Source organism: Phyllostomus discolor, chromosome 11 (genome assembly GCF_004126475.2).
Source record: "Phyllostomus discolor isolate MPI-MPIP mPhyDis1 chromosome 11, mPhyDis1.pri.v3, whole genome shotgun sequence".
Lineage (NCBI taxonomy): Eukaryota > Metazoa > Chordata > Mammalia > Chiroptera > Phyllostomidae > Phyllostomus > Phyllostomus discolor.
This window is the reverse complement of record NC_040913.2, coordinates 78,446,349-78,590,527: the sequence shown is the minus strand read 5'-3', so window position 1 is coordinate 78,590,527 and position 144,179 is coordinate 78,446,349. Positions and strand designations below refer to the sequence as shown.

General features: G+C 42.9%; 4 protein-coding genes and 2 non-coding genes across 6 annotated transcripts; 2 read left to right on the top strand and 4 right to left on the bottom strand.

Annotated features, from left to right (window-relative positions):
• Nucleotides 1-63,357: 63,357 nt before the first annotated feature.
• SARAF (store-operated calcium entry associated regulatory factor) lies at nt 63,358-76,643 on the bottom strand. The gene is made up of 6 exons (XM_028526550.2): nt 76,294-76,643; nt 72,351-72,529; nt 68,606-69,023; nt 66,637-66,766; nt 65,832-65,986; nt 63,358-64,152 (listed from the first exon to the last, which is right to left on the bottom strand). Exons 1-6 carry the CDS (start codon nt 76,391-76,393, stop codon nt 64,127-64,129), a joined length of 1,008 nt encoding a protein of 335 aa, XP_028382351.1. The 5' UTR covers nt 76,394-76,643; the 3' UTR covers nt 63,358-64,126.
• Nucleotides 76,644-80,935: 4,292 nt separating this feature from the next.
• LEPROTL1 (leptin receptor overlapping transcript like 1) lies at nt 80,936-93,466 on the top strand. Its single transcript, XM_028526894.2, has 4 exons — nt 80,936-81,221; nt 87,139-87,214; nt 89,362-89,548; nt 90,221-93,466. The coding sequence occupies exons 1-4, from the start codon at nt 81,206-81,208 to the stop codon at nt 90,335-90,337; spliced, it is 396 nt and encodes a 131-aa protein (XP_028382695.1). The 5' UTR covers nt 80,936-81,205; the 3' UTR covers nt 90,338-93,466.
• Nucleotides 93,467-99,784: 6,318 nt separating this feature from the next.
• Nucleotides 99,785-106,148, bottom strand: MBOAT4 (membrane bound O-acyltransferase domain containing 4). The gene is made up of 3 exons (XM_028527081.2): nt 105,895-106,148; nt 103,017-103,241; nt 99,785-100,857 (listed from the first exon to the last, which is right to left on the bottom strand). Exons 1-3 carry the CDS (start codon nt 106,011-106,013, stop codon nt 99,894-99,896), a joined length of 1,308 nt encoding a protein of 435 aa, XP_028382882.1. The 5' UTR covers nt 106,014-106,148; the 3' UTR covers nt 99,785-99,893.
• A 4,146-nt stretch (nt 106,149-110,294) lies between these two features.
• DCTN6 (dynactin subunit 6) lies at nt 110,295-133,019 on the top strand. Its single transcript, XM_028526730.2, has 7 exons — nt 110,295-110,415; nt 118,683-118,747; nt 125,975-126,080; nt 127,741-127,829; nt 129,003-129,050; nt 130,642-130,784; nt 132,580-133,019. Exons 1-7 carry the CDS (start codon nt 110,393-110,395, stop codon nt 132,676-132,678), a joined length of 573 nt encoding a protein of 190 aa, XP_028382531.1. The 5' UTR covers nt 110,295-110,392; the 3' UTR covers nt 132,679-133,019.
• Nucleotides 133,020-140,567: 7,548 nt separating this feature from the next.
• Nucleotides 140,568-140,757, bottom strand: LOC114509036. Its single transcript, XR_003685602.1, has one exon. It is a non-coding gene; the product is annotated as a U2 spliceosomal RNA (small nuclear RNA).
• Nucleotides 140,758-142,184: 1,427 nt separating this feature from the next.
• Nucleotides 142,185-142,287, bottom strand: LOC114508997. Its single transcript, XR_003685571.1, has one exon. It is a non-coding gene; the product is annotated as a U6 spliceosomal RNA (small nuclear RNA).
• Nucleotides 142,288-144,179: the final 1,892 nt, after the last annotated feature.

Genomic DNA, 144,179 nt, shown 5'->3' with positions numbered 1-144,179 from the left:
AATGAGGGACCCAACTTACAAAAGAGCCACTCTGAACAGAACACACTGTCAGGCAGTGTCTTCCAGCCTCCTGTCCTGGAGCCCACTTGCAAATTAACCACAGGCTCTGCTGAGAATAGCAGACGTTTGGCCTTAGCCCAGAAGAGCAGAGGAGGGCCAAATGTGAACCCACCGAGCTGGAGCAGAGTTCCTGCCCAACCTCAGAGCTGCCACATGGGAGGGAGGCAAGCCACAAACCAACTGGTTGGAACGGAAACCCTAAACCGATGGCTGCTTCAGGGCAAGTGACAGGCCTTGACCCAGACAGTAACCAGGGCAAAGGGCATCCCAGGCAATACAGCTGGAAATTACTCAAGCTGCAGGGAGGGCTCAACATCACATGAATGGGGGGCCTAAACCCGGCCTTCAAAGACACTCCCCCCTCGTGGGGAAAACACATGGGGCCCACATGAAAGTTACTAAAACCACACGAGGACTTCAAGCACTCTGCGAAAAAAAAAATGGGAATGAACCACACTTTAAAATCTCAGAAACTGAACTATTAATTGTATATTCTGATTAATGAAATGAGCCAAAGCTTACGTCCGAATTTTGCTGCTTGCTGGTTGGTGGAGTTTGAAGTAATCAGAACCACGCTGACTCAGAACTAAACACGAATATCAAAATGTCCCCAAAGTGAGGTGTCATTCCACCAAGTTTGAGTCACAGATAAAAACAAAAAACAGCTACAAGATAACACAGGACTGATTAAATAATTTTTCTTAATAAAACATTAAAGGATTGGAAAGCCCATTAAGATTTTTCAAGTCCAAGTTTTACACAAAAATAAATAAAGATAAAAGTTAAAATAATATACTAGAGAAGTATATCTATCAATTATGACTGATATGTAAAGCCTCATTCAAGTTAACTTGTAAAAACCAGCATCCCAACAGACCCTAGCAGGCAGACAATACACATAAGAAGAAATGTGATCAGTAAGTAATATACAGAAAACGGTCACCTTTGTTAATAAAAAAGAAAATGCCACTATGACATCACTGTATGTGCATTATAATTGATACCCAACCAATCTGGCAATGTTGTGGCAGAAGTGACACATTTGCACACTGTTTTTGGTTATTTGTACCAATATAAGCCCTTTTAGGAGACAATATAGCAATAAATATCAAGACATAAAAATACACCCCTCAACTCACTCTCTGGAAATGCTGAAGGAAGTTACTCAAAAAAAGAAAAAAGCTATATACAAAAAATATTCATTATGGTTTTTTTTCAATAACAAATACTGGCAATGTTCGACAATGAGGAATGGTTAACATAGCCACGGTCCATCAGCTCTGAAATACCATAACGCCACAGCTCTAAAATAGCACTGATGAGGAGAAACAATATAAGAACGTGTTTATCATGGAACATTAAGTGAAAAAAATATACAATACAAAATCCTATTCATCGACTGATTATAATTACACTGTCAAGTGTGTCTGCAGGTGGATAAAAACTGAAAAAAATAATCTGAAAACAGTTGTGCTGGGGCTGTGGACGTGTAGGAATTTCATGTAATTGTGTTTTCTGTCGTCATCTCAGAGAACTGGTACCACAGACACATCTGGGGCAGGAGAAGTGCCACCCCCCACCCCCAAGAAGCACAGGCCAAAACAGCAGCAACTCCCATTCCCGGAGCAAGCGCCCAACAGTCAGAGTCAGGGCCGTCCTTGGCTCCCTCGCTGCAAAGATCTTCCAGTTCCCCTCAGTCACTGCATTCATGCTTAAGGAGGAAAGCGCAGCTACCAGACAGGGCGACAACAGATGTCCAGGCGCTGAGCCATCCCGTAGCTGCTATTTCTCATTCACACGGGCATGTGCAGGAGCCAGCAGACGAGAGCCAGGCCTACCCTCTTCCCCGTGGTTGGGTTTTCTCCCCTTCTGCTGCTGCTGGAATAGCGAAGTGCCAATTATCTCCCGAGCGTGAAAGCAAATATTGTAATAGCCCAACAAGCTCTGCAAATCGTACAGGACACTGGTGGGGAGCATCGTCTTTCCTGGCCTGGTGTTTCTTGATGAATTGTAGCAGCTCTCACTAAAGGAGGAGGTAGTAGGTGCAAAGCTCCGTGCTAACTGAAAACTTCAGTACTTTGCATTGTCTACTGTCTCTTCAGTCTCTTGGCATTTTGACTATGCCCATCCTGCATCCAGAGGTAAGTTTGCTCTTACTTACCCAGAAAGAGCGCCGTCAAACCATCCAAGCACTCCCAGGACCCAACTCAACAGGGCGTGGTGAAGACTGTTGTAAGGCCTGACATACTGCTCTGTGGCTATATTAGATAGGGTTCTCCTGAGAAACAATATATATATATATAGAATTTGTGTTTATGTGTATTTTTATATATATAAATATATATACTTGTATATTTATATATACACTTATACACTTATATATACACATTTATACACTTATATATAAATATACATAGCAGCCTGCTATATATAATATATATATATATATATATAGTCCTGAAGGAATACATCATTGCGTGATTTTGTTATTGTGCGAACATAGAGTGCACTTACACAGACCTGCGTGGTACAGCCTACTGCACACGTAGACTGCACAGGATAGCCCGTTGCTCCCAGGCCACAAGCCTGTACAGCAGGTTACAGTACAAAACAACACAGGACTGAGTCAAGCGCAGGAGAAAACGACACAATCAGGAGAGGAGGGAAACACGAGATGCACGAGGCCGCTGCTGGCATAACACAGCTTACTGTTTCAGAGTAGGCTTATTTTTTATAAGTAGAAAGAACACCCTCTAAAATAATGATAAGTAGTATAGTATAGTAAATTTATAAACCCATAACATGGCCTTTTATTATCATTATCAAGTATTATGTACTGGACATAATTGTATGAGCTGTGCTTTTATAAGCCCGGCAGTACAATAGGTCAGTAGGTTTGTTTACGTCATTGGCACCACAAACACGTGAGGATGCATTGCATTATAGCATTCTAATGGCTATGGCATCACTAGGTGATAGGAATTTTTCAGCTTGATTATAATTTATGGGACCACCATCATATATGTGGTCCATTGTTGACCAAAATGGCATTATATAGCACGTGACTGTGTGTATATGAAGAGATAGATAGGTATTTATTTTAAGGAATTGACCCACGTGATTGTGGAGACTGGCAATCCCCAAGTAGGCTGGCTAGGCCAGCAGATTGGAGAACCAGGGAAAAGCTGAGGGTGCAGCTCAAGTTCAAAGACAGTCTGGTGGCAGAATTCCCTCCTCCTTGAGGGGTCAGTATTTCCTTCAGCTGTTTGGACGAGGTCTACCTGAATTCTGAAGGATAACTTGTTTTACTCAAAGTCTATTGATTTAAATGTTAACCTTGTCTTTAAAAATAAAACACCTTCCTAGCAACATGTAGGCTAGTATTTGAGCAAACACCTGGGTACCCTGGGCCAGTCAAGTTGACACATAAAATTAACCATCACAATGGGACATCTAGAACAGCAAGAATTAGACGAATGGGAGGATATTACAAAGATGCACATTAAAAATAATTGAAATGGCTCCCTTGTGAGTCAGAGTGCTCCGCGTCCCAGGAACATTCAAACTGACGCCGGATGATCCCCTGTTAGGGGTGCAGCACAGAGGTGCGGCTCTTCACAGGAGGCTGAACCACAGGATCTCTAATGCCCTTTAAATATTCTTCCAATTATAATATCCCATTTTTGCACAGTTATACAGCTAATTCATGCAAACTACTTGTAACTACAAGCAATTTTATTACTAGATTGTTTACCCTCCCCCTCCCCATTTTATGGACAAAGAATTGAACTCTGAGGGGGTTAGGTGGCTCGTCTTCGGCTTTCATCCACGTTTTCCATTCCAGCCCCTTGCATTCCAGTGTCATCTAAGATGCTAAGGAGACGCTTCAAAACAATCACTGGCCACACATTACCACTTCTCGAGACCACTCCGAGTTTCTCCCACCCTGCTCATCAATCCGCCTTCCGGGAGGAGCAACTCCTATTTGCGTAAAGCATAAACAGACACCACACACAAAGTGGGACCATGGGGGCAGGGGGTAAAGTTTACACTGGACTAACACAAAAGCTCCCCCAGATTAACTCTCCTTTTCTGGGCAAGGAGTTATGCCAGACCCGAAAGGACCATGATAGGGTCCAGGGCACCGGAGGCCAGAAGAGGAGGAGCTCAGGTCACCAGGGAGGTAATTATAGCAGAACATAGAAATGAACCCCCCAGCTATTCCTAACACGTGATCTTGGCCCCAAGTGACTTCCTGATTCTATAGGCATCCCCACCTCTCAGACTTTTCAGGATAAATCATCCACAAGACACACAAGCCTTGGTCTTGCTATTTTGGGCCACTTTTCTCTGAATACCTTCAGTGGGTTATTATACTAACAAAGTCTCTTTATTCTGTCTGGGGGACACAAGGGGGAAAGGAAGGAAGGACAGGAACGGGGAAGGAAGCCCATCCTGCCACCCGTTTGTCACAGTTCTGCAGGGCCAGTACAGTAATAAGTCGGTAGTCAAGAATCAGGGCATTTAGAACATGGACCTCACCCCTTCCCAACAGATATGACTAACAACGGTGACATCACCGGGGATCTGAATGAAGTCTCAGCCTGTCTCCACCGATAGAGAAAACACAAATGAAGACTTTTTTATGAGTGAGAACTGACTTAGAAGCCCAGACACCATCATACCCCCACAGCCCCTCTGCCCTCCCCCACACGCCCTCCTTCCTGAGCTCCCCTTCCTGCCGCCGCAACGCACCTCCCTTGATCACATCATGGGTGATGGATGGGCATTGGCACCTCAAGGTTGTGGGCAAAGATATTTCTGCAATAACTCCTTTATTCCCTGCTTTTCTTGTTGGAGAGGAATTTCGTGTGTGCGTGCTTCATGGTGTCTTTAGCCCACTGAAAGCATTTGTCATACATCTCTTTGTAGTTTTTAAAAAGAAGTAATTATATAATGGTCGACTTCTTTTGGTTACGTGGGAAATCGACATCTCAGTAGCTTTTTCAGACATACTTAATAAGAAAGCCATTAGAAAGGCAAAAGAGAACCCTATCATTATTTCCTGGTTTCCTCCTTAATTACAGACAATCCTTCCGAAGAAGAGGGGGGGGCAGCTTCTGTGACAAAAGTTGTCCGGCATTTAACAGAACAATTTAGAGCCAGATTGAACAGATCAACATTATGTCAACTTGCAGATGCTCGACAAAAACTGCCTGAAGGATGTTGGATGAGATGAGAGGCTAATTCAGCCTTTTCTCATTTCCCTTCACTCTGAAAATAGAGGGTGTTTTTTTTTTCTTCCTCTCTTTCTCTCTGTTCAGGCAGATTCAGGTAGGTCTGTCTCAAAGATTCTTACTAAAGCTCAATATATCCCAAAATACTTACTGTTTTTTTCCTAGGTGACAAAAATAACAGCATCATCATAAAAGCCACTGACGTTTATCCCCATTTCTAAATTCTCTCTCCCTTGGCTATAATCCTATCTCTGGAAAATTAATTCTAAAGTTCTCTTATGCTGCCTGTCTTAGTTCAGACTGCTGGAACAAAAATACTGTAGACCGAGTGGCCCGTAACAGCAGAGATTTATTTTTCACAGCTTTGATGTCGGGGAGGTCCAGGTTCAAGGTGCCGGCAGATTTGGTATCTGGCGAGAGCCTGGTTCCTGGTTCACAGAAGGCCATATTCTCATTATAACCTCACCGGGTGGAAGGCCAAGGGGCCTCTCTGGGGTCTCTTTCCTAAGGGCACGAATTCCATTCAGCGGGGCTCCACCCTCCTGACCTCATCAGCTCTTAAAGGCCCCACCTCCTGATTCTATTACATTAGGGGTTTTCAGCAGATAAATTTGGAGGAGACGTCAGCACTCAGTCTGCAGCACTGCCCTTATTCCCAAACAGTCTGTAGTCTCAAGCCAAGGAAACACGCTTCTGAGTCCCGCGTGGATGTGATGCTGGGGGCACAGCAGTTTTCACGAAATGGAAACACAGTCAAGTCAAATGCCTCTGAATCCAGAAGAAGGCACCCTCCGTCCAGGAAAGTCACAGAATGGAAACGGACACAAGAAGCAAGGTGCCTACCTGTTTCTCATTCAAGGTGCTCCTTTGTCTGGCTTTTCACAGGCACAGAGCCAAGCGGAAAGTGGGAATGGCATCCATGGGAGACCCTCCCGCCAGCACCCTGTGAGGGCAAACCACATGAAATCTCCCATCCTGTTTATTTGATGCTGCCCCATAATGTTCTACAGCTTTGAGGTACCCTGGAAATGGTCCGAAATAGTCAGGAATCCACCATGGTGTTTCCGTTAATGCAAACATGACTCAGACAGGGGCCCTTTCTGTATTCCAGTTCTACCTATAAAACAGGAATAACAAATGTCTTTTTTACATACTTCACTCACTGCACTGCTTAGGAATCAAATAAATAATGTTAGAAAAAACACTTTGAAAATTGTAAGCATACAATGAATTAGTTACAGTTTCCCACTGAATAACCCAAATAGTGTCGATTTACATTGCTCCCTATTTTATAGGTAGCCTCTGTTAATTTTCTCCCTGAAAGGTGAAATTGCAGCTAACAGGGGACACAGCTAATAAATACTAGAGCTGAGATTCTACCAAAACCTCAATGACACAGGGAGCATGCTCCCTTAAACACCAGTCTATTTTTCGCCCAAAACCGTGAGAAGTGAGGTGGGCCTCTCCCAGCCCCCAGCCTTATCTTAATATGTCCCTCTGCAGCCTGTCAACATCCCACGAATGGGAATAGCTGACACACGAGGCAAGCACTTATTTTTTCTTGGTAATTCTTTTCCATAAAAGTTTCCTAAAGTTTTTCAAAATAAGTTATAAATTTTATTTAAAAAACCAAAAAGTAGAGAAGGCTATAAAGTGAAAATGGGTAGGGAGATTCTGTAACGAATTCTCCAAGCATGCCCCCCACCCCTCCTCCACTCTCTCCGTCTCAACCCACCACTCTCCACCGATGACGACCTCTGCTGACAGCCTTGTGTGTCCTGAACACTCTGATGTTTTTAAACACCAATGGGACCATTGTACACCTCACATGGCGGAAGGACAATGGGACTCTCTGGTACACACGCTGTTCTGCAACTTGTTTTTTAACCTATTTCATTTTTTTATATTAATTCACGTATCTACCTCATTTTTAGAGCTGTAAACCACTGCATTCATGTGTCATCGTGAACGGACACTGCCACCTCTTTGATAGGCAGTAGGGCTATTTCTTGGTGTCTGTGTGTCTGTTTTGTTATTATTATTGTAGAAAGCAGCAAGGACCATCCTGTACACACAACTTTGCAAATCAATGTGAGTTTATGATTGAAATAAATCCATAAAGATGGATGAGTCTTCATAGAGATGGTGAGTCAAAGAAATTGAGCTTTTTAGATTTTTACATTTCTTGCCAAATGTACTTTGAAACATTGTATGTCAATTCATTCTCCCGTGAACAACAGTGTACAAGGCTATCTGTTTGCATGTATCTTAGCTGAGGGGACTTCCTGCCCATTCAGTGAGGGCAAAATGCTCATCCATCCAGCTGTTCTGTATTTCTTGCATGACCAGTGAGCACGAGTCTCTTTTCATTCTTTTTATGTGACTTCCCTCTTTATGTCTTATGACATTTTTCTTTGTATTTTTGGTCTTTGTCTCTTTTAACTCTTTTTTTAAAGATTTTATTTATTTTCAGAGAGAGGGGAAGGGAGGAGGGAAGAGTGGGAGAGAAACATCCATGGGAGAGAGAAGCATCAGTTGTCTGTCTCTCACACAGCCCCAACCAGGCACCTGGCCTGCAACCCAGATGTGCGCCCTGACTGGGAATCAAACTGGTGGCCCTTTGGTTCACAGGCCGGTGCTCAATCCACTGAGCCACACCAGCCAGGGCTGTCTTTTCAATTTTTAAGAGATCTTTGGGTATCATGGAAAATGAGTCCTTTTGTTATGTGTTATTAAGGTTTTTTTTTCCAGGTTGTCTTTTGACTTTCCTTATGGTATTTTTTCAAGTAGAATTTTATTTTTTGTATAGGCAAATCTGTTTGTCATTTTCTCTATGGTTCTAAGTTTTATATCATGCTTAGAAAAGCAATATCCACTCCAAGCTGGCTTTTTTAAATTCATAAGAGTTTTATTCTAGTGCTTCTATAGATCCATATTTTTACATTTAAACATTTGATCCTTCTGGAATTTATTTTGGTGTAAGAAAGGAAGTAGGTATCAAAATGTACCAGGTGGAACAGTTACTTCTACCAGGAAAACATGCTGAGTTCAAATAACAGAAAATTTATGCTGTGTATATGAGTATATCATTTATTGAATGTGGTGGGGCCACTTTAACCTTTATGAGCTCCTCGCTTTGTCTGCACAGTGACCTTGAACTGTGTGTAGCTTGCAGACTCCAGCCTCAGTTTATCTGCTGACATGGGGCCCGGTAAATGCGTTGCCATCAGTTGCCATAAGTTATTTTCCTAATTCAGGAATTATTCTCTTTTTTTCCTTTTTCTCCTTCTTTGGTGGAATAATGTTCTATCCAAAGACCCCTTAGTCTGTGGACCCCAGGTTTCCTGGACTTTCTTCCTTCCCCTTACATTCCACATACACTTCTTAGAGGCAAACACAAAACCCTCTCCAAAGGACGGACTCTCCCCATCACTGCCCACTGCCTCACTGCCTCCTTCTGTGGTGACTGACTCACACTTAGCTGGTTTGCAATTCAAATAACCATGTCTCAGTTCCTAGGAGGCAGACTAGGTTACAAAAAGTGACCTTATGTAAAACAATATCATCTTCTCTAGTTCTCTTTTGTTTCCATTCTTATTTTCATTCATTCCCCTACACTGTGCCAACATCTCCTGCCTTATTGCTTCCTACAAAGGTAAATCTAACTATGCATCACCCAATTTACATCCACATATTGTGGGCCTGTTGGACATATGTAAAAAAGAACATAGTCCTATATCCTTGTGACTATGTGTCTATCGTGAATTTGGTTGTTTTGTTTGTCCCTAAATGAGTGTATCCTTCCCCACGTCACCATACTGGAAGCTGTCCTTTCTGCCTTAAGACAATGAGTTGACATCACAGGGTCATTTATGATGAACTATTAACTGAGAATACTTTGAGAGCAGAAGAAAAATGATAACAGTGGATTTATGTGTTGAGAGGGCTTTGTGAATGAACTCTGAATTCAGTTGAGCCTCACACAAAGGGAAAATCTCACCTCATAGACACCGGAAAATCTGAAAACTGATTCCATCTGGTTTGTCTGTGATGTGTAGTATTACTAGATCATTAGCCCGTGCTGTTGCTCAAAGCCAGCTAGGGCATCACTATACCACAAATTCTGTAACCCATGTAGAAAAACGGAGAGTTTAAAGGACATTTCACCTTTCACCTTGAAGGTCAAAAGAAAGTCAATAAGCAACGCTTTAGCTCTCTCATGAGTAGAGAATACAGGAGGCCTAGAAAAACTCTTTCCCTCCCTCTCTCTCTCTCATCTTTCTCTATTTCCCTCTCTCTCTATGTAAAAATAAATAAATAAGTGGTAAAATGGTGAGTTCCTTGACAAAAGCAAATGACGTTAACAAGAACTTCACCTTTTCTCCTAGATGGACCACTTGGGCTATAAACACACACACACACAAACAGAATTTTAACCCTCAAGTAACAAAATTTCCATAGAAATGCAACATTAACAAGAAATCGTAGACAAAAAAAACACATCTTATTATAAAGACAAGTCCAGTAAAAGTACAATTATCATCAACGATAGTAGTTTTCTTCATTGAATCTGGCTCAAAATCATAAAAGCTTCAAGTAATGGACATGATAAAATTCATTTTAGACCTCTTTTTGTCTGATGTAAGATCACTCATTTCCATACGCACAGCTCGAGGCCAAGAAGAGGCTGTCGAGGTCATCTAGTCTACCCCTCTCTCACAGACGAGGGAGTAGAGGATCAGAAGTGCTAAGTGAAGTATTCAAGGTCACAGTAAGCACAGAGCTGGGACAAAACTACAGATCTGCTAACTTTGACGAGATCTTTCTAATAACCCCATGCCACCCGCCAGAAACAGATCTATACATTTACCTTGTCTGATATACAAAGCCCTGCTAGACTGGCTGTCTCCCCTTTCTCCTCATCTCTTCCATCCAGCCTTCCTCACTCTGCTCTCTGGCCCAGGAGGCTGACTTGTATGGATTCCCTCAACCAGCTCCCTTGCCATCTGGCTTTCAGCTGAGTTTAGTTAAAGGGAACTCCCGCAGCAGGATGAAGGGTTAGGAGAGAGAGAGAGGTTAGAGCACTTGTTGTCTGGACTCCATTCTGTGTGAGTACACACTGAGTTTACAGCTCCCTCTCTTCACCCCTTCATGTCTAAGGGTAGGTATTAGTTTCCTAGGGTTGCCATAAAGTAAGTGGATTAAAACAATAGAAAAGCCACTGTCATCAAAAGCGGGAAAGTTTAATATTGAGGACAATAGGACATTTCAATCCTGAAGTTTAAAACACAATGATCTTGAAAAATATAAATAAAGTCTGAGCACAAATTTAACTATATACTCTAAAGTCTTAGCATTTGCTGATATTGGTTAGTTATCTATATTTATTTCCATGACAATAATTCTCAGGTTAACCCTGGCAAAAATAATAAAACTAAAGCAGACATGTTCAACTTTTTTAAAAAATATGCACAATGTCTGATAGGATCACAAAGGTAAAGGGATTAAGAAAAAAAAAAACCTCATAGACTCAGACAACAGTATGGCGGCTAGCAGAGGAGATGGGGCTGGGGGAGGAAGTGGAAGAGAGTGAAGGGAGAATAAATGGTGATGAGGGGAGATTTGACTTCGACTGGTGAACACACAACACAAAATGCAGTTGATGTATTACAGAACTGTACTCTTGAAACCTGTATAATTTTATTAACCAATGTCACCCCCAATAAATTCAATAAAAATAATACACACATACACACACACTTACATATTTAAAAACACACACTGATAGGGCCGCGATGGCGACCCAAACCAAGATCCTTTTCCATAAACACATTTCCATTCCTTTGCATGTGCTTCCGAGGGGCGGGCTTTCTCATACAAAGTAAATGCAGGTTCCATGGGACACTGCCAGCACCTTGAGGATGCAGCTCACATCTCACTCATCTTTATATTCCTCATGCTGATACAATTTCTGGCACAGAGTAGGGGCTCGATAGCTCTCTGTCAAGTGGATGAAAGAAAGAATGAACTAAAGAGCATGGGATTCAGTGCCTATGTCACTGACTCCAGCTCAGTGACCTCCGCTTATTTATCCCTGTGGCCACTGTCCTAAGGAAGCAATGGCATTAGCCATAACAAAAATATGCATTGCCATGTCTCCTTCATATAAAAACAGTTTGAATAGGAACTTGAATACAAACTCAGATCACGAGACCTCATTCCAAAGAGGGAAGCAATCAGACTCCATCTAAATGCTCAGGGATTCTGGACATTTTGAACTTAAAAAAAAAACACATCTAGACTTCTGGGGTCATTAAATCTTCAAAGCACTTTTTTTCACTATTTTGTCACAGATTTAGGGGATTAGGGACCCATTACTGTACAACCTACATGAATACTCTACAGACCCAGAAGACAAAAGCATTATACCTGTCATTTTTCTAATTTTATCTCAAGCCATAATCTCAACCTTGAAGTTCCTTCAACCCCAAATCCTATGGATTTACCCAGCGATGTGCTGAAGCTATCTCTCATCAGCTCACGAGGGCCAGCTTTTCAGGAATTCAGAAGGCAGTTGGTAAATACAGCCGTTATTCAAAATTAAATTACGTAAAGTAAGAAGTAAATTATATCAAAAACAAAGGTAAGACACTTTGAAAACCTATCGCTTCCTAATTATTGTACTGCATTTCCCTGTTATGAATGATTCTGAGCTTGTCTGTGTCGCTAGTATCCGTGTGGTGGAAACACTATTTAACGGTGCACTGCGGCACGTCCTCTCCCAGCACCATGTTTGGGGGCATGGCAACAGTAGCTTGAAACCAGCCTCAGTGGGAGTATTTACACCATAGAGATTGGCAATGCTGTAAATAAGGACTTTTTTTTTTGAAGAGCCGATCATTACACGTTAGCCACTGAATTCAGGTACCACTGAATCTTTGCCATCCCAAAGCCTCTTGGATTGTAGGAGACAGTCTACCCAGTCTAGTCGGGCAGGAAAAGAATAGGAATAGTCCAATGCACGGACACCATTGTTTCTTGCAGCCACACAGTATCTCTCCGCTGAAGCCTGGTTGTTCATGGTCATCGAGGATGCTAATCTACTTGTGGATGACGCCTTGCTAGTCCATATTCAGCGCAGGATGCAGGGCACAGCTCTTCAGCAGAAGATAACCCCGCACAGTCTGAGACCTGGGTTGGCTAGTGGTCCCACCTTTGGACCACAGAGGTGTGGCTCAGCGTGCTCTGTTCTTATGATCCACACTCACACCCATCCTGGTGTGCCAGCTGATTCCAGGAACCCCGTTTTCCATCTTGACTGGAAGATATTTATCATAGGTATCGGACACGTTTTCCTTTTAATCCTTTAAAACACAAAATGCTCGATTGCACTCCATTTCCCTGGATAGGGTGCTACTTGTCTTACCCAAACCCTCACTGACTCTGGGAGAGGTGTCCCCGACTCCTCCAAAGGAGACTACATTCTGTGACCCAGAATTGAATTGCTGTTCCGGTATTCTTATATTCACTGTCCTCAGTCAGGGGAGTGGTTCCTATCAATTATCCCAGGGTTACTTCAATCAGATTCCCCAAGGAAATATCTATCTTCCAACAAGATTCAATGATTTATTTTTTTAAAGCACATCATTGTACAGACATTTTATTCTAAGTATAAAATCAGAAGTTAAGAAAAATATATCATGCATCATTTATACTTGCTGAAGTACCTTAACTTATATTTTAAACATTGTTTTTCATAAATGTCCTATGAGCTGTGTTCTCTTATTTGTGTTTTATGGATGAGAACATTGAGGACCAGAGATAGGTAAGTGACTTTCTAAGGTTACATAACCTATGAACCCAAAATCTTTTTGCTTCTGTCCCAAATCAGAAGTTCCCTTATAATCTTTCTTCTAAAGAGATAAGATTGCTCCGGCAGGTGTGGCTCAGTGGATTGAGTGTCGGCCTATGAACTAAAGGTTTGATTCCCAGTCAGGGCACATATCTGGGTTTCAGGCCAGGTCCCCAGTGTGGGGCAGGCAAGAGGCAACCACACATTACTGTTTCTCTCCCTCTTTCTCCCTCCCTTCCCCTCTCTCTAGAAATAAATAAATAAAATATCTAAAAAAATAAAGAGATAGGATTGCAACCCAATAGAAGTTCTCTCCTCAGCATTTCTTATCCCTGCTTCTGCTATACTTATTTCTGTATTATGCCTTTGCCTGTGGTAATATCTTCACCTGAAATGCCTTCTTTCCTTCTTTCTGTCCTTCCAAATCAAATCCATCCTTCACTACTCAGTTAGGACTCAATCCAAATATAGCAGTATGCAAAAGTAGGTTTACAGTTGCATAATAAATATTCTTCTGAGTTAATAAATCTATTGTAATCATCATAACCTACACGTCTTTTCCCATTTGAGCAACCATAAACCTGCATTTGTCCACCCTGTATGTGAAGAAGAGATGACTACAGAAATCACTTATATATGTACCCCTTATACGGATTAAAACTGCAGCCTTACATTCTACATAGTGATAAGCAGTGTGTTCCTAGTGTTTCACATGAAGTTAAGTCCTTTCTGACTTAAGTGACTATTTAAGAATCCACAAAACAAGTGATGTTTGAGTTAGGTCCTAACTCAAACTAGTGAGAGGCGCTGACAGACTCCGCAGGGGAGAAAATTATATTAAGAATGCATTTTCTAAATGCATGAGTGAAATTAGAAATTTTAAGCATATGTTCAATGATAAGGTTTATATGAAAGACTAATACACAATATAATTTAAAATAAAGAGAAACTAAGCTTTAAATAAATTTTAATGTAACAAATTAAATCCCTCATTTAAAAATACCTTTAGCCCTGGCCAGTGCAGCTCAGTTGGTTTGGTGTCATCCTGCAAAGTGAAAGGTTGCCAGTTCGATTCTCGGTCCAAGCGCATGCCTGGGCTGCAGGTTCAGTACCCGGTAATCAATGTTTCTTTCTCACATTGATGTTTCTTTCCTTCTCTTTCTCACTCCCCTTCTCTTTCTATAAAAAATAAATACTTTTAATGTTTTACTTGGAATTAATTTTAGACTCACAAAAATTTGCAAAAGTACTACAGAAAGTGTTTGTGTATCCTTCATCCAGCTTTCCTGGATGTTAATATCTCATATGCCCATAGTATAATTCCCTAAGCTAGAAATCAATGTTGGGACAATACATGAAACACAGTTTTCAAGACGCTGGGCGTCAGGCAATGAATGACAGTAGTATCTGAGGGACAGTAAACAAACGAGGTGAGCCCTGCAATTTTATCCAGGCTTCCAGCCCTGAGGAAATGTCCCTGGGGGACATTTCCCTCCATGTCCCCTGCCATGGCCCAGGGAGCAATAAGTGAGGCAGAGCCCAGAGGATGCCCTGAGTTGAGGAGACACAGCTGAGAGTCTGGGGGGAGACTACGGCAGCTGGATTCGTCATGTGGAATGTGAAGCAGAGGGGCTGCACAGAGAGCACGCCCCAGAAATCAGTGGAGAGTCCCTCTTGAGTGGTCAGCGGAGGACTGGTTAGTGCATGGATAGTGGGTAACTAACTACCCAAGACAAAGGAGAGGACCACCCGAAAGGACTCCAAGAAGCAACACTCACACAGGTCAGAGAACAGAGCCTAGTCCCACCAGCCAAAAGGGGAAAATTTCTCCAGAGCGTTGGGCAGTGTACTCAGGAAGGTCCTGCCTCAACGATGGGGAATAATTAGCCCAGACTAAGCACCTCTCTAGACGCATCTAACAAATTATAACAGCAAGGCTGGAAAGGATCAGGCTGTTTCCAAGTGAGTTTTACTGCATCCCAGAACAAAGCTCAAGAAGATGTATAGGAATACAAATGTATCTATTGCTTTCTTGCTTTATATACTGGTTTTGCAAGTCTGATGCTAGCCTAATTCTCTTGTCTTTGTAGGTAATTTTATCTTTTTACCTATAGAGAGACCTTGGGAAATTTATCTTTATTTTTAAGAACTAATAGCTGCTCCAGGGAATGTCTGCGAATTGCCAGTTCTGGGTTAATTTGCCAGGTGAGCTCATTCAGTGTGTTCACTGAGGTCTTTCTCTACTTCTAGATGTTTTCTTGGATTATAGCTTTCAATGTTAGCTCTGCCCCATCGTTTCACTTTTCTTCTTCAGGACTCAGATAATGCGAACATCATTCCTTCTTTGCCTGTCTTCCACAGCTGCTACTTTCCAAGCCTTTTTTCCTTTTTCTTGAAATTTCCATTCTCTTGCTTGTTTTCCTGCCCTTCATTACATTTTCATTTGGTCCATTTTCCCTTGAGCATCTTGGAATTTGTTCTTCGTTTCTGAGATAATTTGGTCTTTTTCTTCCATTTCTTTCCTGAATCTTTGGGTTTCAGATGTAAAGTGGTTTTTCATATACTTGGATGTTTGTTTCAATATATTTCACCTTTTCAGGAGTGTACAGACTTACTATTTTATTCTGCTTTGTGACTATTTTGAAGGAAATTTTCCTCAGTTGATTTGCACGCAAATTCATTTCCTGATTTCCTGAAATATTCCTCTATAAACTTTCCTTTTGTTCATTTCTATACTATTGCAGTGTTTAGAAGGTTCTTGCTCTAATTCAATTTTGGTTTTGAAATGTCCGGGTATTCTCAAAGGGTGCTTCTTCCTTCCTCTTTGCCTTTTTCTCCTCAAGAAGCTTTTTCCTCAGAAGAATATCCTCTTAAGTCATGCCTGTCCTTTTAAATCAGGTGTTCCCTTTAAAATAATCTGTCTCTTTAAATTGCATGCCTGGTCCTTTATTCAATAGACCTGATTCTTTAAGACCAAATGCTTTGAAATTTCTTCTCTTCTGTCATGTGCTGATCAGCCTGGTTACCTTTTTAGGCTTTCCAGATCCAGGATGGATGTAATCCTTTTGGTGGTCGCACCAACTCACCCTCAAGCCTATCCCCAATGCCCCCTTCCCTGAGTCTCCACAGTTTTTCTCAGTCCGCCTTTGCTTGCCCCAAACCCCACGGCATGAGAAGGGAGCACATGGACCAGAGCACTGGCATTTGTAGACTTTTCTCTCTTTTTACAGCTATTTTACAGTTTTGGCTTTCTCTGACTTGACTGTTTTCATAGAATTTTTGTAGATATGAAGTTATTTTGTATCATTTGGGGGGGAGATTTGGGAAGGCTGCTTACTACACTATTGCCACTGTGTACAGCTACCCCAAATCCCCACTTTTCAATATTTTGTTAAAGCACAACTGACACACCAGAAGTGCACATACCATAGGTGCAGAGCTCAATGCATTTTCCCGAACTGAACATGCCGAGGTATCCAGCTACAAGATGCATGAAGATGACTGACCGGCACCACAGAACCCCCTTGTGCTCCTCCCTACACGCACCCACAGGTAGCTGCAGCACAGGTGAGTGTCCCCCGTTCTTGCACATTCTAGAAATGAGATCACGTAGTACATACTCTTACGTGTCTGGCCCCTGTCATCATGTCTGAGATTCATTCATGTTGTGTAACTTATTCATTTTTGCTGCTGAGTACTATTCCATTTGTGAATGTACCACAACTTATTTACCTATTCTTTGGTTTGATGGGGTCGGGGGGGTACTTTCAAGTTTTAGGCTGATTGAAATAGTACTGTTGTGAACATTCTCGCACATGCCCTTGGGTGAATATGTGTAAAATTTTGTTTAGTGTATACCTAGGAGAATTGCTTGTTCATGGACCAGCAGTATATAAAAATTCCTATTGCTACACATCCTTGTCAAAATATGGTATTGTCTACCTTTTTTAATTGAGCTATTCTGGTGGCATGCCATGATATCTCATCTTTGATTCCTCTTTGGCCATTTGGCATTCCTCTTTTGGAAAAATCCCTTTTAGTTATTTTTCTTTTGCTAGTACTTCATTTTAGAAGAAAGAGACCTTTTACCTGGTGACTAGTGATTTTACCATGTTCACAAAACAAATTAGGCAGAGTGTAGCCACAGCCAGCACAATAGCACTGGATTCTCCAAGCGTTTTTCCTAAGTCACCAAAGTAAGGAGCTAAAAGTTAATCCTCTTAGTATTTGGCAGTCATTTAAGGTTTGTGAGCTGGGTAATGAACCAAATAAGCTGAGACGGTTGGTGGACTATATTATAGAAAAGTGAGCCTATGACTGAATAAACCACTCAGAAGACAAATAGTACAAAAGTAATATAAATAGGGGGAGTCACAAAGAGACTGAAAAATAAAAGATAAATCAGAGAGAAATTGGAAAGAAAAAATGTACAGGAATGAAGGATTTCTCTAGTCAATTTTTAAGCCCAGGAGATGGGAAGAATAGTGATAACTTAGACAAAATTAGGTTAAGTCACAAGAATGGGCTAATGGGGGGAAGGGTACCATGAGTTTGGTATTAAATCCAATGGGTTAATATGACGTGTCAGCAGGACATCCAGAAAAAAAACATCTGAAAGCACTTGTAAAAACACTGAATTTTATTTAACGAGATGTAAGGCTAAAGGTGGAGATTTGTGAACCATCTGTACAAAAGTAACATGGAGTGGAGATAATGCAGAAAGAGAACATCGAATCAAGAAGAGAAATGCTACACCTATTTAAGGAATGGGGAGAAAAAAGGAATTCAAAGAAGTCAGAGAAGAGGGACTGGATAGTTAGAAGAACAGAGAAGAATGAGAACAGTATTATGGCATGAGGCTCAAAGAAATAAAGTTTAAAGCAGGAGATGGTCACCACAAAAACCTCAGAAAAGCAAAATATTGTTAAACCTGGGGAAAGAGGAAAAAACCTGTTGGTTACAGCGTATGTGTTATCATTGGTGACAGTGGAGAGAATGGTTTCAGTGCAGAGGTGGAGATGAAGGTCATAGTACAAGACATTCCGAATGAGCTGATAATCAGTAGAGCTAGCAATACATTAATAGAATATTCTATTACTGACTCCAACTGTGAAAAGCAAAAAAGAATTAGGTCAGATACAAGAAAAGGCAGAGTCAAGTGAAAACTTTTTCAAAATGAGGGATATATGTGCTTATTTGGGGCAGACAGAAAGGCTCCATAAAAAAGAGAGAGAGAGATTCATTGATAATGTTGCAAAGCAAAGGGACAATGCAGTCAAGAAGTTCAAAAGGATCAGAAGGTTTGGAATACACCTTATGAGGAAAATCATAGTAAGGAATTTAGGCTCTGCTTCTAAAAAAAAAAACAGTCCTGAAAATTTTTCTTCTACAGTAGAATCTAAAGATGTTGGATAGAACAACTAAGGTAGCAAGTACAAAGAAGAAGCCAAAATGGAAGGACAAAGAGACAGACCTCAGATGGAAGAACAAGAGAATTCTACAGAAAAAGAACTAAATGAAATGGAAGCAAGCAATTTATCAGGCAGAGAGTTTAGAGTAATGATTATAAGGACACTCAACAACTTGAAAAAAAAAGACATAGAAACCATAAAAAAAGGACCAGTCAGAAGTAAACAATGCAATATCTGAAATAAATAATACACTGGAAGGAATAAACAGTAGGTTAGATGAAGCATAGGATCAAATCAGTGATTTGGAAGACAAGGTAGATAAAAACAGCCACGCAGAGCACCAAAGAGAAAAAAGAATCTTAAACATGGGGAGAGCTTAAGAAACATTTGGGACAACATGAAGCATAACAACATCCAAATCATGGGAATACCAGGGGGAGAAGAGAGTCAGCAAGGGACTGAGAACCTATTTCAAGAAATACTGATCAAAAACTTCCCTAATCTGAGGAAGGGAAAAAGCCAATCAAGTCCAAGAAGCTCAGAGAGTCCCAGACATGTTGGACCCAAAGCAGCCTACACCAAGACACATCATAATTAAAATGACAAGGCTTAAAGACAAGGAGAGAATCCTAAAAGATACCAGAGAAAAGCAGGTGATTATATACAAGGGAGCACCAATAAAACTACCATCTGATTCCTCAACAACTAGTTAACAAAATCAGAACAATGGAATCCTAAATGGACACACTGAAAGTAAGAGCTCCATATGTACTAAAGGACTCAGGAAGAGCTTTTCAGGAAAGGAGTGCTCAAGTAAGAACAGAAGATAAAGAAAGAAGATGGCATTCCAGCAGAGGCTGGGGATCGGGGGAGCATATGTCTCAAAAAGAAAGCAGATCCAAATGGAGAGGAGTGTTGTGTGAGTAGGACATAAGCTTGAATTGGTAAAATGGGGTTGTGTTAAAGAAGCACTTTGAAGGCAGTAGAAGCTGTTGAATTTGAAGTCAGCACAAGGGCAATATGGTACTAATTCTAGTACACAACAAAAAAAAGTGCTTATTGCTAGTTGGCTGGCAATATATTCTGAATATTCAAGGACTTTTTTTCATTGTATTAAATAACTGGTGGGAAAATTTAGGTGACACTTCAAAAGATGCTACATTGCTTTCATAGATTTAAAATCATGTATGTAATAGTAGACGTATATGAACATTTTATACTGCTCTTACTGTTGAGTTGGGGAACAAAGCTAAGGAAAGGTACACCATGACCTACTCCATCTCATTCGGGTCAGAATTTTTTTAAAAGATATTGGATTAAATATAACAAGTATTTTTTAACAGCAATAGGTGAGTTTTCAAGAAAATTAAATTCTCAAATGCCAGAAACAAGAAGCCACTGGAAACCAGAGTTAAGCCTTCCAGTTGCTGTCACTCTGCAAGGCACAGAGGAAGGGGGTCAGGGGACATTGTTTTTGGTACCCTGGGGGTTTTAATTTTTTAGTCTGTGTGGGAATTAGAATTCAGGCCTCTGCTTCAAACTAGAACATTTTAAAGATACACCCTCATAAAGGTAGATTAGGGAAGAAACAAACAAACCAGAAGCACAGGGACACATCAAAAAAAATCTTGTCTGTTTTAGACTTAATCTTGGGTAGGAAAAATATTCTCTCCCAGGAATCTTGGCCTGGGCCACACACAGATTTTTTTATTTGCGTTTATAATAGCCACATGATGTGCCAACCCTCAACCCTCAATCTAAGAAATCAACATAAAAATTTGTCCCAGGTTGCTGATACCCTGGAATGCTAATGTAAAACAGCTCCAAAAGCCTCTTCTCCCCATCCCAGCTGCATAGAAGTAACAAGGAAGATGGATTTGAAGCTCAGTAATTATAAATACATGAGCAATATTTTGTAAATACGCTAGGAATCTATCCTCCATGGGCACAGGAAACTTTGCAATTAGATTTTCAATAGACTCAGGTAATTAAACAATCTAAATAAGATTAGAAAGTTAATTATATTTAAAGCTATTAAGGACATTAAAGAAGATACAAAAAAAGCTTAAAAACAGGACACTGTTGAAAAATTAAAATCAGGAAAGAAAAAGTTCAGAAAGAAGATACACTGAAAATAAGTAAAATTTCTAGAATAAAAATATATATATTGCCGAGCATGGATGGACCTGGAGAATACTGTGCTAAGTGAAATAAGCCAGTCAGGCAAATACTATATGATTTCATTCACATGTGGAATCTAATGAACAAGTTGAACTAACAAGCCAAATAGAGAGACTCAAATAAAGAGCAGGCTGACAGCTCTGGGCAGGGGGTTGTGGGTTAAGAGGTGGAGGGATCAAGCAATATAGAAAAAGGACTCATGGACATAGACAACAGTGTGGTGATTGCAAGGGTGGGGGTGTAAGTGAAGGTGAAAGAAGGTATAAGGTGGATAAATAGTAATGGAAAAATAAAATAAAAAGTTCAAATATATATACATATTGCCATTGAAATTATGAAATCCAGCAAATACATTAAATAGCTGACCCAGCGTGGGAAGAGAGAACTGGTGTATGCCTAGAAAACCTGAGAAAATCGCTCAGCATAAATCTCCAGGAGACAAAAAGAGATGAAAATATTAGGCAGAGGCTGTGAGAAAACAAAATAAAAAGGACTAATATACACCTAAAAAAAGTTCTAGAAGGTGATGAAACTGAAGGAACGTGAGATTGGTTTTTATTGTTCAAAGACTCGAACCCAGAAAGTTTGAACTCTAAATTGTTCAAATTGACACAACCAGATTTCTCGAATGCACATTCCTCTCTCCCTCCTCAGAAGGTCTTCGGTAGTCACACTGCCTGCATCACCATGCCCCGCCTGGTCACAGACCGTCTCACTGATAGCCACGACGGTTTCTCACTGTCTCCCTGGCTACAGGGCTCTGAAAGAAGAGGTCATGCCTTCTCTGTCTCTTGCATTCCCTGCAGTGCCTGGGATGACTCACTCTATATTTGGCCTTAATGAGAGAAGTAATAAAATTAAAGGTGATAACCTATATTGAATCTAGTACATAATTCCTTATTCTTCTATCCTTGTTATAGACAATACACATCCAACTTAAGAACACACACATTTCAACCAAGCCTAGCTGAGCAAGAGTTCAGCTTAAACTTTCTCTTTAGCTAAAAATCCCTTTAATTACTCATTCTTTTTAGTATGCATCCAGCAAGATTGCACGCTGAGCATATTTTGTAAATCAAACTATAAATAGCTATAATAAATGTCATATGTAAATTGATCTATTTTCAAGGTTTCTGAGTACAACAGAAGATCTGAATAATTTTTTGAATGGCTGACAAATAGTTTTTCTAATTTGGTATTTGGATATCTCCCAAACAACTGAGCAAAATTTTCCTTAAAGCTTGATCTATGATTCTCTGTAAGATTAAAAATGGACATGAAAATATTCACTCTGTAAAAAGGTAATTACGAATGAAGTTCAATAGCAATGAAAATTAATGGCTTGAGCTAGATATGTGGTCCCTACATTTATATGGTTTTATTCCAATGGCACAATAAAGATGCATGAGAGTAAAATAAAGGAATAGCAAGTGGAAAATGCACACAGGCCCACCACTGAGAACAGCACTTCATTGCTGTCCATTTCAGCATAAAAATTTATTGTTAGGTCACAAGTTGACGGGATGCCAAAGCAATAATCTACCCATCCTTCGTAACGTCTAAAACGACCCAATGAAAGCAAGTCAAATCTTTAAAAGGTTTCTGTACCACTTAAATAACTGAATTCCTTCACAGAACTGCTTTATTCCCATATTGTGCAAAGATTAATTACTGAACAGGAATACTATCCTGGCCCAGAAAGAGAAGCAGCCTGAAGAAATTATTAGATCAGGAGATACAAGCCAGCAAACTCGAAGACAGGGAAATGCAAACAGAGCTCCTCTCAGTCTGTCTCCCACCAAAATTCCATACACACGTGTGCACATACACACATGCACACACACAGACACACACACGCACACACACAATTCAAGCCAAAAGAAAGAACTCCAGGATCCAAGACAAAACAACACAGCGGCAGCTGTCTCAGTGGACTGGGAGATACGCTGAGGTCGCTGGCTCCGCACAAACAAAAGCAGCTACAGACACGAGGTCGAGCCCCACGTGTTCTTTGCTAATCTTACCAGTTAGTTCTCTTCACTTAAGAGCATCTGTTTTTGAGGGTGGAGCCATTGAATTGGGTAGAAGTTTTGACCTACCATGCTATATTGATCCTGCAAGTTGTCTTGGTCAGAGTCAAAATAAAATCCCAAGTCCTAAATAAAGCTGTACGTGATATCTCACTAACGTGAAGTCGACCAGCCCAAGACCCTCAGTTATCCTGCACTCAGTCTGTGGGCCAGTCCAAACTCACTAGTGGGGGGGCGGATAAATGTGCAAATCAAGCAGTACGTGTGAAATCGGTTCGCTTATTGCTCTACATTTATCTAGGACAAGTTGCTGGCCTTACAACCTCCCACTGAGTAAAGCTTTTTAGCCATGAAATTTTCCAACCGAAGTCTGTCTCACTCCTGATTAGCAACCAAGGGCTACCTCACTAAACCTCTCTTTGGGGATCTCTGGGACTTAATTCCATCAAAGAGTTCCGCCTTCTCCATCTGCTCACCATTTTACTTGTACACGCCCAGACTTCTAACTCAAGAGAGGAAGTCTAATTAGTAGAGGGCAGAAGGACCTTGAGCGAGTCCGTCGGGGGGCTGGGGACCTACAAGAACAATGAGGAGAAGAGCCTCGGTCCCACTTGTGCCCTCACAGGAAACTGACAATTAAGTGCTCCAGGCCCTTGAGGGAGAGAGGCCTCTGTACTAATTCTCTCTTGGAAGCATTCTCCTTTGAACACCAAATCCCAGAAATGTCACTGCAGAAGCCAGCAGAAACTGTGAGATGTCCCCCAGCTCTGCCAAGTCTGAAAGGCACTTCGGGAACTTGTTGGGAGCTACCCTAGTGGCATTTCGAAAGGCAGGAGCAGAGTGTCTTGTCCCACAAAACCTAAATATGCCCCATGCATGTGAACTGTCTTTTAAGCTTACCACTTCTGGTGAAGCCAAGGCCCTCAAAGGTGCGTGAAGGAAAAATTCATCTTTTACAATAAATCACCCCTGGGTCCAGTCTAGTTTTTCTATATTCCTTAAAAATAAATTTTATAGTAATCCTGTATAATTACTCATCACGTTTCTATAGGGCAAACGTAAGTGAGTAGACTTTGTGGGGTTCTGGCTCTGTTTTACATTAGGGGGTCATCTGAGGCAACATTTCTCTGAGTGGACTACATGGATGCTAAGGAGGCCTCTGTGAGGGGTTTCCTGGTAACAGGTGTTTAAGAAATTCTGGATTGAAATAAGTCAACCAGTCCATTTTCTGTAGAAAGTACACCTCCCTGGATTAAGATGGTGACATAGGTCATTCCTGACTTCAGTCTTTCTCGCAAGGAGACCAACCAGCAACTTCCCACAGACAAGACACCATTCTGTGGCGATCCCTGAACCCAGGGTGGAAGCAGCCGCTGGAGCACGAGCACCAGGAAAGACCTCCTTAGGGCCTTCACCAGACACCAGCCCTGCTGGCCTCTGGGTCTTGGACTTTCAGCCTCCAGAATGGCAAAAAAAAAAAAAAAAAAAAAAAGTCTGTTGGTAAAGCCACCCAGTCTGTGCTATTTTGTTACAGCAGCAAAGTAATGCAGGTGGGTTGAAAACAGCTAGAAGACATGTTCATTGTTAGCTGCCTCCTACATCTGAGGAGAGAGGCTGGCCCTTTGCTCGTGTGTGCTTCCAGTTCTGCTAAACTTCCAATATGTAGGGACTGAGACCAATTCATGGCACGCTGGGAGGCTCTGGGTAAAAATAGGAAGAACTGGGGAACAAAAGCAGGTAAAAATGTCTTCCATCAGCAATTGGTGGAAAGGGAGGGTTAACTTACTGACTATCTTTAGGGTATGGAGACAGAATCTCTTGGGCAGCAAGTTTAGATGGAGGTCCAAATTCAAGGTTGGAATATTTGTCTGCATTTCTTTTAGCCTCTTACACATTGGGGTCCCTCCGTGAATTAGCCTTTGGTTACTTTAGGTGATGACAGCTAACAGTTTTTCTCTTAGCTAGAAGGTCAGGGAGAAGGAGAGGAGATACACCATGCCCCTGACCTCATCTCCTTTTATACAAAACCATCCTTCTTTCCTTCCAGCTCATTTGCTTGATAAACAGCGGCATTCGGTTTAACCTTGAGCTGCTCTGCCGCAGCTTCTCTCATGAAAAAGCCCTTCTAGGAGTTTCCGCTCATTAAGAGAGTAGCCAGCAAGACCCAAGGAGAGGTGAGCTCTCCCCAACGGTCAGACTCACGTCCACCTAGAGACGAGACCAGCACTCAAGCAGCATTTGTTGGGTGTGTATCACAGGTCAGGCACTGAGCTAAGAATTGTATACACATCAACCTCTATTATCTTAGGGGAAATTCTCCCCGTCCCTGGTGTCAAAATCTCCTTTCCTGTCTTTGGAAGCAGAATGTGTCACCTCCATTTCCAGGTGGGTGGTTTTCAGATGGACCTGATGTGAGTAAGAGATGGGTATGGCGTGCAGATCAGGAACTACGCTGTGTGCTCTGTCCCTTCCTGAGCTGGTGGTGTCACATTACTGTTCCAAGCGGCGTACAGAAGAGGAGGACGGGAGAGCAGATGCTAAAAAGAAGGGAGCAGTAGTGTTGGTGGGCATGCTGGTAGAAGTGTGGCCGAAACCAATGGGAATGTAGGCTGAACAGAAGGTCTCTCACATGGTGTATCCCAGTAATACTTCCGTCCAATCAATGTTACCTGCACACATGAAGAAATAAAATTTAAAATTTAAAAGTAAAAAACCTTTCCAAGATAATATCTCCCCACTTGCTACAGAGCCAGAACCACTACACCCCAAAATTTCAGTGCTGTAGCCCAGAAATCATTTTTACTGAAGGAATTTTTAGTGTTTTTAATCCAGTTCAGCCTATTTCAAATGGACATACTCCTGCTATTGAAGCTGACATTATCAGCGGAGTCTGAAAAAGTTTAGTGCAGTTACCTGTGTCTGGTATTCGGAGCATCTACTCTGCTCTGAGGTTGCTCTGGCCCGTTGCTTTCTTCCCCAGAGGCGCCCCACCCACGATGTGACTCAAAGGCCCTGAGCACTGCAGTTACAGCGTTGTTCCCGACTGTTGACTACACCAGGGGCCGTCTCAGAGAAGCCCCTCAGAAGGCGATCACCACGCTTCACTGATGGTTCGACAGAGCTGAGCATCCCATGGGACAAACGCCCTGAGGTGCTGCTACTTACACAAGCCTTTTCCATGGGCGCAGGTCCTGGGTCCGCGTTCCCGCAGGTACATGAGCTTCTTGAGGGGCCTGGCTAACAACTGGTCAGCTTCATCCTGAGCAGCCAGATGTTCCTCTTTTTAACTCATGAAAAGATGCACACCCGGACTGCTAAGCAAAAATTTACTATTTGTAGGAAACTGTTTCCACAAGGGGCCTCACCCCTCTTCCAGGGGGCCTGGGGGCGTGTCACAGTGCCAGCATCACAGCATTCTCCTCTGTGCTGGGAAAGCCCTTAGGAACCAGCTGACTCAATGCCAGGTGCAGGGCGGGGTTAAATCGCTTCCGGAAAGTGGCCTGGGTGGCAATGCCCCACTGGAGCATTCATTGTAATAACAAACCAACCAAAAAAAGAAACAACAAAATGCCATTTGAACACATTTGATGCAGCCATACAAAATAATTGTAAGCAAATGTTCAAAAGCGTGAGTTTGGTCTATACGCAACGATACAGAACTATCTCCAAAACATACAATTGAACAGAAAACAAACAAGAAAGCACAGCTCAAGTGCAGAAAAGTGAGCATCAACCCCACGAGTACTTTTGAAAAGGGTAGACATTTACAATGGTGTACTATTTTAATAGTGATGTGATCTTTGTTCTTGATGTTTTCTGTTACTCCGTGACCTTTCCTCTGGATAGGCAGCCATTAGAATATTCTCCGAGAAGCCCTACACAGAAAATAAAGATGTCAGTTCCTGGCTTTCGCATTTTTAAATAGCCTGTTGACACTCCTGCTAGAAATAATGGGTTTGAGGGGTTTAAAAGCCAAGGCTTTCGAGTTTTAAGAAGTGAGGCTTCTGAGATGCACATCATTTCATGCCACAAGCCCTAGTTTTGGAAGAATGTATGTTCAGTCGCATCCGTTTTCACTCACTCTCAGACGAGATGAAGATTCTTTGGACCAGCTGAGGACAGCGAGTTAAACGCTGTCGGGTCCTTAAGAAAGGGCCCTGTGTCTTGCCTGCCACTCCCGTCCCCAACATGTGCCAGCGGGGAGGGTATGATAGACATCCCAAAGACAGGGAGGCAGAGAGCAGAGACAGCAGACCAGGCTGGCCCAGAGACAGAGCCCTGAGACACGCCCCCTGGGCAACACCCACTACAGAATGGGAAGAAGCAGATGTTCCCTGAAGGGACCCAGAAGTGGCCAGGAGCTCAGACCTCAGAGGCCTTGAAGCCAGAACGGGAAAGGCTGCCACAGCTCTCCGCACAGACCCATGACTAGACGTGGAACAGGAACTTCAAGATGCCGGAGTGGCAAGGAACACTGAGGACACGTGTTTCACCACCCCACAGGGGGACCTCCGTCCGCCAAACCCTCTAGGCTTAGTCACAGCTCCAGGAAAAGGAGGAGGTAAACCCTGAAGTGTCTGTACTTAAGTTCATACCACCCAATGGCAACTAAAAAAAAAGAAGTAATTTCTGTTATAGAAAAAATATTAATTCTATTTCCTGCCACCTGGTAAGGCCTGAAGTTTGCCACTGCTTATGCAGGCACATGTATTTAAAATTTCTGATATGGCTAAAGTAGTCACCCCTACAGAATGGAGCTGGAAAGGAGAGGATGGAGGTTTGTATTTTTCATGCCCCCCCCTCTACACAGGCAGTTTTTCCACCCTGTACAATAACACAAATGCCCCTTTTACTTGGTGGAGGTGGTGGGGTGGGGAGTCCCTTCCTGGAATTCAAAACATTGGCTCCTTCAGAGCTCGCAGGGCCGTTGTGTCAGCACCTAAGTGACGGTGCGTCCTCAGAAGGGTCCACCGCCAACCACAGAGTACTCCTTTAGACTCCTCTGAAGTCAAAACAGGCCTTTCTCCAACCCGGCCACTTTTTCTTGACCTCCATTCATTCAATTGACCGCCACTCGTTCCCAGGTGGCAATCAGTTTAATGACGTCATTCATAAAGTCAAAGGATGTCCACCAATTCCTCACTGCCTGCTAAAATTCACCTTTGCTTCTTCAATGATGTACTAGAATAAATTCTAGACACCATGGAACTCAAACTTTTAATGTTCTTCCGGGTGTTCTCATTTGGTTCGGGGGGGCCAGTGCCATCACCCACACAACTTTGACAACTGTTGTGGGTTAGGACAATTCACCAGCCCACAAAATAATTGGCAGAAAGAGAGACCACAGTAAACTACACACATTGCAAAATGCATTCAACTCAGGATACCACAACAGAACCGTCACTGGCTGAAAATATTTGCAGTGTGGTGCATTAACAACCATTGGCCTAAACTATGAAAGCCAATGTATCTAGAGAAGAAAGTAGAGTTTAACAGAGTTAGCCCCGCCCTGGCTGAGAGTGTTCTGTGGAAGGATGATACTCTGTACTATGTTTGGATCAAAATCCACAAGAGGCACTCATTATTTCAAACAGGCCTACAAGGAGAAAACTAGATTAGAATTGGTTGCTTTCTGACTAACAAGAGAATACACACAGTATATCTAGTGGAAAGTCAATTAACATAAAAAACTGGTAAATTCATTTATGAGAGTGGTGAGTTAATTAAGATCAGACTGGGGAGTTCATGTATAGCTCAAGTAAGCAAATTCAATTTCTGTACAAACCATTTATGGCTTAAGTACACAACTACAGTTCCTACCACAAACACGTTTTCAACATTTAACAGCTTTCTCGTTAAAACATTACTTTTCCAAGAAGTAAAATAGAATTTCTACAGTTAAAAAATAGAATGACTTAGAAAGCACTTTGCTTCTTCTCCTGACATTGCGGCAGGCACGAAGAAAGAAACTCCCGTCGTGGTAAGAAAGCAAGCAAGCACAGGTGTAAACTTGAACAGGAACTTTGCCCCGCTAGCTAAGACGGTAGTCGTTCCCTCCTGTCCACGGTTTTGCTTTCCACACTTTCAGTCACCTGCAGTCACATGTGACCTGAAAATATTCCATGGAATATTCCAGAAATAAACAATTCATAAGTTTTCAATTGCATGCTGTTCTGAGTAGTGTGATAAAAATCTCCTGCCGCTCCACTCCAGCCCACTCCATCCACCCAGGACGTGACTCACCCCCCGTCCACCCCACAGTCCCCGTCCAAGGGACTGTGTCCCTTGGTCACTCAGTAGCTGTCTTGGTTATCAGATCAGCTGGCACAATATAGCAGTGCTTATATTCAGGTCGCCTTTATTTCACTTAAGAAAGGTCCCAAAGTGCAAGAGTAGAGATACTGACAATTCAGATACACCAATGAGAAGCCGTAAAGGGCTTCCTTGAAGTGAAATGTGGGCACGGTACAGTAAGATATTTTTTGAGAGAGAGAACACATTCACATGACTTTTATTACAGCATATTGTAATCATTGTCGTATGTTGTTTTTGTCAACCTCTTATGGTGCCCACCTTTCATGTCAAGGAATTAAAATAAACTTCACAATAGGAACGTAGGTATAGGGAAAACACAGTGCATACAGGGTTCTGTACCACCCATGGTTTCGGACATCCACTGGGGGGCCTAGAACGTACCCCCCACGGATAAGGGGGAACCACTCCGAACTCTGCAGTCTTTGCTCACTGCACTCCGTGGTTAACAAAACGTAAGATGCTCTAAACCTCTCTGGTTTACCTCACTGAGGCATGCCGTAGAGCAACCTGAACTTAAATTTTCAAAGTACTTCTCTCAACAACATAAACCCTACCAAGGCTTCCCATAAATTAGAACTGATATCCATAATTTTTCCAGTTTTATGTAAGGTTGATTCAAAGTTATAGGGGTTTTTTGCTTCTCTTGAAGCTTATAATGTTGCTTTTACAGTTCAATAACACTCAGAGAAAGGAATTTCTATATAAAAATATGTCATATTCTGTTTTCTGTGATTGATTATTTTACAGACACACATATCTATTTTAGAAAAGTGTTCCAGAGACAAAGAACTCTGTAACGAGTTAGCACTGCAGAGCACAGCATTAAACTGTTATCCATACAGCACTTTTCCAGTAATAAAAAAGGGCAGCCAGTAATTACACGAATAAATAATTTTTTCTAAAAGCTAATGCCATCATTAACATCATTACAGACTCACTGAAAAAGTTTTCAATAATATTCACAGTTAGAATCTCTCCAACTGCTCTCCAACTGTTCACACTTGGTTGCCCTTCTTAGCTTTTATCCTTTGCTTCCCGTGGTTGGTTGATGCCCTACCGCAGGGGAAAGGGTGCCTTTCAGATGTGACATGGAAGGTCTCTCACCTGCTTCCTCCTAAGGACAGCGGGGGAAGGGGGTGAGTTAAGAGGCAGAGGGAACAGGGGGCACAGTGGTTACCCTGGGGCTACCCACCCAGGGATCTCAATTACCCAACACACTCTAGAGAAGTGGTCCCAGGTACCTGAGAAAGCTGGACCCAGGGCAAGCCCAGTCTGGGCTTTGCAACCAAGGAAGGGAAACAGCTTATACGCCTCGGCATTGCCCTCAGTGCCCAGAGGAGGCTGCTGCCCTAGGGCCACTGAACTTGTGTCTAGTAAATGGATCTGAAAGTCTAAGATTAGACCCGTAGGGAAACAAAGCCACAACACTGCCTATTACCTGCTCCTGCTTCCTCGCCTTTCTCCAAAAGCCACTTGCAGAGGAGACCTGAGACCACTGATGAATGGAAGGGTGAACCGGAGGTCACTGAAAACACCTTTTACCACACTTGGTCTTATCCGAAAAGCCAAAACACCTTTTACTAGATAATGATAATGAACTCTCTGATAGAAAAATGCCCTGAGTTATGTTTGAAAAGTAAGAGGAACTACCACAAATTTACAGATAAGTGCCTTTTAAAAATGTATATTTAAAGCAACTCCTCCAAGTAGGAAAACCTACCTACCCTCCATTTTAACAGAGGTGCCAAGAGGGACCACCACCAGCAATGTACAAGTTTGCACGTTCATAGTCAGAGATGAGCTATGTGCAAGCAGACACAGCACCCATCCAGAGAGAGGACACACGGTGCCCAGGCAGTGTCTGGGACAGGGGGAGCCGTGATGAGTGTAAGGTCAGGAGACCCTTCAGAGTCAGTCCCCGAGCTGCAGAGACTTATGATCGTAAAAGTGCCAATTTCAAAAGAAGGTGAAGCCACACTGCAATTAGCTGAGAAGACAGTGACAAAGCAACCTGGGCAGCGGGGAACTGTTTGTCTCCCCCTCCCAACCCACCCTGCAGTGGGGGGGTGAAGGAGGCCAGCAGTCTCAGGCCGGGTGGGTCAGGGGTGGAGGGTGGAAGTGACAGGGGGCAGTGAGCGCTGCAGTGTTAAGGGAGCTGGAGGGCACTGTAGTGTCAGAAGGGGTAACATTCTCAAGGTGACATTAGGACAGAGTTTCCAGAAGCAGGCTCCATCCCCCTTGTTCACATCTATACGCCCCCACTAACAACGTCAGAATCTTCTGCCTCCGACCAGCTAGCCTCTCCTCTGAATACAGCGTCTCAGTCACAGCTCCAAACCTCTGTTCGTGCTGCTCCCACCACTTCCACCCCCTCTTGCTCCAGGACCTCAGCGGCTGCCTTCTCCTGGGGAGCTTCTACAAGAGACCCACCCACACCCGTCTCCCCTGAGCTGAACCACTTGAGCACTGCACGCCTGCACCCCTCCTTCTCTCTCCTTGTGAATGGCAGAGCTGAGACCAAATCCTATATTTTGCTTGTATTCCTGCTCAATTTCTAACAAGGACCTTTTCATGTAGCAGATTTCAATAAGTACTCATCAAATTAAAAGCACTGTGGAGCCAAAGAAAAGTGTAGAAGGCTGGTTTGAGAGGATTTCCTGGACCATCCTGCAAGACTTCCTTCTATCTTGACTCAATACCTACATTACATAGAATCACGCGGGCTCTTCTTTGTACCCCAGTGAACCCTGTGCATGCTTCTATCATAGCACCAATCACCCTGCTTTTAAAATATGCTGAAATGAATCCCACCTCCTCGCCATTCAGTGATGAGATCCTGCAGGGAAGGCACCGTTTGCTTCGTGTCTGCATCTCTGACATTTGGAACGATGACTAGGGACTCAGACTTTGGAATCAGCTAGGATGATGTTCTAGCTCTTCCACTTATAAGCTGTGTGACCTTGGAAAGCTTTCACTATTTAACCTCTCTACGCTGACTTGGTGGGTGGGAAGATTATGGAGACTCGTTATTAAGATAATCATAATTACTATTATTAATGCAAGTAGAGCATTTAATTCAATGTTTGGCTCAATCAATCAGTAAAATAAATGGTTTAAAGTTCATAAAGGCTCATTTTTCACCCTCCTCTTGCCTCTTACTGCCTTTTCCAGGAAATTGCTCCAAGAAATGATATGTATAGCGACTAATTCTAAAACCCTCTTTTCCTGCTTTCAGATTTGCAGCACAGAATACACGGGTCCTTGATTGCAGAATTTCTCTGGCTTCTCATTGTCACTGCAACACGGGGGACAAGAGTGGTCTGTCGGTGTCTCCTGGCAGTGCCTGGGTCCCTGTCACAGCCGCTGGCCCCAGCGTGATGTCACTTAATGACTCTTCCCCTCACGTTTATGTCATGTGTGTCCACGTCTCATTCCCTCCTCTAGTCAAAAAGAAAGAATCATAGTCATCCTATAGAATGTTAAAAAGTATAGAAATCAAACTGGGAAATTTCAAAGAGAAATTTCAATTCTTTTGAGAAATAGCCACAGCATGGACTTTTGCAGGATCACACTGACCTCCATAGAAAAAAAAAAGAATAATCCACACCAAAAATGGAAGATACATGATAGTTTGTAAGATTGTGTTCTACCAATGTGTTACAGTCCAGTATTAAACATACACACATAGAAAAAGTCAATTTTCCAGAAAAAAAAGAAACACAGGATTTTCTATCATGATATAAAATCAAGCCAACAAGTGAGAAAAATCATAAATTAAACAAGGAGATTCCAAAATAAATGTTGAAATAACCAGAATAATTTCTAAAAAGAAGAAAAGTCAAACCACAACATTGGAAAATAAAGATACATAAATTAGTATTTAATAATTCCACCAAGGAAATAAGATAACTGATATCCTATAAATCTCTGGATTGTGTATATGCTAGAGTGTCAACTCCATCATAGTAGACAGGCAGCCAAAATTCAAACCAAAAACAATCTGCTTTGCACCCCAAATGGCAACACTCCCTTCCCCAGCCTGACCCCAGTAACAACATTGGGTATGTGCTTGCAGACTTCAAGGACCCAGAAAACCTAGCCCCCTGAATCTCAGATCTGGCCACATCAGCTCAGAGCTCCTCACCCCCTTTGCTCCCTACTCACCACCCTGCTCATCCATCCCCTTCAGTGCTACCGAGGCCAACACTGTGGGTGAACACAGCTAATGAGTGTGGCTAATGGGGGTGTTTACCACTGCAAATGCTGAAAGTCAAGTTTGAATGGGACGAGTTTTGACTGCTGTGAATGTAGGGCTGGATTTCTGTCTTAAAAAGCCATACGCTTGTGGTAGTGACAAATGTCAACAGGCTGCAGATGGCAAAAGCACAGTGTCAGGTTCTGACTCATTTAACATTTTTATTAGTGATCCAGGAGAGTGTAAATGGCATGTTAATAGTGTCTGCAAATGGCACCGTGCGGGACAATGAGCACATAAGAAGGTAATGTGGCAGACAGTCCCAGGAGCTCGAACAAAGGAAAACCGAAGTCAACTTGGCAAAGAAAGATGAGCTAATAGGAAGAATGAGACAAACCACAGATAATGGATGGGCTGGCTGGCCGGAGCAGATGATGGAAACTCTTAGAGTGAGTCATGGTCCATCGTGCTTCTCACCACTCAGAGCTGAAGCTGTCACTGCCAGGCCGCTGTGTCTATCTGGAGCTCAAACCACAGTCTGGGAGGAGTGTGGGCTCTCCAAGCAAAAACAACTAAAATGATGAGTCCAGGGGAGTGGGCATAAAGTCAGGACACTGGGGACTTAGAGGAGGAAAAGTCAAGGCCTTCTACAAAGGTCATGGTACATGGCACGCGTTCCTTCTGCTTCCCTCTGTTGCTTAGCCACTCTTCCTCTGACTCCTTCTCCATCACAAGGCGAAGGGAATCTCAAACTCGCTGTCAAGCTGGTACAAGCAAACATGGCTTGGGGTCCATAAGTATTAAGCCAAGAATAGCATTAGCCCAGGTTCTCCTCTCCCTGGCTCTCAGCTTCTCAATTATGGGCTCCAAACATAACGAAAACCCCTCGAGATGAAGATATACATATTTGGGATTACCTCAAAGTCTCTGCTTTTTTTTTTGATCAACTAGTTAACACAGAGCTTCCTCCCTGGAGGTCTGTGGGGGAAGCACCAACAAAGAGCTCTTGCAAAAACTCTACAGAAAGAATGGCGTGGGGAGGGTGGGGGGCTGTGGGGGAGCCCAAGGCAAAGCAGCTCCACTCAGAATCTGTTTAATCTGAGGGTCTACAGATTTCATTGATAATTTGCTATTAACAGTTTTGGGAACTCTCTGTTGTCATTGGTTTCCTGCCTTCATACTTCCTTCTTTATCAGCAAGCGCTCTTTAAACAATTAACTGTCCATTAACACCATCACAGAAAATAAAAACAATAAGGTTGGAAGGCGGTGGGGACAAAATGCTGTGAATTCCAACCTGGCCTTAGACAAAGAAATGGTTTAGTTGATGTCTTAGGCATCATCTGAAATAAGCATCTTAGAGTTCTGATCATAGAATCCTTCCTTAGAATCGAGATAAGAAATAATGTTCCCTACTTTTTGCTTTTACTTTTCTTTTTTCATAAATGTGTGTGTTATTACATGACTCTTGATACCCAGAATCTTAAGGGATTATTTATCTTAATAACAATCCATCCCCTCATTTACAGGAAGAAGTGTCGAGAGGATGAATCTTCCCTTCCTGAGTCCTTGTTTAGTTTTCTCCTGGAAACCTGCAATGTTCACATTCCTGTGGGCAATGAAGGGCACAGAGACAAGAGGGGACACTTTTCTGAGTCACCACAGGGAACCTGGGGAAGTGGTTACTTCTGGAAAGACACCCAAACCCACAGTGTCTTAGTCATCTCCACCTTGCAAATGAGGTAGTGACAACAGTAACCCTTTAAGAAAAACAAACAAAAAAACAAAACAAACAAACAAACAAAAACAAGAACTTAGCAGGCAGGCAAAGATGCCAGGTTTGAATCAGGAAAAAGCCCAGAAGTCTTCCATCAGCTGTCAGAGCAGCCCAGTCTAAGCCCAGCAGGCTTGTGATAGAGACTGGTTCATGAAAATCACAGCTGAAGAAAGTCGGCCTTCTTCCACGGGAAACCAGCCTTGCTCAGCAAGTAACAAATAAGGATATTTGTGCAAAATGAAAGGGAGAGATGGAATATGCAAAGCCAAGGTTGGACTTCAGGACCTGGGGTTATGGAGACATGTAAGTTTTGTTTTGAAACCCCCTCCTTTGAGGTAACAATCCCTCTGGACACAGCCGTGGTGGTTTCTGGTTTTCAGACCAATCCCTGACTCATTCAAATGTTGAAAAGTCATCTCAAACCTAACATGCCCCAAATCAAATTAATGTTCACCCAAGCCTCTCCATCTCAACCAAGGACAATCAATCATTCCAGTTACTCGGCTGAAAAAGCACGGGGTCTCTCCTTGGGCAGCGCTTTCTCTGTCTCTCTCTCTCTCTCCCTCTCACTTTCACACACACACACACACACACACACACACACTACATCCAACCCCACCAACACATCCTGCTGGCTGATCTTCCAAGTTCCCTGACATTTCCGATCTGAAGGCTTTCACCACATCCTCAGCCTGACCCTGATCCAAATGGTCAAATGCTCTCTCCTGCAGTTGCCCCACCAGAGTCCATTCACTGCACGGCAGCCAGAAGCATCCTTTAAAAATTTAAGTCGGAGCACTATATCTCTCCATTCAAAGACTCTCCAATGGCTTCTCATTTCCCTCAGAATAAAATCCAATGTCTCTACCATGGACACTAAGGGCCTGGCAGCCTGGCTTGTCCGCTGCCTGCTCCATCTCACCTCCCTCCAAGGTGATCTTGCCCTTCCCACGCCTCCTTGCTGTTCCTAGACCTTGCAGGCATGCATCCTGCCCAGTGCCCTCGCTCCCCCAGCACTCCACCTCCTCCACATCTCAGCTTCCCCGCCAGCTTAGTAGAGAAGCTTTCCTTTAACAGCCTACATGAAACAGCAACCGCCCACCCACTCTCCCTATGCCCTTTACCAGACTTTATTTTTCTATGAAACATTTTCACCACCTAGTGTATCTGATTGTGTGTTTCTGATCTGTCTCTCCCACGACAGAACACTAGCCTCGTCAGAACAAGTACTTGGTTTCACTGCTGTACCCCCAGGACCCGGAACAGTGATTGACACATCATAGAAACCCGACAAATCCCTGATGAGTGAGTAATATCCCCCATTTCTCTGTCTACATAGTTTACTTGCTGTTTCCTTGGGGGTATTTGTTTTATCCATTGGAAAAGTCCTTTTGAAAAATTTCTCCCTTATCCAGGCTGGTCTACTGGAACAGGGGATCTGTCTACACTTGGCTTGAGGGCAGGGAAGTAATGCTGGCGAGGCCAGGTGTGGGGACAGCAGGGGCCACGCCGGGCTGAGGTCAAGAAGGAGTGGATGGAACTGGGGTGGGGCCAGGGACAAGACCCGGAAGGAGAGGACTGGGCTCAGCTCAGAGCACTAACCTCTCCTCCCCGAGGTTTTCCTCAGAGACAAGCAAACCCAGAAAGAGTAAGTGACATGCCCAAGGTCACAGAGATCTTATTGCAGAGCTGGATACAGAGATCAAATGTCCTCACTGTGTCCCCACGTTCTTTCCCTCTGAAGTGCATTTATGAAGGGAAAAATAATGTTGTTTAAGAATTTTTTATCTCATTTTATTTCTGGGCATTAATTGATTAATCCATTTCAACCCTTATGCTTTCATGTTCAACATGTTTTTTCCCATGACTCACATGAAGAGAAAGAAGTCGAGTTTATCTAATTTGCATGTGACACACATCTGGGGGAAATCGCTGATATAGTGAATGACAGAAGATCAAAAAGATGTTGATGAGCAACAGCAATGAGCCAAAACTGAAAAGATAAAATGTATTAGGAGTCTACAAATGTAACTACAAAAACATAGGAAGGAAACGTGATGTAGCCATAATGCTTCTGAAAATTGCGGAGGTACTTCAGGCTCAGCAGAGGTTTACCCAAAGAAACCCAAAGGAATGGATGAGCCTATGCCCTACCCCCAGCTCACTCCTGAGGATTCTGATTCCCTAGGCCCAGATATCTGAGTGCTTTTTAAATGTCACGAGTCATTCAGAAGCACACCCCAATTTGAGAACCACCAGTCCACAGGGTCAGCCACAAGTGTAACACAGCACCCACACGCATCAATGTGCCCTTGAGGTGCATTAATAGAAATACAGACTCTAAAATAAAAGTGATCATACTTTCTATTGTATGTAGATAAAACTTCTTATGTATTCATTCATTTATCAAATTCTGATGAAGTGTCCATTAAGAGTCAGGCACTGGGTTTACTACAGTTAAAAGACAGGCGTAGCCCTGAGTTCATGGAGCTTATAATCTAACGGGGGAAGGCCACACTTGTGGAACTCGCCTCACCAGCCTGTAAGTGACCACTTTACAGGTATCACTCCAGATCCTGAGGTTCCTCATCTCCATGTGTTTGCCTCACAAAAAGTCCAACCTATTCCTAGGATTCCTTTCCCTAGATATTTCCAACAGTCTCCAGCAAGATTTACCATTGTCCACAATTCACTCCAGATTTCTTCTCACTTCTTGGCAGGAGAACGGAGACTATACTTAGCCTAAGAAGCCAGACTCTATAACTAATAGCTTCGGTACTGACTGCAAAGGAAATTTCCACCACAGCTCTCTCCATCCACCCACCCTAGCCTGGCTAGGTCACAAGGGGCTTCCTATCCATCTACCCCTAAGTCTAACCCCTTTCAACCTCTGGACCTGATGGGGAGAGTTGCCGGCAGCTCATGTCTTCTTGTCTTTACAGTAAGCTTCTCTTGGGGTTCCCATTATCCTTGTCTGGGCCACCTCCATCTATCACACATGTTTCTACATCTTTGGACCATAGCAGAAATCGGAGTCCCATGCCCTCTTCCAAGGGAATCCCTTCAGCACCATATGCAAATAAGTGGCTGCATGTAGCCTCACTTTCCAGCATCAACTCCTCATCTCCAATCCCCTTCTCAGCCAAAGGGCCTGTTCCACCCAGAAAACTGAAAGCAGAACTAGGTGCCGAATTTGAAGGAGTCATGAGCAAGCAGGAGTGTTTTCCAAAAGAGACTGGACAAGAAAGAAGGATGGAAGGAAGAAGTTGGACGAGTTAACTGGACGAGTTAAGCCTGGTCCCTCCTGGATCCATGGTTCTCTGACTCTGGCATCAGAAAGGGAGCTTCTGGTGGGGTGGGTTTGGGTAAAGGTATGTAGCCGGGCTGACTGACGCACAGGGTTTAGAATGGAAAGTAGGAAACAATAATGAAAGGAACAGTGAGGCCTAAGAAAATCTGTCTGGGGGTTGAAAGCCCAAGAGGAGCTCAAGGACGGCTCCGTGCAGAGCAGAGACCCGCCCAGAGCCGGGCTGCAGGCCCCTGTCAGTGCACCGCCTGGCTGGAGAAAAGCAGGAACTAAAGACAAAGCAAACTGTGAGGACACTGTCGAAGTGGCCCAGGTGTCAGACAGGGAGCACCTGAACTAGAAGACAGGGCACAGTGAGAACCAGAAAAGGGGAGGGGGTGGGTTTGAAGAACGAAAGAGACATCACAAAGTAGAGTTTTGAGAACTCAGCGATTGCGGAGATGGGGAAGAGAACCAGGAAGAGGATGGAGTCAGACTGACCTGCTTTTTTGAGCCCAGGTCTATGGAAGCAAAGCGATATCACCATCATTGGAAATTTTAAAGTGAGGCAGAGATTTAGGTTGGGGGAGGAGAATTGGAGGGATTGAGACAAGTAAATAAAGAATATTTATCCCATTTTGGATGTTTTGATATTGAGGTCCTGGTAGGCACCCAGCTGAAAGTGTCTGGATGATGAAGAAAGTAGGAGTCCATGAGGTTGAAGTTAAAAGAGAAAACAAACACTACATCAAATAAGCAAGTGACCTTTATGACCTTGGAAAGAACCACTTCGGGAGAGATTTGGGGATGGCAGGTGGGATGCAAGGGTTAAAGAGGTGGTCAGTTAGCGGGAGTGGAAAAGGCAAGATAAATAACAATATACCCTTTTCTGGTTATAAAAACTAATGCCAATGTATTGTTTTTAAAAAGTTTCTAAAAATATAAAGAAGAAAGTTTAAATTTCCACATTCCCACACCAGAGATAAACACTATTAACATCCTGGTCTAGTTCCCTCTGGACATGTTTCTATGCATACATTAGGGAGATTTATATTTTTAAACTGGAATCGTACATAGTTTATACGCAGGTTTATTCTTGATTGTTTTATTTAAATTACATCTGGAGAGTTTTCTTATGTAATGAGTTGTCAAATGCTGTTTTCAATTTTTGAGTAATAGTCCAACTTCTGCCTAAACCAAGATGTATGTAAACAGGTAGTCAGGGTTATTTCAAATCTCTCACTGTTATAAATACCCATCTTTCTTGATGTTGGAACCACAGAGAGGAAGTTTGCTCCAGGCTACGGCAGGTGGAGGGAAGAGTGATTGGAGAGGTTTTGTTTGTTTGTAATGTAAGAGAAACCTGCATTTGTTTGAAGACAACCCCAAGAGAAACTGAGGCAGAACACTGACAGAGGAAGGCTCTGGAAAAGAGGTGAGTTCACGGGAAAGGGGCGCCATTGAGCCTCTCCCCAGCCCGCCGACGATGCCCCCGAAGACCCCACTCAATCACGGTCAAGTACTCCCTAAGAGGGAAAGATGGACCTGCTTCTTCCAGCCTCGCGCCCCCTGCCCCTTTGCGGGGACTTGATTTCTGCTCAGCAGACTGGTGGTACTGGGGAGTTATCCTCACAGAGCCTCCCTCGGGGCTAATGATGCCCGGTCTTCTGAGCTTCTCGAGAAAGAGGCTACCAAAATTCAGGACAAACCGTTGTTTTGCTTATTTTTAAGAGAAGCAAAATCATGAAGGGCCGCAGCTTTGTGTCTTCCCGCAGGATGACCAGCCTGGCTCCAGCGGCTTGAGCTACTTACTCCGTTTTCCCTGGTTTCCCGCCCCTCCCGGGAGCCCGTGTGTCTATGCCTCCGTTGCCTTTTTGGCCTTCCTTTGGTCCCGTCCAGTCCCCATCCCAATCCGCTGTGACGACTAAAATCTCCAAAGCCAAGGTCTGCTCAGCTCCCGTGCACTTGAGCAATTCCTGCTGTTTGCTTTTGCAGCGCGGATCCCTCCGCAGAGGTTTTATTTGCGTGAACCCTGCCCGGGGGGTTTTGTCTGAACATCAGAGTATCCTCCACTGAAAACTCTTGAAAGCTTTGCTCTTGAAAACATCCAAGTAGAGCTTTACCAGAAGAAAAGTAAAAGGCACACAAGCCTCCCAAGGGTAAACATCCCTTTGCAAGTCGGATATCTGAGATTCTCCTGCCAGAGGGCAAATGCAGCAGCAGTTACTAGGCCACGTGCGCTGGTGGCGGGCCAGTTTCCCTGAGACAATGCTAAGGAAAATGAATGGGGAGATGGGGCAGGGCTATTCCGTAGCCACGAGCACCCTCTAGTGTGCAGTCGGAGGCCTTAACTCCCCACAACCCTGCAAGCCGAGTATAAACACGAAGATACCCATTACTACACAGTGGATACTCATCTGAAAGCATTTTAATTTTTTATTGCATTACCGTTAACACCTAGGTCACACAAAGAAAACCTGTCTGTTCTTGTGACAATTCATTCAGAGTGAACAAAAGATTTTTTGGTTTTTAGGGAAACTTGGGACATGTAATTCGCTATCCAACAGCAGCGGTTTCCTTGTTTGGACACCGAGCGGAATTAGCATCTACATCCACGTACTAACCACACAGTTTTGACCGCAACGTCCAGGACTGTCAAAATGCCAGGAAAACTGACACGTTCCTGCTTTGCCTGCATCACTGCATACTGGAAAGAAACGTGACCGTATGTTTATCGTGAAATCCATTATCTTTGGGTCTTGATGCCAGGAAGTGATGCAACTAAATTTTCAAAAATTATGTAGACAGGAATGTAGACCACAACTTTATCTGCATAGCTGTTCACTGTTAAAACCCTCACTACTTAAAGCAATGATTTAGAACCTCTCTATGTGGTCCAATGTAAAATGAAAAGAGATTACAAACTGCGTGTACAGTATAATTACAGTTATAAAATGTGTCTATTGGATGGACATGTCCCAATATTAGATTGGAATACAAAATAATGGCAACAGTTATTTTAAAGTGCAGAATGATTGTTGCTTTAAAAAAAATGTTTAACTACCGCTAGCTTGGAAAACAGTTTTCAAATCTGTAAGCTCCTTCCCAGGCAAGACTAAGCCATGTTAACTCTCAACTTGTAGCTTGAGGCTTAATGATCATTTCTAGACTTTTGTTCTTAAAGCCCAAGAACCCTATTAACTGAAAATAAAACACAATAAACACACAATAAGAAAACAATTACTAGAAACATCACCTATTGATAAAATCAGGTCATATGAATTATATGAATCTCAGTGGTAAGTGTAATGTTGATACAAATAAATTGGAATAGGAATCTTAAGAAAAATATTAGAATATAAAATTGTATATCACACTTCTTAACAACACTTTAATCACTGGAATATGTATACAGACCAGAGGTAAATTTGAAGAGCCTCGTGTTGATGAAATTGTTACTGTTTGTTTCTATGTTGCTATAAAGTTTCTGTGGTTGAGAATTTTTCATGTCACCCAACCTTAAAGACTAAGAACACTAACTAAGGTCCAGCAGATCCATGCTCAGTCCTGCCTGTGGCTCAGGGAAACTCCTGTGGTTTCCACGTTTCCCAGAGTATTTTCAAAAGCAGGGAAGCAGTAGACAAAATAAGGTGATTGTCCAAAAAGCAGCTTAACACTGGCCTTTTAGAGACCATCAGAAATAGCAGTTCAAGATTTCTGACAAAGATAAGAATTCCAGGCACATGTTGGCCTGTCCCTAAAGGTTTGGTGTAAGCCACTGGAATGGTCCTAGGGCAGACCTGAAGTCACAAGTCATGCTCACGCCCATGCAATCTGTAACTGATACCACCATGTTCCAAATATCTCTGGGTCAAAGATTCGGGGGTAGAGAGCCAGCCCTGGGAAAGTTTCAGAAATGGCCCTGTCATTCAAAGGCAGAACAAAGAAAGGCAAGGTGTGTCCTTGAAGCAGGCCAGGCTATGGTTCAGAGACAAAGAAATCAATCTGGGCAATAATATTAACGTTCTCATAGATGTTTTCTGGCTGAAATGTGTATGCAAATCAATTTAAGGGTACAAAGATAAGGGGAAGATGATTGTTCACAATCAAAGTAAATGAAAAGCCTTCACAAAGATGAACACATATATTACAGTAAGAAATGAACCCCCGGGGAAATCGGAATAGTGCAGCATGTAAGGAGAGGCATTCCACCTGCCAACAGAAATGCTAGTCGTGACAAATGCAGCGAGCAACCTCCGCTGCAGAGTGGGCTGAGTTTCTGAGCTGGCGTTCCCTTCAACTTCAGGGTGTAAAATCCCATATGAGTTATACATCAGGGGGAAATAGAGCTTCCTTTTCTTTTGCCGGAATAAATTTCACGGTCGCACTTCAGAACCAGCGTTCAGAGTTCTACGCTGCTTCCCTTCCTTTCCAACCGAGGAGAGGCCGCCCCTCCCTGACCTGTCTTCTCCTTCCATCATCCAAACCTTTAACAGGAAGAAACCACAGACAGGGCATGTTTCCAAGTGTACTCCAGCCTTACACAAGGACCTGGATCTTTTCAAAGCTGTTTTCATTGCCTCTCATTCACCTCTGAGAGCTCACTGGGGTCCTGAGGCTCACTTTAAATGGCTTACCTGGAAAGTGGAGAGCAAGGGGATAAGGGGGAAGTGGGGGAGCAGGTGACCCCAAACTCAAACATGAGTGTTAATCAGAGGGGGCTTTGATAGGAATCTTTTTTGTGGGCACAGAAAAAGGCATCAAGGTGGCCAACAGAAATAAATTGGGTTAAATTAATAAATCTAAAAGAAACTGAACCTAACAGCCAGACAGAGGATGGGGAAAGGGGAAAGGACAGAACTATGGACTGCTTTGCATCCGTGACTTCACAAATCAGAAGAAAATCCAAGTAAGGTTCAGCTGCATATGCCTGGTAATAATTGACCTGGTGGTACACTCCCGTTCTTCTGGCAAGAAAAAAACACATTCCAAAGAAGAAAATAGTAATGCAAGTCTAGGCTACATGCAAACTAGTTGGCTCCGTCTTTGAGGGGGAACATCAAAAGAGGCTTTGGGGGGAATTTGTGCTTTAGGCAAAGAATGAACATGTAGATGCTGATCTGTACATTCAAAGAGGAAGTTGGACTTCTGGGGGCTGCTGACTTTTGCTCCTCCCACTGGTCAACCAGGGATTAAATCCTGTAACTGTGTACCCACACCCTCTCCCGTGTTCTACCCATCAGCATCAGCCTGGAAGGAACCGCGGTCTGGGAAATGGTGCAAGGTCATTTCCGAGGGTCGGTGTAACTGACCCGGGTTAGGAGCAATCTACACAGCTGCCATTAGATCACACGCTCTTACTTGGAAGTTGGTATGGAGTGAGCAACAAAGAAATAAACAATTTTTAAAAAGTTAACAGTGGCTTCAACAAATCCAAGCAAGCAACCCAAGTTCATAGGTTGCTCCACAGTGACTCCTTCTATCTTGTTGCTCCACCAGGCACAGCCTTGACCTCACGGTCCAAGACGGCAGCACCTTCCTTCCAGGCAGCAAGATGAAGAAACGTTCTCAGAATCTGCTGCACGGTATTTCCATTCATACCCTTTGGCAAGAATTTAGTCACAAAACCATACCCAGAAGTGAATACTCTTGGCAGTAGTGTGCTGAGCTAAAAGTCAGGGGTTCGACTGCCACAGAAAAGAGGGAGAAGAGATATTGGGAGAAAATTAGCAGTTAGCGCCCTCCTCTCCTTGACCTTACCATTATCCAGACGAATAGGGAAGGGAGAACAGGAAATAAGTGCAGAGCAGCATACGCATTGATGCTAGAAACCTCAGAGCCCACACTGATAGAGGTTTGGTCCAATGTATGTTTTCAGTGTAATGGTGAATGTAGACCAAGAGCTGACCTTTTGGAAGAAATATATCTCTCAGATGACCACTACCATAGCAGCAGGAGAAGGGGTGACAGACGGGATGGGGAAACAGCTAGAGGATGGCAGGAGGGACCGGGAACCTGAGAAGATAGGTCTTAGGCTTCCCGGAGACGGACGGATGGAGATGCAGAGGGGAACGTAAGCAGGTGTCAAAAGCAAACATCATTTCCTCATTGGTACCCATAAAACCTGCCCAAGTGCCTTGGTTTGCTGACACCCCCAGTTCATTTGAAGCTCTACCTTAGGCATCCTGATGTCCCAGAAGCTGCACCCAGCGGGCTCACATGCCAGGCCTCCTCCCTGAGGCCCACCAACGAAGGACGTCATCTGAGGACTGAAGAGCCCAGCCCGACTGAGGCTGCCGTGGCAGGACGTGAGGGAGTGGGCCCGGCCTCTCAGACAACGGTGGCCCCCACACAGGGTCCTGCTGTGGTTTCTGCCATCAGCCTGCCGTAATCTTCAAAGAAGTGTTCTTGTTTCTCTAACACGCTTACTATTTATAGCAGTAAGAACAATATCTCTGCCCCCTGGCTCTGGTGGTAAAAGGCTTAAAACTCCTTGGAGAGAGAGAAAGAAACAGATCTATAAGTAGATATACATATATAACAGAGATCTTATATAATTATATATGTACAATATCTATATAATTAATAGTTATATAATGATTGATATTGTAATTACTATATAATCAATTGCAGTCCTCTAATTATATAATTAATTATTGTTATATTATATAATTATTGATATTATAATTAATATGTGACTAACAATTGCTGTGTAATGTACTATGATATATTATTAATAATATAATTAATATTATATGGAGATATAACATCTCTATATATTATATTATTGTTTCTCCTTAAATAAGAAAATGGGAAATCTATATATTATGTATAATATATAAATATATTTATGTATAGCATAAAATAGTCTCATATAATTTTCATGGTTTCAACAAATATCTAATGAGAACGAGAGGTTTAGTAGAAAAGTTGGGGGTGGAAGAGAAAACTCGAAGGAGTCCCACACCTTCCGTCTCCTTGGGCCTTGGCCACAGCTCAGCCATTAGCAGTTCAGTTGCGGGCTGTGGCTGCAGTGGGGGTTCCCCGGAGCTCATGCGGAGCCGCAGATGAATAGTCCTCTCCACACCCATTCTTTCTGAAAGAAGCCATAAGCCACTGAAATATGTGGTCCTGCAGAACTGTATGGCTCCTACAGCACACATCGTAGAGGATTTTGGTTCTAGGAGGCCAAGGACATAGCCCAGAGACAGAGTATGACAGGTATCATAGATTACTTAGGGTTTTTGCTGATTACTTGGGGTTTCGTCATAAGGACCAATCACAACGGAAACTAGTTACACCTATGTGTTTTCTGTACCTGGCCAGTTCCATCCCTGTACCAGCCACCACTCTTAGCAAAGCAATAACTCTATTTCAAACAGGACAATCACACACTGAAAAACTGTCTGGAAAATCTCAAACACATTCTTTGACTTAAATCAAAAGGAACAAACAAAACTCCATTGTGTAGCTTTGGGAACATCGGGCAAAAAAATATATTTACCTTTTCTTTTGAGGAACTACCAAATTTTGTTGCTGTTGGTCAAAATAGGTATTTTGGACAGCTACTTTAGTTGGTATTGTAAAAACTTGAATATTTGGAACTTGTTGAGACCTTAGAACCTGAGAGCCTCAGTGTCACTGAACCACCCTCACCCCCCACACCCACTCCCCACCCCCACACCCACTCCCCCCGCCACCTCTGCCACCATGACTCCCCTACGACTTCCCTAGCTCAGCATCACTTAGGGGAAAAACATTCAGTTAAAAATAATAATAATAATAATTTGTTTTCTCTGTGTGTTTTCAACTCAAAACAGGTTCTCATTAAGTGCTTACTATAATAAAGAAAAAATTACTCAAAACTGTCCAAATTATTTTCTTTCATTGAAATACATCTGAAAGGAGGATAAAATATGAGTTGCTTTGGGAAAATTAATATGAAATTTTCATTTGGCACAAGAGGTGATGGATACTTCTGGTTTCTTGTCTTTATTTATTTATTTTTAGAGGGGGGGGGGGAGGAAGGAGAAGCATGATGATGTGTGAGAGAAACAGCAATTGGTTGCCTCTCTCATGCCCCCAACTGGGGACCTGGCCTGCAACCCAGGCCTGTGTCCCGAATGGGAATCAAACCAGCAACCTTTCAGTCCACAGGCCAGCGCTCAATCCACTGAGACACACCCGCCAGAACTGGTTTCTTGTCATCTTGATCTATCAGCTCAGCTTCCAGGGTTATCAGCCCTGGAGTCAAATAAGCTCACTCCGAGGCCAAGCCTGTTGTCCCCATACTCACCACTGCAAACTCCCAGACTCGGGGACCTCTTCTCAGTCACAGGCAGTTAGTTACTTGGAGGCTCTGGCCAATCCCACCTGCCAAGGAAGAGCAGTGCAGATCAACGGCGGGCGGGACTGTGGGCGTGGTTTCACCTTTTACAAATGTCTTCATTTTGTGAGTGAGGAGACAGAGTCACGGAGATACAAGGTCGGTCGCAGAGCTGAGGCCGCCTCTCCCGGAAGGCAGATAGGAAGAGCCCTCCAGGCCCCCTACAGCCAAAATTCGGTCACTCCAATGCTCCCTCTCTTGGAAACAGGGTTGCAGAAACGAGTGTGGATTTCTCTTGTAATGGCACCTACGTGCTTTGAAATCGTCCAGGAATCCACTGCACAGCCTTGTGATGACAGTATTTTTAGCCTGCTGTGGGCCCAGGAAAATATGTTCACCAGATGGAGTGGGGCCAAATGCCTTGCAGGGACTGCGAATGGCTTCCCAAGAAGACAGAGGACCTCAAGTAGGAAACACCTGCTCGGGGGTCACTGTCTCCCTACAAAGAGCCCAGCGCTAAAGGACAAGGGGAAGGCAGCCACGCAAGCAGGGGAGCGGGTCAGGCTTCAGTTCAAGGTTTCCTTTACACAGGTTGGAAGGAAGGCGGAGTTCGCTCAAAAGAGGGGGTTCGGGGTCCATCCATCTGTACCTCCAAGGTCTGGCAGAGCTCGCAGAAGATCTCCGCAGCCCAAAGAGACACGGAGGAGGCCTGGGCACTGGAGCGCCGGCAGAGGCAGGCCTGGGAGGTTGTTGGGCTGGCCTCCCGGGGCCACCGCCAGAGGTGTGGGCAGGACGGAAGGAGGAGGTGCGGCTCTTCCGGCTGATTCACCACCTCCCCCTGCAGCTGCTGTCTCCCTCCCACCCTGCCCGGCTCCACTCCCACCCTTTTCCTGGTTCGGGTTCAAACCTTAGCAACTAGCTGCAGCAGCTAACGACACCTGCCCACTCAAAAACCTGGCATCCCGTCAAGGGGCCCGCACAAACTCGACTATTTTGATACATTTCCTGGAAGCCAAGATGTTTATGAGAAAGAGAGAGAACACGGCCCAGCGGACAGGAGGCTCCTTGACGCGACGTGGCCTCCTCGCAAGCTCCTCCGCATTCGCTTCCCAGGGCGCCCACCCCCGCCCCAGGCGGCGGAGAGCGCAGGAGCAGGTGGCAAACACAGCCTCTGGCAGATGCACCGTGTGCTCACAGCAGATGCCACGTCACTTTCCTCGCAGGTTTCCTGGCACTTGGTAGCCTTTTCCGAGCCAGCGCCTCACAGGAGCTCGCTTCCCGGTGCGGGATCCGGCCCCTGAGGCATAATCATCCAGGATCTGTCACTCACCGCACATGAACTAGGGGGCTTGCGTTTTGGGGGCCACGGAAGCGTCTGCCTCTCCCTCTCCGCCTGCAGCTGCGCCAGGCCGCAGGAGCACGAGGTACCGGGAGAGGCCCAGGCCGCGGAGGCCTCAAGGAGGAACAGCACCCCGAGTAATGAACAGCAACAGCCAAAAGGAGGGTTCTGGGCCCCTCTGGAAATCAGGTCTCCAGATCTAGCCACTCGTCTGTCCCAGCCTGGAAAAGCCTATTGACGCCCGTTTTCACACAGTCTTCCCACATTCATGTCAGTCACTTAAGTTAAAAAGAAAAAAGTTTGGGGGTTTTATTGTTGCTGAAATGGCTGCTGAATATTAAATTTTGAATCACTGGGACCTTTTGTGTATGAGGTCACGTTCCTGACTGACCTGAAGGCACTTATGCAGCTTCACGACAGTGGAAAGAAATGTCATGAGAAATTCCCATTTTCTTAAATTTTTTAGTTAAATGAAGTCTAATAAGACCCAACTTTCCAAAGGTGATAAAAAGCCTAGTGTCTGTCATTTCGGAGGAGACTTTCCCCTTCACGAGAGCGTGAGAACCCAGGGAGCTTGTATGATCAGAAAAGTGGGATCCCGGTTATCCCCCCCAAGGTGTGTGCTCTGTGAGTTCAATGACAAGCAGCTTTATCCCCGCCGCTGTGCCAAGTGCCACCACGAGGGGGCGTCCCTTTGGCGAACGCTCCTCGTGACACTCACAACCCTCCGCCTGGCACTCCGTCTCGCAGCCCTGTCATGGTTCTGGTCGTCGCCCTGACCCAACGGATTTGTGCGCCGTGTGGGTTTTCTGTGTTCTCCAGAAGAACATAAATCCCGTGTGAGCAGAATCCTCTCCAACCTTATTTGCTCATACATAACCAATGCCTAGAAAAGTGCCAGGCACATGGCAGCGACAAGCATCTGTTGGATGAGTAACTCAGCTTGCCAGGTCTCCAACCTCCTCTTCCTCTTACGCTCTCCAGTGTTTTTCCGCCAAAAACCCCACTTCCAATGGGCCTAGATCTTCAAACACAGCACAGCTCAAGGGTGGAAAATGGGAACGTGTCTTCCATTCTTTCAAGCGGAGTCCACAACAGAAGAAAACTCAAGGTAATTTTTTGGTCACTTATTATACACATACAGATATATCTATAATGTCAGGATTGTTTTAAAGAAACGAAGTTGATTAGGGACTGAGCTGGATCATATCACCTAACTGATCTGAATCCGACTGTTTCCGAGTGATGATTTGGACTTAGCTGAAGTTTGCTTCCACTTCTGTCTGCCACCCACAGAGCCGACACGCAGTGGAAAGATACACATGAGACTAAAGATGCAGATAAGCTGAATACTCCTTTTTGCCCTCCCAGTTCCTCACGGTGAAGCCGTCAGAACAGACTTGTTTCATCGGGTCGGGTAAAATAGCGAATCTACCAAGACAGAGCAGCCCAGAATCTGAGTTCATGGACATCTGCAGAGATTCCTGACCCGTACGAGTGAGCTCCCGTCGCACAGGTGTTCCAGCCACACCCTGTCTGCAGCAGCACCAGTGGGCCAGCTCCAGGTGTGGGGCACTGGGCCTGGCCACAACCCGCCGTAGAGATTATGGTGGAGACCAATGTGGTATCATCAAATAATAATAATAATAAATTTAGAGGTTATGACTTGAGGCTTGATCTGTGTTTCCAGAAAGGACAAAAAGAAGATGCTGTCAAACATACAAAGGGGTTTGTTGAAAGATTTGAAGACGTTGAGTGGGCAGAGGAAAATAACCCACAAAGGCCAGCTCAGCTCAAAAGGAGGCTTTGGGCAGTGGTTTACATCGAGAGATGAGAGCCACCTGGTGGAAAATATTGAAAGCAACCAAGAATGATAATAAGAATCATTGAAAATCTGCTAGTGAAATCAAATCCCCAAAGTGGCGACTGGCAGAGAGCCTAAGCTGCAAGAATTAGCCAGTGGCGTTATTAAACCGGCCAATCTTGGATATGATTTAAGCCCAGTGTGAACCCAAAAAAGATAAATTGGTTTTGAAGAGCCTCAATTATTAAGGGATTTGTACTTCACCTTAAAACATTTAACTCTCACCTCTCCTTTAACCCAGGGATATATATAGGACTAATCAGATCTCTTAGTCAGTCTTGATTCTCTACCTGGTTGTTCTCCAAGATCACACAGCCAGACTCCTGGCTGTTTGTCACAACTTCACTGGGGGCCTGAAGGACCCCGAACAAGGCAGGAAGCAGAGGCAGCCCCACCCCTCCCAGAGGTAGGATTGCATTCTTGACACAAATGACAATAGTGAGATTCCAAATCAACTTATGTTAGATGAGATTAGAAAGAAAGAGTAGACTGTCCTCTCTTAACTGCTTGTAAATTATAGATGTTTTCTTGTTCTGATTTGGTTTAGGAAGAGGTGCCTTTGGGCCTGAAACTGGCAGAGTCGATCCTCTGTAGACATGCTTTTGCATACATGTGGGTATTGGTTTGTTTTAACACAAGAAAGGCTAACAGGCTATTACGCACAGAGGAATAAACACCATGACTTAGTTCAATAGAGACACTCTCTGAGGCCCAGTCTCAAAGGTAAATACGAATAACCAAAAGGAACTAAAACATCAGAACTCCTAGCTACAACCCAAGAAATCCACTCAGACTAGTCTATGCAGAAAAGGAACTTGCTGGAGGATATTAAATAACCAACAGGATCGCGGGGAGGGGTAGAACGCCAGGCACTGAAACCTCGCGGGCAGGAACAACGCCCGCTGCCTCCCTTGCGGGGGTTCCCGATGAACTGCCCATGCAGTGCCGCTTTGTCCTTATGCCTGTCCAGGCTGAGCCTTAGAAAGCTCCACCATCGCTTTCCCCCAAAGAACTAGTCAACTGTCACCATGCTAGCCAAAAAAAATCAATTCCACCATGTAGCAGGACTACTACGCACTTACCAAAACTATGACTAGATTGTATTTCTATTACAGTTAAGTGTGGCATGTGCCTGAGTTCTGGCTGGTAGAACGCAGATAGAAGTGTATACTTCCAGGAAGAGCCTGTGAAAACCTCCTGGAGATGGCCCTTGCCTCTTCCACTTCCTAAGTCCCTGAGGGGCCACACAGAAGGCCACTCCACCAAGAACTCCCATGTCAGACTTCAATATGAGTGAGAAGTGAATGTATGTTGTGTTTCAGGGCTAAGAATGAGATTTATCTGCTATAGCAGCTACTGTTACCCTAAGGATACCACTTACGTTGCTGGCTTCTACTTTATGTCTAGGATGGGCCCTTCTGATTGAAAGAATCTAGGTAATATGTTATGCCCTAGGTGCAAGAAAGCCTGAGGGTTTCTGCATATCACTCCTGTGAAAGCAGGATTGTGAATGGGGACAGTTACCAAGATGCAGAGAGAATACTTCAAGTGGTAATACATAAATCATGACCCCTACAGAAAGGAACAAACAGTTCACAAAAAATGAACCCCACATGGCCAGTAGATCTATGAAGGATTGTCATGTCACTGGTAATCATGGAAAGAAAAATTTCTACCCAAAGATAGATCATTTTACAACTATTAGATTATAAAATTTTATAATTTATAAGTTGGTAATAATATGAAGATATGGGCCCTTTCTTATCACCTTGGTCAAAGTATAAATTACTGCAACAATTATGGAGTGCAAAACTGGACATTATAGAATAAAGTTGAAGATTTACATGGCATCACAACCCAGCTAGTCTGCTTCTAGACACGTACTCTTAGCACGGGAGTGTCTGACACCTACATCCCACTGGCCAGAACTAGTCACGTGCAAGGGTCAAAGAAGAGCATCCCTCCCATGTGTCCAAAAGGGGAAAGAAAACTACAGATCACTTAGTACTAGAAATCCCTACCACACTATTTCAAAGAACATCACTGTGGAAGCCTCTCTCACATGAATCACCGAAGAAAGCCTGACTCCAAGACCTTCTCACAGTGCAGAGGCTTGATGGCATTGCAGGATTACGAGAACCTTGTATGGAAGCAGAACCCACAGTTGATGAAAAGAAAATTTTGGAGCTACATTTAAGAAAGGTAGAAAATTAATTCCAGTGACAAAATCTTTGTGATTCATCCCTTGTCCAATTTATACACTCAGTCTATGGTGACATCCTGCCATCTGTTGTACCTGAGAGTCCCTGTACCCACATGTGAAACCACTTCTCGAGAACCCTTAACCGTAACAGCACCTTGTTTATTTACCATGGTCCATCCCAGGAAGGCATCTTGATATCCATAGGTTGGAAAGCAGCCAACAGGTAGCAATAATTAGGCCTACATGGGTATAGATACCATTATCCAACTAGTTCAAGTTCAGACAGGTCTGCCCTGTTGAATGCACATAATCTCCTAGACAATTCGAGCACACAAAACAAAAATCTACTGCCATCCACTTCAATTTTATTTCAAATTAAGGTGATGCTTCCATAGCAGTTTAATGCCTGGCACATAGATACTTGATAAATGGTTGTTAACTGAATGGATCAGTCCGTCAATCAACCTGGATAATCCTATGCATATCATTGGTATCTGGTTTGCAAACTAAATTCCAGGGTAAACATGCAGCCAATAAAAGCACTGCCAGAGCTAAATGGTTGTATATGTACAGGGAATTTTTGTCCAGATGCCAAGAGGAGATGGAAGAGAAGGACGAGGAATATCCCGCTGGCACAGCGCTACTTATCCCACCGTCGAAGGAAAATAGAGGCAGAAACAGATCTTTGTGCCAATTCAGTGAATCCAGAGACTGGAAGACTTCATTCCAGTTGTCCTCATAAATGAGGTGAGTTGAATCATTTATGCTACATTTCAGTTTTGCCTTCTTTAACAAGCAGGGTGAGACAGAGGGGCACTGAAATTCCAATCAGCTTCTCACGCAGAAAAGAAGACTTTATCTTGCTGAATAACACCAGGACCCCAGTTCTAAAGGCCCAATTTTCCTGCTTGATTTGGAAATGGAGTTAAAGATCCATGTAGAAGAGAAGTCACAAACGTACTTATATAAAGCATATACACACCCCAGGTCTAAGGGATTTAAGTCAAAATCCATCTTAATCTTCGGAGAAAACAGTCTCTGAAAATAATTTTCAAAGGACCATGGAAGGATCACAGCCTACTGGAACTACCTATAACAGCTATTGACGGGGAACTGCCCTAGGAGGGTGCAAGCAAGAAGACAGGTGTGGTTACCATGACAAAACAGCGAAGGTGGGGTCCGTGGAACATCCTCAGTCCACTCAGACGGCACCTACACAAAATGGGAAGTAACCCAAGTTGTTTCTCAGATGCCTTCTCACCGTTTTCCTCTCTTAATCCAGTTTGCTACTTTGGGTCCCTTTCTGCTCCTGACTTCTAGATCTAGGTCTATTAGTGTTTTCTTCACTCAAAGGAAAGTCAGCTAAAAGCAACTCACTACTACTATATTACCACCTCCTGAGTATTTACCATGTGCCTACGTTATGCTAACCCTTTATGTACATCACCTATTTCTTTACACACACACCCCGCCCTGCTATAAGAGAAGCACTATTATTTCCTTTTAATGAATGAGGGAACTGAAACTCAGAGAGGTTCAATAAAGTCTTGGAGCTCACAAAGCTAAGAGGTGCAAAGCTGGATTTCAGTTGTTCTGTTTTTACTATGTCAGGCTCTCCCTTCATTCTCATTCATGAGTTGGGGAGACCACACTTTAAAAGACCACCATCCCATGTTGGGGGGATTTGTTGCCTATAACGAGTCCTTGTCTTTTAAGGACATCCACTGAAATATTTCCAGATGAGAAAATATGATGTCCAAATAATCCTGAGGATGGTAACAGATAAGGCAACATTGGCCAGAGGAGACGATTCTTCAATATATTATTTTTAAATATCTTGTTTGTTAATATATTGGAATTTTTTCCAAATAAAATGCTGAAAGAAAAGAAGAAGAAAGAAACTGACTTAAAGTTGAAGGTCAAAAGGCAGGGGCAACCTCTCTAAAGGAGACGGTGTTTCACCTACAAGAAAGAATTCCACCAGCTCTGGAGCCCCACTGCTGAACGGCAAAGAACTGCAGTTCCCTGTAAACACCCCTTCCACCACCTGCTCCTTCTAAGTTTGCTCCTATTTTCATCAGCACCAGCATAAACCAGAATCTCTAGCCCTGACTGCTATGGCTCAGTGGATTGAGCATTGGCCTGCGAACAAAAGGGTTGCCAGTTCAATTCCCAGTCAGGGCACATGCCTGGGCCAGGTTCCTCAGTGTGGGGGCATACAAGACGCAACCAAACATGTTTCTCTCCCACTCTTTCTCCCTCCCCTCTTTCTCCCTCCCTTCCCCTCTGTCTAAAAATAAATAAGACATTATTTAAAAATAAATGTCACTAACTAACGAGTTGATAACGTGACATACAGTTTGGCCATAAAAAGGCATGCCGTGCTGCATGATGACCCTGAAAACAAATGAAAGAAGCCAAACACAAACAGCCTCATATTCCATTCATATGACGTGTCTGAAAGAGGGAACTCCCCAGAGACAGAAAGCCAGTCATTGGTTGTCAGAAGTTAATGCCTCCACTTCCTTGACCCTCTTCTTTCACAGCAAAGCCCTAGCCACGCACAGAGTCCTTGTCGTCCACCTCCTCTGGGCTCGACCTGACACAGGGGTGGTTCCCAAAGAAAAACCCCCAGTTCAGCAGAATCCTAACAGTTCCAGTTCAAATGGCCAATCTCACATTCACGTTCAACCATGCCAGAAATCCTCCTAGCTTCCTCTCCCAACCCTCTCTCCCGCTTGCCATTATTATTCCCTGCCTCCTCTCCCCACTAAAACTCTGGATCCCTTCCTGCCTTTCATCCGCAGCCGATGACCACCTCTCACACTTCGAGAAGAACACAGAGCCCACCCTGCCAAGCATCTCGTGTTTTAGCCATCCAGCCTTGATTTGCAGCTACTTTTCTTCCTTTCCCCTCTGTCACCCAGAGAAGTGCCTTCCCACGAATGAAACGCATGTGTCTACTTACCTGCCCTGGGCTGAGTGTCCCTTCCACTCCCTTGCATTTCTTTATACCCAACGTGTCAATGATGGCATTTTCTGAGTGATCATGGGTGATCTAGTTTTGTTTTTTTCCTTTATCTTCACTACAAAAGTTATCACACGTGACTTGTGTAATTTTTTCAAGAAGAATTTAAGAAAAACATATGGCCCATTGGCATCTAACAGTTGTGATAGGTTTGGAGGTGCAGGTAACACCTGCCTGTCATTTGAGCCAACACTCAACCAAGAAGCTAGAGGAGCCCAAGTCTGGAGGAGATCCTAACGCTACAATATAACCACCTATCTCAAGCTTCTCCCATAGCCCACTTCTTTGTCACTAATTTTCTGATTCACCTTAATCATAACAACTGAGTGGGAGAGGTTACCTCTAGAAGAGGGGCAAATTCGAAAGGAGTCTGACAGCATCTGAGAGGCTCGGGTGTGGGAGGGTTCCTGTCCCCTGAGCCCCTTTCCTTGTTAGTGAATGGCAAGTGCAATTACAGAAGAAGGTGACAGGAGTTCGGCTGCACTCCAAGTCCCATTATCAGGAAGTTATTCATCTACCCTAAAGCCTCAGCCCTCTGTTTGGCACTGGACGTTACTTCTGATTATGCATTGCTCCCCGTGGGCCCCCAGTGGGACCTTTGTCTTCTCCGCAGTTACTAATCAGCCATCCAGTGTTAACAAGGAGATCAGACCTAGACGTAATGTAAATTCACTCGCACGTCTTTCTCCCTTAATCACTCAGCAGGCCACCTCGGGAGCTCACCAGCCAGGTGCCCCCCCCAACTAACCAGCTGGCTGGCGCCTATTCTTAACGATCACTTCCAAAATGGGATTCTTTTTGTTTCAAAGACATAGGCCAGCTCAATACACTAAAACATATCGTTCTCCTGTAACTTACTGGTAAAACTGCATCTAAATTAGGCAAAGTTCAAGTTGAACAACCACATTATGATAAAGTCAAATGCCCAACCCATGGGGAACTCAGCTGGGCACACAATTGACGCCTGAGGAGTTTCCTGTGTGTGGCCAGGGGCTGAGCCCGTGTCTGTGTTTCTATTATCAAAGTTTCATCCGTCTGATGTTTCTCCCTCTAACAGGTTCAAAACAGGAGTCATGCTCTAAAGCAAGTATTAAGTTTCACCTTACGAAATTGCCAATATTTGATGATTTGTGACCTATAGTCATTGACAATTTCATATAGTTCCACTTAATGCATAATGAGCTTTCAGAGATTTTTCAAGTGGGTTTGAGTTTTTTCAAGCATAAAAATAAATAATTACAGTTGCAGTAGTTAACATGTTACTGAGATCTTTCTACATGCCAAGCACTACTTATCTACCAATAGATAGATAGATAGATTCATTTAACCCTCACAACACTTGACACTCATTTCACAAATGTGAAAACTGAAGCACGGAAAGGTCAAGCAAGTTGCTCAAGGTCACAGGCTGGCAAAAGCTGGATTCACACACAGACTTGTCTGTCTACACAGGTGTTAAGCATTGCGCTGTGCTTCCTGCAAAGTTTCTATTGATAATAAATGGGAAAATAAAGTAAAAAATGATTCCTCTGATTTCATATTCCTCTATGACCATTCAAACTTCTACTTTTTTACTTAGACCCTATAAAGGATAAAGTTACGCACGGGTACTAATAGTGAGTCTATTGTATGCAACAGATTTAAGTTCAGGACTTACAGCTTTTGATAAGCTCAGTTAGACTGCATCACGTATAGTTAAGAATCTACTAAACCTTCCACAGTTTAGAGACTAGTAAAGAGACTAGAAACTGGAAGACAGAGGGGAGAATACCTGCATATGTACATGTGTGCTCATACACCGTGCATCTGTGTAAGTGTGTGATATGTATGTAAATTAGGCTGGGATGACATGGTAGAGACAAAGACCCTTGTTAGATTAAATGGAACACTGAAGGTTTCTGGCTTTATTAGTAGAACTCAAGATTCTGAAAACACCTCCCACCATTATCACAGGGGAATGCCGGGAAACAAACAAAAAAAATCTTTTTGAATGCATAGCTAAGCACACAAGAAAGTAATAGAAATTCCCGAAGACCAGACATGAAGAGGCTCCTGAAAACCAGAGCATCATATGGGTGTGCCGCTGGGGCAGCTGGCCTGGATTGGTGGGTATACTTACACTTGGGCCCATCTAGGGAATTGGGCTGCTGCTTTTTTTTTTAATTTGTGGGCATATAGTTAATCACAATATGCCTTTATTATTCTTCCCAGTGTCCATAGGACCTATAGTGATGTCCCTTCGATTCAACCATTTTAAATATATGAAAAAGAGACTGGTCTAGAGAATTGGGTTTCAATGTGCACATGTTGATAAAGCAAAAAGCCTGGGACTGTGCCAAGGAGGGAGTTGAAACCAGGCCCCACCTACCTCCCCTCTGCTGTCCCCCAGGTGCAGCTCGGCACAGCACAGTAAAAGAGCGACCTCGGGCCTCTCACCTTCTGACCAGACCAGACTGGGGAACCAGTCCTGGATCTGGCCTGGAGCATGCATGGGTTGTACTGGTGATGCCTTCCGGTTAGCCCCTGCTGTTTCCTCACTATTTCCTCTCTCATTCCCTCCCAGAACTCTAGTTTGGAGAGCAAGTAATTTATCACAAAGAGCAGCAGGGGAGAGGGGCAGATTAGGGACTCTGAGAAAAGACGGAGAGCAGGAAAGAGGACCCCACCCCCACCGCTGGAGCCAGCAGTTAGTTACCAGCCGTGGCTGGAGGTGCAGAAGCACAGGTGCAAAAGAAGAGTTTACTCCCCCGTCTTTCCTCTCCCTCCCGCTGCCCTCTGTGCTGCACTACCAACCCCCAGGGCCTCCCTGATACTGGCAGGAAAGGAGAAGGAAGAGTGGCCCCAGCGGGAAGAAGAAAGAACTGAGGGGAACAGGAATAAAAGGTGGTAGAGACAGGAGAGAAGGTCCCCTGACTGTGAGCCATTCCCCAGAGGCTGAACCTATGCAAGGAAGGTGGAGCGCTGGGCCAGGGCAGGTAGGGGATTATTGGATGGCCCAAAGGAGTACAGGATGGAGAATTTACAGGGTCATTTTTCCAGAATACTCATGAAAGCCACTGTTACGGATGGAGATTGGAATTCATACCTTGACATGCTCAGGTACTTCTTAAGGGAAGGCAGAAGAGGTAGCCTGTTCTAGATAGCTTGTCCTATCACAACTCAAAATTTTAGCCAGCAGGTGTTTCTGGTGCTCTTGAAGATGTACACATTAATTGGAGGAAATCTGGCCACTTAAGATCTTAACACTTTTTCCAGTGGACACTTAACTTAATGTGAACACACACACACACACACACACACACACACACACACAGTTTATTCTGTCCCCCTAAGCAGGAAAAAAAAGTTTACACGGATTCTTTGAAATCAAGGTAACCATCAAACCACTCCATTCCTCAATGACTCTTCCCTCCTATGCCCAAGCTTACAGGGTGAAGCAGCAAAAGAAAGCAAGGAGATAAAATACTTTATTGCCCTGAATGCTGGGGCTCTGTTGGCTGTGTGTCATCTCCCAAAGCGAAAGGTCACCAGTTCGATTCCCACTCAGGGCACAGACCTGGGTTCTGGGTTCATACCAGGTCGGGGCACATGAGATACAACAGATCAGTGTATCTGATCTTTCTCCCTCCCTTTCCTTCTCTCTAAAAATAATTTTAAAAAACAATTGCTTTTTCAAGTTTCACCTTATTTCTGGAAGGTAGTATTGGAATGGAGGCTAGCCAGTCCCAAGATTTGCAGAGTGAATTGGCTGCAAACCCAGGAGATTCAGTGGTATAATTCCAGTCCCAAGGGAGAGCTGATGTTTCAGTTCTAACACCACTGAGGAGGAGGAACAGCTTTTAAGCCTCACCCCTCCATCTTTCCCATGCCCCACACCTGGACAAGTGGTGGGACAGTCTGCATGCTCCCTCCTCCGGCTCTGGCGGGAGCTCCCACCCAGGCCCAGGCCCTAACCACAGTTAAAACCCACTGCAAACCTGACTCAGAGATCTTCCCCAGTCTCCTGAGAGACCTCGATGACCTAAGTAACAAGCCTTTTTTATACCCTCTCGTGCATGTGAGGCGTCATCAGTCTCGACATCCAAGCCTCACGTTGGGTGGGGGCCCATCTGCCTCTGCAGGGACCGTAACAGCACATGCTGAAAATAAGTGATTATTTGTTTACCACTGTATGTGTGAACCCGACTGTAAAGATAATAGACACCATTATCTCTCCATGTATTGTTATAATGCTTTAGGAGTGCCGGGTTCAAAAGAATTCATCCTCCCAGGAAGACATCCTACTTGCAAAGACTTTCCAAAGTACAATGGTTTTGAAGAACCATAGAAAGTAATTTCTCTAATGTGTATCATCATTCCTCTCGTGTTAGCCAGAGTGTATGTGGTGGACTATGGTGTGAGGACAAACTGGCACAGGAGTCATGGCTCATTGACTCACTCACTGTGTGCTTACTGGGTGCCCACTGTAAGACGGACACTGCTCTGAGCGGTGCGGGCACAGCACAGTACAGACAAAACCCCTGCCCTCGTGGGGTTTATGTTCTAGGGAGATGAGGTAGAAAAACAATAATAAATTATATAAATTAGAAGATAATAAGTGCTATGGTGGGGGGAATGCAATAGAGCAAGAAAGGTGCAAAGTCCTAAGGCAGAGATGGGGAGTTGGACGTTTTAAGTAGTTCAGTTTCATTACTGTTGATCACCAAGTATTTTAGATTCCCACTTCCAGGCCCATGCTAGGATTGTACTTCCCTGCTATCTGACTTGCTTAGGAGTAACCATCTGACTTGCTTTGGCCAATGAAGAGCAGAAGCGATGTGTCATTTCAGAAGGTTTAAGAACAGTGCATGAGCCCTGGCTGGTGTGGCTCAGTGGATCGAGTGCCAGCCTGTGAAGCAAGGGGCCACCTGTTCAATTCCTAATCAGGGCACGTGCTTGGACTGTGGGCCCAGGTCCCTGGTAGGAGGTACACGAGAGGCAACCACACATTGATGTTTCTCTCCCTCTCTTTCTCCCTCCCTTTCCCTCTAAAAATAAATAAAATCTTTTCAAAAATGAAAGATGACCTTAAAAAAAGAACAGTGCATGATTGCCCACATGCCCTTCCCTCTGCTGCAGCAACTGCAAAATCACCAAAAGAAAGTTTCAATCAGCCAGAATACCTGACAAACTGTGATGAGCCAAAGCCCATGCCAAAGTAAGACATCAGGTGTGAGCTAAGCAGTGAGTAAGCTAGTGAGATCTAGGGGCTGTTTGTTATGCAGAATAACCTGGCCTATCCTAACTAATGCAAGTAGTCAGAGTAGACCTCATTAAGGTGACTGACGATGGTGTGGTGGCTTGAACCTGAATGGCAATAGTGGAAAAAATGAAAAGTCATCAGAATCTGGATATGCCTTTATGTGCAGAAAAGAATTAAGTCCTACATGACAGAAAACGTGAGAACAGTGACAGCAGACCACACTGGTTCTAACAGTGTGTCAGCAACATCTTGTGTGAGTAATGGCTCTAATATGAGCAAACCTTATATTCTGGCAACAGTCTGGAAGAAAACAACCCATCTAGTAGGCCTACAACAGCATACGCAACCCATTAAGTATTGAAAGTAAAAAAAAGAGCTTTTGTGGCCCACTAGCTTTGACTTCTGAAGCAATACCGCCCTCTAGTGATGAAAGAGAAAATGAATTTAGAAAAAGCTAGAAAGTAGCAACCAATGTTGCAGTGAAATGTGTATTTTGAAATTTGGGGTCTCTTTGCTCTGTGACAGGATATTTTATAAAATTTTTGATCAGGAGATATCATTAGAATTTCTATGTCAGGGAAAATAAAATCCATTACTGCTCTTCCAAGTTATCCATAATTTCCCAGAAAGCAAGAATCCTAAAACCCATTGGTTAACACACCATGACTATTACAGGTGTAAGACTTAGTAGTATTTGTAGTGATGTCAACATCTCAAATATTTTCTTGTGATTCATAAAAGAAAAATTATGTTTAGTGAGCATATCTGGGAATCCCTGAATTTAGATTTTTGGGATTTTTGTTATCATCATTTTAGTCCATTGTACAAATGCAGGATGGTGGCAAACTTCCTGGCTATAAACAGTGGCTTTTTTTTTTTTAATCGTCTTCTGAAGCTCAGTATGAAGTAGTAGAGAGATACAGCTACCAAAATGACTGTAGTAATAATAAAAAGTTCACCCACATGAAGTAGTATGTCCGCTGAACTTTGTATTGGCATAACCAGTATGTTTACTTGATCAGCTTGAGGAACAAATATGGTTGCATCTGCTTCTTCTAAACTGGGCCAGAACCCCAATACTTTAGATTAGCTGGAGGCATTCTACCTCTCAAGGGACCTCTCTTCTTACCCCCACTTACTCAAGAACTCCAAGGACGTTGTCCAGAATGCCTGAACATACTCCTTAAATGCCTTGTGGACAGCAATCTGAAGATCTGATCCATCCACCTGCAGACCAAACTTGCAGCTACCATGTTTGTTGCCACATTCTGAAAACTGGTCTTGATATATTCTTTTCACCGTTCCTTTTGATCACTATCCAGGTACAGACCACAGTGGAGCCCTATCGGATTACAGCTCTCTGGGGTGAGACCTAAATGTTCAGCAGTCTTTTCAAAGCACAGCCATTGTGCCCTGTTGTAAGATTGGGGCAATTCCAGATCCAGACAGCCACCAATTAGCTCCAAACCAGGTTTCCCCTAAGGCCGTCCGGTAACAAGCGAGATTCTGCAGTCTAAACTCATGCTGCCCTCCCTCAATGAAAGCTACTTCTAACCATCCAGAACATATTATTCATGAGGTACTCTTAAGCGGTGAAAGATATTTATACATTATCTTTCAATAGCCACCTTGGTCTCCAAGGAATGAATTACTTCTTCTTTAGCAACCTATGATCTCTACATATTAAAAGGTATTAAAAGAATCAGCCTTCATGGAGCCACTTTTTAAAGTCCTGTTAAACAATTCCCCTAGGGCAGTGGGTAGCTACTCACTGTGGACTAACTTACTTAGAAGAGCCACAGAGGGTCTTCCCTGCACAAAACTCTGCTTCAGAGTGACTCTGTCCACCCATGCAAAAAGACTGGAGGCCGTGTTGTTAAACGTAAGCTCCTCTTACACCCACATCCAAGGTTCAGTCTGGGCACTACGTTTAAGCACGGATCCTACCACTCTAGAAATACAGCCCACAAATCTAAATACATGTATTGAAGGTCTCGGCTACAAAAGTGACTCCCTTGTTTGGGTGGGGGTCCATCCTGTCTCTGTAGAGTGATACAAACACAAGTACCAAAGGCATCTTTGGATGTTCATTGTTGCTTTGTTGAAAATAGGAAAAGTTTTGAAAGCATGGCATTCATCAATAATGGGCAGCTTAAGTTATGCTATATCCATATGACGAATACTATGCCACTGTTAAAAGAATAAAGTGCATCTATTCTTTGTGGGAAAAAATCTGGGTACGATGTATTATTTCTGGAATAACCAAAGTGCTAACAGAGATTACTGCTAGGTAGAGCAGCCACGTTCTGTAGCACCCAGAGGAATGGCCAAAGGGAGCAGCACGGCTAGACTTCTTTCCATCGGTCCCCACCTCCCCCGTCTCCTCTTATAGCTGTAGTCTGTTCCATGATTCCACGCCTCTGGTTCTATTTTGCTCATTAGTTTATTTTGTTCATTAGATTCCTTTTATAAGTGAGATCAAGTCTAAATGTTTCCTGAACGGTAAAAATGAGACTTTCAGGTTACATAGCTCAACTAAGACAGATTGTGCAATTTTGGAAGCTTGAATATTTTTTTTTTGAAAAGCAATTTTAGCAGAGGCTTCCTTCCACACCATTTATAAATTACTTTTTAAAAACATTTACCAAGCCCTGACTGGTGTAGCTCAGTGGATTGAGCACGGGCTGTGAACCAAAGGGTCACCAGTTCAATTCCCAGTCAGGGCACATACCTGGGTTGCAGGCCAGGTCCCTAGTATGGGCACTCAAGAGGCAACCATACACTGATATTTCTCTCCTCCTTTCTCCTTCTTTTCCCCTCTGTCTAAAAATGAATAAAATCTTAAAAAAAAAAAAAGAAAACAAAACATTTACCAAATGGTTGGTAACTAAGGCAATACTACCACGGGAAATTATTGTTTAGGGAGACAGACTTCTGCACAAACACCTTCGCCTCGGGGAAAAATGGTTTAAAAAAGTAACATCAATTCACATCCAAAGCAGGTAAAAAGAGTAAGAAGAAAACCTCGTGTTTATTTTTTCTGTAATTTTAATATAATTGAGACAGACTGCTACAACAATATTTCAGATTCCACAGAGAACTGCATGCGTTTGCTATTAAAGACCATTGGAGAAGCATTTGAACTTTACCTCGTAAGAAATGAATAAGGAAGATTTCGAGAATTTTTGTCAGCACACAATCATTCACAACAACCTTCTAGATACTTTCTAGATAATTGTCACCAGAACCCCACCCACCACTGAAGGATTCAAAGCTCCTGAGCTCAAAGTGATCAAAACTCACCAAGTCAGTATAATTAGTAGTCCAAAGCTTGGTTTAAATGTTTGAAGAACAGCAAGCACCAAATACTGAACACCAAATATATTATTGTTTCTATGAAGTTATAATTCATGAATAAAAACCAGATTTAAATTTTCTTTACTCAGTGTCTTTGAAGCCTTCATTCTTAATGCTTCTCATGGCATCACCGGTATTAGAAATTAAACAATTCATTTTCAGTATTCTGCAGTAATCACTTTCAAAAGCTGTAATAAACATCTTCATGTTATACTAACAATTTTCTACATAAGTATCTTGTCATAGTATCAACTCTTAATCTCATTAAATGATAAAACACAAAAAGCTATATGAGACAAAACACCACCAAATTTTTAATATTCCCCTTCCCCAGTTGTTAGCTGGTAGCACTTTTCTTTTTAACAGAAAGTGATGAAATGTCAGAAATGCTGCATCCAGTGTTTCACTTCAACTTTTTACTTTCTTATCGTCTTCTGGTACCACCATATCCTAAATGAGAAGAGTAAAACTTATATTAATTTTTGAAATGCCCTGGAATTGCTTATAAAATTACAACAATAATACACATTATTGTTAACAAACGAGTAAGAGAGAAAGAGGAAGGAGAACGAGCGAGCTGGTGGAAGAGGGCCATGCAGGACACGGCGCCGCGCCTCCCCAGAACAGCGCCCCCCGCCAGGCAATCATCAGGCCCGCTAGACCTGCTTGCGGAGAGGAGCCTTTAGTCCCGTAAACCAAAGGAGACGTGTTCTCTGGTGGCGCCAGTGTGGTACCAGCAGCACTCAAAGTCTAAGCCCAAAGCGGGGAGGCCAATGGGGCCCCAGCTGTGTCCTGCTCCCTCTCACAACTCCAGCAGTAAAAAAGCGTGGGGGAGAGTTCCCAACTCCCCAGTGCACCCACGCGCGCAAGTGTCGACGGATGACAGAGTGACAGTGTTCCCACCTGAAAAGTGTCTCGGTTTTTTTCCACTTTTCCTTTAGGTTATTTGGTAATGTTTTCTGATGTCCTCTTTTGTCCTATGTCCTATGTAGTTATATTTTTATGCTTGTATATCCTCCTAATTACTACCTCTCCTTTTCTCCCCAAAGTAACCACCATCATATGATCTAACACCATAGGTTAGATTTGCTTGTTTTTAAACATGAATATTGTAATCATTATTGCATATGTTCTTTTGTGTCATTTTTTTCTTTTTATTTGGCAGAACTATCCACGTTATTGGATACAACTGTTTATTCATTCTCACTTTTGCACAGTATTCCATGTTATAAATATAACTCAGCTTATTCATCCCTTTTACTGAGAGTCCAGGTGGAGACTATGATGAACGGGATGCTGTGAGCATTCCTGTGCTTACTGTTTGGTGTCCGAGCGCACGCACTTCTGTTGCCAAAGATGTGAGAGTGGAACTGCTGAGCCTTGGATATGCTCATGTTCAATCAGGTAATGCCCAACAGTTTCTCAAAATGACTGTGTTAATTTATATTCACCGCAGCACTACGAGATTTTCACTCTTACATTTCAAAACATATTTAAATATAGTCTAGCAATTTCAAGACTTAATATTTGCTCTGTAACTTCCCCTGCTGAAGAAAACAAACTCAACCCACAGCACCCCATTAGTGCCTCGTTACCCGCCACCTCCCATTCTCTGCTCATTAGCTGGGTGTTTAAGTCCAAGTAGTTTTTGTTTTTTAGTATCTTTGCTTTTTGCAAAGTGTTCTCTTAAAAACTACAATAACCGTTACAATCAAATTTTTGACAATTATTTAAAGTATGGCTCAATACATTTTTATTGAGTTTTGCTGAATTTAAAAAGTTCAAACTTCTACCTAGAAAATTCCATTGTAGAGCTTAAAGGACCCCCAGATTACAGAATTAAACAGATATGGAAACCAATATCCAGGAAGGTTTTAGATAAAACCTTGGTTAGTGGTAACATTCTAAACCAAATCCTTGTTTGATTTTCAAAGAATGCTTAGAAGCAACGGGAAAGAATGAATCTGAATTACATTTTAATCTCGGTTAATCATGCTGTTAATATTTCTGGAGGATATATTAAATAAAACCATGATGGCTAAATATATAGTTAATCATCCTCTTAAGTTCCAAAACTATTTCTGTACTGTACTGCCATGTGATAGGAACTTCTATGTTTTTGCTCTTACCTGATGCTGTTCTGGTTTTTGTCTCTGAACTTGAACATGCTGAAGAGCTACCTGAGCCCCCACCAAACGGTGAGTAAGCATGGCTACCCCACGTGCTGGAGTACGAGGGATGATGAGATGAGTGGTACCAGGAGTCTGAAAAGGGTCTCGCTGCTCTATAAAGACAGAAAAGTGTGTCAGGCATTCTCCCTGGGCCTTTCATTTTTTAAATACCTTCCAATCCCTAAGTTATCAGAAAAAAAGTCTTTATCAAGTAATTCTTCTTCTTCGATGTCCCGGTACATTAGGATTAATATGAAACAAATACTGTTCTGTATTTCTGATACTGTTACAGTCACTGACATAGGGGAAGAAAGTGAAATGGAGAAATGGCTCTTTCTTTCTGAATTTGCACTTGAGTAAAATCTAAACTTAAACTACCAATAATATTGAAGACATCTCAAAATCTGTCTCTAAGTTTGGTCCAGCCTTGCTTCTGTCATTTGCCTACCAAACCAAACTGCTAACTGTTCCCCAAATGTTGTGTTATTTACTCCTAATAGTTTTCTCAAATGTCAAAGTAAAGTCTTTTTCCTATCTTATATTATCTATAAGGATGACACAAGAAGAAAAAACACAATGAAAGAAAATAACACATACAATATTGATTAAAGCACATATTCTTTCCCCATCCCCAAAGAATCTGATTTAAAAGGGCAGTGTCACCCTAATTTGTTTTCCTTAACAAAACCATATCTAGTCAAATTGTAAGCACAACAAAGAACTCTCTAAAGAAAAGACCAAGTGAGATAAATGCAAAGCCTACCTATTGCTGCCAAACAAATATCCTAAGAGGCCTCCTGTTCCCAAGCCAGTCCAGAACCCTGGCCCCGAACCGTCATGTCCTTGTTGTCCTGTGAAAGCACTGCCAAAACCGGAAGTTGCACCATAGGGTCCTAGAAATAAAAACGATTTATTATGTATACTCATTTAAACAAATCACAGCCTACAGAACCAAAGATAATAGGAAAATTTCAATTATTTCATCTGTACTATTTTTTAACAGTACTCAGGTTTCAACTTAGAAACAAACTGTATTCAAAAAGCATTACAAATACAAAAAGTGTATTTGTAAAATATGAGTTTATAACTAAGGATATATTTTGGGATGAAGGGGACTTCCTATAGGGTCACATCTTCCCTGCTTAAGATGAGCTACTAGATGACTCCCACTTGTCAACTTCCTTCCTTCCTGCATCGTTAACATGTCTAAACACTCCAAGTGATGGCTATATAATGGAGAAATCCAAGTGGAGGCAGCCAGATACTTGCATCTGGTGGGAAGACAGGTCTTAAGGGGACCAAAAAAGTGTCTTCTGCTCAGAGGAAGTTTTTTTAAACTGATGAATAATATGCATGAAGGCAAGTGTGCTCATCAAACAGGGAAGCCTAATAGTTTGTGCACATGCACCCATGCATGTAAACTACTACCCACACCAACTGAACATTTCTAGCACCCAGAAGGCTAGAAAGGATTAACGATTCCCAACAGATAACCACCCACAGCAGAGATAAGTGTTTCTGACTCCTCTCACCATACTTTATAGTTTTGTCCATACTTGAACTCTTTACAAATAGAGTCGTATGGTAAGTATTCTTCTGTTTCTCGTACATCTTATCCATGAGTCAATCCTGCTGTTGTACCTGTCAGGTTTTGGGCTTTTAAAACTGATGTGTGGTATTCCATGGGGTTAAAAGAAAGCACAATTTGTCTTTTTCTAATGCTAATGAATATTCTATCTCCAGTTTTTGGCTATTGGGCATAAAACTGCTATAAACACTATTGTGCGTGATTTTTTATGTACACATGCATGACTTTCTCTTAGGTATGTATCCAGGAATGGAATTACTGAATCACGGCATAGGCATGTGTTTAGGAGATACAGACAGTTTTCCAAAGTGTTTTACCATTCTAACTCCTACCAGCAAGTTCCAGTTGACTACTCAGTACTCTGTCTTCGTAATGCTAACCATTATAGTGGTTAATATGACTTCCCTATGGTTTTAATCTGCATTTTCCAGAAAACTAATAATGCTAAGCATCTTTTCATATTTTCATTGGGAATCTGGGTATCATCTTTTATTATAAAATGGCTATTCAAGGCCTCTGTCCATTTTTAAGATTGGATTGTCTGTCTTTTCCTAGGTTTGTGTGAGTTCTTTATATGCTCTAGATACAGGTCCTTTGTTGGATAGCGGTCTTACAAATATGTTCCCCAAGTGCATAGCTTGCTTTTTCACTCTGAATGTTTTCTTTGGATTACTAGACTTTCTTAATTTAAATCAAGTCTAATTTATCCATCTTTTATTTCATGGCTGGTAATTTTTGTATTCTAAGAAATTTTTGCCTATCCCAAGGTCATAACAAATATTTTCCTACATTTTTATCTAAAAGCTTCATTTTTTACCTTTTATGTCGAGGTCTATAATAATTGAGTAAATGTTTGTGTACGGTGTGAGACAGAGCTTAAGGTAAATGCTTATTAGCAAATCTGATCAAGTTTTTCTGATTGAGATGATTTATAATTGAATCATGCATCCTTAAAATAGTAATCACAAATATTAGTGTAGAGAAAAGATCAGAAGAGGCAAAAGAAGTAAAAAGTGAAAAACAAAACGAGAAGACACATCTGCCCTGGTTTCCCCATGCAACCATGTTCTACTACATCAGAAACTGCACAGGATCCACACCTCACACCTGCCCCCCTTACCGCCACCGCCTCGGCAAAGCATACCTGTGAACCCTGCCTTGAAGCCCGGGGGAGGGGGTCCTGCTGTGCTGGTGAATCCCTGATAGTGGTGTGAATTTGGAGGATACTCAGAATATGGTGGAGGAGAATCTTGACCATCACTAAGGAACAACTTATACACTCCAAAGGCGACAGCAAGTAACACCACGATGGTAATCAATCCACTCATGCCCCCAGAGCCTGGAGTGGACAGCTTTTTGTAATAATCAGAGAAAGCGTTAGGGCCATGGTTTGTTCCGGACTCTCTCAATTTCTTCAGGCCGTGCTCCGTGTAATCCAAGCTGTACTCCAAGCCACAGGAACCTCTTAGCACGTACTGGTCTTCAGAGGACTCATAGCCCTCACAGCTCACCTCTGTCTTTCCAAATTTGTATGCCATATCTAAATCGGTCTTACATTCCCACTGTGAAGAAGAGTCGAAGTAGGTTATTAGAACCGAAAGACTTGTTTTCACTTCATATATATCACTTGGGCTATCTAGCTGTCATAAAACTACAAAGCGAGGCAAGGGAATGATAAATTACATTCAGGACAGTGGAGGAAGGCAGCTAGCAGCCTCTGAGACACTGATGATGGCAATGCTCTACTTCCTAAGCGAGGTGGTGGGTGCACACGGCTCACTTCATCACCGTTCCTTCCTCTTTACATACAGATGGAGGAATTACTTTGTACATATTAAGTATTCCCTAATTCACGCGTTTCAGCAAATTTTCTACATGTCATCTTTTTACCACTGTTGTTCAAGATGCTTTCGTTTAAAACAGGGGTATTTTTAATGTTAAGGCTCAAAAACCATCATCATATGTGAAGATCTGGTAGCTACATATAGTATCAGAGACAGTATATAACCTTCTGAGAAAAAACTTTTCTACACAAATTTTTTAAAACCATGGCCTAACTTTCCAGGGTCCAATACTATAAGTAATTCTCTTCAGGTTTTTTAAGATATTTCAAAAAACGCAAAAAGAATCCACACTAGTCTCTAAAATTTCCAACTTGAAAAAAGAAGCCCAGGCTTAATTTAAATTCTATAACTACATTTTGAGCTGAATAGACAACATGCCTCTTAAACAACATTTAAAGAGACACAAGCTAAAACAGATTTGATTGGTTCTATTGCCTTTCTGTAAGTTTTTCTGTAAGAGGAAAACAAATTTTCTTCTCTCAAACTCCAGATATGCCATTTTCATTTTTATAACAGCTTTATGGAGACATAATTCACATAGGATACATTCACCCATTTCAATGGTTTTTAGTACATTCACAGAGTTGAATGTACTAAAACTATCACCACAATCAATTTGAGCATATTTTTATTGCCCCCCAAAGAAATCTCATATCCACCAGCAGTCACTCCCCATTTCCCCCCAATTCCCCAGCCCTAAGCAGCCACCAGTCAGTCTGTGTGGATTTCCCTACTCTGGACATTTCCTGTGCTCCTCAATGACTGGCTTCTTTCACTTGCACTTGGCATAATGCTGTCAAGGTTAACACCACGTTGCAGTATGTCAGTACTTCATTCCTTGGATGTGCCTATTTTGTTTATTCATTCATCATGATAGACTTTTGAGTTGTTGCTACTTTCTGGCTATTATCAATGATGCTGCTAAAAACATTTATGTATAAATTTTTGTGTGGACATGTTTTCAATTCTCTTGGGCATATTCCTAGGACTGTAATGGTTGGGGTAACTCTGTGTTTAACCTTTAGAAGAACTGCCAGACAGTTATCCAAATTGGCTGCGCCATTTTACTTCCTAACAGCAATGTAAGGAGAGTTTCTGCACATCCCCACCAACATTTGTTATTGTGTCTTTTGGATTATAGCTTCCTGTTGGGTGTTAACTGGTACCTTATTGTGGTTTTGACTTGTTTTTCCCTGGTGGCAAATGATGCTGAACATGTTTTCACGCATTTGTTGGTCATCTGCCTACCTTTTTTGAAGAAATGTCTAGTCAGATGTTTTGCCCACTTTCAAATTTAGCTGTCTTCTTAGTGAGTTGTAGTAATTCTTTCTATACTCTAGATATAAGTCTCCTATCAGATACATGATTTGAAAAGCTTTCACCCACTATGTAGCTGTCGTTTCACTTTTTTGATGGTGTCCTTTGAAGCCCAAAAGTTTTACATTTGGATAATGCAATTTTTCTATTTTGATGCCCTTATTGCTGTTGCTGTATCATTTTATTTTTTAAATCATTTTATTTGAAGGAAGATTTATAAGCTAGATGATTTAGGTAAATAAAGAAAGCTAAATCTCTATTGGTATTTCATGTTAATTTTCATTTCCTTAATAGTGTATACTGAAAGTGGCCAAATCAAATGTTTGGAATCAGAACAGGCTCCCTTCTGCTACTAAACGTAAGTCAGTGTACGATATCCCCCACACGTCTCTGCTCATGCTAGTCCCTTCTCTGTCTGTTCCGCTCTAAAAATCTTCCCCTTCCTTCCTAACACAGCACATACCTTCCCTAAGTCTTCCCCAGTCCCTCCAGTGTTATAAATGGTATGACTTGATAACACTTTGTTGGCACCTACGTGTAATTTGAATGCGTATCTTAGCTGTTCTACTAGAGAGAGTTTCTTTAGTAATCCATTTTTGTGTGCAATTTCATGTGTTTAATGAGTGACTTTACAATTAGTATCTTTTTTTTTTCCATCAAGACTATAAAGGTTGCACTGGCTGGTGTGGCTCAGTGGATTGAGCCTCAGCCTGCAAACAGAAAGGTCACTGGTTCGATTCCCAGTCATAGCACATGTCTCGGTTGCAGGCCAGGCCCCAAGTTGAAGGGTGCACAAAAGGCAACCACACATTGATGTTTCTCTCTTTCTCCCTCTCCCATTTAAAAATAAATGAATTAAATATTTTTTTAAAAAAGACTATAAAAGTAAAATGAGTGGATTCTGCTTTAACCTGGAGATTCTGTGATTCGGTTAGCAACACTGGAGGAAAGTGGTGTGAAATAATCATCACGCAGTAAACATGAACCCTCTCCCTGAACTGCACAGACCGTGCACACGGGTGACCATGCTGACAGAAGGGGAAACCATCAACAAAGGTTTCTTGCAAATGACTAGTTCTCTTAAATCCTTTTTGAAAGCAGACAGAGTACAAAGTAGAAATATACTAGTATTAATTTTAACTGAATTCATAAAATCTATTCCGTTTCTAAAGAACAAATTTTGGAACTTCAAGAAGATGGTCCACCCTAAGTACAAAATGCCAGAGTCCCAAAGACAAAACAAATAAAGCCCACCGAAATGTTTCTGTTCAGAAGTAGCCACCCTCCGTTCTAAAACAACTTTAAAATCAAGTGTTTGCAGCACAAAAGGGACATGTGTACTCCCACTGTTCACAGTCTACAACTCCTTACCATCTTAACTCTATGTCTTAAGGGTAGGTTGGTATTCTTTGAGGAAATGACAAAAAAATGACAACCAGCAGAACTCCTGTATTCCCCCAGAGTATATGAAGAGTTTTGAAAAGTTATTAATGTCTTAGAAAGAAGTTATGGAATGAAAATTACAATGAATACTTCCAGGTGCTAAAATCAGTTCATTTCTTTTAGAGGATGTTTCTTCTGAAGAATAAACGACTTATTTGTATTTACATAGTTTAGGTTAACCTGAGATTTTCTATATGTGCTTCCCAAAATTACTGATAATGGCCCAATAAACACTTTATTAAATGAAAACTCCATTTAGACTGCCATCAATGTAATGAATGTTACCTGCACATCGTAACCATCCCAGCCTTTGTTCTGGCACTGGACGACTTTCGGCGTGTAAGAAGCGCACCCAGCCGTGCCCCCAACACATCTCAGCTGTGGGATGGGATCCAGCCTACGGGAGGTGGTGTAGCGGTCATGGTGGAGGGTAAGAGCTTTCACGTCCCGCAACAATATTCTGTCTGAAACAGGAAGAACAGAGCAGAGAGTGAATATCTTGGCAAACATAGATAAATGAAACTCTTGTCATTCTATAGACGGTCATTCTCACCTTTTGAGGATGACTAAGTGAAGATGAAACAGCCCCCCAAAGCTGTACCAACTACATTCAATCTCTCGCACAAACTTCAAGTGGTCACCGTGTAAGGCCTCCTTTCATTTCAGGCTGGATGCTCCCCCACCCCCTGAACTGCTTCTATATCACACACTCTACATAAATTCTGCAAAGTTCATTAACCTGAAATGTACTACTGCATAACAACATTAGTGGTTAATTAAAGTGGCAAAAAATATACGTCGATGTTCCTGAAGCACATTTAATGACTTAAATGTCTGTCAACAGATGAACAGACTAATGAAAGTTTTTGCCCTGACCAGTGTGGTGCAGTAGGTTGGGTGTCCTTCCAGCAAAGCAAAAGGTCACTGGTCAGAGCACGAGCCTGGATTGCAGGTTAGGTCCTGCTCTGGGTGCGGTCACAGCACATGCGAGAGACAACCAGTGGATGTTTTTCTCTCCCTCTCTTTCTCCCTCCCCCTCTCTCTAAAAGTAAGTAAATTCTTCAAAAAAAAAAAAAACTTAAATGTACCAACATCAGAAGTTCCCCCCAAAAAGAACCACCCAAGTAACCCTACAGTCGCCAGATCATCCCACAGTAAAATTCAAAGTCCAAAAGCACCAACCATATAACGATAGCTTCCAACCAGCTTTTGGGTTCACACCCTTAATTTTGAGCACAGCCAAGAACTACTGAAAACATGAGGAAAGCCCCTAACATGGAATACTATAACCAGGCCAAAACAAACCACAAAAACAAGCTGAAGACAAGAGAGACTATACAGGGAGAAGAAAACTTTTTTTTTATATATTTTTACATCTATGATATCCTCAAAGATATAAAACAATCATTTTTAAAGGAAACACTCACAGAGAACAAAACAAGAGCTCCGGGAAATTAAAATCACGGCAGCTTGAGATGAAAAACTCAACAGAACTATTAGAAGTTCAGGGTAAGAAAATCTCCTAGAAGGCAGAGCAAAAAGATACAAAGCAGGAGGGAGGTGGATTACAGGACAGGTTCAGGAACTCCAAAAAGCCACCAGAAAGGGTGGAGAAATTAGATGGAACAAACTTCAGGGATACACTTCAAGAAAAGCTCCCACAACTGAAGGATGAGAGCTGTCACAGTGAAAGAAAAGGAAATGGCCTCACATCAGAACCACACAAAGGCCCCTCACTGGGAAATCTTAGAGCACTGTGACAATAACTGCCAGAAGAAAAGGGGAAACACAGGTCACATACAAAAGACAAAGAATTAGGAAAGCTTCCAACATCTCAATAGGCTAGAAAAAGAAAATGAAAAAATGTCTTTAAAAATTCAAAGCTCTGACAACTCAACACCAAACAAACAATCCAATTAAAAAATGGGCTGAGGACCTGAACAGACACCTCTCCCAAGAAGCCATACAAACGGCCATCAGATCTATGAAAAGATGTTGAACTTCACTAGCTATTGGGGAAATGCAAATCAAAGCTACAATGCAATACCACCTCTACCACCTCACAGCTGTTAGAACAGCCATTATCAACAAGGCAATAATGATAAATGCTGGAGAGACTGTGCAGAAAAAGAAAACCTCATTCACTGCTGGTGGGAATGTAAACTGGTACAGACACTATGGAAAACAGCATGGCAAGTCCTCAAAAAACTAAAATTAGAGTTACCATATGACCCAGCAATCCTTCTGCAGCTATCTACCCGAAAAACTCTAAAACAGCTATTCACAAAGATTTATGCACCCCTCTGTTCACTGCAGCATTACTCACGGTGGCCAAGACACGGAGACAACCAAAATGTCCTTCAACAGAGGAACAGATACAGAAGATGTGGTTCGTATTACTTGGAATACTACTCAGCCGTAAGAAAAGATGAAATGCCGCCAATACTACCCTGGCTGGTGCAGCTCAGTGGATTGAGCACCGGCCAGTGAACCAAAGGGGCTGGGTTGCAGGCCAGGTCCCCAGCAGGAGGCCCATGAGAGGCAACCACACATTGATGTTTCTCTCCCTCTCTTTCTCCCTCCCTCCCCCTCTCTCTAAAAATAAATAAAATCTTAAGAAGAAGTGCTGCCACTTGTGACAACATGGATGGACCTTGAGAATATTATGCTAAGTGAAATAAGCCAGTCAGAAAAAGCTAAGAACCACATAATTTCACTCATATGTGGAATATAAAACTGAAATTCATAGGCACAGACAGACAACAGCACGGTGGTTACCAAGAGGGAAGGGCGTGGGAGAAGAGTAGAGCATAAAGGGAGCCAAATACATGGTGACAGAAGATGATTTGACTTTGGGTAGTGGTCACATAATGCAATATACAGATCATATATCATATAAATAAGTGAGAAATAAAAGTGTGCATTTCTATCATGTATCAGAAAAATGTACACTTGAATCTTATTTAAATAATAAATAAATAAATTTGTTTTTTAAATCCCCCTAACTCTTCATCTGTAAACTTCCTTTTTATATTTAAGAATTCCTTGAGGGTTCAAATAATTCATTTTTCATTCCGGTTTTTAAATTATAATTCTAATCAAAGTCTACTTATATACAACTTTCTAGGAACACATAAGGAAAATGTACAGACATTTAAATCTAACTTGGCATTTTATTTAGCAGTAATAAAACACCCACATCAAATGGGTTACTCAAAGTCAAGTATTTGCAAATACACCTTCTCTCTCATCTCAGCATTCAAGAATGGGAAATTACAGAAATAAATCTGTTGCTTAAGTTCAAAAACATAGGCATTTCCTATCACCAAATGACGTATGCAATATTGGTACAATTTCCACCAGGTCTTAACATCTTTACTCCGCAGGACAAAAACAAAATTTTAAATGTCTCAAAATCATTTTTAATTCTAATTTAATAGCACACATCACTTATTAAAAGGAAATCAGTATATATGTGATGTATACAGACGTGTAAGTATATTAATTACAAGTAATATTATTGATCCCATAACAAATTCTTTAGGTAATTCTAATATAAGTAATAAAAGAAACTTTTCCCTAAAAATCATTTATTATGTCCCATCACAAAAAAAAAAAAAGATGAAAATATTTCTTAAGTTCTAGAGTACGGTGAAAAACAATGAGAAAAGCTGACGTAACCCAATGTACTTCACGGTAACGGCCAGAAGAAGCATGAGTTCGATTCCGGTAAACATGATTCTGCTAACCTACCTACAGGCCTGCGGCCCTGTCCCGTGAGTGTGACTCTGACGCTGCCGGTGGCAAAGCAACTGCCAGCCATAGCAACAGGCAGCCATGGCAACAGCCAGAGTCGAAGACCTCAGACGGTCAGGACAACATAGCAAGATGCGCAGGTGAGTGTCGGCCTTTCCAGCCAGACTCCCAGGATCAGGGCCGTAGCCCGATGAAGGTGAAGGCGGGCAAATTTTAGGAGTCCAGGGAAGAGCGGGGACGTTAGGAATACTGAGTTGCCCCGCTCCATCAACTCCCCAACAGTCCCCACTCTCCCGTCTGACGCCCGGGAAGCGAGAAGGCGCCAGAAGGGCACAGATGAACAGCGAAGGGGCTGAAAAAGAGGAATTACGGCAGAAACGCTCAAGGGGCGGCGAACAAAAATCGTTGCCTTCGGGGCCTCTCAAAGCAAGCTAAAAGGCGACAGGAAAGGGCAAGTAAAGACGGCACTCACCTGGGTCTTTCCAGCCCTCGGCAGGGCCCACGATCAGAAGCAAAAGGAGACCGAGGAAAGGGCAGCGTCTATCCGCGTCCGGCCCACCGGCCGCGGCCATGGCGATGGGCGAAGATGGTGCGCGGCTGCCAGGCACTCGTGGACGGAAATCAGGCCTGTGGAAATCCGCGCGCAGCTGCCCAGGGACGCCTGGAATTCCGGCCTCGGAGAAGGGACAGTCGGTCCGCAGAGTTGCAACAGCTACGGATGTCCGTGCGCCTGCCTCACGTCACTGCCGCTGCGGCGCTTTTGGGATCTTGAGTGGACGCCGCTGGCCCCGCCCCTGAGGCTCAGAGCGGCGGGGGACTGGGCGCAGCGGTTGAGGGCGGAGCGAAAGGAGTGACGCAATCTTCGGGCGGGGCCAAGGGCTGCTGTCCTCATTCTTCACGTCGGTGCTGAGGTTGGGGAAGAGTGAAACCATCGCGATGCAAAATCTAAGGTGTGTGTAGTCAGTCAAGTTAGGTATGTCCAAAACCTCAGTAACCTTCCCTGGGAAGTTGGTGTGCCTCGCTCAACTTGGTTTTCAGCACGTGGTTGGCTACAGAGAAAATTCGACCGAAAGATAACATGGAAATATATTGTCTCGTTTTAGAGGCTCAGAGCCTTCTAAAACGAGACGCATATTTCCTTCTGCGTGGTGGCAGTAAGAGCTTAGAAAATATCAGGAAGAGAAATTACTGCCTAAAGAATCAACCAGAGAAAATTCTAGGAGGCTCTCATTCATTCACTCGACTTATATAGACTGAATGCCTAATATGTGTTGGGTACTGTTTTAGGCATGGAGGATACAGCCAAGGTCCCTGCACTCAAGCATCTTACATTGAAGTGGGATAGGACACACAAAACTAATAAGTTGATAAATTAAGATAATTGGGAATGATAAGTGCATAGATGAAAATAAAGCAGGATGATTGAGACTGGGAGGCAACTTGTTCAAGGAGGGAGTACCTTCCTTAGCAAGTGATTTTGAAGCTTTGAGACCTGAATGATGAGAATCAACCATACAAAGATCAGAGGAAGAGCCTTCATGCCCGCCTGGTGAACAGTGGATGCAAAAGCCAGGCTTTGTGTTTTGAGCAACTCATTCACTAACTTGACCATACATTTATATATGGAGCACCTATCAGTAAATAATAATACATGCCAGACACTGTTCCAGGCACAGGGGATCGGCAGTGAATAAAACAAAATTTGGGGGGTGGGAGAGGCAAATAAAGCCTGTACAACTAAAGCAAAGTTAGACTGGGGAAGAGTGGAACAAGAGGAGGCAGAACAGTGGTGTCTTAGAGAGGGACCAAGCATGAATGGAATAAAGATGATAGAGAGTTTTATTCTCAACATGTTGAGTTTGAAGTAGGCATCCAGGTAGACATGTCAAGTAGACACTTGGATATACAAGTCTAAATTTCAAAGCTAAGGTAAATTTGGTAGTTACCAAAATGAAGACACCATTTAATGCCCCAGGAAGAACTACAATGTCTAAGGAGAGAATTTAGATATGGCAGTAGCAATGTGGGAACCTGATTTCGATCCTGGTTTAAACAAACTATAAAATAAATGATATTTATAAGACAATTGGAAATTAGAAATGTTTTTCAGGTGTGATATATGTACTATGACTATGTTATTTTTAAGATCCTTTTAGGAACACTGAAATATCAAAGATAAAAAGTTACATCTGGAATTTCCTTCAAAATAATATGGGAAGTAGGAGGAAGTTGATGGGGAGAATAGATAAAACATTGACCATGTGTTAACTGTTAAGGGTAGCTGAAGGTTCATAGAAGTTCATCACACTATTTGGAATACTTTTTTATATATTTAAAATTTTCCAAAATAAAGCTTTTTAAAATTAAAACTAAAATATTTTCTGGGGGTTCTCTGGCTTTATCTGTAAGAGCTAGTAATTCCAAATTAACAAAATTGTAGGGAGGATTAAATCAGATAAATATTTAAAGCACTAGGTACACAGCAGCTGCTCGATAAATAACAGCTCTTTCCCTCAGCCCTATTACCATCTTTGTGAATTAACTTTGGAGGACAGCAAGCCATCTAAATGAAAAGTTCTGAAACTATGAGAAATTAACTATTATATTAGAGAACATTTAAAAGGATATAACATTACTAAAGTTTAGGATTCACTTGGCAAACTGGTAAAGAAAACTGCCCTGGCTGGGTAGCTCAGTTGGTTAGAGAAGGGGTCCCCGACTTCCAGGCCATGGAGTGCACCAGGTGAGCTTCAATATAATGCTTACGAAGCATCCTGAAACCATCCCCCTGCCCTGGTTAGTGGAAAAGTTGTCTTCCATGAATGTGGTCCCTGGTGCCAAAAAGGTTGGGGTCCACTGAGGTAGTGCATTCTCCAGATACACCAAGGTTGCAGGTTCAATCCCCAGTCAGGATACATACAAGCCACCATTGAGTGCATCAGTAAGTGGAACAACAAATCAATGTTTCTCTCTTTCTCTCCCCCTTCCTTTCTCTCTAAAATCAATAAATAATTTTTTTTAAAAAAACACCTGACATTCTGCCCCTTTAACACAATTACTTTCAAGCTTCAGTTTGCATAGGAAATCTTTAGGGTTCTTGTTAAAATTTCAGATTCCTGGGCTCTGCCCACAAAAATTCTGGAATATCTAGAGTGGTTCTTGAAATACAAAATTTGGACATGCTGTCTTTAAGGTCTCAAGTAACTCTAGACATCTGCAAACCAAAAATAGTCCTTAGTGTAGTGAGTGTTTTCTTTCAAGAAACATGTGGATCTTATGGAAAAGTCAAAGGAGGACAAACTCTTAGGATTCAGGGACCACAGAGGCAAAACTCCCCTCTAACCTAAAGAACAATCCTAATTGCCTATAAATGTTATCAAAGACGAATGTCTACAATGCCCAATCCATTATATTCATGGGAGGAAACTAGGGGACTAGCATTTAACTCTTCCACTGGGGTTTTTGGAAGCTCCAAAAGGCTTACTAAAATGTGAACTTTCCTCAAGAGCCAAGCCATGAGCCTATGAGATAAGAAGCTATCACTTCCCAATACACCACCACTGATCAGCTATCTCTCTGCTATGGTCCCTCAACCATCCCTGTTTTTAAGGATGCCTGTGAAACAAAATGTTAGAAGTGACTATTTAGGATGGAATCATTTACTTCTCCAGGAATTCCACCTATCCCCTTCAAGATGGTTGGACGGCAGGATGCATAAGTCTACTTCAGTTTAGAAAAGAGGGCTAGTGATTCACAGGTTGTCTAAATAGCAACATTTCCACAACATATGTTCAAGTGTGCCTGTGGTTTTGCTACCACAGTCCTTAAATGGAAACTCTTTCTTCGTGGTACAGAAGGTGGCAGAATTTTTTGCACCAACTTGAATTGAAAAAAATTCTTCTCCACAAGGCACCTATAGACTTACTTTGGGCATTAAGCCTTAAGAAGAGACCTGTTTTAAAATTTTTTTTTTAATTCAAGCTTGGAAGTGGTGGAAGGGAGCAAAATGAACATCTTTAGCTCCCCGGTATCTCTCATTTTAAAGCATGTTGGAAACATGTCTTCTAACCATTCACTCAACAAGGTTTTATATGCCATCTTATCTTAGTCCCATGACGGAAAAGATTTAAATTAGAACCTTACATTACCCACCTCCACTTGTATCTTTTTAAAACCCTTCAAAAGATTCTTACTGCTCAGAAAGGGGGGGGGGGGGGGCGGCTCATTCTATAGGACCCTGCTGTGTAACCAACCATACTGCCCAGCCCAAACCCCAGCAATCCCACTGACCTTCTCTCCAGCGGACCAAGTCCTATGCTCCCCGAGTCCGCCGCCCAAACTCATCACCCCCACCCCGCTCACAAACACACAATCCCTTCCCCGGGATGGCTTTTCCTTCTTCTCTAGTTACATATCTGTACGTCCCTCTGTTGTTCCTCCCTCCGGGAAATCTTTTGACTGATCTAAATCGAAGGTTTTCATAGAACTATTTACCTATTACCCTAGCAATTATCACTGTTGTATCTCACGCTGTTTTGTGTGTCTGTCTCACTGAACTAGAAGCTCCTGAATAGAATAATCCGTACCCAGTTTGGTGACCTCAGTGACTTGCCCTGTTGCCAACACATAGTAAATGTTCAATAAATTTCTACGACGAGTTAAAATAAGTGTATTTGTACCTCTGCTTTTTTCCTTATTTTTCTAGCCCTGTTACTACCAGAAAAACCCGGCGATTCTCAGACTCCCAAGAGACTGGGTTTGTATTAAATCCACCCTTTACCGGGTCCCACTGCTTTCTCCGGAGGTGGGTCTCACTAGAACCCTAGTTCTGAGTCGGAAACCGAGGAGCCAAGTGCAGACCAGCCAGCTAGCCTTCCTTCACCTTTATTACAAGGCTGGGAAGAGAGAAAAATGGATGCGCCTTGGGAATCGCAAAATTCTCCCCCAAAGACATCACCCCGTGCCTTCCGAAGGTCGGCGGCTACTGGCGATCCCTGCTCATCAAAGACTCTGCGACATTTCGGGATGCCGGAGGAGCTTCGGAATGGAGCTTCCGCCAAACCTGAGAAGCATCTAGGGGACGGCGCCGGCACGCCACGCCCCGGAAGCGGGGCTGGGGAGGACAGCCTCCGAGGGCGGCGATCTGCCGGGTAGCTGAGAAGCGAAGGAAGGGGTCGGCCTCCCAGTCCCAAGCCCGCGCGTCCCGCGCGTCCCCCGCGTCCCCCGCGCCCCCCGCACCCCTGCGCGAGTGCGAGCCGCCGGCGGAAGTGCTGCGTCGCGCACTTCCGGGTGTTGTCTGGTGGCTGCTACAGCCGCGCGTCTCCGGTCTCCCGGCCGCCGCCGCCGCCGCCTTGGGTCCTGGAGCCAGGAGGGACGTTACCGCCATGGCCGGCATCAAAGGTGGGCCTGGGATGCAGGGCGCGGGAGCGCTGAGTGGCCGCCCAGCGCGGCGTCGGAGGGTCCCGCGCGGCCCCCGCACGCCGCCGCCCCGGTCGGAGCGCGCGCCGCCGGGTCCTGCGCCGCAGGCCGACCCCTGACCCCCGCCCCGGCCCGCGGGCCGCGGTGGGCGCGGCGCTCCCTGTGAAAGGACCAAGGGGACCGCGGCTTCTGCGTCCGCCCCCGCTTTCAGCTGATCTCGGCAGCCTCTCCCTCTCCACCCATCGCTCGCCGTGCAAAGAATGAAGTGGTCTGTGGTCCGTTTAAAGTCCCGCAGCAACTCCTTTTGCAGGAGTTTGCATCCGAGAAAGAGGAGAGCGGAGTGTGGGGTTTGAGGGGGTTGAGACGACTAGAGATGCCAGTTACGGAAAATCAGTGTCATTTCCCACTTAAAGGGACAATCTTCGGGTGCTGAGCCGAACCGAGTCGCTCAGGAAGGGATTAGCCCTGGAAGGGTTAAGGACGGTTCTTCCCGAAACCTCGGCGACCACATCCCGTCTCAGGAGCCGCGCTCGAGGCTTTCCACGCTCCTAAAACGTGCATTTTGATTTGTGACGTCTGTGCCGTTTCCTAAGACCCTCTAAGCGACTCCGGAGTGTTCCTGTTTTCTGCCCTCTCCCACACTTGCACGTTGAGGCTTTTTCACATTTGAAAGTTCTTACTTAGTTGAGGTTTTTCAAGATAAAATAGTGTTAAAACTTAATGAACAATTAGTCGTTTGAGTGTATGTTTTCTTTAGAAATAGGAATATAGGAACGTTGCGTTCTTTTTAACTGGTAGTTCTGTTGTTGTGATTAGAAACAGATAACCAGTGAACAGCGTTTTCAATTTGACGACAAACTTCACCGATTTCCTGACCTGCGGCTTGGTAAAAGGGGCAGCGAAGCAGGAAGTGAAAAACTTTGATAGCCGTGTTTTTTTCTGTGTATTTTATATCCTCTACGGAGACCTTTTGAGCTTCTTTCACTTTTTTTTTTTTACCATTTCGTGTTTATTTTTAATTTCTGAAAACACTTTGTTTCCCATGTAAAACGTGGTCATCTGTGCGGCTGAAGCACTTTATAATCTCCTTTTGAACCATAGTAGATCTTTTCAAGTCCTTGTGTGAAAGGCAGTTATGGTAGACGGCTGTGGTTTTTAGGATGTTGCCAGGTTCCCATTTCTTCAGTGTCATTAATGCAGGAGTCTCTTTCTTAAAATAACTGTAATTTCTTCCTGTAAACCTGCATAAATATTTACTGGGTGAAAGTGTCTCAGATGGAATTGTACTTAACAAATTTGGTTTCAGTAATGTCTTCTGATTGTTATGAGTATGACTGTTTATCAGGATATTTTTTCCTGTTGGCCTATTTATATTAAAGAGTGTTGTTACAGTTGGAGTTCATTACTTATTGAGACGCTTGCCTATTGCTTTGCGATATCATGGGTTTTTCTGGTAATGCCTAGGTTAGGAAACTGGTGCCCTCTGCTACTGTTTCTCTGTAATCACTGAACCAGCACCCTGTCTCTAGAGAGTGTAGGTGATTGGGCTGTTCCCTCCCTAGGGTAGAGGCTTTGGGAAGAGAAACCAGACTCATCTAAGTTTCGTTGCCAAGTGTTGCATCACTCAGTTACAGTATACATTTTTGTCTTGCTGATGCATCATCTAGGACAAGCATTTATACACTAATGATGAAATTTGTATATAAATGAACCTAGTTGCTAATTTCGTAAGACTGGAGACTTGGGAAAGCACTTCTGATCAATTTACTCAACCCCACTGGCTTTGGTCCCTCCCCTGTGACCGGGAAGTGAGAGGTCATGTAAAATTACCTCTCGCACCTGAATCTTATCCCATTTTAGTTCGTTATGTTTTTTTTTTAAGATTTTATTTATTTATTTTTAGAGAGAGAGAGAGAGAGAGAGAGAGACATCAATGTGCGGTTGCTGGTGGTTATGGCCTGTAACCCAGGAATGTACCCTGGCTGGGAATCGAACCTGGGACACTTTGGTTCCCAGCCCACACTCAATCCACTGAGCTACGCCAGCCAGGGCTTAGTTCCTTATGTTTTTTAAAGAAGTTGTCTTTCATTACCTTTTTAAGAGTATACTCAGAGAATTTAGACTGTCCTTTCTGATGATAAGAATGAAACAGTTGTTCTCTGTCACAAAACAGTTACCCTCAGAGACTGAGTCCTAAAGCTACTGGCCTCTTGGCCAAGATGACCAAACACTGGTATGCTTTTTGAGCATTTTTCTGCCTGGCTTAAAAATTTTTTTCGGTCTCCTCCCTGTCAGGAGATCTATCAGAGGACAGATCTGCTTATATGCAGTCCATCTCGTCTCCTCTTTTTCATTTGTTTCAATGTGGGGAACAAGAGCATGAAACTTAAAAAATTTTTGTGTCATAAGTTATAGGTAACTGATCTTTTCTGGAAGGAAAAGTGACTTTTTACTTAATTTTGTTCTGGGTACATGATTTTTCTATTGGAAATATTTATAAATGAGCATAGATGATGTTTTAAATAATTTTTTACTCTGAAATTCATACACTAATTGTATTATAAAATATGAACAGATAACCTCTGAATGAGAGCCTAAGGGTCTGTGTATAAAGAATGTTGGCTTTAGTGTATGGGCTCTGTGACATACATTTGGTCTCTTTAGTGACCTTCTTTTCCTCCAGGATTCTATATTCTGGATAAAGGGCCTCTGAATAAATAAGGTATTATTATATAGTATCTACAGTGGTGAACTTAGCTGTTTGTCAACTACATTAGAAAAGTAGAAATGGTTTTTTACTTCTTCAGCATGTCTTATAACAAATATCTTTAGTGTTAAGAGAATTATTTGCATTTCAGATCTAGTCCAACTCTCATAGAAGAAAGAACTGACACTCAATTGTAATTATTTAGACAGCTAGTAGGAGGCTGGTAGGAGATAGGACCCAGCATCCCCTGACTTTCAGTTAAGAGCTGTGTCTTCCCTGCTGTATCAGGCACACTATCTTCCCCTCCACACCCCCTCCTCTTCCCTCCTTCCACCCACCCCTTTGGCTCCTTTCATTAATTCTATAGATATTTAATATTGAGTGTTAGGAGTGGGGTGTGAGCATCAACAGCAGAAAAACTTCTCTTGTGAAATGAACAGTTTAAAGGGAAGAACAAATACAAATCAAAGTAAGTGACAGCTGTGGTAACTGAACAAAGGGGAGGTGTGCAGTGTAAGGAGAGCCTCTGCACATGCATGTCCCTCTGCCTGGACTGCTCCCCCAGGTACCCACATGGTCCAGTTTCTCATTTCGTGTAGATCCCTGCTCAGGTGTCACCTCGTCAGAGATGCCTTCCCAGGCTAATGTATCTAGAATAGCACTCCCTCCTCCTTACCTGCTGGTTTTTTGTTTGTTGTTGTTTTTAAAGATTTTGTTTTTTTATTTTTAGACAGAGGGGAAGGGAGGGAGAAAGAGAGCGAGAGAAACATCAGTGTGTGGTTGCCCCTGGTGCTCCCACTACCAGGAACCTGGCCCACAACCCAGGCATGTGCCCTGACTGGGAATTGAACCAGCAACTCCTTGGTTCACAAGCCAGTGCTCAATCCACTGAGCCATACTAGCCAGGGCATGATTGTTTTTTATAGCACTTGACATTTATTTGCTGACTTTTTTAAAAAGTCATATTATTCTCTGGCTATGATATAAGCTTCATAAGAGAGCTTTGTGTTTTTTGTTTTGTTTTGTTTTCATTGCTCTATTTCCAGAATCAAGAACAGTGTGTGACACACATTAGGTGTTTAGTAGATATTTAATGAATGAATGAATGAATGAATGAGAGAGAGATAGGGACAATTATTCTACTTAGTATGTTTGCAAAATCGTTACTGAGGAAGAAAAGACTGAGCTGAGATCTGAAGGAACAGTAGAAATTAGGTTGGAGGAAAGAGGTAAGGAGTAGGACAAGAAGGCAAGCTCCCTGAGTGTGAGAAGGTCGTATCTCATTTATTAACACATCGCCAGCACCTATTATGTATTTGGTGCTTGGTGAATATTTTTGAATGAAATGAACGAGTAAAGAAGTGTCAGAGGTAGATGACACACAAGTGCAACATGCACATGGGTAAGGGAACCTGCTGATTTCTAGAAAAGGAGAGAGGGCTGGTGTCACTGGACTACAGAGGACACGGGTTAGCAGTAGCCTGCTGTGGCTGATGTGCGTCAGGGGAAGCAAACAGGGCAGATTCTGAGGACCTGTTTTGGACTGACCAAAGCAGATGGTACACGCAGTATTTTCCTAATGGTTTGCATTGCGTTCCCTTGTAAACTTCCTCAGTTGCCAGGAAATAAAAGTTTAAATATTTCTTTCTCTTTTATTTCCATAACAGAAAAAATTATAGCATTGAGGACTAAGAGTTCGGGGTTGACACGAACTACATCAGTGATTTAAATGAAAACTAAATCTGCCGAGCTACCATTTCAATGGATTTCCTTGATTATGCCCATTTTAGTTCAGAGAAGTTTATCAGTGGTAGTTGGCGGCATTTACCCCCTTTACAGCTAATTTTGGCCTATATATGTTATGTGTATATATACGTTTTGGTAACTTTTAGACCTTCTACAAATCTTTGTAATTTTAACTACATCACCGGGGGGGGGGGGGGGGGGGGGGGGGGGGGGGGGGGGAGACATGTTATTCTCTTAGTCATGCAGTTGCAGAAATATGGGCTATATAGAATTGGAAATAAATTGATCACTTATTTCTTTGCTTAATTCTAGGTCATTGATTAACTATGGCTATTCAAGAAAGTTGTTGCTATTCACTGATATATGTGAAAATACTTTGTAAAATATAAGACTTTGTATGTGTATGTAAATTGAGAAGCTACCATATTTTCAGACCATAAGATGCACCTATGTTTTAGAGGAGGACAATAGGGGAAAAATTTTTGAAGCAACAAATGTGAAATATTTAATAACATAAATAGCATAATATTTCACCAATGTAAACAGAACTCAACAGCAGCATTATTCCTCCCAAATTTTTGGGGGGGGGGTGGGGCGGGTATCTTATAGTCTGACAATTACAGTGTGTTTCAACTTAGAATGTATCTATTATTTGTGATAATGTCTTAAAATAGTGAATAGTGATACCATAGAAAGATGTAACCAATATTCTGTACATTTTGGACACTTTTTTCTTAACAGTTTTATGCATATTGGGGGTATATATATGTACAAGAAGCAAAAGCTACCCTGGCTGGTATGGCTCAGTGGATTGGGTGTGCACCTATGAACCAAAAGGTTGCTAGTTCAATTCCCAGTCAGGGCACATGCCGGGGTTGCAGACCAGGTCCCCATTAGGGAGCATGTGAGAGGCAGCTGATCAACATATCTCTTGCACATAAAGGTTTCTTCCCTTCTTTCTCCCTCCTTTCCCCTCTTTCTGAAAGTAAATAAATAGAATCTTAAAAAAAAGAAGCAAAAGCTGAGTGGGAGAGATTTTCCCACAGGATGGGGCTTCTAAAGTCCAGTAAAAAGGACAGTGCAGAGTTTCTCCATATACTGCTTTTCAAAACTGTAATATTCTGTGTTGGAACTGTAATACTAATGTCTGGAGGAGCATTGCTCTTGCAGATTGAGACACTCATCAGAAATGGAGCCAGGAAAGGGAATTTGGTGGTGTGCTAGCAACAGCTCAGGGCTCTGAAAATCATTATTGCTCCCTTTTGCCTTGAAGATGCTACAGAAGACCTATTCTGAGACTAGGTAACTTAGACTTTGAAAGATAACTTACTTTTAGTACGTTTGTATTTTTGTGTATTGTTTTGCTGTTTGCTTCTGGGATTACAAGTAATGTTCAGACTGCTAATACTAATAATTAGTATTTCTACTTGACTTTTTATTTTGCAGCTTTGATTAGTTTGTCCTTCGGAGGAGCAATTGGGCTGATGTTTTTGATGCTTGGATGTGCTCTTCCAATATACAAGTATGTAACATTTTTGTCGTTTTGCATAAATAAGATAAAACTTTCCTACTTTTAAAGCGTAGAAAATGTTTATGACTGTAAAAGCAATCCTGAGAAATGTTCATTTACCAAGGTCAACACTTTTTTAAAAGTCTTTACTTAAAATTTATAAATATTTTAGGACACCAGTATGCAAAAAAGACTTTGGGCTATTGCTCCTAGAGGACTGCTAAGCCTGTGACCGCGAGATTGCAGCACAGCGGGCCAAACCCACTGCTCACTTCTGAGTACCCACTGACAAAATCAAAAATGTCCTTTCGGCAAAAATGCCATAGGCAAAGTCAAGAGAAGTTAACTAAGAAAATAATTATATAAGCAGTTACTTTTCTTAGGGTAACAAGGAATTTTAAAAGTTAATAGGATAAATGAGTAAGAAAAAGATGGGCAGCTCAGTAAAAAAATGAAACAAGGAAAATGAAAGTATATTTTCAACGAATAAGTAAAAGAACTGCAAATTGCTTATAAATCCATGAAAATATGCTCAGCCTCACTCAAAATTAAATGAAATTCATTGGCAAAAACAAAAAAGATGTCGGCAAACAGGCAGTGTCCTCTACTGTGAGTAGAAGGATAAACAAGAGCAGTCTTTTTGGAGGCCAGTTTGCCTGCAGCTCTCAAAATGTATATTCTTTGAACTCACCTTTCCCCTTATTAGAATTTCTCACACAAATTTACTTGCAGGTGTTTGCAGATATGCATGGTTGGGGGAGAGTGTGGGTATTCGTGGCAACCTTGTTTATACGAACAGAAAAACCTGGAAACATCCTAAAGGTCTAGGAAAAAGAAAATGGTGCCATTTTGGCACATCCATCCATGGAAACATGAGGCGGTCTTAAAAAGAATGAGGGAGAGCTGTAATTGCTAATATGGAAAGTTCAGGCTGTATCATTGAATGAAAAAGTGCAGTGATTCTTTTACCAAAATTTTCAGACTATAAGATGCACCCAGGTTTTAGAGGGGGAAAATAGGGGGAAAATTTTGAAGCAAAAAATGTGGCAAAATATTTAATAACATAGGCCACCACTGCCCAGGTAAGCTACATTCGGACTATAAGGCCCCCCCCACTTTTCCTCCCAAATTTGGGGGGTGCATCTTATAGTCCGAAAAAAGTGGTATATGTTTATGGAGTTTTTCTGTATGGAAGGACCCACAAAAAGCTCAAAATGAGACTCAGAAAGAAAAAAACGGGAGATGTGGGCAACTTTGAGTTTTCACTTTTTGTGCTCTTCTGTTGTTTAAATTTCTTTTCTTAAGCATGTATTCATTTGTAATTTGTTCTATTCTCAAAATATTTAGGAAAAGATTTTTAGTAAAAATGTAGATAAATCTTTGTCAAAAGCCTGTAAGTATAAGCACATCTCCACTCTGATGTGTATTTTATCTATGGTAATTTTAAAGGCTGTCTATCCTTTTTTAACTTTTGATTGTGAGATAATTATGGACTCTGAAGAATTTGCAAAAACAGCACAGAGCAGCCCCCCGAACTCTTCACAGTTCCCCTCAGTGGTACCGTCTTACCTTAACTTAGAGTTATATTAGCATAACGAAGAAGTGGCATTACAATAGCTAGACTATAAACTAAAAGCCATCTATTTTTATTGTGATAAATTATATATTCTGGCTGAAACTTTTCAATATTACTTTCAGTTCATTTCCCCTATCTTGATTCCAGTATTTTGGGAGTTCCTAGTGACCTAAGAAGAGCTTGGAGGCATTCCAGCTTTATGCTAAGGCAGGATATCCTTGCAGTTAAGGACATGAATTATGAATTTTAAAACTCACTGTGATATCCCCATTCTCCATATGCCTCTTTATTTATAACCAAAAATGAAAATATTTTAAATTTAGGGCCTTGTTTCCAACCGTTGTAATTTTTAAAGCATTTTCTTTTAATAGAATAAATATTTCACTAATTGTATCATAATTGACACTAGGAATACTCTGATTCTAAATGTTCCTCATTGTAGTGTTCGGGTTATAGCTTATTTTTAAGCTAGATCATGTTCTATACATTGCCATATTCCTTTGGTCCTCATTTTTTAAAGCATATTTTATATGTAGGGAAATGACATAGCAAAAACTACATTAACTCGTTTTTCTTTTTCCAGCCAATACTGGCCCCTCTTTGTTCTGTTTTTTTACATCCTTTCACCTATCCCATACTGCATAGCGAGAAGACTAGTGGATGATACAGATGCTATGAGTAATGCCTGTAAGGAACTCGCCATATTTCTTACAACAGGCATTGTTGTCTCAGCTTTTGGACTCCCTATTGTATTTGCCAGAGCGCACCTGGTAAGTGAATACATTCTTCACTAATGTAAAGTTCTTCTCAGGAAAAAGTTTTTGTTAAAACGACATAAAAAAGGGAGATAAAAGACGTGGAAGCCTCGAGGATAGAGACTTAAAACAAACTTTTGTTGTGGTTAACTGGTAAAAATTACACTGGAGAGCATGGCTCGGGTCTGCAGCACCGTTGGCTCACCAATACTTTGCTGTCAGAATTGGGCGTGACAGCTCATCAGCCTGGTGCTGCACAGCCGTAGGCCTGCCCTGGACAGCTTGAACCGTGAGGATCCAAGGAGATCGTGGGTTCTTTGCAGGTGGGAAAGTACAAAAGTACAAAAGAGAAGGCGGGTTACTTATACTCGGCTCTTCCTCTCCAACTCCCCGACCAGATTCACTCTTCCATCTCCGGGGAGCAGAGAGTGGGGACTGGCCACCCCTCCCCGTGGAGAGGGTGCTCACTCCGCTTGCCCCTTTAAAAGGACGTACATGAGTGTGTTTTCACCTGTGGTACTTTAAAGAAAATTTTCGATTCTCTTCCCTCAATAATGTGAAAGTTACTATTATAAATCTTACTTGTTGTAGATTACGATTGGCATATGACTAGAGCCTTGATTTGTTTTTCATTTTCTTTGGTTTTCCTATGTCTGTTAACTGAGCATTTATATCTTGTTTCCGTAGATTGAGTGGGGAGCTTGCGCACTTGTTCTCACAGGAAACACAGTCATCTTTGCAACTATACTGGGCTTTTTCTTGGTCTTTGGGAGCAACGACGACTTCAGCTGGCAGCAGTGGTGAAAGAGACTGACTGCGGAACTGCTGTCAGGTGGACTTCTTGTGGTTGGTCGGCCCTCCGCGCGCGCACACAGGAGACGGGGCAGCGCTGCCGAGCGGGGTGGCAGGCCTCTCGGGGGTGTTCGAGGTGCTCCCCTCTCACGCGCGCGCGTTGTAAGCATACTGTGTTCACAGAGACTTGCTAAAGGATTAAAGGATTTTCTCTTTTGGAAAGTTTGACTGATTTCACACTTATCTATAGTATGCTTTTGTGGTGTCCTGCTGAATTTAAATATTTATGTGTTTTCCTTGTTCACTTTTTGTTTTAAATCAATATGCAATGTTAAACATTTTTTAAATGTAATAACTGTTCACATTGGTTAGAAATTAGATTTCTTCTGGCTTTATTGGGCTAAAGTATGTCTTTTAAAATTATTTAACCTTCATTGTTACAAAAAGTTATAAAAGTAAGTTTTCAATCAGTCAGGATGACATCACTCCCAATTTTATGCAAACATTTAGACTGTTGGCATACCTTATAGGCTATATACTCAGCGCAAATCTAGCTGCATTTATACCTCAGAAGGGCCAGGTATTAATGCCCGTACCCTCCCTAAGGGTTGCTGGTTTTGCCAGTAAGCAGATGTTCTGTGAATTGAAAATTATTTTATGGAATTGCTACAAAGGAGTGCTTTTCTTCTCAATTGTTTGAAGAATTTTTTGTTGAACTTTAAGGTAAGGGCATAAAAACAGGTTTTTAAGATACGATTTTTAATTGCATTTATGATAAAGAGTTGCAGATAGTTAAAGAGTTGCATTGTGGGAGGAAACGATGTTGAAATCTCATTTTTTGAATCCTGTTTCTATTTATAAGGGAAATTTCTGATCCTCTGTCAGCCTTTCACGTTCTCCCGTGGGTAAAATGGTCATTCGTGGAACTACCACTGATAAGGGAAAGTTGTATGTTTGCATCATATTTACCAGAAAAGCTTTCCCTGCTCCCTCCTTTTAATTTATTTTATACAATGTCTGTGTTAAGCAAAATCGCTTTCCCATATCATTTAATAACACTTTACATTGGAGGTGTGTAACCCACCTGGAGAGAAAATGCTCTGCCAGGCACTCGCAGTGCCCTCCGCCCCACGGGCCTTGGTGGGATTGACCAGTGGCTTGCCGGCCCTGCAGATAATTCCTGCATTAACAATTTAAGATTTAGACTGTGGTAATTGTAGTTCTTACTCTCTAAGGCTTCATCATAGGTTATTTAAAACTATTTAAGACAAGTTTCCTGTATACCTCTCAATTGTTTTCATTTTTATTTCATCGTGATAGAGCTGCTGTTTCCTCTTAACTGGCCTTCATTGTGTGAGTTAATGCAGAGCAGCCACATCCAGCTGTACAGCAGCTTCAGACATAAACCTGCCCCCAATCACCAGGAGTGATCCAGTTGTAGTGATTATTCGCAGCTCACCATTATCAGTACTTTTTTCAGGAGCTAGTTATGAAAATGCTCAAATTGGCCTGACAGTATTTTGTTAGGGACATAGATTTGTATGTTTATTCAGTATACTTACATAAAACATTGTTTTGCCTTCAGACAAAACTGAGTAATCATGACAGCTATCTTTTGTTATTTTATAAAGTTTATTTCTCAAGAAAATGGGAACAAATTTTGGGCTTGTTCGTATTTTTACTGAAGATGCCTAAAGGCCACAGGTTTCATAGCCGAGCCCAAGTTGTTGCTTGTAGCTGTGAGATGGGAGGCAGAGGGAGGTACCTGCACGTGGTTGTCCCATTTACACATCAGACTGCGAGCGGCGTGCAGCGGTACAGCGCCGCAGACTTAAAGAGGAAGGTGCAGGACCACAGGAGTTAGCTGGTAAAACCACTGGGAGCTCAGGGCCTGGGGTCGACTCGATTTCTTCTTTTGGCAGGAAGTACATTTTCTGGTCCTTCCCCATTTTCTGTTCTAGGATGTCAGTGCAGGACACTGCGACTGTTTTAGTCACGTGGCCACAGCCTCTTTTTCTAACAGCTGCATAGTCTTTCTGTATACTAATTGCATTGGCAGCATTGTGGTTTTGATCTTGCACACTGGCTTGACATAGTGCTGTCTTTGATTTCTAGGCTAGTTACTTGAGGTATGAATTTTCCATAGAACGTGCACTGATACTTCATTGCCATTCTTCTATGGAAACAGAACTTTTGGTGATGAAACAATAAAGATTTTAAATATCTATATTTAGTTTGTGGATGTTTTTGAAATGAAAATGTGCTACACACTTCAGTTTCTGAAGTACGTTATCCATGTTAATAGTGTGATACAAAACAGATGTGACATTAGCTATAACGATAGACTTGCAGAAGTTTCACTTCCAACATAAAATTGAAACCATAGTAGTAAATATTACAAGAAAGCCCTGTGATTTTGAGCTATAGTAAAAAGACTGCGAATCTGGGAAAGTAGAATTTTTACCCAACTTTAAAAAAAAAAAAAGCCATAGAAGGTTTTGTTGGCATAAACAGATTACTGATCATCTAAAGTCAGGGTTGTACTTGTTCTGAAATTTCCAGAACTTTTTTATGACTGCCATGTCTTACTATCTTTATCACCATTTATTATTAATTTGTTTTTTGCAAATATTGCAAACAGTTAAAAGTAAAAAATCTGTGCAGTTCAATGTGAACAGAGAAAAGTACTCCTCTCTTATCAGACATGAATCTTGTCCCAAATTATCCTAATTCTAGTCTCATTATATATTTTATAAAGTTCAGACTACGGGTTCTTAGTGTCTAATATGATTTGGGGGACACTGTCCAAATAGTCCAGGTTTCTAGAGTAGCTCTAGAGTATTTATATAAAATGTGAATAGATTTCATAAGTTTCAGATAACTTTCAACCAATGCAACAACTCTAACAAGCAGCCATGCAGCATTACTGTTAAGTAATTTGTATGTTTTAAATCTCAGGATGCTTTATGATATGTAAAATTGGTAGGAAATGCAAATTCATATACTTCCCATATAAACCTGTATTGTCATTTTTCTTGGGGAAGGTTAGGAAGCTCTTAGTCTATTGCAATCCTCCTAATTTCTGTCATTCCCAGGGGACCAAACATAATCCTGTAAAATACATATTCCAGGTAACTGAAGCTGAACTCATAAAGAACTAACATTTGCTCATTGGAAACCTGAATGAAAGTAAAAGATGTTTTCATTGTCTGCCAGCAGTGGTGTGCAGGCTTTTGCAGATGAGAGGTTTTCGGGGGCAGGTGAGATTTTCATTCCACTGCTTTTAACCAGATGCAAGAGATCTGTGACCTTGGTCGTGGTTTCCTCACCTCTGGGCTACAGGTATGGGGCACTTCCGTGAAGATCTCCTTAACCTTTGCTCCCCCAAGCATCCCAGTGCTTTCGTCGTTGTTCTTACTTTTTTAAAGCAGTCAACTTTAGGTGCCAAGACAATTCAGTGGGGAAAGAAGAGTGTGTTCAACAAATGTTGCTGAGACAACTGGATATCCACATGGAATGAAGTTGGACCCTTACCTCGCACAATATTAAAAAATGAACTCAAAATGGATCATGGACCTACATTATAAGAGCTGCACTATGAAAGTCTGAGATTTACATAAGTATAAACCTTGGATGGGCAATGGTTTCTTATATTGTGCTTCATCAAAAAAGTAAACCTTTTGTGCTTCAGAGGACACTATCAGGAAAGTGAAAAGACAACCTACAGAACAGAAGATATTGGCAAGTTATATATCTGATAAGGATTAAGTATCCAAAATAGATGAATGACTTATAACTCAACAGTGGAAAGACAACCCAAATAAGAAATGGGCAAAGCATCTCAATAGCCATTTCTCCAGAGGAGATACAAATGCCAGTAAACACGTGAAAAGATGATCAGCATTATTAGTCCCTAGGGAAATCCAAATGCAAACCACCCTGAGATGCCGCTTCACACCCCCTGCCATGGCTGGAATAAAAAAGACATGATTAGTTGGTGAGGACGCAGAAAAACTGGAATCTTTCATACATTACTAGTGGGGATTTGAAACGGTGTAGCTGTTGGGGAACACATTTTACAGTTTCTCAAAAAGTTAAACAGTTACCGTATGACCCAGCAATTCCAATTCTTGATATATACCCAAGAGAATTGAAAATACCTACACAAAAGCTTGTACATGAGTATTTATAATAGCTAAAAAATGCAGTGTGTTCTGTGAAGTATGTGTTCAAATTTTTTGCACATTTTTATTGCATGGGCTCTTACTGAGTTGTAAAGTCCTGTGTTGGATATATATGCATTATGTTAGCTTACTCCCACTCTGAGATTTGTGTTTTGCTTTTGTAAAGTCTTTCAGACAGCAATTTTTTTTAATTTTGATAAAACAGTTATCAGTTGTTTCTTTTAAAAGTGGTTCCCACTTTTTATGAGTTTTAAACATTTCCTGAGTACATCTAAGGTCATGAAGATTTTTCTTCTGTGTCCGAGAAGTTTTATAGTCTTGCCTCTATAGTTCTATAGTCTTAAGGCCTGCGATTTACTGCCAGTTATGTTTGTGGGTGGTATAAAATAAGAGTTGAGGTTCATTTTTATTCCCCAGTGAATGTTCACTTCTGCCACTGTTTATTGTTAAGACTGACCTTTCCCCTTTCAAGTATTTTGGCACTTTTGTAAAAAAAATTAATGGACCATGTAAGTGTGAATCTACTGTAGATTTATGGTAAGCCTTCCTACTCTTTTTTTTCCCCTCCAAAAAATTGTCTATGTTCAGTTCTTGGTACATTTATATAAACTTTAGAATTAGCTTGTCACCTTCTATTTTTAAAAAGCCTCTTGCATTTATATTGGGATTGTACTGAATCTGTAGATCATTTTAGAGGAGAATTGAAGTCTTAAGTTATCCATAGATGCATAAGACACCCAAAACCTATTGGCTTAAACCAGTGGTCATTTGTTTAGCTCACAAATCCGCAGTCTGGGCAGGGCTTGCCAGGGAAGGTGCATTTCTGCTCCCTGTGGTGTCCGCTGAGGTGGCTGCACTGGGGACTGGTGGGTCGTCTCCCAAGATGGGTTCCTTACGTGGCTGGCAAACCAGTGTTGGCTGTTGACTGGGAGCTCAGCCAGGATGGGGGTCAGGGGCCTCTGCTCCTCTTCTCTCTCTGACCCTCTGACTCACCTTGGAAATTTGGCTTCCTCACAACAGATGGCCGGACTCTTAAGAGCAGATGTCCCAAGAAAACTAGTCACAGGCATGTGGCAGTTTAATAACACACATACACTGGGAGCACATGGCATCACTTCTGTGGGCTCTCAGCTAGTGGTCAAGCTAGTCAAAAAGTTACCACCCCCCACCCAGGTTCAAGGGAAACAGCCATAGACCCACTCAATGGGAAAAGTGTCAATATTTTGTTAAAAAGCGTGTGGAAAGGAATATATTGTGGTGTCCATCTTTAGTGAACATTGAACGTTTCAACTGAGCACATTATAGCTCTCTATTTTGGCCTTTAATTTTTCTCAGCAGATGTGTTGTAGTTTTTACTGTACAGGTCTCAGACCCAGTTTACTCTGTCCCTCGGAGTTGCAGGTTTTCTGATGTCATATACTAGCATATTCTCGCAGACCTGAAGCACAAAGCGTGTTCGGGTGGTTTCCATGTCTTGTTCCTGTTTAGGAAACTATCCAGGACTTTAACTGATTTAACTTTAGGTAAAAATTGTGATGCCGATTTGTGAAAAGTGATGTGAAGCAAACAAAGCAGGGTGAGGAGAAGGGAATGACGAGGTGGTTCTTCCTGGGGAGGTGTCTTTTGAGCAGAGACACGAGTGATGTGAAGGAGCAGCCGTAACTAGGTCTGAGAACAAACATTCTGGATGGAGGAAACTGCAATCTCAAAAGCCCAGGAACCGAACTGGCTTAGGGAGCTAGAAACTAGGTCAGCGGTGCATAGCTGGGCTGCAGTGAAGAAGATGCCAAAAGGTGAAGTTGCAAAGATCAGCAGGTAAACTGCATTGTCTTTCGTAAACTACCGTATTTTACTATGTATAATGTGCACTTTTTTGCCCAAGTTTTTGAGGGGAAAATAAGGATGCATGTTATTCATGGGTAAAACAGTCCCTTGTATAATATGCACAAAAACATGAGTGCGCATTATACGTGGCAAAATATGGTAACCTTAGAGATGGCATACCATCACCTCTGTCTTGTGATTATTTGTCACACAAACCAACCTTGTTTGAATGTGGGAGAATGGGAGTACCAAGAAGAGAAGAGGGATTGTTGGGGCTTATCTTAGAGGATCCTTATAACAGTGATTTTTACAGTTTTTATTCTTTTCATAAGATAATTGGGGAAGAGAATTTCCTTAATTTCCCTCTGTCACACGTACCCAGCAGTCTTTTGCATACTTCTTTTTATGCAGATTTTCAAATTTAACCTAAAAGCAGAATATAGTGAACTCCCATGTGCCATCATTCAGCTTCAATAACTTGAAACATGTGTCCTGCCTGTTCCATCTGCGTGCCCCCTATTTGCCATACCTCAGATTACTTTAATGCAAATCTAAGACATTTCATTTCTGGGTATTTCTAAAACATGACCCTTTTAAGCAAATACAATATTGTTACACCTGAAAATATTAAAAATAATGCTATAATATCCAGTTAATGTTCAAATTCCCCTACAAATGGTCCTTTTAGGGTTGGGTTATTTGAATCAAGATCTAAACAAAATCCACACATTTACAGAGCTATATAAATAGGAACCACTTAAAAAATCAAATGTGCTTAGGTTTGGTTATAATTTAAGAAATGGGGAGGAAATTATCTGTTCTTTCCTCCTATCCTAAACATGACCTTGACTTCAGATCATTACAATGAGTGTCACCCAGTGGGAGTCAGATGTTCTTTCTCTAGGAAAATGCAATTTAAGTTTCAAACAACCTAGAAACAACGTTGTAGAAAATATTCCATCAGTAAGTTGAGGATGCCAGGAAACACCACCCGTATGTCTTCACAGTAGTGGATTCATCTAAGTCACTTGATTTAACATACTCAGATTGGCCATGCAACTAAACCAAGGAAACTCCTGTGTTACAAATTCCCTGCAAGGAAGAAATACAGAAATATGTAACTCTCAACTGATGTAGCTCAACAGGTGTTTCTAAAAAACCAAGTGAGAGGAAGATACTTCCTTAGAGATAATCTGGCATATCTAGCTATTCTTTTGTTCCAGGACTTGAGGCCCAAAGCAGATTAAAATTATTAGTATTCAATAATTATTAGTTGCCAAATACAGACTGAGAAATTAAAACTATTATTCAGAAGAGAGAAGTTAAAGGTTTTGTTAGTGTTAAATACATTTTCTCTCAGTTTTTTTAATGAGCCACAAAAATATCCCTTTGTTCTTTTTATATGGTGGGAAATAGTGTAAGAACTAGAATATACTAGTTCTTTATAAAGAACCTCAAGCAGTCAAGCAGATTTTTTTTCTTCCTGGATAAAGAGATGCAGGTTGGGAGAAAGATGCTTTACCTTTTCCTGTGTTGAAAAATTGACAGAGCAGTTTACACAGTCATGATGCCTTCAGGTTTAAACGTAAAGGACATTTTACCCGCTTGTTTGGGCACACTAGTGAACTTGGGCCTGCAGAGGGAACGGCTGGGGTCACAGGCGGTCAGCACTGGGGCGGGGCGGGGTGGGGGGAGAGCTAACGCAGACCCTCTGCCTCCGAGATTAGTGTTCTGGCCACCTCACCACAGGGCAGCCTTGCTGACCTCAGCACCAACAGTGATTAGTAATCATACTAATGTAGTAATACCCATTTTACTAGACCATTTCTTTTTAGATGCTTTGGAAATAGGCAAAGTTGAGAAAGTTCTCATAGATTATAATCACTACCCCTCCACCTCTTACTGTCAAACCCTGAAACAATAGAGAAGCAAGTTTCTGCACCATCTGCTACGTTACAAACATACACAGTCTGTTGGAAGTGACGAATCTGCAGTCTAGTACTCAGCATTTTAATCAAGATAATTACTAATGATTGCCATTTATACTTTTATAGCAACTGGCTGTGACAAAGCCCAGAATCTATTGGTCACTGTGGAGTGGCCCTATTCTGTTTTCTCACACCCACAGAACCTGTCTCCCCATCAACCTGGTCCCCTTGCTTTTCACCCAGGCTCACAGACTGGCTGCCGGGCCCTCTGAGGTGACCAGAGAGACAGCTCACTGCTTCCAGCAGGTCAGGCACATGGGCTAAGTAGCATACTTTGGGCAGATTTTAAAGTAGGCTTTCTTGTCACCTTCCTAGGTGGAAAGACCTAATATCTGCCAGAACAAACTCCTTAAATTCTCCATCTGAGCCTCCTTTTCTGTGTTCTCATGGAATTGAACAAGGACTGGCGAGTCAATAGGTTGGATGTGTATCAGTGAACTGTCCCAGTGCCTGCTTTATAAAAACAACATGGGTAGGGAAAAAAAAACACCACGATCAGATTGTCCCTGTTAGAGATGTGGGTTGCTAAGTCTGGGTGATCTGTTTAGGGCCATGGCTGCCTCTTGGTCGTGGCCACTGCCAACAGAGGAAGGCCCGCACAGGTGAGTGGCTGCCTGTGCATCAGGCGGACAGGGCTGCCCTGTGAGCCTGGCTTCTCCAAAGTGATAGGCCAAGAGATGACCTGAAGTTTTCATGGAACATTTACCAGGGAATGTCATTTCAGGACACGGATGGTATCTACAGTGCCTTGGTCCTCTTAGGAAGGCAAATTTTGCAGCTTTCTCTTAAATATTTTCGGAGCTTTTCAGTTATCATGGCTTACCCCATTTTCAGAGATTTCTTAATCACCAGAATCTCACACAATACTTCCAAACAGCTGGTTGAGGACTGCTGAGGGCTCCATACAGGTTCCTTCAGAGTAATTTGGCTGATAAAAGGTGGGAAGCCAGGGGTCAGGAGGTGGGTGCCCACTGGGGGCTCTTTCCACCATTCGCTTAGCTCTAGTACTTACTTGGCCCACAGGATCCAGTTCATTTGTCCAGGGCTGCTGCCCGTAGGACCGAGGCTGCTGACCCCTCCCTTGCATTTGTAGAAGATAAATGTGATTTGTCAAAATACTAACCTGCTTGGGCCAAGACACAGGCCAGAACAAGAACTCTAGTTCATGTAATAAACCAATATAATGTGATTTAGGAATTGCTTTGTCGTCTTCCTAGACTCACATTCCAGGATCAGGCGGGCCCCTCGGACAATTTGTGGGTGTCTGTGTGTTCATAGCACCTTAGGTTTGTATGTATTGCTTTACTTTAACTTTGCTTCCACACCAACACGGTAAACCCTAAGGGAAAAAAATCACGTCTTTCTCTTTTGTGGACCCTCAGTACCAGGATCATAGCTTGTCAAAGTAGACACACAAATTTCTATAGCAAGACATCTGGTACCTTCATCCAGTACTTAAAATAAAACAACTTTTATTAAGAAAAAGTTCAAGTATCTGCATCATCAACACCCCATCTGGCACTTTCTAAATTCTGTCTCATGGATGTATAAGGTGAAGGCTGGGGGGAAATGTCAGTCAGACTTATGCTTTCTCTTCGCCAATAGAAAAAGCAAAACACAGTAGACCACGGGAAAGACGCTGTTGCAAGAATTACACAGCAACCAGAGCGAGGAGAGGCTCCTGACCTCCATGGCCAGCGTTACATATGCGATGAGGAGCTGGGTGTGGGCCCAGGTCAGAGTTCTGTAGAGCAGACGCGTCGGCCAGGACCTAACGAACACACTGGCGAAGGAGTGAATCAGGTAGTCGGCTTCCACCATCAGCGCCCAGCACAGGAAACCGAACACCTGCCCCGGGTGGAGGCCGTGCCACCAGGCGGAGAAGGCGAACGTCTGCAGCAGCGGCCAGGCCCTGACTTGCTGGAATACGAGGCGTCGGAGCCACCGAGCTGTGCTTTGGTTCCACTTTCTCGTGAACAGGGATATCCTGTGGGTTGTTTCCAGTGTCCACATGTCCGCATCAGGGACGTATCCCTCCTCGCCAGGGCTCTCGCCAAACGCGGGTGCGAAGCCCGCTGCGCGGAGGAGGGAGTCATCCAGGAGCCAGTGGGAGTAGTAGGTGAGTCTGAAGAGGCTCGCTGTGACCCACATGACATAGACGCACTGGAGCCCACGGCAGTCGGCCAGTCCTGCTCCCGCACTCACCACGCCCCTCATGGCCTCCGTTAGGCACTCTAGTCCCAGAATCTGCAGACCCCTCCAGGTCAGAGCCCCGAAAGAGTGCCTGGGACACGAAGAGCTGGACCCTTGAACACGAGTCTGAAATCTCTGGAAAGAACACAGAGGGCCTCCGAGGAGAGCAGGAAAAAAGAGCAAGTAGCTGAAATAGGGCAGCGCCTCACGCAGACGCTCAGACCAAGAGCTGCTGCTTCCCACGCCTCCAGACGCTGCCTTCACTTTCCCCTCACGAATGTCCAGGGAGAGGGACGTGACCCTCTGGGTCAAGAGCATGAGGGAAGACAGAGTGATGCAGAACCTGAAAGAGATGGGTTTCTTTCAATGTAAAAAACATTCCATATTTATTTTATCCCATTCCAGCCCCTCACACATGCCCTCACAGCAAATGGAAGGTTCTGAACAACTAAGACCTATCTCACATGGCCCGGAATGCCCCCACAAAGACTCCCGGGTTAATTCAGAACCCCAGGCTACCCCAGGCAGGACCAAAAGATAAATGGGAAAATTAATCATTAGCCAAAGAGGAGAACAAAAGGATGACAAGGAATACTGTGGGAAAATATTGATAATAATATTTCTAATGGACTTAGCTTATAAAGATTAGGGTCGGGGACCTGGGAGAAATTTGCTATAGAAAAAACAAAAGCTTAGTAGTGAAGAGATTATAGGCAGTTGGGGATTTTGAAAATGAACCAGTCCCTGACTTTTGTCAGGGATTCATGCCGAGGGACAGTAAATCAGGCCAGAGCATCAGGGTGTGCACTGAGTCCTTAGCAATGTGAGGTGTGCCCTTAACCAGTCACCTGACTGTCCTTGCTTCACCACCATAAAGTAGAGAAGATCTCACTGGCAAAATCATGGTGGAGAAAATGAAAATTACAGTGACACACTCTACCATTAGGAGCTCTCTCCTCTGGAGAGAAAATAGCATGCTTTCCAATCACAGCTGTTTCTATCTGTGTGTCTGGGAATTTAAGGACAACTGACCTTTTCATTTGACTTATCCTAACAGTATGCAAAATAGCCTCCAAATGCCACCAATCCCTGCTCACTCACCTCCTGTTAAGGGTTGCATGTGTCCCCTACAATTTTACATGTTGAAGTCCTAACCCCTGGTACTTCAGAACGTGACTATTTGGAGAAAGGGTGTTAAAGAGGTAAGTTAAAATGAGGTCACTAGGATGGGCCCTAATCCAATACAACTGGTGTCCTTATAAGAAGAGGGGACTAGGACACAGACACACATTGGGGGAGGACCACATGAAAAACAGGGAGAAGATGGCCATCTACAAGTCAAGGAGAGACGCCTCAGAAAAAGCTGAACCTACCAACACCTCGGCCGTGGACTTCCAGCCTCCAGGGGAAATAAATTTCTGTTGGTTAAGCCACCTGGCCTGTGGTACTTTGTTACGGCAGAGCAAACTAGTACATCTTCCCCCTTCAGCTCTGGCTCAGCCTTCCTCCTCTGCAGCCAGACCCTGCTCACCTTGTTCCTCCTACTGAAACCCTAACGCATCACATCCCCATCAGTACTCCCCTCCCGACCTAGCTGCCATCTTGCCTTTTCTTGAAAAAAGCAAACGCTAAAGCTTTGGTGAAATAGGAGCAAAGGATTCTAGGTGTAGTAGGGATGGGAAAGTGAGTGAAGCAGTGGCAGGCTGGAGTCAGAGAGGTGACCCACCTCAACAGGTCCAAGCCCCACTTCTCTGAGTGACCACAGACCCAGTTCGATTGTGATGACAGAGGGAGCCTGAACCATAGGCCTCAAGATAGCAGAGACGCATGTCCCTCAATCTGGGCGATGCCACTGATTCATGAAAACACTTCCCTAGGCTGTCATTAGTGCCCGGGTTTTCTTTCCTGGACTGGGTGACATTCTTCCTTCTGGGAGGATGGAACAGCCAAGTTCAGTGACAGTACAACTCTTTCTTGCACAGCAGGTGCCACGGGAAGGCAGCAAAGGTTTACACCAGATCTGTACCTTCCCTATCCTGCTAAAGGAGAGGGCAGGCTGCTGGCTGTGTGTTTGTTTAAACCACCCACACAAGGTCCACAAGCTGTGCTTCATCACCGCCAAGCAAGCCTCTCATCTGAGGGCCCTGCGACTCCTGGGTCAACCCCCTTCTCTGGCACAGTGATAATTACAGCTAAGTGCCAGACTGTGCTTTGTAGGTAGCACGTGGTAGTTAGCAGTCATATAATTACATTTAATTCACTATCTCTAACATCAGAGTCTTGCAAGATAGGTATTGTTATATCCCCACCCCCACAAGCACACAGACCTTTTTTTTTTTTTCCAGAAAAAGAAACAGAGGCCAGGAGAGGTTAAACGACTTGCTCTAGGTCACACTGCTCGAATGTGGAAGAATTCAGATTCACACTCAATTCCCAGTTCTCACCAGGGCTCACACAAACCCTTGGTCGGCTCAGTACAACCCAACGGACGGACTGCTTTACCTCGCAGAAGGAGGTTCCTGCAGGTAATACTCAGTGTAGTGCAGACCCAGGTGACACAGCGTCTGCCAGCTCATCTGAAAGGAGAAAGCGCACCTGTGCACGTCCCGCGGGCCGAGGGAGCAGATCAGAACCCCGGCGCACAGAGCGGGGATGAAGAGGAGCACGGCAAAGGAACCCATGGCAGCCCAGGCCAGGACGCCTCCGCCAGCCAGGAGAAAGAGGTGCCTGAAACGAAAAGCACAACCCGCCAGGCTGACTTAGAGCCGTGCGACACCAGCGTGGCTTCAGATGTCACTCTGGGTAGCCCGATTGAAGCAGGCCTCAAGGAACACCTAAGGAAGTCTTACTCTTATCACTCCCCAATCTTCCTCTTGTTCTTCTGCAGGCAAGAACCAGGGCAGAAAGAGCCAGCGTCAATTTGTGAACCATTACCTCAAGAGACAAATCATGATTCCTGCCTTAGTGTCCCCGGGAACCTCTTTTTGACCTTCACCATTCAAGTAGGAACGACCCCTGCCCTTAACAATCCCGTGGGTGACAGGTCCCAGGTCCGGAAGGTTCCCCACTAGGAACCTCTCCAAATCTAGCGGTGTGGCATTGAGGATCTAGGAAATCTCTCTAGACGTCATCTCATGGAGAAGTCCCAACTGGTAGTTACAGAACAGTCACAGGGAGGCAAAGCACAGTGCAGGGAATGTGGCCAATGATTTTGTGATAACTCTGGATGGTGTCGGTCAGAGGGGTACTAGATTTACTGGGGCTCTAACTTAGTGAGTTATATCAATGTCTAATCACTGGGTTGTGCACCTGAAACTAATATACTGGTGTATGTCAACTGCAATTGAGAAATAAAAAGTATTTAAAGTCCAAAAAATAAAAGATGAACCTCTGCCCTTTTCACAGGGTTGCATTGCCTTGGACCGTGTCCGAGAGGACAAAAACGACTCAATGCCCTCCTTTGATAAGTGTTTGAAAACTCAGTTAGAAAATCTTTATATCTGTCCTTAATCCTCTCTACAGCAACTTGAAGGCATCACGAGTTGGTGGCTTTTGACGCTGTAAATACCCACATCAATGAAGGGGTTTGTGGAGCAGGCCTCCCTCTGAGGCCGGGAGATGCCCAGAGCATCCACAGAGGCCTGGGAGATTTCGCAGTATAAGGAGGCTCGTTTGTTTGTAATTCGTGCCAAATTAATACATCTGAATGAAGAGTTCAGAAAAGGTGCAAAACACGGACTGACTAGTTGGGGACAGGAAAACGGAGTCAAAGAGGACTGTGTTTTCTCTGAGTCACGTGGTGTACACCACGGCGGCGTGGCCTGGCGATGGGAGTGCCCGGGTGAGGGTTTCTCTCTTGAGGGAGACTGGCAGCTGCTTCCGTGTGAACTCTGCTACACAGGCCCTGGGCCATTCCTGTGCTTCTCTGCGCCTACGCTGGGCTCAGCCACCCCAGGTAACACTCGTCCAAGCCCTCATATGCCTGCCCCTGGGAAACAAGGGGAACACCTACTCCTTGCGCACAGGCGTGGAAGCCTGACAATGCTCTACCCAGAGGCCACTGCCCTGGGGATCTGTAAACAGTGAGCACGTACATGTTCATTTTCACTGTCTATAATACATGTTCACCGTCCATATATGTCCAATGCAGGATGCATGATTTTTTTCAGTGTTTATTTCATTCTAGGCAATGTGCTAATAATTACTTTATAGGAAATGTTTTTTTATTTAATCCTTATAATAACCCCATAAGATAGGTATTGTTATTTCCACTTACAGATGAACTTGAGAGAGTATATTCACACAAACAAGTACACTCACAAAGTGAGGCACCAGGACCCAGCAGGCTGACTCCACGGCCAGCGACCTGAATCCTATGGGAATTTACCCTGATCTTGCACTTGTTTTGCTTTATTGTTTGTGATTCTTTCTCAGCAGAAAGCTTTTTTTACAACCGCCTCCCCATCTCCTAAATGAAGATAGGGGCCATCAACCAGTTATCATACAGCTAGATCTTACTTAGAAACACCCCCATATGTGAAACCCTAATTTCCAAATTAAGTGTTTAAGAGGTAGCCCTTTGGCAATGGATTTTCACTTTACAAAAGGGTATTCCACTAAACTTTTTTAAAAGTAGAAACTGTATACCTTGGCTGCTGTGGCTTATAGTGGGCTGAACTCAGGCCAAAAGGTTGCAGGTTCGAGTCCCAGTCAGGGCACATGCCTGGGTTGCAGGCCAGATCCCCAGTTTCTCTCACACATCAATGTTTCCCTCCCTCTCTTTCTCCCTCCCTTCTGCTCTCTCTAAAAAATAAGATCTTGAAAAAAAAAAAAGAAAGAAACTGTCTCTACTGTATTGAGTTTGTTAGCTATAAGGAAATCATTTCACTCAACTTATAAATTCTCTAATGACAATAATTCTTGAACCCCAGACTGAGATATAGCTAATCTAACAAAATTTGCTTTGACTTATTTCATTTCTGTAAAAAAAAATCATAGGCATTTTTAAAATCACAGTTCTATATATTTAATAACATTTAATTTTATTGAAAATGACAGTGTTCCATGAGATTAGGATTGTTCAAGAACATATTTGGCATAGCATTGGTGTACAGATGCGTCCATCTGGGACATTCTTGTACCACCTCAACATCTACCTCTCCCAATTTCTTTTCATACTTTCCCATCTAACGTGAACCTATCAAACTTTGGCTGAGTCAATACAGACACGATGCCCATTTCTATGATCCAGTAATCATAATCAGTGGCAGCGATAACTTAAAAACCACCAGTGTTTAATCTTCACATCTGCACTCCAGTCTGTGCTTTCTGACCTGCTAGCATTCAGAGATGTAAGAACAAAATTAGCCAACAAACCTACCTGGCAGGAATGGACAGTGAATCCACGTTGCAGAGATAATTAAACAGAAGTGCGAAAGGAAAGGCAGCCCCTTGATAAAGTGAGACAGGATGGAGGAAAAACAGCTGAGGCCAAGCCATTGTGAACTGGAACAAAAGATCCTGTCCTTTCCAGAGTCCTTAGCTGACGCCTTCCTGCAGCAGAATCCTCCGCCAGGTACCCTGTGATCTTTTATAAGGGTCAGCAAGGCCTAGGCGAGCAGAAGGCAAACAAAAGCACTGGCGATAGCAGCACAAACGTTAGCTTTCTGATAAAGCGAATGCACTATAGAAACCAAAACGCATGTGCGGGTATATCACTTAATAATGACCTGTACTGAAAACATTGCTTTCAGAAGTTCTGGTTTTGTTTAGTTTACATACCACAGTATTTGTCTTTCCAGCCATCTGACTGTCATATTTTCTTCTCCAAGTCAAAGAAAAATCTTACTTCCCAGTTGTGGACTGCAGGGAGGGGAGACGAGAACATGAACATGAGGACGGGAGGTGGGTTTTCAAAGAGTAGGAAGAGGCCTGCCTCCTCCCAACCCCCACTGTCCTCCTCATGCTACTTTTTTCCCCATAGAATCTGTCACCCCTCCTTATAAACCTATTTCTCGCTTAGCTCATCGCCTGTCCCCTGCTTCAAATGTGAGCTCTGCAAGGAAAGGGCTTTTATTTTTTTTATTGTTGTATCCTCAGCACATAGAACAGTGCCATGCACATACCATGTACCCAATAAGTACTTGTTGAAGTGAAAAGGTTTTAAGGAAGCAAAAGTGTGGAGAGGAAACACTTAAAAAGAAGCTTCTCTTTGGGGCAAGCCAGAAATACAGGAGACATGCCTAGAGGCAAGACAAGAACAACGGGCCATCTCTTGGCTAGTGGAGTCCATTTCTGAGCCCAGCACCTTACAGCACTGTCTACGACTGGCCATTTTTCATCTCCAAGGACCCGTTGCAAGAGCGCGCAGCCTCAAATAAAGGATGGGGGGAGTACCGCCCAGTACAAAAGCATCTTCTGGGCAAGGACCATGTCTTTGTGGGAGACCGGTGCTGAACAGTAGAAACAGGGGGATGAATAAGGTGTGGCCCCTGCCCTCAAGTACCTCAGCTCTCAGTTTTCCAGGGAGACAGAAATGGCAACAAATACTTTTGTTAAAGAACTAGAGATGTCATGAGTCTGCTGTCTCGGATAAGTAAAGAAGCAATTGTCAGTAGAGACAGGGGATTTTTCAAAAGCAAGAGAAACGGAAATGCTTTTCAGTTGGCTCTGGAAGGATGTTTCCAAACAGATGGATAGTTTATTCCAGGTCACAGATGGCGTAAAGACCTAGACAAACAGTAGAAAATTAAGGTGGAGTAGAGGACTCCCTAAGCAATCAGTAAGCTCACATCATATCAAACATATTAAAATGCAACCACCTTCCCCATTAAATATAATTGCTTGGTACAGAAGAATTGAGTTGCAGTTGATTTGTTAGGAAAAAAAGTTATGCTTTTTGTCACTAAAATAAAAGTTTGTTAATTCCTACTTGTACTTTTTGTATTTTGAAACTGGTACATTTTATTTTCGGGTCTCGATCATTTTGTAGGTCTCTGAAAAGTTTATAGGCCCTAGGCACTGTACCCAGTGTTGATAAAATGGTCCTTTATATAAACATGCTGTGATGGTTAATTTTGTGTCAGCTCAGTTAGGCTATGCTGTCCAGTTGTTTGGGCAAACAATGTTAAAATAAGACTAACATTTAAACCAGAAGACTAAAACAGTGGGTGGGCCTCATCAGATCAGTTGAAGGCCATCAGAGCAAAGACACGTTTCCCAAAGAAGAAGCAATTCTGCCTCAATATTGTAACATGGAAACCCCGTCTGAGTTTCCTGCCTGCAGATCTTGGACTTAAGACGGCAACATCAACTCTTCTTCTCTGAATTTCTAGCTGGTGGATCTAATTCTACAAATTTCAGACTTGCCAGCCCCAATATGTATGTCTATATCCATATCTATCTATTCATCCATCGCTCTGTCTCTCTCTGTATCACCATTTCTCTGGAGAACACTGACTAATACACATACCATGGAAGTCTTTCATGTTATTAATTAAACAGACGTCTCTTGAAAATGAATACGTGTTTATACAGCTGGGGACAACAGAATATTCTAAATTCATCCTATGAGATAATAGGAAAAAAATATGTATTTCTGCCCCCAGTTCCTGACACAGAGCTCCTAAAACCTTTATAAATTCCTACATGTAAGAGCACTAGGAACATCTTCTGTTCTAAAGAGGCAACTCTGAGTGGGCTCCTGGAGGACTCCCAGATGGGGGCTGAGCCCCAGAAGGTCCGAGCCATGATCAGAAGCATGGAACTTTCGGCCCTGCCCCTCACATTGACTACCTTGTTGGTAACCAGAGGCCTTAGAGGTACTGTCTGTGGGTCTGGCATAGTTTTTTCCCTTTGTGAGCAGCATTGAGGCTAGTAGCTGATGCTCAGATTGACCCAAATCTGAACTTGGTCTGACATCAAGATCTGACCATTTTAGCTATTACAAATAGCGATAACCAAGGGACTGTATGTATAGCATGCTTCTTATTATTCGCACATCCTCATGTATTCAATTAGCCAACTCCTCTGGAATCGTGTTTATCCCCATCTCTAAATTCCATTGGTAACTTACACCGTTAGTAACTGATCACAGCACAGATGCAGGTTCCTACCACGGATGACTAGGTAATATGAACCCTGAGGACTAAGAAGGGCTCTTGGTTGCTTATTGGGAAAAGGTGGAGGGGGTGGGGGGGACCAAAACCATAGCCTAGCAGTCATTTCTGCACAGGAACTTTTCATGCAAACTGCTCTTTGTGGAAAAGGTTCTCACCTGCCTGGCTTTGTACTAAACTGCCTGCCTTAGCCACCCTTATAAAGCAGTTCAGGGAGTCTTAGTTCAACCAATTGGTCTGAGGCTTTCTCTATCCTACCAGAGCTGCACAGCTCTGACCACCAATCAAAGAGGCGTTATTCTGGCCAATCAGCGACCAGGGACCGGACTATCTATATAAGCCAGCTCCCATCTGGCTTCAAGAGCCCACTTTCCAGGGAAGGCTTCCAAGCTGCAGTAGTGAGGTACGGACTGGAAAGGCAGAGCAGAGCAGCCCATCACCAAGCAGATCATTGCAGGGCCCTAGCTGAAGAGGGGCTGGGCACAGCTGTGCTGTTTTTACAGCCATGCTGTATTACCGTTGAATTGGCGCCAACTACCATCGGTTGACAGCAACCATGAGATCAAAGGTTCCTCATCCCCTATCCTTTTATACTTTCTCTTCCCAAACCACATGTTTCCATGAGCCAGGGCCATTCCAGCAAATCCCACTTTCACTGACACCAGCTGTAATGAAAAAGCTGATACACTGAGTACGTGACATCTGAGACTTAAAGGGTCAAACAGGCGGGTGCAAAGGGTAGGTGGGAGCTGTCTGGGGCGGAGAGTTCATTTGCCTTCCTGGAGAATGAAAGTGTGATTAGAGAAATTGGAAGAGGAACATGAAATTAAAGAAGAGAGAAGTAGGCAAGGGTTGCCGGACCCCAGAGATAGGGCATGGAAAGAAGTTTGGGCTTTAAAAGGAATAAGAAGTAAAAACCAAACTGGATTTGGTTTTTAAAGCATGATTTTAACTACAAGCTTGGGTGGAGTGGGGGCAGGGATGGTGATTAGAGAGAAGGTAGAGTAAATGATGCAAAGTGGAAGAATGAGAGACACCAGATGAAGGACCAGCAGAACTTGCTGGTGAATTACATATGGAGAGGTGAGGAGTGCCTAGAATGGCTCGAGTTTCAGGCTTGAGCGGTTGGATGAACGGTGAATTCCTTTCCTGGGGTGGAGATCCAAGGACCAGCTGGTTGCAGAGAGGGCCAGGGGTAAATCGAAAGCTCTGTTCTTGACTTTTTACGTTTGATGAGACTTTGAGGCAGTAGGCGATTGAATAAGCAGATGCTCAGCAAAGAAGACAGAACTTGAGATACTAGTCCAAAAAAGCCAGCACGTTGCAGGTACTTAATTTGTGGGATTGATAAACTCATCCAGGAAGAGATCAAGTCACTGAATAGGAAAAGGACTTAGGGCCTAGCTGGAAGATCCTTAAGGAATAGAGACCGGAAAGAAGACTGAAAACGAACAGTGGAATATCATGAGGTCATAATGGTGCGCGTCGGAGAGGACTAAACGACTGTTTTACGGCTGGGTCTACCGCTCCCGGGGCTGCGTTAAAAGCAGCAGACGGACACACACCTCCGCCCAGCACAATTGGGCTCACCCAGGCGGAGGCGGAGCCCGGAGCCGAGCCGGTCAGCCCGGGAGGGCAGGCCCCCCACCCTTGCCCCGCCCCCTCCCAATCCTGCCAGCCTATGCAATCGCTGGTAGAGATCATCGCTTTACCCAGCCGCTAGTGTCGATCTCCGCTCCAATTGGAGACCCGGGCCAAACCATGGCGGAGAAGACTCAAAAGAGGTGGGTGTGCTGTTTAAGAAAGGTCTGTTCTCAGCTCTGTGCAAAGGTGGAACCCGTTTCTGGTCTCCAATGGTGGCGGGGGGACCGAGATGGTGTCTTATCCCTGGACCTCGGCAAGGATGGCTCCGAAAGCCCAGGCCTGGCTTCAGCTGAGGGAGGCTACCTAATCGGGATCTGGAGGCCTGGAAAGGGTCCCTGAAACGGTGCTGGGAAAGGTTTTTGTTCTCCTATCCCAAGCCCTTCTCGCCGTCTCTCCACAACGCGCCTGCGCTTCATGAAGGGGGTCTGGTGCTGGGGGCTAGGGCCGCGTAGGGAGATTGGCGTCGCTGGCTCCATTGCTGCGCCTGGTGCGGCTGTTCTCCGACGGCTAGCAACTGCATTCATTCTCCGGTGTGTGTTTCCAGGCACCCACAGTGGTGCTGCCCGCGGCCCCATCCCTTCCTACCTGTCGTGGGCGGCGTGTGTTTGTGTAAACTGATTCGCGGTTGCCTGTCGAAAAGGGGACCGCGCCTGGGCTGGAACCGAGAATTCTGCCGGGCGTGGACAAGCTCCTTTGTAAACCTGTGAGGACAGGAATTGTGGCTTCTTCTCCAGCAGTCCCCATTGCTAGGACCTGGTGGTGGTGGAAAGGAACAGCTTGGATGAGAGAAATGCTTAAGTCAGACTATTTTCAAAAGCAGCAGTGTTAAACACCCTCTGCCGACTCTTTGAAAAAGAAAACTGACATAGTTGTTTCTGGTGCCATAAGTTAAATGTTAGGTTGTTCTGCTTAGGCGGGTAACTACTATTTTTTCATAAGCTACAGAGGAACAGATCTACTGTGAATATTATGTACATTATACAGTATGTACGGTGGTGATGAACGTATTTATTGCGGACTTACTTTAATAGATCTTGACTAAGCCTCCTCCCAGCTGCCTGCTCTCTGCTCTGCCCCGCCACCCGGAGGTGCAGTGGGTCAAGGTGATATAATGGTGAATTTAAGTATTTCCTGCCGCACTGAGGAGTATGCAGATTGTGACACAGCCCCTACCTGGGGCCTCTCCCTTGGGCATAAAACTGAAGACAGTGGGACACTTAGGAATCGCTCCCATCCTCACTTGTGCAGGACAAGTTAGAAGTTAGACAACGCTCTTTTCATGAAAAATCGTAGTGAGAGGGAGGCTGGGGGAATGGAAAGTTGGAATGGGAAATAGGGCCTAAAATAAGAGGCATTTATAAAGCCTAATTTATTTGTCCAAGGCTTAATCAAATACATCTTTTAACACACAAAACCCACTCTAAATGAAAGGCATTAGAGAATTATCATTTACAAATGTTGATGCATTCATTCACCACATCCTTCACCTCTTACAGGAAAAATATCCAAAATGACAGATTGTTTCCAGAAAACTTTCAGCATGGCACAGTGGGGTATATTTATGATAGGTCATTTATTTTAAGATTGAAATTAATGAGGAGTGATACTAATGAAAAATAATAACGTCCTTGGTTAAAGAGGATTGTTGCTCAAGCAGCTGGAGAAATGATTTAAAAGAACGGAAAAACTGGTCTTAATGAGAAACAGAGGAGTCGAAAATTCATTAAATGATGCTTAAGAGTTACAAGGAAGTATTTTTATATTTTTAAATCATTTTTCATTTTTCCTTTATAGCTCACATACAATATATATTAGTTCCAGGTGTGCACCCCAGTGATCAGACATTATATAACTTACTAAGTGACCATCCTGATAAATTGCATACCAACTGACACCATACACAGTTATTACAATATTATTGACTATATCCTGTATGCTGTACTTTACATTCCCATGACTGTTCCGTGACTACCAATTTGTACTTCTTAATCTTGTCACCTTTTTCACCCAGCTCCCAACCCCTCTCCTTGCATCTGGCAACTGCCAAGATGTTCTCTGTGTATGAGTCAGTTCCTGTGCTGCTTGTTCATTTATTTTGTTTTTTAGATTCAGTTGTTGATAGATACATATACTGTTTGTTGCCATTTCATTATTCATATACTTATCTTTTCTTTTTAAAAAAGGTTTTATTTATTTTTGGAGAGAGGGGGAGGGAGAGAGAAAGAGAAGGAGAGAAATATCAGTTAGTTACTTCTCACATTCCCCCAACCAGATACCTGGCCCAAAACCCAAGCGTATGACCTGACTGGGAATTGAACTAGGGAACTTACAGTTTGCAGGACAACACCCAATCCACTGAGCCACATTGATCAAGGAGGACTCTTCTTCTTAAAGAAGACCCTTTAACATCCCATGTACATCCCATGGTTTGGTGGTGATGAACTTCTTTAGCATTTTGTTGTCTGGGTAACTCTTTATCTGTCCTTCAATTCTAAATGATAGCTTTGCTGGGTAGAGTAATCTTGGTCATAGGTCCTTGCTTTTCTCTCTTTGCATATTTCTTGCCACTCCCTTGGGGTCCACAAAGTTTCTGTTGAGAAATCAGCTGATGGTCTTATGGGAGCTCCCTTGCAGGCAACTAACTGTTTTTCTCTTGCTGCTTTTAAGATTTTCTCTTTATCTTTAACCTTTGCCATGTTAGTTACAATGTGTCTTGGTGTAGGCCTCTTTTGGTTCATCTTGTTTGGTACTCTTTGCACTTCCTAGATTTGATGTCTACTTCCTTCACCAAGTTAGGGAAGTCTTGTGTCATTTTTTCAAATAGGTTTTCAATTTCTTTAAACAAATACTTTTTATTTTTAGAGAGATGGGAAGGGAGGGAGAAAGAAAAGGAGAGAAACATTGATATGTGAGAGAAACATTGGTGGGTTGCCCCTCACATGCCAACTGGGGACCTGGCCTGCAACCCAGGCATGTGCCCTGACTGAGAATCCAGCCTGCAACCTTTGGTTTGCAGGGCGGTGCTCAATACATTGAGCCACACCAGCTAGGGCAGGTTTTTGACTTCTTGCTTTCTCTTCTCCCTCCACTGCCCCCATCATGCAAATGTTGGTATGCTTGGTGTTGTCCCAGAGGCTCCTTATACTAGCTTCATTTATTTATATATATATATATATATATATATATATATATATATATTGTTGTTCTCATTGGGTGTTTTTTGCTGCCTTATATTCCAAATTGCTGATTTGATTCTCAGCTTCATCTTCTCTATTGTTGATTCCCTAGAAATTATTCTTCATTTCAGTTAGTGTATCCTTCATTTCTGACTGGTTCTTTTTTAAGGTTTCCATGTCCTTTTTCATGCTGTTGAAGTTCTCTCTAAGTTCCTTGAGCACCCTGATAACCAGTGTTTTGAACTCTGTATCTGGTAATTGACCTGCCTCCATTTCATTTAGTTCTTTTTCTGGAGATTCTCCTGTTCTTTCATTTAGGATTTGTTTCTTAGCCTTTGCATTTTGGCTACTTCCCTATGTTTGTTTCTGTGTATTAGGTAAAGTTGCTACATCTCCCAGACTTGGTCGAGCGGCCTTGTATAGTTGGTGTCCTGTGGGGCCCAGTTGCACAGCCTCCCCAGTCACCAGAGCCAGGTGCTCCGGGCGCACCCCTGCCTGGGCTGTATGTACTCCCCTACTGTAGTGCAGCCTTGATTGCTGTTGGTATCCATGGGAGGGCTTGACACCCTGATGTCGCCCTGACCAATAGGCTGTGAGGCCAGTTGTGATGACGGCAGAGGAACTGCTGTGCAGGAGTCAACCCCACAGAGCAGGACTTGCTTTAGTGGGGCTTTGGTGCTCACTGAGTCCACCCTTTGAGTGTGTCATTCACAGAGGTGATTGAGTTGTAATCCAGCCTGGTTTGAAGCTGTCCCCCGGGTGCACTGGCTCTGGGGTCTCCCAGGAGGTGCAGGGTCAGCCACTGCCTGAGCCCTGCCTGGGGCCATCTGGAATGAGCTACAGAGCAATCTGCAGATGGCTGCCACTTGTGCTGGCCTTGGAGGTGCCCAGGGTAGGCCAAGCTGTGAACCAAGGCTGGTTGCCTCTAGTGCCAGGCCTGGGGCCACTTAGTAAGAAGTACAAGGAATGCAGAGGTTAGCTGCCGCTTATTTGAGAGATCACAGGAGAATCTGAAGCATGAGACAAGAGAGGCCATTTATACAGAAAACACACTGGAAACAGCTTGGGTGGAGCTGCAAGTTGGGTAGGGCAAGGGTCTCAGGAATCACCAGAGCAGGGTGAGCAGTGTGAGCCATGTTCATGGAGACTCAGACACGGCACCCACCTGCCAGCTCTGCAGGTGGTGGGGAGATCTCAGAAAAGGAACAATGGCCTCTGCTGGCACTTCTGTCTGGCAGAAACCTGCCCTACCAGCTCTTGCCCTGACGCCAGGCAGTTCATTTCCTCCCTGCATGTACCTGTTTCCTCTCAGGCTGCTGCCCCAGCGCTGGAGCTCAGAAGTGCTGAAGCTCAGAAGCGCTGAGTCCTAGTAAGCCTCCTAGGTGCAGGCCCTTTAAGAGAAACTGCCTGGGTCTCCAGAAGGTCTCTCTCACTCAGCCACGATCTTTGCTTTTTGCAGCCTGGTTTCTTGGTCTCTGGTTTTTACAGAGATCTGGCTTTCACAGCCAGAAGTTAAGGGGACTTTCTTTCCTGACTCTGGAACCCTGGCTGGGGAGGCATGGTGTGGGGCTGGGACCCCTCACTCCCCATGGGGAACCTTTGCAGCCAAGATATTCCTCACGATTTTAAATTACCACAGGTGGGTGTAGGACCATCCCATTCTTTGTTTTTGCCCCACCCACCTGTCGCAAAGTGGCTTCTTTAAATCCCTAATTGTAGGACATCCATTCAGGCTGGATTTCAGGCAGCTCTGAAAGGAGGTTATTCTGTAGTTTAACTGTAATTTTGATGTGGTTGTGGGAGGAAGCAGGTACCACGTTTACCGACACTGCCATGTTGACCAGAAGTCCAAGAGGGTATTTTTAGATAAAATAAAATGGAAGGGGGAAGATGTTTGTTGGGATAATGATTTGAGGGGGACATTTTAAGGAAAGGAGTATAAAAGTTCGCCCTGAGTATGGAAATGTACCCAAAACCTCTTTGGCACCCAGTCCTAAAAAAATGTTATCGTCCCTGGCCAGTGTGGCTCAGCTGGTTGGGCGTCACCCTGCGAACTAGAAGGTTGCGGTTGGATTCCTGGTGGGGGGTAGAGGGGCTCCATCCCCAGTTGGATGTGTTCAAAAGGCAACCAATCAGTGTTTTTCTCTCTTTCTCCCTTCCTTCCCCTCTCTCTAAAAAATCAAGAAGCATGTCCTCAAGTGAGGATTTTAAAAAAAGAAAGAAAATATTATCGCCCCGGTTGCTGTGGTTCAGTGGATTGAGCTCCAGCCTGCGAGCCAAAGGGTGGCCAGTTCAATTCCTGGTCCCGGCACATGCCTGGGTTGTGGGCCAGGTCCCCAGTTGGGGGCATGTGAGAGGCAACTGATCAATGTATCTCTCACACATTGATGTTTCTCTCCCTCTCTCTAAAAATCAATAAATAAATCTTTTAAAAGAGAAAGTTTTTATGTTTAAGTTACTGAATAGGGAATGTAGTTACGTGATACAAAATGAAAATGATTGAAAAATGGTATTTAATGAAAAAAATCTTCCATCTACTCTTGTGTCTCTGCTCTCCAGCCTGTCTGTCTGAGGACAGTGAATAATAATAGTTTCTTATCTGTTCTTCCTGAGAAAAATTAGAAATATTCAAATAAATACTGATATTCAACAGGTAAATGATGCTCAAAAGTTAGAAAATTTCAACATGCTAAATAAACACAAATATTTTACTAGAATGACAAGTGTGTCCTGTGTAAGTTCATGTTAGGTATAAAGAAAATTTGCAATCATCAAGGAGGACAAATTCAAAACATATGAATCTGTTGGGGTGGTAAACACCATACAGTGTACATATGATATATTACAGAATTATACACATGAACCCTATGTGATTTTACTAACCAATGTCAACCCAATAACGTCAATAAAAGTGAAAAAAAAAAAGGAAATGAGACTTTCCAGTGTTTGATTAAACAGCAGATGGAACACGGAGAGACGTGACATTGGAAAGTTCAGATGGAGCACATTAGCTGTTGCAGTGACCGAGACGGAAGGAATCCAGCCCAAATACTCAGAGTGCAGAGCCCAGGGGACCGTCGTAACTGAGTAAACATACTGCTGAATTTTTAAAAATATCACTGGAAGCACCAGGGGAGAGGGATATAAAAGAAGTAAGAGCTGTTCTGGCAATGGCAAAAATCAGGATCTTTTCCAAGCGCATGCTGTGATGGGGGTGAAATGTATGCCCTTGTACACGTGTTCCATTTGGTCGCAACGGTGTGGCTTTTATTTGCATCGAGGGTTCTCCAGGGAGACGGGACGGAGCCTCTGCACCCAGCTCCTCTCACTTCCTGCTGCTGCTCTTTACCTCCCGTTACCTGTCTGGCCTCTGAAGGGATTTCCCGGCTTTAGAAAAAACTTAAAAACACATTTTATTTAAAAAAAATATGAATCTATCTCACAGTAAAGCATTTGGAAAAAAACTTGCAATAAACAATTTTTTAATCAAAGAAGTGTCAAAAAGATATCTGTATTATACTGTCTGCTATAAGTTAAAAATAAGCATTTTCATACATGGACAATTATAGAACCTAAAAATTAATGTTGATATGAATGATTCATTGCAATCTAGATTTCTGGCCATTACTGGCTATAAAGCATTTGCTGAAATGAGAAAAGAACTTTTTGAAAAACTTATAAATCAAGGCAGTAACATTTTGGTCAACAAAACAAACGTCTATTGTTTCACATACCAGGTTTTTAATAATTTACCTAAAATGCAAAACTCATGGCTTAGAAGATAATTTGACAGCTTGGTTGGTCTTACGACATCAGGACAAGGCCAGGCTCCCTGGTCTCCTCACTCCTACTCGGTGTTGTCCTGGAAGTCCTAGGCAGGACAGCACGGCACGGAAAAGAAATACTAATCACACAGATTGGAAAAGAAGAAATGAAATTGTTCCTGTTCACAGACACAATTTTTTTTACATGGAAAATCCCAGAGAATCCCCAAAACTACTGTACTGAGTGGCTTCAGCAAGGTCACAGGGTGCAAGGTCAATGAACAAAATTTCTGTATTTCTGTTCACGAGTAATGAACGACTGGAGATCAGAATTTTGAAAAACCTGAATAGAATGGTGAAGTCCAAATATCTAAAACGGCACTGTTATTTCATAGAATCTGAGAGAAGATTGAACACCTTGAATAATTACTACTAAGAAAAATTCTTAATGAGAACAAGTTACTTAACGACTGTCCGTTTAATGGGAGAGTCGTCTGGTGTCTTTCACGTCAGCACGAGGCCCAGCCAGGGCAGCTTTTAGCTGGATTCCGCAGTGTCAAACAAAGGATCACAGCAGAATATCAGAACGTATCAATAAATTATTTAGCAATTACTTGTTTTGAAAAGTTTGCACTACAATGTGTATCATTTGATAAGGAGTTTTATATATAGTTAGAAAATAAACAGGAACATTCGTGCATTGCTCTGATTTCTATATTAATATTACCTTGCTGTTTAAATAATTCGAATGTACATTCTTTTCCCCTCTATTTACAAATAAGGGTGGCATATTATATAAGCTGTCTATTTTGAGGCTTTGTTTTTATGACTTCATTTAGTTTGGACATCATTTCAAACCTTTACATAAAGAATGATGCTATTTTTTAAAGATGTTATTCATTTATTTTTAGAGAGAAGAGAAGGGGGAGAGAAAGGGAGGAAGAGAAACATCAATGTATGGGTGCCTCTCATGTGCCTCCTACTGGGGACCTGGCCTGCAACCCAGGCATATGCCCTGACTAGGAATTGAACTGGTGACCTTTTGGTTCACAGTCCAGGGCTCAATCCACTGAGCCACACCAGCCAGGAAGATTCATTTTTTTATGACTAAGTATTGATTTATAGCATCCTATAATTTATTAACCAGTCCCCTACAAATGGATAGCTTTGTCTTCAGCTTTTTGGTATTTAGAAACAATACTGGTGTTAAAAGAAAAGGATCTAAAGATTCTTTTTTCTCTCAAGCATTGTAATAATGAGGCATCATATATGATTTTAACCCAATGGATAGTGTGCCAGCTGAGAAGTTTATAATATATTAAACTTTACCCTCTTACAACTGACTTTGCATTTTTCCATCAATTTTTTTTCTTAGCCTTTTCTCACCACAGTGTCAGGAGAGCTTCTATAACAATGTTTTTAAGCCTCACCTGTGATAAATGCTACTGTTTTTTTTCCTTCCTACAGTGTGAAGATTGCCCCTGGAGCAGTTGTGTGTGTGGAGAGTGAAATCAGGGGGGATGTGACTATAGGTAAGAAGATGGTTTGCCAGTGTTGTTTCCCAGGAACTGATGTGATTTAATCTCAGTGCTTCGCAGTATTTAGGTATCACGGTGTCTGTTTCACAGATGTCCTAATTGTATTGACAAAACAATGTATGTTCCTCCCAGGCGTGTTTTATATTTCTAAAAGAATATAATGTGATGGAGTCTCTGTTTAAACTTCTATCGGATAAACATCGTAAGTCATTAGTTTATTTGAGGGACATCTATTGTGTACCTACTAGGTGCCAGGCACTGTACTAGCAGAGAGACACAGCAATGAATACAGCAGAAAAACGTACTGCCTTTGTCGAGCTTATGCTCCACTGAGTAGTTATTAAGAGGGTGAACCATGAAGTGTGACAGATTGGGTTAGCATCTTTGCGCCTTACTTGCTGGGTTACCGTAGGCATATTTCTTAACTTCACTAACCTTTATTTTCCCCATCTGTGTAAATGTGGGTCTCAGGAATAGGTTCAGCTACGTATAGGGGTGGCTTACACCTGCAAAGGTTTATTCTCTTACATAAAAATAAAAAGTCTAGAGATAGGCAACTCAAGGCCGGTCGGTTGACTGCCCAGGAGTTCCAGCCTTGCAGGCTAAAGCAGTAAGTGTGACATTGATGAAGATAGTGTCGTACCTTTCAGCTGGGTCAGCTCCCTTTAAAAAATAGTCATCCTGAAAGTTCCACATAGCCCATATTTGTTGTCTAATGCCTTGGACTTACTTAGTCTCGCGGTCACATGTAGCTGCAGGGAATGCTGGGAAATGTAGTCTTAGTTCGTCCCATTGTTGCCCTTAATAAAATAGGATTCTGTTGCAAGGAAAAGGGAAGAATGGATATTCAGTGGCAACTAGCAGTTACTGTCACATGCAAAATAGGAGTACCTACTTCCTAAGTTTTTGAAGGATTAAATAAGAATATTTGTGCAAATGGTTGCCTAAAATTTAATACACAATAAGCACACAATACAAGTTAGCTAATCGCACCATTAAATCTTATTAGTGTAGCCTCGCTAGAGGTCAAGGCCAACATTTAAAACAAATGAACAGTTGAACATGTGGAGGCTGACTTATTTGAACATGATTTAAGTTCCTCTGAGTTGTTTTACGTGTTTCTCCTGCACATGGTCCCCTCGGAGCTTTGTTAGTGTGAGCCCATCCTCACCAGCTGCTGCGTGTTGTGCTTTGTGCCCTGGTGGTAACGTCTTTCCTTAACATGAAAAAAACGATAAATTTTAGTAAGTCTAAGCATTCAACCAATTTAGGCATCATGTCTGATAAAACCAGTGAAGATTGCACCAGTATTAAGGGATATCATTAGGAATTTGCCAGGTTGGTTTTATTTTAAACTGACAAAATTTCAAAGTTTAGGAGGTGACCCTGTTCACTTGCAGTGCTGTGTTAACTCTTAAACTGCCGGCAGATGTGTTTTGAGGAGAAATTATGAGGCCCTATGTTTATCCAAATACTCTTCTGCATTATTTCTATTCTGGTATTTTTATCATGATTCAAGGAATAATATCTAATATTAGTTCATAAGATGTTCTATAAAAGGGAAGTGACTAAAATGTTAATTTTTTTAGAAAGATTTTATGTATTTATTTTTTGAGAGAGGGAAAGAGAAAGAGAGGAAGAAGAAACATCGAAGTGTGAGAGATACATTGATTAGTTGCCTCTCTCATGCCCCCTACTGGAGACCTGGGCTGTAGCCCAGGCATGTGCCCTGACTGGGAATTGAACTGGCAACCCTTTGGTTCACAGGCTGACTCAATCCACTGAGCCTCACCTTCCAGGGCATATTATTATTTTTAATTGTTATTTTATCTTCAGTCAAGGTTTCATTGTATTAAGTCTGTTTTAATTAGGCTGACTCAATTCATGGGCCATGCAGTATTTTCTGTAAATTTTATTTTGAATGCCGAAAACATTTCAGGAAGGTTCCGTTAAGCACAGCCCTCCAGTCCTGTGCAATGTAGGGTGCAAGGCTGTCGCCTGACATCAGGACCAGGCTTGGTTGGGACATCGTAGTGTGAAGGCAGACTCGGCACAGGGGAAAGCTCTGCGATGGAAGCCCTTTGTCCCACTAAACTCTTTCTCTTCATTAGAGTTTTTAATGTAGATCAAAAGCTTCCCTTTTATTGTGGGAATCTTTTTCAGTAAGGCAGAGCAGTGGCTTTGACTTGAGAAATTCATGGACTATGAAGTTCTCTTACAGGTACTTTAGCCTACGGGTCAAATTTTAATTTTCAAAAAAAAACTTTGTTTTTTTTTTTTCAACTATTTATTGACATATGAAAATAAATTCGAAGTTTGCTTTCTGTGGCAAAGACAGAGAGGAAAAATGGCCTTTACCAAATGAAGGGAATGGAAATTTGATGCAAGGAATGTCTTTCTGGCTGTGTTGAATCAAGCCCAGCCAACCATTTAGAAAAATATTTCATCAACCAGTGAGGCAGCTCCAACTCGAGACACATTTATCCAAACAAGGAGATAAGCCAAATAGGGTTTCACCACATGTGGTTAAGAAAATATACAAGCTATCCTGCCAGAAAGAGCCCCAAGAAGGTTCACAAGAGAGTCTTAAAAAAAAAAAAAGCAAAAAACTTTCCATGGTGACAGATTTTTATTTTTAAAGCATTTTAACTTCAAGATCCTTAAACGTGGTTTGAATTCAGACCCATTCTAGGTAAAAGCGTGTACTGTATGCAGAAAAGCAGAGATCAAACCGTCGCAGCTCCGGTCTTGAAATAGGGCTGTGGTGCCGACCTCCGGCACCGAGTCCGGCGGAGACGAAGCTGAATCGGACGCATGACTCACCTGAGTCAGAACCTTCCTTAAGAAGTTCACCAATAATCCACCATATCACTTGTTCCCAGGCACTGCAGTTACTGATAGCATATTTAGCTCAGTTTATGAGCTGGAATGGAAACAGCCCACAAGTCCAGGGTTTGACTAGTGAGAAGGAAACACAGCTTGGGTGCTGGACAGCACAAACCCAAGCATGGGTTTGTGACCCTTCCCTCCACCTGGTGCGCTGCAGCCCTGCAAGAGCTCCGCTCCCTGAGCTGGCCGCGCTGGGCCGGACACTCACCGGCCGGCAGTCCTGGAGCACGGATGCCATCGTGCAGCCTCCGCAACAGACCTGCCCAACAAACATGCCGCAGGGGCAGCGACTGCCACCCGGGGTGCTCACTAGTGCAAACAGACGTGGGTGGGCGTGGGGAGGTGGGACAGGGCATGTGTTCCATGCAAATTATGGTATATGTATGGTATATTTCCATGCAAATTTGGACTTTTTCCTAGCAGGAGATACAATTGAAGTTTCCTTCCCAATCAGAATAATAAATACATAATTCAGCCAGTAAAAAAAAAAATTCACCGATCCAAAATTTTAGCAGGCACATTTACTTCAGTATATGAATTCTAGAGTACATGTTTTCTAACCTCTCTAATCTCTGCCCCAAAAAAGACCTACAAGAAGTGTGGAGGGAGTATTCAGTTTATTGTCACCCAGACATTTGCTGGAACGTCACAACTCCAAGTTGATAGTTTGACCTTTTACAGAAATTCAGCCCGGAAGCACCAGGACTTGTAGTTTGGCGGTGCTGCCGCCAGGTGGAGATAGTGTCTTAAGCACAGATCTTAACTAACTTATTAATAATGCTCTTTTTTCCTCCCAGGGCAAGACCCTCAGATTTAAAACCCGTTTTCCAGATATTTACTAACTAGGTTATTAATAATGATAAAAACAATAACAAGAAGAAAACACCTGCTCAGGCATTATTTGTAAATATTGTATAAGGCCTGAAATGGGATTAGTTTAATTTTTTAAAAGCTGTATTTATCCTTTTGTTTTTTTCGTATAATTAACATGTATTATCATCATTTTTGAAAGGAAAAAGGGCAACTTTTAAAGACAAACAGGTCCCAGTGGTACCTGTGTCTTGTTAGTCCATTTTCAGGTATTTTCTTGCAAGCGTGCTTGTTGTCAGGAGCCACACCGTGAGGACCAGCAGAGCATCAAGTGCCCCTGGCTACGTGTGTGGCAGTGGCAAAGAATGTGCCTTCTGTGACAGCCATGGCGACCTCTTCATCCTGTCTGAGATTTTTAGTGCTAGTGTGGGAGATACCCTTATCTCCTTTTACTGTCTTTTTATTCATTTATTTTTAGAAAGAGGGGAAGAGAGGGAGAAAGAGAGGAGGAAACATTAATGTGTGGTTACCTCTTGAACACCCCTTACTGGGGACCCAGCCTGAAACCCAGCCATGTGCCCTGACTGGGATTTGAACCGGCAGCCCTTTGGTTCACAGGCTGGTGCTCAATCCACTGAGCCACACCAGCCAGGGGGAATTTTTTACTATCTTAAATTAAGGGGCAGAAGTTTCTCTGCTGGAGAGAAAAGGAGGCATTGCCCTGATGGCCCGAATAGAGGAGTAAAACATATCCTTTTCCTCTGTGACTCAGACCAGGAGTTACTTTTCTGACTATGATAAGTTATTTTTTAGCTCTTAGTGTCAGACAGTGATGAACCCTTTTTTTTTTTTTAAGAACTATGAACCAGACCCCATGATCTCCCTTTCAAACATTATACTTCCACCCAAAGCTGTAGTTATACTTCTCATCTTTGTACAGATGAGGAAATAGCTTTTGTGAGATTAAGCACATAACGTGTAAGTGATCCAGGCCGAGTCTAGACTTTCTAGATAAGGGTGGGTGCTGGCGGGGTCTTTCACTACAAAGAATTCAGAATAGATTGCGTCCCTTTATCGCAGAACATTTTGAAGCACAAATCTCTGATTGCGCAAACTGCAGATTTAAGTTGGTTCGCACAGCTGGAAGACCTGGAGACATGTCTCGTTTTGGCCCTGGCTGGTGTGGCTCAGTAGATTGAGTGCTGCCCTGTGAACAGAAAGGTCACCGGCTCTGTTCCCGGTCGGGGCACACACCTGGGTTGTGGGGTAGGTCCCCAGTTGGGGGCGTGGGAGAGGTAACCCACTGATGTTTCTCTCCCTCTCTTTGTTGCTGCCTTCCGGTGTCTCTAAAAATAAATAAATAAAATCAGTTAAAAAAGAAACACCTCATTTCAAAGGAATACAATGTTTGTTTCGGTATTAGTTAGCACCTCCCCCACCAGATGAAAACATCCAAATGCCCGTTGTTAAGGAATAGGTCAAATGAATTATGGTATATTAACATGATATGAAATGCTGTTCAGCCGCTTAAAACAATATCTGCTTTGTTGCATTTATGTGGGAAAACAACCATGACTTATTAGGTGAAAAAAAATCAAATTATAGTATGATAAATACTATTCCTTGGTTTAAAAAAAAAGTATGTGGTTTTAACCTGTACTTTTTCTCCTTCAAGTTGAATTTATTTTTTAACTGTCTAATGAAATAAGGCTTATATTCAGTAGTACTTAATTCTGGAATAACATACCTAAGACTTTTAAGAATAGTTACCTCCAGGGAATGGGATTCGCATGAGAGGATCTTTGCACGTTTTGCTGTAATTTTTTTTGTAATGAGCATGTATGTATTCCTTTTATAAATTGTGTGTATTTTTTAATAAAGAGAAAAAGGCACACATGTTCACAATCATGGTCAAGTTGAGAAGCTTCCCAGGAATTTGAGAGATCCTGTCTTCTACCCCAAAATTTCCTGTCCTGAATAGATGAACTTGCCAGGGAAATGTTACTTTAGCGGCCGAGGATTTGGGAGAGTGACGGAAATAAGGAAGCCACGCTGGGGGGCGGTTCTTAGCAGACTGTGGTCCTGTTTTAGCTCCGCCTACCCTTTTCTGATCTCCAGCTCTTCACTGTTGGGGAAAAAAAAAATAACCTGCACTGTGGTTCCTTCCAGTTCTTTGGGTACCAGGGACACCTCCTTACTTTAATACTCTTGTGAGTGAGTGTGCACGGCAGCCCCAGTTTTTAGGGTGACAGGCTCAAGTGGCAGAAACAGAGTACATCTTTTTGTTCTCCTGTAACACACAGCACTGCATCTTGCGTGTCACGGGCAGAGGAGGATTATTGAATAAATTAGCAATTCATGCCCTTGAATTTCAGGCCCATCATCTTCCTGCTCCCTCCCCACCTTCTGTCAACACGCTGCCGCTCCGTCCTGCTCTCAGAGCCCGTTGCTTCCTGTCTGCTGGTTTACCAATACAAGTGGCTTTGGAATTGGGGCTGGTAGGGTGGGCATGGGAGGGAGAGGCTAAAATGAGGGTGTGTTTTCTCATCAGTGGTTTCGTCACCATCAGCATGTTGGGACCGTGGGTAAGTGGGAGCCAGGAGAGGGAACGTGCCAGCACTCCAGGATCTGCTCCGGGATGCAGGGCCTCCCCCACCCCGATTGGGACTGAGACCTCTTTCCTGACCCCTTTGGTTTGGGATTGGAGTCATTGCCTCAGGCCTCCCTGTGTATCAGAGTCTCAGGACTCTGGCAGTCACATTTGGGACCCTCCACTGTCCCTCTTGAACCTTTAACAGGGAAACATCACATCCTAGACCAGACCACTGAAGCTCTGCCCCCTCCCCTGGGGTAAGCTTGTGCTAGGGATGGTGACAAAGCAGCAAAGCTAAGGTTAGTTTCCATGTGCTCTGACTCCCTTCCTGTATTCCCTCTTACCATTTAATAGAATCACTAATAACAGCACTAATCCTGTGGCACTCCAGCCTAAGAAAGGCTGAGGTGGGCCCTGACTGGTGTAGTTCTGCTGGCTGGGCGTCATCGAAAAGTCCCCTGGTTTGATTCCCGGTCAGAGCACGTGCCTCGGTTGCTCTAAGAAAAGGGGGGAGGGTTAGGTGGATTATCTTTATGAAGGAAAAGAAGGTAATTAATTTTCGTTGCCAACTATATGCTAGAATACTGGGTCTACAAACATTATCTCAGCTAATCCTTACAACAAGCCTGCAAGACTGGTGTTACCACCACCTCCATGTCACTGCTGAGATAACAGGGGCCTAAAAATAGAGGGTGAGCCAGGGCTGTCTGGCTCCAAGGCCTGCGCTGTCTCCACTCTCCTTGCTCTGAGACGTGGCACTGACTACCGATGATAGCAGCAGAGGAGGTAAGGTTTGCGAAGGACCTTGTGTGGTGCCCGGCACACACTTCAGAAAATGTTCCTCCCAACAGCCTCCCCCGCCCCTTGGTCGCACTCCCGTTGGATGTGTAGGCTCCTCTAATCATTTCTTTTCACTGTGCGGCTGACAGGACCCCGGACGGTGATCCACCCTAAAGCACGGATCATTGCGGAGGCCGGGCCGATCGTGATCGGGGAAGGAAACCTAATAGAAGAGCAGGCGCTGATCATAAACGCGTGAGTGAGGCTCTTCCGGAGACTCTGAACTAGGCTCGCCAGGTGGTAGTCTAACTCATTTCAGCTAACTGTGGGAGCCTTTTGTGGTTGACAGCTGGGAACCCCACTGTTCCAGAACCAGGGAAGCGCTGAGGACCTTTTCCAGCACGGGTCATTAGCGGAGGAGGAAAGGAAAGACCAGGGGAGTGAAGAGACTTGTCCCGGGTGGGGTTGCTCGTTGGTGGGTTGGTGGCTGATAAGACTCCAGCTTCCAATCTGATGACCTTCCCCTTACCTGTGAGGCCTCCGCTGTTCCTCACGCAAACCTTTCCTGAGCTCTTCCCACTTCCACGAGCGAGTGGTGCTGATCACCCTAAAGCAAGACTTTTGGTTGGACTTCTCGGCTGAAACGCTTCAGAACGTGCTTTGTAAGAGTAATGCCCTGGATTATATTTGAAAAATCTGGGGTCCTAGAGGCAATTTTTAAACTTTGAAGATTAAAAAGTAATAAAATGTTGGAACATGTACATGTACATGATCTACAGTGAACTAGGCTGTAATACCTGTGAAATTTTCATAAGCATTTATAAAGCTTTCTAGATAAAATCTTGGCAGGAAATACAAGCTTATACCTAATTTATAGCAACAGTGGGTGGAATTTGTAACAAAGACCTTGGGAAAATATTTAACTGATAAAAAAGAGATTTTTTTTTGTCTTAAAGCTTACTTAGGATTTGGGAGTCTCTTACTATAATAAGTAGTTTCTTTTAAAAATATTTTTTGGCATCTTTAGCATAAGTCAGTTAACAACTGTATTCTGCAGTAACTCAGCAGTCAGGGGTAGATCATCATTTTGAAGTGACCTCCTCCTAGACCACAAACATCTTATGTTCCAAATATTTCAACTAACTACCTCACAGCATTAAATAACTATTTTATGTAAATATCTGTTTACAAATGATTATTAAGAATGAAAATGTTTTGACTAAGGCATGATTTTAATTACAATTCAACAAGCTAAATACAAGTCATGGGCAGTATCTTTTTTTCCTTGTCTTGGAGAAGGCCCTCTGAGCTTGGAGTTTAAAAAATAAAAGGAATGGCCTGGCAGGGTGGCTCAGTTGGTTAGAGCAGGGGTCCCCCACCCCGGGTCCGGTGGGTCCCCATCGCTCCCATACCACCTGAATTCCATCTCGCCCTCCCCCACACCCAGCCCCAGTCCGTGGGAAACTCGTCTTCCATAAAACCCATGCCTGGGGACCGCTGGGTTAGAGCATCGTCCTGATACACCAAGGTCTCGGGTTTGGTCCTGGTCAGGGCACACATGAGAATCAACATAAATAAGTGGGAAAAAACTAATGTTTCTCTCTGTCTCTCTCTCGCTCTCTCCCTTTCCCTCTTTCCTCTCTCTAAAATCAATGAAAAATAATAATAATTAGCTAATGAATAAAAGGAAAGCCATTCTCCTACATGTACCTGTGACTTCTTTACATTTCAGTGCTTCCTTCTTAACTCTAAGTCAAGTGCAAGGGATAAGTAATTCGCTTGGATTAAGAAATGACATAGTTGCATATTTTAAGCTTTATGTAGATTAAATTGAGAGTATAAAGCCAGGTTCTAAAACAGGAGAATTGCTTATTGCATTACTGACTTTTTGATGATTTGTCTCTTCTCTTTATAGTCACCCTGACAATATCACCCCCGACACCGAAGATCCAGACCCCAAACCTATGGTCATTGGCACCAATAATGTGTTTGAAGTTGGCTGTTGTATCCTTTACAGTAGTCTAAGATAAATCATTCCCAGCTGTCATTTAATGCCAAGACCCTTCGTAGGAATTGTCATAATTTATGTATCAAATATAGTTATTACATATATTAACTGCATTTTCAGGGCTAGGCCATCCAGTTCCTTGAGAAGGTAGAGTTGCAGTGTATCAGAAAAGTACTTCCTCTCTCCCACTGAATAACCCAGCAGAGGAAGGAGCACGCCGCCTTCCCACGTGATGTGCGTGCACACACGTACGCACACAGAGACCGTGAGCCCAGCGTTTCGTGGGTTCCGTCCTTTTCCTACTGCTACAGCCTGTTGCCAGGCAGCAGTGACTGAGTGATGGCAGAAACAGAAGCAGCAGTACTGGCTCCTGTCCTGGCTCAAGGACCCCAGCTGTGTCCCTTGGATCCCTGTGTGGTTGCCGGTTGGCAGGGTGTTGTCTGCCGTGGAAACGGTGGGGTGGGGGGGTGAAAATATTTCATTCTTTGTTTTTTTTCTCCCAGAGTGTCACCAGTTCTTTTGTTTGACTTTGTATTCTAAAAATATAGTACAATCTTTTTATGATGTCAGCAAAACATTATTTTATAACAGGAAATACTTGGAGGAAAAAATCTAAATGTTTAAGAGTAGCATAATATTCAAATAAAATAATAAAATGGACTGTTAGAACTATTGGGCAGTCACTTAAAATTATGTTTTTAACAATTTAAAGGTATATAATATGCTTCTAAATTTAATGGAACCAAATAAAGTGAGCTGTAGAAGTTTATACAGTTTGATTTTACAGTTTGATCCCCAGTTATATAAAGAGAAATGTGTAATTATGTAAAACGCATCAACCATGAACAGTTTTGTTATTAAGTTATTGAGTGACAGGTAGTATTAACTTTTTAAAAATGATTGTAGGAATATGTTACTGTTAGAATTGGGATATAAGGTTCTCATTTCTTTAGAGAACAGAGAAGTTGTTTATTTATACTTAGACATGTTTATATTTAAAGATTAAATTTGACTTTCAGGCTCCCCTGGGCACAGAATTTCTGGCGGCGAGTATGCGTGGCCTTCCCCTTGCCTCGCCATGGCCCCTGCCCCGTGCTGGATGAGGTCCCGGGGAACTAGTAGGGAAAGGAGGACTCTGTGTACGGTGCTTACTTAACTCTGGCTTACAGATTCTCAAGCCATGAAAATAGGAGACAATAATGTTATTGAATCAAAAGGTAAGCTGTGCTGAGCACTTTATTGTGAAAAGTGATTGCCTCCTTTCTCTTTGCGGCATCTGAAATGCAGCCTAAGGACAGGCGTGCCCGGCCGTATGCCCTTCGCTTCATTGCACTTGACAGATACTGCATTTTCCTCAACGTCAAGGCAAGAACCGCCACCAACAGAAAGATTACCATTTGCTGAAAACTCAAATGATGGTTAGCAATTGTAGCAATAAGATGTTTTGAGTTTTTCTTTAAATCCTCACCAGAGGATGTGTCCACTGATTTCAGAGAGAGGGGAAGGGGTAGAGAGAAAGACAGAGAGAAACACCGGTCGGTAGCCTCCCGCACGCACCCCAGCCGGGGATGAACCAACCACCTAGGTACATGCCCTGACCGGAAGTTGAGCCCGGTGTGCTGATGTCGCTCCAACCACCTGAGCCTCCCAGCCGGGGCTCAAGAAAGTGTTTTTTAACTAAGATGTGTACATCATGTGTTAGACACAATGCTAGTACACACTTAATAGACGATAGTATAGTGTGAACGTAACTTTCGTGTGCACTAGGAGACCAACCACTTTGTGTGACTCGTTTTGTTGCAATATTTGCTTTATTGCGGGAGTCTGGACACAGCCCTGTGATGTTTTCGAGCATGCCTGTCTGGACTCTGGCGAGGTGGTGTGCGTGGAAGGCAGGTGCGGTCGGACGTGGCCAAAATAGCCGCGAGACTAATTCTTTGCCTTTAAGGAACCCAGTCCAGTGATGTGTTTAATACATGAAATTTAAAATTCAGCTGTATATATTTAAATCAGAACTGGACTTTATGGAAAGTTCAAAGGAAAGTTGGCAAAAGGATTTCTACTAAATACTAATGTCAATGAAATTTAGTTGATTAATGTTATTGCAGAATCAAAGAAAAAAGTCAGTTTCTCTAGCCATTTGTTTTCTGTAATCTCAGGTCCGCCACCCTAGCCAATCAGAAACACATCTGAGCTACTTACCACAGATGGGGCCGGGCAGGGGGGCAGGCACAGTCACCCCCACTGCTAGGGAGCAGCTCCGAGAGCTCATCCCACTAAGGTCCAGGACGAGCCTCAGCAATGGGACTTTCTAGAATAATGCTTTATTTTTCAGGGTTCTGACTGGCATGAAGGAACATGCTTCTCTTTTAAATACTAAAATCAGACTTTTTGTGAGTCTGCTTAATGGTTTTATTGTCATTGGGACTACCAATGTTTATTACCATCCTCATTGTCATTTTCTATTTATTATGTGCTTGCTATGTGCCAAACCTTTGCTCGGCACCATACCACACTCTCCCGTTTATCTCTTACAGTAAACTGTGAAGTAGGGTCGTCTGGGTATTGATAAACTTGCTCAGAGGATTTGCAGTGACTTGACCAAGGCCACACAGCCAAACAGCAGAACTCTGTGTTGAATACTAGAGCTACACAAACTCTATGCTATACAAACTCTGAAATGAAGTATTTTCTTAATTTTTTTTTCTTAAGCCAGTTTGAATTTTTATACCTAAATCATCTTAGAAAAAATAGTGTTCTCATCATTGGATGTCTTAAATCGCAATTCTTCCTATGTTTTTCCTGCAGCATACGTAGGCAGGAACGTGATACTGACGAGCGGCTGCATCATTGGGGCTTGCTGCAACCTGAACACGTTTGAGGTCATCCCCGAGAACACAGTGATCTACGGTGTGGACTGTCTCCGTCGGGTGCAGACTGAGCGACCGCAGGTACGGGGGGCCTCTCCTTAAAGAGTTTTCTGCGGCTGCTGGTTTCCTTAGAATACCACCTGTTTGTTTCAATGGGGCAGCAAGTAGCTGACATAAAACATCATAGAAACACCTCTAAAACTAGAATTTATCTGCAGTGGAATTATTCAGTCTTTAAGTTAATATCAAAAATATGTAAAATTTGACAATGACAAATTGATTATGAAAGAAGAAAATTCAGAGATGTTATCCTGGTCTTATGCATTTTTACTGAAGATTTATCACCAAATCTTAAAATGTATTGATTCCTCCTAAAATATCAAATCTTCAAGTGTTAGGAGTAACAAATTTACACTGGACAGCCAGCTGGGATCCATTCATTGTTTACTAACATAATTAGGATAAAAATAAATACGTGTTGTAAATATGCAACTGTGTCTGGATAATTTCCTGGCTTGTGAGAAATGATCCCCTTCTGGTAACTGAGAGTAATGAAGGGCACGTATTTGGAGTCTCGAGTTTGAGTAGCAGATGAGTAAGAAAGGGCGTTTGGGACGTCGGACAGAGACGTTCTGACCGAGATCTGGAGCCTCATTGGTTGGCACACCAGAGGCAATGTGCCTCTTTTGCCCCACTCCTCCAAAAGAAAATATTTTTCAAGGCATTTATCACTTTGCCTCTGATTCCTAGCCATGTTTTATCAGAAATTTAAACTCCAGTTCTTTGGGGTTATTCTATTTCTGTAATGTTTGGCTTTTATTATTAGTTTTATTATTATAAGCAAGTATTACTTCAATAGACTAAAAAGGAAATAAGAACCAATCCAGTGTTTTTTCGCTATCTTTCTACAGAACAGCAAAGATGATTAAAGACGAGGGATGAAGCTAGAGCTGGGGAGGGAGATTAGAACTGAGTAAGAATATCGGAAATTTAACACACAGTGGTATGCAATGCTGCTTTCCAAATTTCAGTGATCACAAAAATCATGCAGGAATCCTCATTAAAAAAAAGGATTCCCCACACGTAATGAATCAGAGAGTGTCTAGGGCAGGAGCCAAAAAACCTATTTTTCACAAGTGCCTTATGGAGTTCTCCAGTGAGCAAGGCTCAGGCAGGGCTGGTGTGTGACGCGTGAAGGTCAGATGAGTGTGCGGATGCGGGTTGTGTAGGTCCTGTGCAAAGCAGTGTGTTCTGGGTATTTTACTCCTGTGGTCTCCTATAATTGAAGCTTTTGTAAAAATTTAAATTATATTTTATTGTTTATGCTATTAAGGTTGTCCCAGTTTTTCCCCCTTTGCCCCCTTCCACCCAGCCCCCTGTAATTGGAACATTTTATTTTATGATTATTTTTTAAAATATTTATTCATTTTTAGAGAGAAGGGAAGGGGGAGAGAAAGAAAGAGGGGAGAAACATCAATGAGTGGTTGCCTTTCATGATCCCTCCACTGGGGCCCTGGCTTACAACCCAGGCATGTGCCCTGACTGGGAATCAAACTGGTGACCCTTTGGTTCCCAGGCCCACACTCAATCTGCTGAGCTACACCAGCCAGAGCACATTTTAATATTCTAGAGGTCAGGGTGAAATCTATAAAAGCAATGTTGAAAACTGAATTGCATACTTTTATGTATAAAATTTTTTGGCTTTTCTTGTTACCAAACTTAACATGTGTTCCTTGTAAATTTTTAAAAAATGGGTAAGTAATACTAAGTCGGTGTTACTCTCACCTGTAACTCCATGACCTAGTGGTAATCACTTCTACCTGTACCCTCCGCTTTGCTTTCTGCTAGTCAGTTGTTCATTATGTTTTCACTTCAGCCCCAGACACTGCAGCTGGACTTCCTGATGAAAATCCTGCCCAACTACCACCACTTGAAGAAGACCACGAAAGGAAGCTCCACGCCAGTGAAGAACTGAGAACTAGCCGTGACCGCTGTCCGGTGACAGGGCCGCCGCGTTTACGTTCCCTCAGCAGGCCCCAGCACGGTGCCAGCTGGCTTTGTTTTGTAAAACGGAGCTAGAAAGGAAAGCGATGGGTTTTCATGTAACTGTCCTCTATAATTTATATAAAATGTGTTATTTTCCTATATCCTTGTTCCTTTTCCGATAATTTACAGATTTAGTTTTCTTTTCTATAAAATGTTGGCCACAAATTTTAGTTGCGCAAAAGACCACCTGTGATAAGAAAAGGCATACTGTTATGTATTTATTTCTGCCATGTACTAAACTAAATAAAAACGTTGAGCACAGGACTTTCAGCGAGCATACTGTGACCGGTGTTCCTACTCACGCTGGCTTTCCCCACAACAACTCTGATTCCCGTTATGCACCGGCCGTATCAGCGCTGCTGTGTTCGCCTTTTCCTCTGGTGGATTTGCAGCTTTTTAAAATTTCAAGTGAAATGTTAGCAGCTATTAATTCATTTTGTTTTGAAGAAAATATTTCTTTTCTTCTTAGTAAAACGAAAAGAGTCCAGGGAGGATATACTCGGTAGACCACGAGGCCAACAAAGAAGGGTGTCTGGCGACAATGCCACGTGACCGTTAGCCGAGGGGGTGCCCTGGGTTTCTGAGGGCAGTGAAACTGAGGGAGATTTTGACATGTTTATGAATTTATGAAATTATTTTGGCATATTACTAATTATTAACTACTGAACTCGTTATAGTTCTACTTATCTAATTACAAAATGGGCAGAATAGTGAGGATTTTATTATAATTTCCAGTATTTCTAATAATTTGACTCTACATTGATACAGAACATACTTTTCAACTTCTGAATGACTAGACGTTGACTAATACTATTAAATACCAAGATATTTTCTCTTGAAATGTAATTTTTGGTTTGTGGATAGTAAAAACTATTTTTGAATTTCTGAAACTGACAGGTACTAATTAGCCTAATTGTCCCAAATTTAAACAAGTCGGTTTTGGTAAGAATCTTCGTGACTCGAGTTAGAAAGCTGTACTGTTGTACCCACAGTGTCTGAAAAGGGAGAACGTCACAGAAGTACCTGTTTTTGAAAACTGGTATTAATTCACTTTTCAATGACTGGTGATCAACCCAGGGTTTGGTTGATCATGAAGTATAGCTTAGATCAGGGGTGTCAAACTCATTTTCACTGGGGGCCACATCAGCCTTGTGGCTGGTTGCCTTCCAAGGGCTGAATGTAATTTCAGCTCCTTGACAGTTAAGGAGTTGTTACATTTATACAGTCCTAAAATTACATTCGGCCCTTGGAAGGCAACCACGAGGCTGATGTGGCCCCCAGTGAAAATGAGTTTGACATCCCTATCTTAGATAAAAGATCAGAAAGTACAAAGCTGCCTTTGAAATGCTGTGCTGGTTCTAAAACATTGCCTCTGGACAAGCTCCGATGAGCTAGTAAAGACGGCTGGTCCACACCATCCAGGGAGTGTGCAAGGGCACCTATGGGGGAGGTAGCTCCCAAGGGCTTGGTTAAAAACTACCCCCAGAGAATCAAACTAACTAAATCAACATGTGGTGAGAAGAGCCTCCTTGCTTCCCAGGGACACTATGGCTTTTCAGTCATATTATCAATAATTCATTTGAGGAAAAATAATGTGAACTGAATTAGTCAATTTACCAAGCAAGGTTGGGAAGAAACGAAATATGAGTGTCCATACGGTGTTACCACGGAGCGGGGGTCACACTCTGCACACAACGGAAGCACAGGAGACGTGCACATTTCGGTGACCAGGGAGACGTGTTCTCTGTGTCGGGGAAGGTCAGTCTACCACGACTGGCTGTGCTTTGGCAAGAGCGTAGCTTGGCCCTTGTCCCGCCTTACGGCTCCAGGTGCAAGCTCAGCTGAGCCTTCCTTCGATGGCTCATCCAGCAATTGCTTCGTCTTTGCTTCTCTCAAAGGTCTTAAACTGCTTGAGACAAAACAATAAGAAAATCATGAAAGAACTGTTTGGTGTTCCCACTGAACTCAGTAAGAATGACCCAGAGGGGTCCTCTGCTGAGGCAGTGGGCCATTCTGCCTGAAACTTCAAACTGGTTCTGGTATTATTACCAATTAACTGTGATGGGAAATTACGGTGGGTTTTTGTTGCTTGCACTTGTAAAAGGAATATAATTTCACATTCGACAACTTAGGGGGTAGAAAGAAAGTACTTCTGGTTCCATGGCCCACCCTCAAGCACCAACACTTTTAATCATTTTGGTGGCTTATTCTTTGTGTGCAGTCCGACCATTAATGAAGGTAAGTGAAGGTCTCTTTCAGATACTTTAATCTTCCAGCTTTATAATCCCCGGGGTAGGCCCGCTGTTTTATCACAGGAGCGCACCAGCACACAGGATAGTTTTTCCCCTACTGGCTAGCAAATGGGTTCTTTCGGAGAATTTATTATCCTTAGTAATCTGACTCATATTAAGGCTACTTTAGGCTTCAGTATTTTATTAAACACAAACTAGGAACAGTTCCTTTCCTGCCTCCTTCAAAGGGATATATATTTTAATATTTTGGAGCATTTACCAGGAGGAGACCCACTGATACTAATCAAACCCACATGGAGGCTCAGGCATTACACCCTCCCACAGAAGCATGGCTGGTCCTGCCAGAGACCTAGAAAAGAGGTTCGTTCAGATCTTTTTGTTAGCGTTTCTCTCAAAAGAGTTTCAGTACTACCTTCGTGTGAATTTGAATGCTACGTCTCTGAATTTAGACTCTTCTTTTTTTAAAGATTTTATTTATTTTTAGAGAGAGGGGAAGGGAGAAAGAAAGAGAAGTAGAGAAATATCAATGTGTGGTTATCTCTTGTGCACCCCCTACCGGGACCTGGCCCACAACCCAGGCATGGGCCCTGACTGGGAATGGAACCCATGACTCTTCGGGTCACAGGCCAGCGCTCAATCCACTGAGCCTCAGGAGCCAGGGCTGTTCTGTGTGAATAATACACCTGTAGCTCAAGGCCCACCCGATCTTCACAACCAGGAAGCAGGCTACTCCCTGATGGGTCAATCATTTCTCCCCCTAATCGAGTTGTGTGCTTTCCAAAAGTCAGTCATTTGTTCCCAAACTTGTTTATGCAAGTCGTATTTAGTAATTGCACAATTTAATTCAATGTTACTAACACCATACAAATATGAGTGTGAAGAGAGTGGAAATCACTATGCAAATGAATGCTTGGGGAAAGTGTGATAAAGACAGGTCTTTCTCAAGGGAAAAAGGAAGCCGTGGAATTAGGTGTGAGTAAAACAAACATGGAAGTTTGGGTGGAGGAAAGTGTCAAAATCCAGAAGTCTGCCGGCAGTTTGCTGCACAAGTACCCTGAGTGCTCACCCCACTGCACCTGAAATTAATGGTGCTGTTTGACGTGCTAACGGATGTCTGGTGCAGACCCCCCGAGGAGACCCCAGTCGAAGGAAAGGCTTTAGCCTGATAGCAAAGAAAGGATGAATGAATAGACTTGCGCATGTTTTAAAATGAAAATAAAGCTTTAAGGATATCTATTATAATTTTTAGATTCCCTGCTTTAACTGACCAACTACAGAATTTGACTATGTAAGGGAAGAGAGCTTCTGACAGTAGAATTCCAGGAGCTGCCAATCACAGGAAGGTGGGAGGAATGAATGGCCTGGAGCTCAACCCTTGCTAGCGGCTTGTGCACGCTTGTAAATGAATAACCTCAAATGTTAAAGACGACACATAGAGCCTTGGCTGGTGAGACTCAGTGGATTGAGTGTTGCCCTGTGAACCAAAGGGTCACTGGTTCAACCCCAGTCAGGCAGGGCACATGCCTGGGTTGTGGGCTGGGTTCCCAGCTGGAGACGTGTGAGAGGCAACTGATCAATGTATCCCTCACACATCAATGATTCCCTCTCTTTTCCCTCCCTTCCCCTCTCTCTAAAACAAAGTATAATCTTAAAAAAAAAAAAAAAGATTACACATAGAGTCCCTTCTCTCTGGATTAGATGTGCTTGATTTGAGGGGTGGGGGGCAAGGCAGGAGATCTGAGAGAATGTCATCTTGTTATAATAAGCCAGAAAAAAAGATTCCACCAAAACTGGGACAGTTGACAGAATATGGCTGAACTTATAAACCTTCCAGGAAAATAAGGTGCTCAAACAAAGCCAATGTAAGGAAAAGCCCAAGATTGGTTTGGGATAAACATGAGAATTACATTCGGCATGGGTATCTTCTGATCCCTCCCCAGCAGGCGTCTGCCGTATTTCTCCCGTTCCTTCTGCAGCATCTGCTTAACCAAACGGCCTTCCACTCTTCATTTCAGGCAAAGCCAACCCAGCAGGACCCCTTTGGACGTGATGCAAAGCCAAGAGGAAGGTTCATAAACCTTATTCCAGGGCACAAAGTATGCACACACCCAAACCAGCACACATGATGTGTCAGCGCACATGGTGGCAACTTGAATCAAATCAGAGTGGCTACCACGTGTATAACCTGTTATGTGGCCCTGTAGCTGGGTCAATGTCCCTAACTTACTACACTAAAATGTCAACGTGGCCTAGTGTGTTTTTGAACTCCAGATTTTCTAAACAGGCCTGAGAGGTAGTAGGGAAGAACGTTGGTGGGTCATTTCTGGGACTTTTTCCGGGGGTATAGAGATGCACAGAGGACATGTTAGAATGTCAGGGCATATGTCACAGGTGAGAGGAGGCCGAGAGGGGGGCGACATGTTCATGTTCAAAGTAAAGTCTGGGAGAAGGAGAAAAAAACTTCACAAAACCCCAACACAACAAAACAAAACAAAACCGAAGTCAGAGGAAAAAGGGTTTTATACAATATAGTATCAAAAACGTTACAGGAACACAGGAAATGCACAAACTGGTGGCAAGTGAAGTCCATAGTCTGTCGTGACAGGTCCTTCCAGCAGCGATCAGGTCTGCTGCTCCTCATCTGTATCTCAAGGCTGCGTGCAGACGGGGTAACTTCAACACCAGCCTCTCACAGGAGGGCGGGCAGGCTTCGATCTCAGGCTTCCGGATCTGTCTGAGACGTGTAGGTATCCAACTCCGCATCCAGTTCTATGCATGAGTGTTCTCGGCACCACTGTCAAAATTCATGAAATACCCAGGACTGAATTACTGGGTCATATGGCAACTCTATGTTTAACTTTTTGAGGAGCTTTCAAACTATTTTCCAAAGTGGTTGTACCATTTTACATACCCACCAGCGATGAGTGAGGATTCCAATTTTTCCACAGCCTCACTGACACTCGTTAATGTGTTTTTGTATTAGCCATCCTAGTGGGTGTGAAGTGGTATCTTGTGGTTTTGAGTTGCAATCCTCTGATGACTAATTATGTTGAGCATCTTTTCATGTGCTTATGAGTCACTTGTACATCTTCTTTGCAGAAATATCCAAATCCTTTCCCTATGTTTTGTTGGGTTATTTGCCTACTTACTGTTTAGTTGTAAGAGTTAGTTATACATTCTGGATACTAGATCCTTAATCTTACATAGGACTTTAAGTCCTATGCTCTATCTTTCTCCCATTTAGAGGGTTGTCTTTTTATTTTCCTGATATGTGTTAGATTACGGGTTCAACTGTGTCCCCTAAAAAGACATGTTGGAGTCCCATCCCCTGGTATCTCAGAACGTGACCTCATTTGGAGACAAGGTCTTTACAGAGGACATAAAGTTAAACTGAGGCCATAAGACGGGTGTCCGATAGGACTGGTGTCCTCATAAAAAGGGGAAATTTGAACACAGACATGCATCGAAGGAAGAGACCCAGGGAGAAGACAGCCACTTACAAGCTAAGGAATGAGACCCAGAACAGACCAGACCCTCTCCTCACATCCTTCAGATGGAACCGACCCCGCTGAAACCTTGACATCTGACTTTCAGTCTCCAGAACTATGACACAACACATTTTTGTTGTCTGAGCCACACCATTTGTGGTACTTTGTTGCAGCCGCCCTAGCAAACTAATACAATATCCTTTGAAACACGGAAGCTTTTAATTTTAATGAAGTCCGATGTGCATATTTCTTTTCTTTTGCTGTTTGTGCTTTTGATGTCACAACTAAGAAACCATTACCTAATCCCAGGTCACAAAGATTTACGTTTCTGTCTAAGGCCTTGGCACCCCTGTCAAAAGCCAATTGACCACAGATGCATGAGTTTGTTTCTGGACGCTCCATTCCATCCCATCAATCTCTGCATTTATCCGTATGTCAGCACCACACTGTCTCGGATTACTGCAGCTTTGTAGGAAAACTTGAAATTGAGAAATGTTACTCATCTACATTTGTTCCAAACTACATTTTGATGGAGGCAATAAAATATATGAGTCTGGAGCTCGGAGAAAAATTTTCTGTCCCTGAGCTTGGTTTCTGGGACTTGTCTATTGGCATCAACATCATCTTTGATAAGCGTATCACAGTGCATTTACTAGTATTCTGGCTTTCTGCTCCATTATAAACTCAATTTCTCTATCTTGCTATATTAATATATTTCTACAGCTTGAAAACTTCTATGTTGGTTAAAGTCAAAGGAGCCAGAAAGGTTTCTAGAAGAATCCTTACTTAAATCATCTTGGATTTATAAAATAAAACAGACACTTATACAGACAGAAAGTAGATTAGTGGTGGACAGGTGATGAAGAGAAGGGGCAATTAAGAAGTACAGGGTTTCCTTTGGGGACTATTCTGAAATTAAATCGGGATGATGGTTGCACAACATTGTGAATTTACTAAAAATCACTGAATTGTACATTCTAAGTGTTTAATGAATTTTGTTACATGAATTTATCTCAGGGCAAGAAAATTTCTACATCAGAATTTTCAAAGAATGATGAGACCCCCTCCATGTATGAAACAAAAGGACAAAGCTGAATGTATTGCTTGCTTTAATGGGGGAGAGCTCTGCTGGCCAGGCGTGGTCTCCAAGAATGGAACAGACTGGTGACGTCGTGTAGGATTTTTGAGAAGTGCGGAATTCACGGGCTGGAGGCCTTGCAGAGCTCGGAGTGCGTCGACATCATCCGCAGCAGTGTGGTTGCTTGGGTGAGAAGCATTGATTGGCTGGCACTCGGAGGCATTTTTGTTGGAGCAGGTCCATTCTTACTGGCGGATTTTCACAAGCAAGAGCCCCGCACTGACTGGCAGGTGCGCAAAAGCATGTTTACTTCAGCTAGTCGTCACCAATAGATTGAACAGACTTAAATTCAGTTTCGGTGGCTCCTTGTTTCCATTACTACAGAACAAACAGTGTTTTTCTAAGTTTGCAGGTCCCTTTTTATTCTAATACCAGCCTCTTCCATTTCTATAACCTCTTCTATTCTCTCCCTGGGGATCTGATCAACTAGAGGGGAAGGGCAAGGATTTCCTTTCACTACCTGCTCTGTGCTTCTTTGTTCCTGTGTTTACTCAACAAAGTGTGTTGCGTGATGCAGGGGAGAATAACACTGTTCCTTCTGTCCGAGTCCCTACAGTCTAGGAGGGAGCCCGGCTACACACTCGATTTCACACTCAGTGTGAAGGGGTACCCAGGGAACCCCAAAGAGGCCACTCACTCTGTGTGGGAGAGGGAGGGGGTTCACAGAGGAGGAAAGCCTTGAATGGACCTTGACCCTGACCCAACCCTGGCCCTTAGTCTCTGAGTGTGAGTATGCAGGACAAGCCAAGAAAAAAGACCTTTCAAGAGAAGCAACTTAAGAATATATTGTGACTAATTTTCTATGTCAATTCATTTAGATAATAAATTAATACTCATTGGTTACTTACCTGTGCCAGGCATTTTGCTAAATGTTTTTTTTTTGTTTTAAGTTTTGTTTTGGGGTTTTTTGTTTTGTTTTGTTTTGTGTTTTGTTTGTTTGTTTTGGTGCACCGTTCTAGGAAGTACTGCAATACCGGGTCGATGCGCAGAGTAATGGAGCAAGCTCCTATTCCATCTCCCAGTTCCAAAAACTCATTTAATATAATGCCCTGGGATAGAGGACATATCAGATATTAAACTGGTAAGAACAGATACTATACTCGATCTTACCCAAAAGGATAAGAAACAATTCTGCTAAGTGCTTTAAATGGCTTATCTTAACTAAAACCTCACTAAAACCTTAGGATTAGTATGCTATTATTGACCTCATTTGCCAATGAGGAAATTTAGCCTCCTCAAAGGACTAAATAATTTGCCCAAGGTTATATGGTGAGTAATAGAGACTGGATTCAAATACAGGCAGTTTGACTTTGATAGCTACTTGGGCCCTTTAAGAAATTACAAGTTTAGCCCTGGCTGGTGTGGCTCAATGGTTTGAGCACTAGCCTGTGAACCAAAGGGTCACTGGTTCAATTCCCAGTCAGGGCACATACCTGGATTGCAGGCCACGTCCCCGGTTGGGGGCATGGAAGAGGCAACTACACACTGATGTTTCTCTCCCTTTCTATCTCTCTCCCTAAAAAATAAATAAATTAAATCTTTAAAAAATAATAAAATAAAAGGTATTTTAATATATTTTAAAAGTATTTTGATAATATATATATTCCATAATTTATCAGATAATAACTTCATTGAATAACGCTAATTGAACCATCAAGTAAAGAAATTAAAGTAAATTTACAAGCAAACAATGATCTCACCCTTTAGGAAGAAGGTTATACTCTAAATAGAAGTATAATGAGAATAACAAGTGTATATGTATACTTATTTATTTATTTGTTCTTTTTTATTGTTGTTTTATTACAGTTGTCTCAGTTTTGCTCCCTTTGCCCTCCTCCGCCCAGCCCATGCACCACTCCCAGTCAATCCCCACACCGTTGTCCATGGCCATGGGTCATTCATACGTGTTCTTTGACTAGGCCCTTCGCCGTATTTCTACCCTTATCCCTCTGGCTGCTGTCAGTCTGCTCATGTTTCCATGTCTCTGGTTTTAATTTGCCCATTAGCTTGTTTTGTTCATTAGATTCCTCTTATACGTGAGATCACCTGGTGTTTGTCTTTCACTGACTGGCTTATTTTACTTAGCATAATATTCTTCAGTTCCATCCATGCTGTCACGAAGGGTAGGAGCTCCTTCTTTCTTTCCACTGCATAGTATTCCATTGTGTAAATGTACCAGTTTTTTTACTGAAGGGCACTTAGGCACTTATTTGTTAATTTATTAATAATGGCCATTCTGACAAGTGTGAGGTGATATCTTATTGTGGTTTCATTTATTTATTTATTTATTAAGATTTTTATTTATTGAAGGGACAGAGAAAGAGAGGGAGAGAAACATGGATGTATGTGAGAGAGACATCAATTGGTTGCCTCTTGCACGTCCCAAATGGGGACCTAGCCTGCAACCCAGGCATGTGCCCTAAGAATCAAAAATCAGCAATCTTTCAGTTTGCAGGAGAGCGCTCAATCCTCTGAGCCACACCAGCCAAGGCAACCCATTGTGATTTTAATTTGCATCTCTCTGATGGTTGGTGATGATGAGTATCTTTTCACATGTAAAGATATGGACCACTTCATTCATTTGCATGTTGTCCTTGCTCAGGGGCCATGCTAATCTGCCCTGCATTGTCCCAGTTTTAGAAGTGAGCACTATATGTATATTTATTAAGGTTCAAATCAAATCACTCAGCACCTACGGACTTACCTGTGGTCCATTGATTAAATGTAAACTGTGGTCTTTTATCAATTTTGTTTGCAGAAAATACCACTGTACGAACTAAGCATTAGCAGAGTAATCTGACAAGAAAGGCTGTTGTTGTCTTCCTTCATTCTAATTCTTTATAATTTAAGACAAACTAAAGCCTTCCTAATTAACCACTCTTTATAAAACCATTCCAAAAATGCATTTCATTAATCAGAAGCCTGGCTCTTTCTAAGAGAATTTGAAGTGGGTTAAGATAAAGAATGTGTATGCATCGACTAATAAAGCAGAAATGAACACTGCAAGCAGGAAAAGGAGCAGAAGCAGATGTGCTAACCCTGAGAACGAGCTAACCACCGTGACTGAGCACCCAGTGTGGCTTCCAGGGCAGGTCTACAAAGCAATTAATAGAAACCCTGGAACACACACGGTCAAGCTACTTCCGTGGTGGCTGATATTATTATAATTCAGAGCCACAATTACATGTCTCGTCTCACACACCCACGTTACGTTCCCATATGAAGTTGCCGCTACTTCTGCTTTTAGACTTTTAAAGTGATTTTGGAACCAGAAGCCATCGGATGGGACTCTTCCGGTACCGTCCAGCGCCGAGCTCTGCCGGGCCAGGTGGAGGCTCCCTCAGGATCATCTGAGCCTTGTGTTTCAGGAGATAAAAAAGAATGATTAAACTGGCAAAGTGCTTTCGCCATATGTTGAGCTCTTTCATCTCTGACTGCAAAATGTGAAGGCAATAAAGTCCCCCATACTTTGGTCTGAAACACATCTCCATGACTCTTGGTGGCCGTGACAAATAAGAAAAAAGGGGTCAGTTAACATTGTTCTCATCACAAATAATGGAACGTTTCGACTAGAAGACTCAAAAGTGTTTCCAGTGCAGGTCAGAGAGCCTGGAGAATCCAACCAAACAGGGTTTTCCTCGTATCCCTCATCTGGATCCGAGATGCATGCATGTCCTCAGGAAACAACTCGCGGAGCCTAAGACCCTGGGCAGACCCTGAGAGTCTCTGAGAAATGCCACAAGGATGGGGGTCTGCAATGGGAGTCCCCCGGCTTAGAGCAGACCGGGCTTGGCACTGACGGCACAACTGCAGACCTTAGAAAAACTAGCAGATTCCCTCTGGGCGCGAAGGCCAACTCCCTCTTTATACGCCCCCCTTAAGCTCTTCATTTTTGCCTTCTGCCGAACATCCCGTGCAGTTCTATTTTCATATTCACTTGGGATGACACCAGAAGGCAGTTGATAAAGTCATTACCTGCCCTCAGGTATCCTAGCATAGTGCATGGCAGGCACTCCATCAGTACACGAATGAGAACCAAAAGGCGCCTAGACCAAGAATGACCCTGATGCTTTGAGTTCAGTTCAGAAGAAAAACAATTTTTAAGAGGGGCATGAGTATCAACATTCTTAAAATGAGACCCCACAGATTTCCCCACATGCAGCCCTCCTCCCGACAGAACCCGCTGGATGTCCCCTCGGTCTCAGTGATTACCCAGCTCTCTTCATCAGAAGCTACCGCCAGCTACTGTTACTGAGCAATTCTGTCTTAAAGGGACCAAGGGGATTTGAGGTGAGGGGAGAAACAGCAGTTGGAATATATTCTCTTTTCTCAGTTGATAACAAGGGAAAGGAGGGAAGGTAGACACGATCAATTCCCATCATTAATCAAATAGAAAATACTAATTTTCTAAACAGAAAATATGTGGGTTAAATGCCTCTTTACTTTTGCTTGAAAATCTACATTTGTCACAATCCACCAAGATGAATGTGATTTTATTGGATTTATCTCAGGCTAATCACTAAGTTATCATGCTTCATTCCTTGTTAACCAC

What these genes read in the sequence shown, in the direction of transcription:
- SARAF (XM_028526550.2), bottom strand. Translation starts at nt 76,393, where the DNA reads ATGGCCGCGGCCGGTGGGCCGGACGCGGATAGACGCTGCCCTTTCCTC. An exon ending in GGGATGGTTACGATGTGCAG is followed by an intron (nt 69,024 to 72,350) that starts GTAACATTCATT and finishes TCTTCTTCACAG; the next exon opens with TGGGAATGTAAGACCGATTT. An exon ending in CTTCAAGGCAGGGTTCACAG is followed by an intron (nt 66,767 to 68,605) that starts GTATGCTTTGCC and finishes TTTTATTTCTAG; the next exon opens with GACCCTATGGTGCAACTTCC.
- LEPROTL1 (XM_028526894.2), top strand. An exon ending in TGTGCTCTTCCAATATACAA is followed by an intron (nt 87,215 to 89,361) that starts GTATGTAACATT and finishes TTCTTTTTCCAG; the next exon opens with CCAATACTGGCCCCTCTTTG. An exon ending in TATTTGCCAGAGCGCACCTG is followed by an intron (nt 89,549 to 90,220) that starts GTAAGTGAATAC and finishes TTGTTTCCGTAG; the next exon opens with ATTGAGTGGGGAGCTTGCGC.
- MBOAT4 (XM_028527081.2), bottom strand. Translation starts at nt 106,013, where the DNA reads ATGGCTTGGCCTCAGCTGTTTTTCCTCCATCCTGTCTCACTTTATCAA. An exon ending in TCACTGTCCATTCCTGCCAG is followed by an intron (nt 103,242 to 105,894) that starts GTAGGTTTGTTG and finishes TTTTCGTTTCAG; the next exon opens with GCACCTCTTTCTCCTGGCTG. An exon ending in CAGGAACCTCCTTCTGCGAG is followed by an intron (nt 100,858 to 103,016) that starts GTAAAGCAGTCC and finishes CATCTCTTTCAG; the next exon opens with GTTCTGCATCACTCTGTCTT.
- DCTN6 (XM_028526730.2), top strand. Translation starts at nt 110,393, where the DNA reads ATGGCGGAGAAGACTCAAAAGAG. An exon ending in CAGGCGCTGATCATAAACGC is followed by an intron (nt 126,081 to 127,740) that starts GTGAGTGAGGCT and finishes TTCTCTTTATAG; the next exon opens with TCACCCTGACAATATCACCC. An exon ending in TGTGTTTGAAGTTGGCTGTT is followed by an intron (nt 127,830 to 129,002) that starts GTATCCTTTACA and finishes TCTGGCTTACAG; the next exon opens with ATTCTCAAGCCATGAAAATA.